Source organism: Leiobunum rupestre, chromosome 7, assembly GCF_980474605.1.
Source record: "Leiobunum rupestre chromosome 7, qqLeiRupe1.1.hap1, whole genome shotgun sequence".
NCBI lineage: Eukaryota > Metazoa > Arthropoda > Arachnida > Opiliones > Sclerosomatidae > Leiobunum > Leiobunum rupestre.
Genome location: NC_143390.1, coordinates 44,400,858 through 44,542,806, shown reverse-complemented (window position 1 = coordinate 44,542,806; position 141,949 = coordinate 44,400,858). Strand labels below are relative to the sequence as shown.

Genomic DNA, 141,949 nt, shown 5'->3' with positions numbered 1-141,949 from the left:
TGAACGCGCCAGCATTCTTGTAAGAAGCTTAGTGCGCGCTCGGTGGGAAAATTTCGGAAAAAATGGCGGCATGATTGCGGCCATTGAGTTGGGAATATTAATCTAGAGGTCCAATCGAAACGTCGGATTTCAGTATTTCGCGAAACAAGTTTTTAAAAATAAGAATACTGTCGTCTGCTCCCATCGGCGTCCCAAATGACGAGAAAACGTTATCATTCTACCCGTGGCGCTGTCTATCTCTCAATGATTCGTTCAAATAAGACGCGTTTTCAAGCAAAAAGATTTTTTTTCTTCAAAATAATGGATGGCGCCACGGGTCATATGATAACGTTTGCTCGTCATTTTAGAGCAGACGGCACATTCGTATTTTTCAAAAACTTGTTTCGCGGGGAGCAGATTTGATTGGATCTCTAGATTAATATTCCCAACTCAATGATTGCGGCCGCAGCTACTCTACGTGTATCCGCCATTTTTCCGAAATTTTCTCGCCGAGCGCGCGCTAAGCTTCTTACAAGGATGCTGGCGCGTTCATCCCTCCAACTTCGCCTCCCTTCCTATCCTCCTTGATGCTTCACTGAATTCTTGCGCAGAGGCGTGCGCGTATGGAGTATACAAGTTGAGCGTCGCAAGCATAGATATAGGAAACGTATATATAGGTCTAGATAAAATATTTCAAAGGGAGTCAATACGGAGGTGATAGCTAGCAGAAACGCGTAATTTCTGCAGGCTATCCTTATAAGGCGCTTTCTATCGGTAAGAAAGTTCGTGCTATCGTCGCGAGAGCAATTGTCTCCTGCTTAAAAATTATACTAAAAGTCACCAACAGATGGTGTCTAAAGAATACGGCCTGCGGAAAGGTCAAGCACTTAGTACTAAAATGCTAAGAGAGCTCGCGCTCTTAGTCACGTGCCTTCCTCGGTGTCTGCTAGGTGTCAATTCCGTATTTTATGTTAGGCTTAGACGCCCCGAAATTTATCTAGACCTTTATATACATGAATGAAGTTCTAGAATTCTAAAGTATTTTATTCCGGCAAATGGCGATGCCCATCACGCCAGAGGGCTGTACAGTAGTTTGCAAGGTAAATTTATAAAACAATGAGATCAAAGAGTATATACAGGAAAATTTACACAGGATAATGAGATCAGGTTAAATAAGCGTTTAGCTCGCGGGCGAACTTTGAGCGGTCCACAATGCATTTGAGGTGGTCCGGAAGGGTATTCCATTCCTTCAGTGACGAAGGAACGAAAGAGTGCCGTCGAGTTGAAGTTCTCATGAAAGGGAGAACGTAGTGCGGTCCACGCCGACCGCCACGAGGGGATCGAGCCATAGAAGCTCCATGATCGAGCCCAGCCCGAAATGGAGGGGGAGAGAGGAGATAGAGCGCCGTGAGTTTTATGGACGATAGTGTGGACCGTCACGAGGCGCTTTACTCGCCGACGCGACCGGAGGGAGGGCCAGTGGACGTTCTGGAGGACCCGAGTTATGCTGACGTCCCACAAGAAGTCAATAGACATAGCGAAACGAACTAACTTCCGCTGAAAAATTTCAATCTTGTGGATTGATGCTGCCGTGTGAGGAGACCACACGGACGAACAGTAGTCCAGGATTGGGGTCACATGATTCTTGACAACGGAGGCTTTCGTGGGGAAGGATCAACCGTGTAGGTGACGCCGGAGAAATCCAAGGGCACGATGCGCTTGGGAAACGATCCTCGAGCAGAGGACCGAGCAGAGGACCGAGGACAGACCCTTGTGGGACACCCGAGGGAACTGGGTGCCAGGCAGACTCGGCACCTGGGAGCACAACCCGGAATTCGCGGCCCTCCAGATATGCCGCGAGCCACAGCAGCGTAGAACCACGAACGCCGTAAGAGCGGAGCTTGGCCAGGAGGAGCTAGTGGGGGACAGTGTCAAACGCTTTCCGAAAGTCAAGAAAGATGACATCGACCTGTGGGAACTCCTCAAGACCAGAAGACCATGCATCCACAGAGTTGAGGAGCTGCGTTTCAGTGCTGTGGCCACAGTGAAAACCGTGTTGTGTGGGAGTCAGAGGCACCCTGAGACAGCCAAGTCCAGCAGGGAATTAACCCTCAGGGAATACGACCATACAGACGATGGCGGGCGGTACACACAGGTGATCCGAAGTCACTTGGGGCAGATAGTAAGGCGCACGACGACCACTTCAAGCGAAGCGTCAGACTTTACGAGATAGGACGCCAGGGAGCCAGAGACTGCAATGAGGACACCACCGCCATGACGGTTGCGATCCCGACGGTACACGTCATAAGCGGAGCTAAAAATTTCAGAAGAGGCGATCGTGGCGTCGAGTTTCATCTCCGTAAGGGCGATAACATCAGGGCGAAAGGTGTCCAGGAAGGCCTGGAAGGCTGGGATTTTGTTTCCAAGCGACTCCACGTTGGCGTAGAGTAGGGTGACTTGAAAACGCGGGAGTCAGACCAACGCGTGTCCGCGGCGGTTGTTATGTCGAGGGACCGCGACTCGTTGTATGCGGAGTTCGATACCCGCAGCCCAGTTTTTGGGATCCAGAACAGTGGCAACATCCGTAGACTGAAGTGTGACGTGGAATGTAGAGTATCCTGAAGAGAGATGGCTGGACTGGACTTTGACGACTTTGGCGTCAGTAGTGCCGAGCACCGCAAGGTGCTGGCGGACATCAGCATCAGTTGCCGTTTCCACGACATGAGTAATGACGATGGTCTGTAGTGCGGGAGCCACCAAGCTTTGAAGGTTTGCGAGTGTCAAGTATGATAGTTCGCGTGTACAAAGTATGCTAGTTTTCGCGTACAATGGCTCTTCCAGCCGCTTATTTCGTTGACTCTCCGTTTGCAAACGTGACGTCAATCCCGGAAGTGAAAAAAGTCGTACAGTAGCGAATGCGCATTCAACGGTCCAACCCTAGACGAGTCACTCGCATTCCCTAGTCGAATCTCTCTCCCACTCCCTAGTCGAATCTTATGGCACGCTTAACCGGAAAATTTTTCTGGCCAAGTTAAGTGAGAACTTGACCATCTTAAAGGGGAACGGTCAAGCTTTAACCAGTTAAATAGCCCTATAACCCGTTAAAAACTAAAATTTATGGCGAAAAACGCATAAAAAAATATGAAGTGGTTAATTTTTAATGAAATAAGGAAATTTCGGGAAATTGAAAAGCGCACGTCCGCTGTGACACCTGGTGAGAAATCAGTGACACACTCCTTGCTTGATTAAAATTGAAAAACAATATAAAAGCGTGTGCTGCTGAAGACGTGAAAGACTCTTTTTTATTTTGCAGGCACGGCGCGTTCCAGTTATCCTAAGCCTAAATTGCGCGATTTCAAAAGTTAGGCTAGTTCTCAAATCGTGCTGGCGCTGGCGATACACCTTAAAGGGAATATAACCTCTGGTATTTCTGTCGCCCTCCGAGGCCAGGTTCCACTATTGTCCGCTGCCTCCCATGGATTTTCACACCTGCGGCGCTGATAATTGCTGATCGTGAAGGGAATAAAGGAAATTGGTGGGGTCTTCCATAAAGAACGCGTTGGAGGTTCTATTCCCTTACGTGTAAGTATATTGAACGTCTAGTTGATCTTTTGATATGTAAATAAGGCGATATTTGGAAAAGCTTTGCCGTTCCCCTTTAAAGATGGTTTTCATTTAAAGGGGCTCCAAAGTTCGGTAGCAAAATGTGTGTAAAGTCAGTAAAGTGCGAAATTTACGGTTGAGTCTGCCAAGGCCGAGTGAAGGGGGTGGGGAGAATGAAAAGCATGCTCAATTTTCTTCTTTTTTTTGCCACCGAACTTTGGAGCCCCTTTAATTTTGGGGAGGGGGTTTTTCTCAATTTGACCTTTATGGATACTATCATAAGCCTATCTCAAGGTCCCCATAAGCAAAGGTCTACCATAGGGGCTGATATTAACGGCGTTGTCCTGGAGATAAGAAAATTAACTTACGACGATAGGGCAGTAGCGCCATCTTGTTTTTAAAAATTTCTACATCCACGCTCGGGTTGATAAATGCCACACAAAACCCTTCTAAATCTCAAATTTAAAAAAACCATACCTGCAGAAATAAGTTATCTTATTTCTAAAAGCCAGTTTTATGTTCTGATGAATAATTCTGCAACGATAAGTGTTAATTTTAAGTTTGAAAGTGATAAAAATTTTCTCCCGCGTTAATTAATAACGTTCGCGCACGCCTTCTGCACATTGATCATGCAACGCGCGAAATTCATTTGGGGAAATGCCTAGTTGAGTTTGTGATAACCTACAATCAGATCTTTAAAAAAATGATTTGTTAGATGTATATAAAGTGAACGAAATCATGAAAAATTGCTGCTTTATTTCATTAAATAACTCGTATTTTAAGAAAAATAATAAATAAATTATGTTGGTTTGATTACATAAATACAACTAGAGAAAGATTTGCCCATAAAAAATCTAAAAGTAGAACCACAAACCAATTTGTGTCTCTAAATGACACCCACAAAATTCCACAGCACAAAAGCAGTACAAAAGAGATTTATTTGGAGAACGCCTTTATTACCTCTCCGAGGGGAGTCCCTTAGGAGGGGTTTTACAATCACCGTGTCTGTCGGTAGGTGGGTCTGTGGGTCTGTCTGGGCTGCTAACGCGTTCGCATTTTCGGTGCAAAGTGTAATCGCTGGGTACGCAGTTTCTTAGAATTAGGAAAAATTCTTCACGGTCCATATAATTTCCTTCGTCGATATTCCATTGAACAGTTCGAAGAAAGAGGTTAGCGTAGGATCGCATAAACCACTTCTCTTTGAAATTAGGATTTAACGGATTTGCTGGGACGCTACTACCGTCAAAGTATAGGGCGATTTGAATTAGCGAAAACTTTTAGTGTCCCAAATATTCATTCTGGTCTACAAATCCGATCACCAGCTTACTCGGTATTTGACCATTATATAAGTTGGCTTTGACGCATATTTTGTTCCATTGTGAAATTGAAAAGAATTACATTCCGTACGGGTGATAGCATATTTCATTGTGGCCAGTTCCAAAGTTTTAGCGTGTGATATCATAATCTCTGGCGTCAATCTAACCTTTCTGACTGCATTATTCACCGTCTGTGTGCAAACAAAATTCGTTTGAACTTTTGATAAACTTGAAATTTACGTCTACCCGGTTAGGAATAAACCGAGTTTGTTATCAAATATCTGCTAGTGCAACTCCTATCATGTCAATAACACCTTCTTGATCAAATTTTGCACGTTTCTTAAATCCGTCGTTTCAGAAACGTGATCTAAATTACGTGGAGGCATGTTTGTCCTTTGACTTGCTCGCTACAAATGAACAGAAGAAAGATTTTACGAACCTTTCCTCGTCGAAATGTACAGGCTGACCCCTTTCACTCATAATACTAATTTCAATGGTTTCAAAATTGTTATTCGCAATAGGCATATAATAAGGTCTAGAAAACTCATTCTCAACAGTGTCTCCGTCTTTTCCTTGAATACGTAATAAGGGAACATCTGAATCTCCAACCGATCGACTTTGTATTATATCAGAGTATATGAACAAAGAATGTAACCCAGCGTCCATATCACAGCTAAAAGGCGCTGTCATAGAAGTAACTACAGTTACATCTTTGCCTCGAATTCTCGTGAATCCTAATATAATGGCGATTCCATGCGGTATGTAAACTTGGTTAATTCCTTTAATTTCGGTTACCACCAGCCGATTAGGTTTGTTGTAATAAAACTCGACCCTTGAGTTAATTTTTTGTCCGTCATCATCGAGTGACATAATCTCTAGTAATTCTTCGGTAGAGCCGTAATATCCGGGAGGTATAAGTATGCTTATATCACGCATTTAATCTCTCTTCACAGAATTTTCGGGGTTCTTTTCCGTCTACTTGATTGACTGGTTGGGTACTGATTTAGAGTTCTTGGATATAGGTTCTTCCAAGGACATCTGAAAAGTATCGTTTACAAATGTAGTATCTTCTACAGTGGTCCGAATTCGAACTAAACATTCTTCGTTAACGTTATTCCACGTTCTAGGATAACTTAAACTCCTTCAAGTTTAATGGGTTCCGGTAAATACGTCCTGAACTTGCTTATAGTGTTGTTTTTAAAATAATGTATTGACGAATCCGAGGGTAACGTAATGTAGAAACTCATAGTACTACGATTTCTTGCACCCAAGAGTTAAAATCTGAACTGTAACCAGTGGCGTAACTAGGAACTCCGCCCCCCCCCCCCGAAAAACAACTCGGGGCCCTTTTAAATAGCACCGATTTTAATCATAAATGTTTGGGGGCCCCTAGTTCTCGGGGGCCCCCCGCGCTGCGGGGTCTGCTGGGGCGCTATTTACGCCACTGACTGTAACCACGCCAACGAACGAAGAGCTCTTTCGTTCCATCGGGTTTAGTTCTCTTTCTTAAAACTTTATCTATTTTAAACAAACAGTTGTGATGGTTTTTCCCGATTTTCTGTATTGCCTCCTTGTAGAACACACCCTAAATGGGCTCAGTCTTCAAATCCTCGAGCCTATATACTGGAGGGTCTCTCGGTAAGCGCTGAGCTACTTTGAATATTTCCTCGGCTTTGTAACCCCTTTTCGAAAGTCGTTTTATTCTTCCTCATATCAAAAGTGACATAATTACCAATCCCTGTACTTTCGTAGGCTAAAGGTTTAATGAATGCTCGACTCGAGATCGACCACATAACAGACTATTTATTGTCGCCTTTTTGGATCTTTTTTAGTCTATGGTATTATATCATAGGTAGATAGCGATAGCATCTCCACAGAACGACGAAAAATCAAACAATACTCTAACATACATAGTTCCTCCGTTCCTCACTACGAGGCGTTATTTGTTGGTTTTAACTTCCTTCCCTCCCCAAGGCATACTTTCCATTCTCCCCTCCCAACTTGTATTTCGCTCGTAACATTCATTAAGAAATAGGTCCGATTGACACACTTTTGGTAATTATGTCACTTTTGCTCATATGAGCAAAGTCGCTTATTTCAAACGGGAACGAGACTGGGGGTGAAAAAGTGACTTTCTCGTATAAATTCTACATTTAATAGATTTGTGGTACTCGTTGTTATAAGCTTCCAATAAATTTGGTAAGACGTCGATATATTTGTGTGTATCTTTCTCCGTAAAATATCGGTAGATTCGAGACTTCAATGTTCGATTGAATCGTTCAATAATACTGGAAATTACTTCAGAATGCGACGCGAAAATTTTGATTCCTCTACGGTTTAATTCACCTTGAACTTCTTTGCATAGAAACTCATTACCATGATAAGTCTGTAAAATCTTTGGCTGACGATAATGTTGGGTAAAGAGTTGACCGTCAACCATTAATTAACCGAAAGGTGGCTGCCTTCTACAAGCCTTTAATTTCACCACCAGTGGTGGTCTATTTTTACTAGTTCACCACCCGTTGGCGCAGCCTTTGCAGTTCACCACAGCCTCCACTCAGACTGTTTTTTGGTTAAGGTCCTCTCTTATACTGTTTTGGGACTGGCATGTTGACCCTACTAAGAGCGTATTCAGGATTTAGTTTGGGGGAGGTTTTCTATTTTTCACCTCCCTTTGAGACCTAAATCTAACTTGCGATTGATAAATTTATTTCAGGCGTCATTCGATTGGTATTAGTTCTCTATATCTACCTATGCCTGTGCTGAGCCGCGATTTTTAATAAAAGGGTGATATTTCGTCCCCCGATTGGATATTACGGAGTATAGGTCCCCGGGAATCAACGAATTCACTTCAACGGCACTCGATATAAATTTATTTCAGTCACCATTCGATTGGTATTAGTTCTCTCTATCTACCAATGCCAGCGCTGAGCCACGCTTTTTAATCAAGGAGTTTCTTAGTGAAGTTGGTATACTTATTAAATAAAGACGTTGTCAGGTTAATAGAAAATATAAAAGGTTTTATTCGTAATGAAATAATACAGACTACGCGATACCTTGCGCATGGATTACCGTTATCCACCCGTAAGGGGAGGGGGAAAATAACAAGACGGTCAAGCCCGTAATACTCTCCTCGGAGGGGAGTTAGTTCATTCCCCCCGCGTCGTCCCACAGTACTATATCTACGCTTAATCAAAACTGTTATAACAGCGATACTTTTTTAAAAAAAATAAGAAAACGGGCCGAAAATTTAAAAATTGAATATGTTTTATATATTTCACTAATATATTCCAAAATATTCGAGATTTTAATCCCGTTGATGCTACATCGAAAATGTATTTGGTACTAGGTTGTTAATTCTGTTTCTAAGGGTGAAAAAAAAAAAGAAAACACAACACAAAATAGTTTATTTTTCTTTAGACCAGTTTTTCACAACGACTTAAATTTTATCAAACACTTACTTAAACAATTATTAATTATCACAGCGATATGGTAGATTATTTAGAAATTACACAATTCTAAAGGTTTTACCCCTTAAGTAATTAAGGTGAACGAGAATAGGGTTGGTCTGGATCAAGGCAAATAAAACATCGTACACAAATTCTCGCTCAAATTATCAAAACTTTCGGTACAGTATAAAAGTGCGAAAAACCACTTTATGAGAAAAAAAACCCCAACAAATTGAAATTATAAGTGGAAGCTCTTAACAAAATTACGTCGATTCACCACGACAACTCAACGAAGCATGTACAAGTCAATCCAAATACGAAAATTATATTTATTATAAACTATCAATACTTTCTATAAAATTAAACAACAAAAATAACCAAAAGAAAAATATAAAAGAATATTCAACCAAGAAACAAGTTAATCCAAATACTTTGAAATCAGGAATAAATAAATCCAATTACCGAAAGTTGAAAAAATCATGTGAAAGAAAAAACTAAAACACCTTACCGTTAGCAATACACGGCTTACAACGTACAATAAATGACCCTAGACGGAATAGTTAGCGCTCTTTATAAATAAAAACAAGCAAACCCAATTGATGAACTGCATTAAACATCTTAATCCGTCAAGAAAACGTTTAAAATAAATTACGCAGTAGTGACGACCCAGTTAAAAACCAGACCAACATACGTGTAAGAGCCCGATGTATACAACTCGAAATTTACTTCATAAATGAACCATTACGCTTGAATAATAAATACGCTAAACACACAATAGATAAAAATATACGACTTAAAAAAAACCGAAAGAACAAAGTGAAATTAAAAACAACTCTCATTAAGCTCTTTTCTAAGCCATAGAGATAGAAAATAAGTAGAGGCCCAATGAAATCTGAGGGTTTGTTCCGCGGTGCTATCCCCCTTCGCGAGCTATGCCATCTAAGAAACTAAACTCCCTTTAAGGCAACCAGCTGGGCTCTACAACGTCATTGCAGAATGTAAACAACGTCGATATTTCGAGAGAAAAAAAGGTAAATTTACCTCTAATTTTCAAGATTAAACACAACAATCAATCGTAATAATATATTTCTGATAGACTGGCATTGCATACAAAATTGTCCTTGGAAAAGGATTATTGTGGTAAGTTTTCTTCGAATTGCTCCTTTCTTTTGACTATCGTTGATGTATCTGCTGGTTTTTCTTAATCTTATATTTACAAGTTTCCTATGGGGACTTTTCAATGACCGTTGATAGCCACAGCCATAAATACAGGCTCTTTACAATGATTTTTGGGAAGCGGGAATCATGCCCTCGAGGTGGAAACGAGCCATCTTGCACCCAATCTTGAAACCGGGAAAGTCTCCGACCGATGCAACCTCTTACAGAGATATCTCTCTGCTTCCCAGCCATGGGAAGATTTATGAAAAACTGGTTCTTGCCCGGCTGGTTTGGTTCTTGGAGACGAACCACGTTCTTCCACAAGAACAATCCGGCTTCCGGAGGGGCCGTCGACCAACAGACAACGCAATCAAGCTTGTTACGGCGGCCCAATGCGCCAAGGCCACAGGTCAGCATTTTCTTGCAGTTTTCCTAGACCTTAAGGACGCTTTCGGTAGCGTCCATCACAAAGCGCTTTTATATAAGCTCCAAAGCAAAGACCTCGAGGAAAATCTCCTCCGTTGGGTGGCAAGTTTCCTGGAGAACCGGACGTCCCAAGTCAGAGTTAATGGAGAGCTATTGGTGCCTTTTACTGTTACGAGAGGCGTTCCCCAGGGAAGCTCTATCAGTCCAATTCTCTTTAACGTCATGCTGGACGGGATCCCCCGGCTTTGTCCACGCAGATGATATTGCAGCATGGATTAATGGTCGGAGTCTTCGCATTCTGTACGAGACTATGCAAATCGCTCTGGATAATATCTCAGCCTACGGAGTCACATGGGGCTTCAACTTCCAGCCACTCAAATGCCAGTACATGGCCATCTCCAAAGTCAAACAGATCCCACTAGGTCTCACTCTCAACCTAGAAATCATCCTCCTGACACGCGTGCCTTCCTACAGGTACTTAGGAGTAGTAATTGATGAGGGCCTTTCCTGGAAACCACATATCGAGTCCCTCATTTCATCTTCGGTGAAGCGTTTAAACCTCTTGCGGGCAGTCTCAGCGACTACTTGGGGGGGCGGACCATGGCGTTCTACGGCTTCTATACAACAACCTAACCCGCTCTCGATTTGACTATTCCAGCCCTCTCTATGTGTCAGCGTCGGCAACCCTGCTCGCCAAGTTGGATAAGGTCCAAAATGCGGCACTTTGAGTTATTTTAGGAGTTCCTCTATCTACGCCTATCAGGTTGATGGAAGCCGAGGCAGCTATTCAGCCGCTGAGTTCTAGGAGAGACCTATTGGACTTACTTACTTTGGCTCCGTGTGGAGCTGTTGATACTCCGGATTTCTATCCAGCTCTCATGAGGAAGACACTAGCTTCCCTGGAGATCTTGGAGCAGGCTCCCCTTTCTTCTCCTCACAATCTAACCTGGCTATTCCACAATTTTTTTTATAAAGTTGGCGTAATGAACAGTAGAAAATTATATGGTAAAAGCATAGCTAAGTGACTTTAGCCTCCCTGGTAAAAGTAAGTGATTCAATCCAACAATACCTACGTTATTTATAGAGGCCGATGCGCGCTAATTTTTTACGGGTATTTTGATTTCGCCAAAATCTGTCAGTAAGGGCGCTCTTCGAAATTGCGATTTACGTGACACGGTCCGATTTGAAAAGTTTACGCGCCTTTTTTTCGAGGCGCTATATTTAGCCAATGCCTACGCTATAACGTAGGCATTGATTTAGCAGACAACTCGAGTGATGAAGAGGAGAGTGGCTGTCTCAATAGCTCTTTATATAAAATACGAGAGGTCACGTTATTACGTTAGATTCATCGTGCAGCTAAAGTTAGAGAGCGCGCGGAAATATTAGGAAGCGCGCACTCCAAAAAATAACACTTTTCATACATATATGCGTATATATTATTTAAAGGGATCCCTCACTCACAACAGGGGAAGGCATAGGGGTCACAAAAAAACTGGTTTTGAAGCAGTGGCGTAGCTGATGATCCGCAGGGCCCGCGGTGCGGGGGGGGCCTCCATAAAAAATTAAAAAGGGGGCCACATAGAGATTTTTGCGGGGGGGCCTCTGAGTTCTCAGCTACGCCACTGTTTTGAAGCACACTGCAAGTCTGGATTCTAAGTTACCCCTATGCAAGGACGTATATAAGGGTGGGTTAAGGGGTTTAAACCCCCCCCCCATTAGGACTCGATTCCTTTCTTACGAAAGGAGCGCAACATTGAGAAATAAACAGTAAGACGTAAAAATTAATTGAAATAATATTAAACTTTAGCTAAAATACTAGAATTGCATATTTTAATAATTACTACTTTAACATTATCCTTTTTCAATAAAAATATTAAATTTTGCAAAACAATATCAATTTTGTATTAAAAAACTTCGTTTGATACACGTGCGTCCCGAGTCTAGCCAGTACTTTAAATATCCGTTATTGCTAACGAAAAATTTCGCGCTCGCGATTTCATCTGGTTGTGTTATAACCCCCCCCCCCCCTTAGACTTTCTATATCTACGTGCTTGCCCCTATCAAAGATAATTGAAACTCGTACCCTAGATTCGAATACTGAGAGCGTTTACCCTTTTCCCGCACGTGACCTCAGAAAAATGGATAAGGCGAAAACCATGGAGCGAATTTTTTTTGAGTTCCGGCGGGAAGTGAGTAAACGCTATCGGCAACGCACGAGAGAGTGATTTCGAATCTAGGGTACGAGTTTAAATTATCTTTGCCCCTATGCCTCCCCCTGTTGTGAGTGATGGATCCCTAGAAAGAGCTATTGGTATTTGGTTGGACCTAGATGTTGCCCTAGGAATTATTAAAAGGTTCGTAATCATTAACAATTACAAAGATTAAATGTTTAAAATCTCCTACATGAAGTTAATATTCGTTTTAGTGTTTGTTTATATTAAATGTAATGTCGTTTACTACACAAAGTTTTAATGTCATATATTCCTATACTGTAGACATGCTGTAGATCTCCCAAAACATTTTGCGCGAATTTCTTAAAAATTTGAAATTTTGGCTTGGTGAACAGCGCCATCTACCATTATAAAATTACGGGTAAGGGGGGGGGGGATGTGTCGCCTACTCAAGTCCCGAGCAAAGACTATATAAGCTATCGCGATAGCTTATATAGTCTTTGGTCCCGAGATAGCGGGCATCGGCCTCTATAAATAACGTAGGCATTGAATCCATACAACAATTCCTTGTGATAATCTACTTCAATTCTTTGAAATTAAAATATACCAATCAGTTAAAACTATAAATTATAAAATTTCACGTCCCACTGAAATACTAAGTTTTACATATTTTTCTGATTTATTTAATATAATAAATGGTAAAATACTATTTGTAATACTTTTTCTGTATCTGAACTGTCAAATTAAGCCTTGGTGAACAATTTTTACTCTTTATAGGGTTTGTTATCTTTATTAAGAAAATTGAAATCAGCGCCAGATAGAGAACTTAGGATTTTATTATTGGGACTTGATAACGCTGGGAAAACCACGATATTGAAAAATTTAGCATCGGAAGATATAGCTCATATAACACCTACACAAGTACAATTTAACAAAATAAAATTTTGGTAGAGTCAATCTCCTAAGAATATTATTTGATTTTTAGGGCTTTAACATCAAAAGTGTGCAGTCAGAAGGTTTTAAATTGAATGTTTGGGATATAGGAGGTCAAAGAAAAATACGACCATATTGGAGAAATTATTTTGAAAATACTGATGTTTTGGTATGTTAAATTTATCTCAATAATTTGTATTTTTAAAATGTTTCAGAAACTAAAAGTTATATATCTTCTTCAGATATATGTCATTGATAGCTCAGATAGAAAGAGATTTGAGGAAACCGGAGTCGTAAGAAATTTAGATTCAGAAAGTTTTTTACATAATGTAACTTTATTTCATAATGACAGGAATTAGCCGAATTGTTAGTAGAAGAAAAACTTTGTGGAATTCCACTATTAGTATTTGCAAATAAACAAGATCTATTCAATGCCGCACCTGCTAGCGAGCTGGCAGATGGATTGAACCTACCAACAATAAGAGATCGCGGCTGGCAAATTCAAGCTTGCTCTGCAGTATCTGGAGAAGGTCTCAAGGTATAAAGTTAAAAATAAATCATGTAAATTTAAATTACATAAAAAATTATTTACAGGATGGTTTAGATTGGGTATGTAAGAATATCAAGAAGAAATGAAGCAACTGCTAGTTTACACCTACATTTAATGCCAAAGAGATTTGACACAACTACATAATGCTCCGTCCAACATTTTCAATGCACAACATGTCTATACTTTTTTGGCTTGGAAGAATGAGTACTATTTACCTTTTTACACCTATAATATTATACTCACCCTGTGATACCTTCCAAGAAAGGAGGTAGTAAATCAAATAGACTGGATAAGCCCTAGAAACAAAAATTAAATATGCAAATTTATAAATATATTACTAAAATGAAAGCTTATTGAGATAAGCTTACCAATCTGCTCACTGAAATGAAATTCAAATTATTCTCTTGACCATGTACAAATTTTTGTGATTACTTTTTCGATTTTACCAAATTAAGTTTATTCTATTAATTAATGAATTTTAAACAATTTTCCTGGATTATTATAAATTTGTAAGATTTTGTTTTTGAAATTTTTATAATTTTAAAGTTTCTAGTCATTTTAAATATATTACAGCTTTGTGTCATTTTAAGAGTCCTCCAAAAAAGCAGAGCTTAATAAATACTATAAAAACACACACAATCTCCTTTAATTCTTCTAGTAACACTAACATTTTTTCTTTAACAAATTTACCACAAATGTATTCCTATCAATTCATAAAATATCTAATAAATAAAGTCCAACTTTTATAGGGAACCAGAAATATAATTAACATAAAGGATATTAATAATGTAGATTTTCAATTACTGCTAAAGTGAAATCTGTTGTGCTTGCATAGCCACCAAGATCCCTGGTTCGAACCTACAACAATCAAGTTTTAATTTACAGGAATGTTTGCATTTCGATGAATAGGCCTTGCACTTTTACCTTTCCAGTTCGCAAAACTTTCTTAGTTGCATCAGAAATCATGCTTGCGTAGTAATGCAAATTAACATGTCGTAACATCTTTACAGCGCATAAAAGCATAGCAGTTGGATTGGCAATGTTCTTTCCAACAGCTTCACCAAAAGTGTGGCGTGCGCCCTAAAAATACAATGTGCAAAATGTTAATAGAGCTTCAAAATAATAGAAACTATTCACCTACCGGTTCATAAATTACGCAATTTTCGCTGTAATTAGCTCCTGGAACTACACCAGCGCCACCAACCAAACCAGTGGCTAAATTATCAATAATTGACCCATAAAGATTGGGCATTACCATTACATCAAACTTTTGAGGATGTGAAACTAGACAAAAGAAATTGTTTGAGGAAATACAATAATTTCACCAGATTTGAAGTGCAGAATGTATTTTAAAAGGCATTAAACATTAAATTTCAAAATCTTACCTAACTGCATACATGTGTTGTCAATAATCATTTGTTCAAATTCAATTTGAGGATAGAGTTTTGAGACTTCTTCGACAGTCTTCAAGAAAAGTCCATCACTCAATTTCATGATATTTGCTTTGTGAATAGCAGTGACCTAATATTAACTAATTTTATTATTTAATTAATATTAAAATAATGAAAAAGTGACCTTCTTGCGTCCATGTCTTGTAGCATAATCAAATGCAAATTTAGCGATTCTCTCAGACTTAGTTTTAGTGATGATCTTTAAGCATTCAATTACACCTGGTACACTCTGATAATTAAACCATAATTAACTTGTATAATTCTCTAGTATCAAATATTCTCAGGCTTTTGACTTACCTCGTGTTCCAAAGCACTGTATTCACCCTCGGTTTGTTCTCTTATGACAAAGAAATCTAAATTAGAATGTTTGCTTTTGATTCCAGGCAAACTTCTGATGTGAACCACATTTGCAAATACATCCAATTCTCGCCTACATAAGTTAACCAATACCAAATAACAGATAATAATTATATAAAATAATAAAAGATTGCATTATCTAGAATGTAAATCACCTTAGCTTCATATTGAGGGTCTGAAGTTCACCAGAATACCTTGAAAAAGGAGGAGACTGCAAAATTCCTTTTAAACAAATTCCATTTTCATTTATGGAGTTGATAACTTGATCGACTGGAACGGACATGTTTGAGTGAACTTCACTGAAATAAAACAGCGATAATTTTCTTTTATAATCATAAAAACAGTGTGAAAATGAACTAGTACCTCAAAAACATTTCATCAAACTCTATAGGAACACTTATGGCTGAAAAAACCTCCTTTACAGCCACACAAAGTTCAGGGCCCACTCCATCTCCAGGTATCATAGTACATTTTATTTTACTTTCTGGTATAGCGACTGGTTCTTGCTGAAATTTTACAGGAATTTTTTTTAAATTATACATAATTAAAAACATAGGATGGGAAAGGAGGTTTTCACAAGGCTGCTTTACTCATATCAAAGATTTTAAGTTTTATTAAGCATGAAACTTACCGATGGTGCCTAAGATGAAAGCAATGAAAGTGTGCAATTACAGTAAAAAGCCATCACCACGCATAAGTAGAAAATTTTATTTTAGCTGAGCCTATATCAACTAGCATCTAATTGACCTTAGGGGTCAATTTACAAAACCTTACCACTGAAACATGTTGAGGAGCCGTGAATTTAATTCCATTACGAGCAAAATATTGATGAATATCCTGTGGAAACTATAATATTAATACGATAAACAAGAGCAAAAATATTTGATTTATTCTACGTACGCATCTCCGTTTGAGAAGATTTCCATTGCTGCTAAGAGCATTGACGAAAAACCTAACACTCCTTGAAGCCATTTTCAAAGTATTCTAAGTAGTTCTGGATAATGCTACTATTTTTCTGTGGCGCCACTAGCAAGTACTTTTCTATCCCCCCCTTAAGATTTTGCTGCAGTGTTGGCTTTCGGCCAAGTGTTCTGTAATATTTGAAAGATAAGTTCTGGTTTTGAAATTATTAAGTAAGTGATCTCGAATAGAGAGGTGTTTCAGGTCCATTCTTATCAATTTTCAACTAGTCGGCAATAAAACAGTTATGGGCACTATTACTAACAATCCTGAGGAAATTAGAATTAATCTCGACAAACCCAGATGGCCACAGAACACGTTTAGTGGACGATTCAAATATTTTCGGGACATGACAGATCCCAGAAATTGTCTAGTTGGCGAGAAGGAGCTAAACAACGCTAAGGAACTATTAGATCTTTATAAGTATACTCTTGAAATATGCAATTGAAAGCTTCCTAATGCATGAACAGTAAAGAAATAACATTTTTCAGAGTCAAAGCTGAGCCACCAGGAACTACCGAAGAAAAATTATGGTATGCTAAAACACTCTACAATTCGGCTTTTCATCCAGATACAGGAGAAAAGCAAAATATTATTGGTAGAATGTCTTTTCAAGTACCAGGCGGAATGGCTATCACCGGCTGTATGCTTCAGTTTTACAAGTAATTGCTTAAATATAACGCAATGTAAAACTAAAGTCATTCCAAAAACAAACTTTTACTTTCGCATTCCAACCTATTTTAACAGAACAACTCCGGCAGTTGTCTTTTGGCAATGGGTTAATCAGTCTTTCAACGCCTTAGTTAATTTCACAAATAGAAATGCGCAGTCTGAATTGAGCACCAAGTCAGTTTTAAATTTTTATATTAATATTTATACTTTGTATGAATATTAATTATTTGTCCACAGGCAACTTGCATTTGCATATGTGTCAGCTACTTCTAGTGCTGTGATAACAGCAATAGGTTTTAAAAGCTTTCTTCAAAAGGTGGGGAAATGAATAACTAAAACTGAATGGAGAGTTATGGATTTTTTTTCCTTAGAGGGCAAATACGTTAATTCAAAGATTTGTACCATTTGCTGCAGTAGCAGCTGCAAATTGCGTTAATATTCCTCTCATGCGGCAAGGGTATTTATTTATTAAAATATAAAAATCAAACATTTTTTATTATATTTCTGTAAACTACTTCAATATTTATTATTTTAGTGAACTGACTAATGGAATAGCAGTTTTCGAGGAAAATGGAAACCAAGTTGGGGCTTCTAAAGTAAAAATTAGAGAAATTGTAACACCTTACCTCAAATAATAGAGATATTTAGCCCACTTTTAAAAAAAGGAGTGGTAACATGTAGTTTCTTCTATAAAGCTTTACACAATGCATTCTACCAATCCATTTTTGGATGAGCTTAATCTTTCTTTTATCAGAGTTTGGTAAAATTTATAATTACCAGGTCGCAGCTGTGAAAGGAATCTCCCAAGTGATAATCTCAAGGATAGTGATGGCTTCACCTGGAATGTGTAAAAATATCTAAAATATTTTTCAATTTAACCTCACTTTTACTTATAAACAGTGAAAAAATTTCTTTTTATTAGTACTATGTCCAGTTATTATGGACAAATTAGAAAAATTTAAATGGATGCAAAAGATTAAACCATTACACGCTCCTATTCAAGTTGGACTGGTTGGTTGTTCGTAAGTAACCTGACTTAGTTGATAATTTATATATTAATCTCTTATACTGCAATAATATTATTTTTGAAATTTTCAGCCTAATATTTATGGTGCCAATAGCTTGTGCCTTATTTCCTCAAGAATGGTAAATTATTATTTTGCTTTATCATGTACCAATAATTACTTTGGTTTCTTTTTTCTAGTTCTATTAGAGTGAGCACTATCAAAAAATGGGAACCTGAAATGTATTCCAAATTTGAAAAAGATTTTGACAAATTGACTAACTCGCAAGTTTACTTCAACAAAGGACTTTAAAATTACTTCAGCTTTTCCATAAGAAATATATTTTAAAAATATAAGATATTTCGAAAAAAGTGCATATCAGGAAAATATTTTGTCCATTACATAGCAATCTCATCCCCAACCTAATTTATGTAGTGCTTGCCAATGCCCAAGATTAAGAGTTATGACCTTTCCAATTTCCCATAGCTAAGGCTTAAACTTAGTTCATTATTAACTTTTAAATATATATTGTTAATATGTTTTATAAAAAGAAACTATTGCATCTTTATAAATGTTGATCAGTAAATAAATTTATGTATTAAATAGTTATGACAATAAAGGTTTTAATACTTGCATTAAAAATAAAGGTTGTTGAGGAAATTAAATCTAGTCATTCCTTTCTATTTTCCGCCGGTATTTTTTATGTGGATTTTAAAGTAGACGACAGTAAAAGGCAATATCCAATCAAAATCTTCTCAATAAAGTTTGGCCAATGAACGAGCTCTTGCGTTAGTAGTCCACGAGGCTCGCCGCAAATGATCTTCATTCCGATTGTGTTTAGGAAGATTAAATTAATGCTAAAGTCTAATTTAGTTCGAAAGTAATTAGGTTTTGTTGAAACGTTTTTATATAATATGCGTCATTCCACCTTTGAAACAAGTTACTGTAAGTAGCTATATTGCTAAAAAGTAAAAAAAAAAATTATACAATGTGGGCTTACTTATAGAAATTTAGGACTGAAGACCACAGACAGACCTGACACAATGGTGAGCGAAATTAGACAAGTATTGGTAGATTTACCATCGAAAATTCAAACTTCAAGTTACGTGGAAAGGTTAGACCTATTTGAGCAGTTACATCATAATTTAAAGGGGGAACTACCAGAATCCGCAGTTAAAGAAATATGCGGGGCTTTAAGATTGACACTACCACGTTACGCAACAGCAAAATCCCGTAGACTGCCACTGAAGCTGGTAGAAGAACTGCTCCAACGCTACAGCGTTTCTAAAGTCTACCTGATTAAAGTTCTTGACACTGCCTCATCTGATTACGGATTTGTCAATGGCACAAAGAGCATTGCCAAAATAGCTTTATCGGCTCTTAACTGGTCAACACTTTTGGCCAAAGATTGCCTTAGCAGCAAGGAAGTTAATATAAATTACTTCAAAAAGATTGTGGAAGTGCAAAGTAAACTTTTGTACGCTATTACAACACCGCAAAGAGAAGGTCTGAACAAATGTGCTTTCAAGAAAATGTGTTTCATCTGGAAACAAAATACGGAATGGAGCAAGAAATATTTTGAAGCCATTGCACAAATGGAACTAAATTTAACATATTTTGTAATTTGGGGATTCTTGTACAAATACATGTCTCAAAATAAGGAAAACAATGCCGCTAACAAAGAGACCATAGTGGAGTCTTTTATTAAGCTAGTTTTCAGCAATAAAAGCAAAATTCCATTCAACATTCTGGAACACTCTCGACCCTTCTTAAAGGATTTGAACCATAAAGAGTTTAGTCAGCACATTTTGCCAGCAATTCAAAAAGCCCTTCTAAGAAACCCAGAAATAATTTTGGAAACCGTAGGAATGATCATTGATTCAGTGACGTTAGATTTAAGTCAATATGCTAATGAGCTTGGGAAAAGTTTGGGAGTTCATCTATGTATGAAAGAGGATGCTTGCCGGGATGATGCCATAAAAGTCTTTGAATATCTATCCAAACAATGCAGCACACCAGAAGCCATTGTCACTTTAGTGAATCACCTTTTTGGAATATTGAATGGTTCGGAAGGAAAATTAACAGTAGTCACTCAGAGAATGGGTGTTTTGAGTGGTATTGGAGGTTTAAGCCACCATTCGGTGTCTGGATCTAACATGCAGCAAACTGTGACTGACACTGTCATTGAACATTTTGTTGGAATTCTGAAACAGGAGATTCACGAAGGAACTGTCATCCATGCATTGAAAATACTGTCTCTCTGGTCTACAAAACTAACTACTAAAGTACCAGATTCACTGATTGATTGGTTTAAAAAAGGAATTGTTCAAAAATCAGCAACGCCTCTGATTAGAGTAGCTTATTTTCAATGCATGCATACTGCCTTTAGAGGAAATACCATGTTACAGGGAATGGAACTTGCTCCGATATTAACCAAAACTTTGGAAAAGGTGTCATCCCAACCTTCTCAAATCAATATAGTATCCGAAGGACTAATTGCCTCGTGTCTGATACTGAAATTATACATTTCTGATATTGAATCTGAAACAAAATTGAAAGGTCATGTCTCTACCCTGTATGATTTACAGAAACTGGCATTCTTATCGGAAAAATTTTTAAATTCGGCATCATCGGAAGTACTTTGCTTTGTACCCATCTTAATTGAATGCCTTATCTTGGATCACTACAGCTCAATTATTAATAAAACTGAGGTAGCCATCAAAGCAATGTTATTTTGTTTACTTCACCCTTCTAGGGAGCTCAGGGTAAATGCGGCTTCCTCTACTAAAAAGATTATTTCCGCCAATGGTGGTTGCGAGTTTGCCCAAGCCCTGTTGAAAGAAATACCAGCTTTCACAAGCAAGATTAATATCCAAGATTTTATTGAAAAACCAGATAATGAATCAGTTACTGCAGCACAAAAATCCATAAGTAATATTACCATTCGTACGGTGGTACTAGTTGAATGCCTAATGGTCATATGTTCCGGTTATAAATTTGAAGAAAGTGACGCCAAGCTTCTTGGAAAAGAAACTCTTTTACCAACTAGCCTCGATATACTTCTCAACCGACTTCCAAAGTTATGGGATAGCCTTTTAATTAAACTTGGATTGAATACGATATCATTCTTGCAAGCTGAAGAGGAGACCTTGCAAAACATCGTTCTAACCGATGACATCACATCGACTTCTACAAACGCTCTGAGTACGCTGGTTCGATTGGCACCCGACAAGTTTTTGCCGCCAGCTATCAAATACGTCACTGATATAATGAAGGATTCGAATTTTCAGACCATTACGAATGAAGACTTCAACATTTTCAAAACACCCGATGGCGTCTTGTACAACGAAAGTGTCATTGAAAATTTGAAAGAGCAAACCACCAACAACCGTAACGTGAAGCGCGAAAGCCGACTTTATTCTCACAAGGAACAACTCGAAGAACTGGAATTAAAAGCCAAAAAAGTACCCGAATTATCTAAAAAACAATTGGAAGCGAAAAAGGCCCAACTGGAGAAGGAAGCCGCCGTTCGACAAAAAATCGAAAGCTTTAACAATCAATATCAAAAAGCCGTTTCCGTTCTGAACGTTCTTTTGGATAAAAACCCCGATAACTTGAGGAGATACACCGGAGAGTTGATCAAACTAATCCTACCATTGTTGAAATCTCCGCTGTGCGCTCCGACCGCTTCTGATTTGTACATTGACTTTAGCCAATGCGTATTTGACCCCGAAAAACGACTCTTCGGACAAAGCGTCGCCTACGCGACTCTCAGAATAATGCAGCCAGCATGCGAATTGAACGGAGATTGGATAAAGAAGGATTTGGAATCGGCCATTCAAAGTGTTATTGACAAAATGTCCGTCAATTACTTGTCAGGCGCCGCTTTCGCTTACGTCTTTCCCCTTCTACACTTGCTTTTAACCAAACCTACAACTTCGGAGAATTTGATTAAAAACTGTCTCGACCTGATACACAATCAAGTCACTTTAGAAGACGTCGATGAAGAGAGTTCCTTCAACATGCCCATGAAACAAATGCTCGAAACTCTAGTGGGCGTCATAGCTTACGCCCCCGGCCGTCTGGAAAAGGAAGCCAGCGACGTCCTTCTTGGCGTGGCTAATAGTATCGCCAATGGCTTGGGCGAAGCGACCATGTCCGAAATTAAAGTATTACTAAATGCCATTCAGTCTCCGAGCATTGCCGTGAGGGAAGCCAGCCTTCGAAGCCTACTCATTTTAGTGGATTTGCTGCCGCACCCCGACAGCGATTTCGAAGATGGTCTCCTGGTCACGAGACGCGTCTTCGTCGCCAAGTTCGACCCCGAAGAAGAAAACCGAAATATTGCGGAAAAGCTGTGGGACACGGCCAGGCTTTCCTTGCACCAATCCATTTGCGACAGCGTCATCTCGGACGTCACGCACCCCGAAGAAGTCGTTCGGGCCTCGGCGGCTGACGCTATCGCGGCCATTATCCAAGCGTACGAAGACCAACTTGCGACGCTGATAGAAAGATTATTGGAAGTTTACCATCAAAAACTCGTACGACCCGCTCCCGTGATGGATTTCTTCGGACGAATCAGCGTGGAAGCCATCCCGGACGACTGGGAACCAAGATGCGGTATAGCCATCGCTCTGAACAAACTGGCCGAAAATTTGAACGACAGCCAAGTGACCGAAATGATTTCGTTCTTCGTGGGATACGGGTTACGCGACAGACACCCGGCGGTTCAAAAAGCCATGTTGGACGCCGCCATTTCGGTCGTTGGAATTCACGGCAACAAGTCGACGGGAACGCTTTTACCAGTTTTCGAGGATTTCTTGGATAAAGCTCCGGACAATTCCGACTACGACGCTGTCCGCCAAAGCGTCGTCATTCTGATGGGAACTCTGGCGAGACATTTAGACAAGGGAGATCAAAAAATTAAACCTATCGTCGGAAAACTTATCGAGACTCTATCGAAGCCTTCTCAGCAAGTGCAAGAAGCGGTGGCCAACTGTTTACCTCCTTTGGTGCCCGCCATCAAGGAAGAAGCTCCCATACTAGTCAAGAAACTAATGGAACTTCTTCTCGAAGCGGATAATTACGGAGAAAGAAGAGGAGCCGCTTACGGTCTGGCCGGCCTAGTGAAAGGATTGGGCATCCTCTCGCTGAAACAACTGGAAATAATGAATATTTTAACCGAAGCTATTCAGGACAAGAAAAACTATCGACATAGAGAAGGAGCCTTATTCGCCCTGGAAATGCTTTGCACCATGTTAGGTCGTCTCTTCGAACCGTACATCGTCCATATTCTTCCTCACTTACTCTTGTGTTTCGGAGATGGAAATCAATTTGTGCGAGAGGCCACCGACAACACGGCCAAGGCCGTTATGAGTAAACTGAGCGCTCACGGAGTCAAACTGGTCCTACCTTCCCTGCTACAAGCCCTCGAGCAAGATTCCTGGAGGACCAAAGCGGGCTCCGTCGAATTGTTGGGAGCTATGGCCTTTTGCGCGCCTAAACAACTGTCTTCCTGCTTACCGAGTATCGTCCCCAAATTAATCGAAGTTTTGTCCGATTCTCACGTGAAAGTTCAAAAGGCGGGAGCGCAAGCCCTGAGGCAGATCGGATCCGTCATTAGAAACCCGGAAATTCAAGCTATCGTTCCCAACTTGTTGGAAGCCTTGCAGGATCCGTCGAAGAAAACGTCTTCCTGTCTGTCGATCCTGTTAGAGACTCGCTTCGTCCATTTCATCGACGCTCCCTCGTTGGCCCTGATCATGCCAGTCGTTCAAAGGGCTTTCCAAGACAGGTCAACGGGGACTCGAAAAATGGCCGCTCAAATCATCGGAAACATGTACTCACTGACGGATCAAAAAGACTTATCGCCGTACCTTCCGACTATTTTGCCCGGTCTCAAACAGTCGCTGTTGGACCCCGTACCCGAAGTTCGTAGCGTCTCGGCCAGAGCTCTCGGAGCCTTGGTTAAGGGCATGGGAGAAAGCAGTTTCGAAGATTTGCTGCCGTGGTTGATGCAAACGTTGACTTCGGAGAATAGTCCCGTCGACAGATCGGGTGCCGCTCAAGGCCTCAGCGAAGTCATGGGAAGTCTGGGAGTCGAAAAACTACACAAACACATCCCGGATATCATCGCGGCGGCGGAAAGAACCGACATCGCTCCTCACGTCAAGGACGGCTACATCATGATGTTCATCTACCTTCCAGTCGTCTTTACCAAGGAATTTACCCCTTACATTGGCCAAATTATTATCCCCATTTTGAAGGCTTTGGCGGACGAAACCGAATTTGTCCGAGAAACGGCGTTGAAGGCGGGTCAGCGAATCGTCAACACCTACGCTCAATCGGCCATACAGCTCTTGCTCCCGGAACTAGAGAAAGGTCTTTTCGACGTCAATTGGCGAATTCGATACAGTTCCATTCAGCTCTTGGGCGATTTATTGTACAAAATATCTGGCGTTTCCGGAAAAATGACCACGGAAACGGCCGACGAAGACGACAACTTTGGAACCGAGCAGTCGCACAAAGCTATCATTCACTTACTCGGACACGATAGGAGGAATCGAGTCTTAGCCGGACTCTACATGGGCCGGTCGGATGTGGCTTTGATGGTCCGCCAAGCCGCGCTCCACGTTTGGAAGGTGGTCGTCACCAATACCCCGAGAACGTTACGAGAAATTCTACCAACTTTATTTTCTCTGTTGCTCGGATGTCTGGCCAGCAACAGCTACGATAAGCGCCAAGTGGCAGCCCGCACTTTGGGAGATCTAGTCAGGAAACTAGGAGAAAGGGTGCTGCCTGAAATTATACCCATTTTGGAGAGAGGATTAAAATCAGATCGTCCCGATCAACGTCAAGGGGTTTGTATCGGCTTGAGCGAAATTATGTCGTCCACTAGCAAAGAAATGGTCCTGAATTTCGTCGATAGCTTGGTTCCCACGATCAAAATGGCACTTTGCGATCCCTTGCCCGAGGTTCGAGTAGCGGCGGCCAAGACATTCGACAGTTTACATTTGACGGTGGGAGTTCGCGCCTTAGACGACATCATTCCTCCCCTCCTGCAACAGCTGAGCGACCCGGAACAAGCGGAATACACTTTGGACGGGCTCAGACAAGTCATGGCCATCAAGAGTAAAGTTGTCTTGCCTTATTTGGTTCCTCAGTTAACAACGCCGCCAGTCAACACCAAAGCGCTCTCGTTGCTATCGACCGTCGCCGGGGACGCTCTGACCAGGCACTTAAGCAGGATATTACCGGCTCTCTTGCTGTCCTTAGGGGCGGCTTTCGGAACGCCCAACGAAGCGCAAGAACTGGATTACTGTCAAGCCGTAGTTCTCTCTGTCACGGACGACGTCGGAGTCCGAACGATCATCGACACTCTTCTGGAAGCTTCCAGGCAGGATTCCTTGCCTCACCGACAAGCCGCCGTCGCCTTATTAAGCGCCTTCTGCAGTCATACCAAAGCGGATATCAGCTCGTACGTCTCGCAACTGCTTAGGGGTCTGGTCCACTTGTTCACGGAAACGGATCCGATTTTACTGAAACTCAGCTGGGAAACGCTCAACGCCGTTATCAAAACTCTCGATTCCACGGAACAGATTCAACACGTCGCCGACATTCGACAAGCGGTTCGATTCGCAGTCAGTGATCTGAAGGGACAAACGCTGCTCCCGGGCTTTTGCCTGCCTAAAGGAATCACGCCCATTTTACCAGTTTTCCGAGACGCCATTTTGAACGGAGCTCCCGATTTGAAGGAGCAAGCGGCTCAAGGATTGGGAGAGGTCATCCAGTTGACGAGCGCGGAAGCCTTGAAACCATCCGTCGTTCACATCACGGGACCTTTAATTCGTATCCTTGGTGATCGTTTCAGTTGGAACGTCAAAGTCGCTATTTTAGAAACTCTGGCCCTCTTGCTCGAAAAGGTCGGAGCCATGTTAAAACCATTCCTGCCACAACTGCAAACTACTTTCCTAAAAGCCTTGAGCGACAGTCACAGAATGGTCCGCCTTCGGGCGGCCAAGGCCCTCAGCCACCTCATTACCATTCACATTCGCTGCGACCCTCTCTTTACGGAACTACACAACAGCGCCAAAAACACCGAGGATAACACTATTAAAGAAACCATGTTACACGCCTTGAGGTGCGTCGTGACTCCGGCCGGCGATAAGATGTCCGAAGGGATTCGAAAGAATATCACCACCACCTTAGTCTCTTTAATCGGGACACCGGACGACAATTGCCGCATCGCTTCCGCCGGCTGCTTGGGTGCCATGGTGAAATGGTTGCCCGACGACGAACTGGAAACGCTGATGAAGGAACATCTGTTAGACGATGACGCCACCTCCGATTGGATGATCAGGCACGGCCAAAGCGTCGCTTTGATGATCGCCCTCAAGGAATGCCCTGAGAAACTAATCGACGGCGATTGGAGCGAAAGAATCACCAAAACCCTCATTTCCTACATGCTGGCCGACCGACTACCCATCGCCCTCAGCGGGACTAGAGGCACGGGGTACTTCCTTTACCACGTACTGAAAGGGAAACAAACTTGTCCACAAACGTTACTGACCGTTTTCGCCAAGAACATGAACCACAGCTCCAACGAGGTGAAGCAAGTGGTGGCCTTGACTTGCAACTTTCTCGGAAAGCGCTTGCCGCAGAGCTTACCCACGCAGTTCATCCGATCAGTCGTCCCTCTTTTGGTCAATGGCACGAAAGAAAAGAACTCTGTAGTCAAGGCCAACAGCGAATTTGCCCTGGTCACGATTCTGGGCATGAGGACGGGCGAGGACACGCGACAGACGTATCTGAACATGCTGGACCCCGGTGCCAGGGACTCCTTGCAAGACGTGATCAGCAAAGTTCTCAGGAAGGTCGCCAGTCAGGCTGAGCTAAAAGAAGAGGAATTAGACGATACCCTGATGTCCTAATCTAAAACAACAAAGTATTTGTAATAAAACCTAAGCCTTCGTTAATTTTTCTTGCATGGCTCATTTCGAATTGTTTCATTCGCTATACAATCCGAACGCTGTAAAAACTTTAGCCTGAAATATATTAAAATAAAATGTTGCCAATATGTGACAAAAGACGGTAATAAATAAAAATATTTAAAAAAATATTTTCGATTTGTTTTTGCCCATATCAACATACGATAAATAATAAAAGTTTATATTTTCGTTGTAAGAGTATTAAGCGAGCTTAGAAAATGTCACGGAAACTTATTCAGAAACGAAAAATTAAATTATTTTACATTTCTGTTGACGTTTCATGTTTGAACACGCAATACAATAAGTAAATGTTTTCCTCCATTTGAAATTGAACCGCAATGCCATCTCAAAGTCAGACTTCAAACGAGATAACTGTTGTGTATGGTGTGAAGACCACGCTGTCATATGCACCAATGGATCATTCCATGACAAATCAAGCAGAGGTGTCCACCTTACCCTCTTAGATTTCGCTAAAATTTGGTTTATAGGGTAATTTTGGGCCAAAAAGCCGATTTCCAAATTTTGTTTAATGAACTTTAAACGGTTTTGGAGATATTTGACCAGTGTTGCCACTCTATGATTTACAAAATGCCAAGATCGAGCTCGAAAAAATGCCAAGCGCGAAATTTAAAAGCAGAAAGGAAAATTAAGCGTGAAAATTCTGTTTTATACAGGTCACCGTGTTTTATATAAAAATCATTAAGAAAAATATATTTATAACCGCGACCGAAACGGTTCTAGGTGGCGTTGCGGTGCCTTTTTTTAGCCACTTACTGTATAATGGGTTAATTTTGGAGTCATTTCCGTTCTGTTGTACATTGAAATAATAAAGCGTGTAATCCAAAGAACCGAAAAAACCCCTATGTTAAATGCCAAGGCGTTGAAAAAAAATACCAAGATGCCAAGATCTTGGGAGGAATGCCAAGGAGTGGCAACATTGTATTTGACACCAAAACTGGAAAAAAAAGTGACCATAGCCTCTAAAGTCAAAAATTCATATCTTTTGATATAAAAGTCCGATTTCAAACGAAACAAAGTTATTATAAAGACATTTTTGCGTTATTTTCAAATAAAAATCTAGAACATTCTACATTGAACCGTTATTTATGAATATTCAGAAGAATCATTTACTTGTTACTCAATTTTAAAAAATATTTTAATAAATTTTTTCGAATTCCCCTTCCGTGATTTACTTATTACTAGATAATGTTGAGGTATTATATTTAGTTTTCGAGAAAAAATTCTTTTTTACAGCACCAATTGACCAAGTAAATACATCACATTTTTTCAAAACACAAGAGCCTTTATTTTAATAGTTTACAATAGTGTTTAATTATTATTTGCATTCATTGAAAAAGCCTTTATTTTTTTGTCTTCTTATAACTTTTTAATTGGTCTGTAGCAGACGCTAGATCATAGGTGCTATCTCGGAGAAGCTAGCGCCGTTCAGTTCGAAACCAATCTTTCAAATCTTGCCAGAACATATACGTTGTCAGTCTTAACGCACAATCCTAAGTGATTTGTGTGTACTGGGACCACGTGCAGCGTAGCCGATGCCGCCGCTGCCATATTCCACATCACAACAATTAGGCCTAGAACGGTCGGTGTTATGTCAATCGAAAGCATACCCTCGGTAGCCAGTTATAAATTTTTGGAATCGGAGAACAAGAAGTTAATCATTTTCACATTTTAGTGGTTTTTGGCGATATTTTTTAATTAAGAGTGACTTGATTGTAGGGATGCAACGGTTCCGGATCCGGTTCCGGTTCTTAAATTTTTGCTTTATCGGTTCCGGTTCCGGTTCTTAAAATTTTAATTTATCGGTTCCGGTTTCGGTTACGGTTCCGGTTCTCAAAATTTAGATCCAATCGGTTCCGGTTCCTATACGGTTCCATTGTGTTTAGTATTAATTAATGTTAAATACACAAGCAATTCTAATGAAGTTAAAGATAAATAAAATCCACCACATTTATTTATTTAGAATATAAAATTTGTTTTTGATAAATTATATTTTAAAAATAGTAGCTTTCTCAGTGACGTAGCTATGGGTTCGAAGTCCTCCCGCGAAACTGTTTTTGGGGTCCCTTATAATCATTAAGGCCGAGTCGCGATTATCGCCATCTAGAGTTAGGGCTAACATGTATCGCCTTCTACAATTAGATTTCACACGTACTTACATGTTAAATATATATATTAAAAATGGCTTTAAGCCCAAAGTGAAACGATTAAGATAAATCACGGCAATCAGCGTCTGGAGCATTAAAAACCAAGGTTCTGGTAGAACTCGGAAGTCTGGAGTTCAGACTCCCAAGTCCGACCAGAATCGCGAGCTAGATGACTTATTGTAAAATAATTAAAAAAAAATTATAGCTTCTATTCTCTCGTAGGGAACTCACGTAAGCGCGTTATTTGTTTATTCAGTAAAGTAGGGTAAAAATGAAATCTTCTGTTTGAAAATTCTCACGGTTTCATCGTTTCAAGATGGAGGGGGGGGGGGAATGATGTACTTTCAAGTTTTGGGGAGACATTGCCTTCCCTTCCGCTCCTCATTTCAGGGGCGTAGGAACGTTTTAGAAGTTGGAGGGGGCAAAGAGAAATGAAACGGGGGTCTGGGAGCTTAGCCCCCAATGTAGATTGAGTAATAGGTCGCGAATGTCATTAAGGCATTAACAGTAACAACAGTTATCATACGAAGTGTATTTTAGTCTTTAGAGTCGTTTATGAATTTAAGATATACAAATCCACAATTATAAAATGAGAATGGTTTTGAATTTTTAAAGGAGTGTAGCTTCACCGAATGCATGTGTTACTGTTTGAATACTATGTAAATTGGCGGGAAAAGACACAGTTGAGCTTCTATAAGCTTTATAAGCTTTTAAATTGAAAATTTGAGCTTTTAAAGATTTCAACTGACCAAAAAATTGAAGGGGCAATAACATTAGTTGCCCCTCCCAGCAAAAATCTAGGGAGGGGCATTGCCCCCCTGGTTCCTACGCCCCTGCCTCATTTCATTGAAAAATATAACGACGGGATTTCTATGACTCGTTTTGATTTCAGTTGAGTATATCGTTCTAAATGGAGTCCATATTATTTCGTTCAATAAGCATTGTCATTTGTGAAATGTAAGCAAATGCATAAGTTGAAATTTCAGATTTTCTAGTCAAAATCTACCCAGGCCAGCGATTATATTATGCAAACGAATTAGCCTTACCTTCAAAACTTTAGATTCAGAAACACAACTTAGTTATTAATTTACAAGGTTTAACGATCTGCTATAAAACACGTGTCTCGATACTTTTCAAACTTCAGTGTGTTACTTTCATTTTGTACGTTGTTTGGATATTTATGCGACGGTTATTGTGGTTGTATTTATAAAGTTTTGGGCGCGCCTGTTGAAACATAAAGAAATATTTGAAGCAAGTAAAACATTAACTTGCCGCGCTAAATAATTGCTCGGGAGGCACACTAGTAGCAGTAGACGACAAATATTTTTTGTGGTCTTTGCTACATTTGTGAAATTGTGTCGAGTTTTCCGACAGAAGAAAATAAAACTAAAACTATCGCGGATTTCCGGATTATGCCAGTTTTTAAAGCAAACATTTGGAGGACGAGCCCATTTCCAATTGAGAATACGTAGAGTTATCAAATAGAGTTATCTGAGATAGGATAAAGATCAGCTTATATGAAGAACTAATAGTAAATTAGGAAGTTTAATTACTAAATTTCAACATTCGCTTAATGTTGGTAAATAAAGTTATGAAAAACTCGGTTCCGGTTCCAGTGTCGGTTATCATTTTTTTTTACAAATATCGGTTCCGGTTCCGGATACGGTTATCAAATTTTTATATTATCGGTTCCGGTTTCGGTTCCGGTTCCTAGAAGTTACTCGGTTCTTCTCGGTTTCGGTTCCGGTTCCGGTTCCGGTTATCCGTTGCATCCCTACTTGATTGAATATTATATTTTTAGTTAGTACTGATAATTTCTGAACTACGTTTTCGGTTGTATTAAGAAATTTCAATTTTAAGTGAGATTTCTGGCCAATTCGCGGGATTCCACAAGCCGCGACGTGCGCTATTGTCATATTTGAATTTCGTACCATAAGTCTATCATAAGATCCCCATAAGTATGAAACAAAGGCAATTTAGTTGCATAGCAATTGACCCAAATGAAGGGTTTAGGTACCGAAATCTAGTCGCCCCCTGTCGGCCTCTCGAGGTACCACGAAACGATAGTGACGTAGTCAATATACTCATTGCGCCTGCCCCACAGTCTAAACTCTAAGGAAATAAATTTAAAAATTGCGGGGCGGAGAATGGAGCTGGGCGGTATTTAGGTAAATTAAAAGTATATTTAAACGAAAAGGCAGGCAAAGAAGTGCAGATAAACAATACAGAAAGAGGTAAACTATATTCAAAATTAGTAGAAATCCAAATTCATGAGAAGTATTTAGTATTATTGTTAGATTATTTTCCAAACGCTATCAAAGATATTAAATCCGAAATTAAGCCTAGTCAGTTCAAATCTCATGTAGAGGAAACCCCAGCTCCATTTCCGTATTTATTTAATGCATTAAGTAACATAATAACAATAAGTATGACACTTATTGCTTTAATGCTAATTTTCTAACCGAACCTTTTTTCGGCATTGATACTCTCTTCAAGCTGTGACTTGGACTCGCGACTTACCGTTTTGGATGACTACGTTTTGATAAAAATTTAAGCCTAATATCGGAGAGTACGTTTTAGAGTCGCGAGGGGCTTTGGCTTTGTTTTGAATCATGCGCGATAAAAAAACATGAGCTCGTGGCGCCGAGAAAAACTTTTAATTTTTATCATTTTAGTCTAATATTCCGCCTATCTATTGGAAACCAGATATTTCGGCTTAGCGGAAGTCTCGCAATTTTAGACACTAGAGGGCTCTGTGCTGAGAAAACATCTTGATTACGCAATAACTATGAAAATCAGTTTGGTTGTAAATCTCGTTAATTGTCATACTTATTGTTATTATGTTACTTATGCTTAATGCTATAATAATAGTTTAAGTTTAACAGTGTAAAAATACAGTTTTTGGTTTATATTTTTGCTCATTATATTGTCTGCCTTATTATAAATAATTTAGCACTGGGTTGAAGCATCAGTTTTGATAACAGAAGACCTTTTTTAGTTATTGTTTTTAAACGTAATAGCACATTTAGGACAAGGGTTAATGGTAGTTTCCAAATTAAAGCCACCAAATTGGTTTTCTTCTTATAATTTACCTTTATCCCCCAGTACAGGTAGATGTGACAATGAGTAGTTTTACTTTCCTTTTCTTTACTAATCACAGAAGTTATATTAAAATTTTGAGATGAGGTTCTTATGATAGACTTATGTTCGTACCAATCTAACTCGTTCGCGTGTCGCTACCTTAATTCCAAAACCAGGTAATTTGAAAAATCCGGTTTGTCTAAAAATTAATTTAAATGAACGATTTCCGGTTTCGCTGCCTTATTTCGAAAACAAGATAACTCGAAAAATTTTTAGATGAAAATTTGTTCAAATTTAAATTTAATATTTAAAATATAGTTATAATATTGGGGGGAGTGTGTGTACTTAAATGTCCGTGACATCTTGTTGTTTTGGGTTTGAGAACCGTTAATTTCGCGAAATTGGCAACATTCTTACATTTATTTTCACCTTGAGGTAATCGTAACGAAAAAGTCAAAAAGATTCTTTATCCTCAAGGGATTAAACGTATAGTTTAAATAGTTTATTTTTTATTTTATTAGTTTAATTTCTTATTAGATAATTGAAAATTTATGTATTTTAATAAAATTAAACTATAGCCGGAACCTTTCCATTCCCGAATAGGAATTTAAAAGGCTCGTGTTTCGTAAGTAAATTTAAAGCTTATTTCAATTTATTGGCGTATGTGGTAAACCCCCTCAAATTTGAACTTTCTCCCCGCGAAAATTCAATTTAATCGGATTTTAAAACCACTAACCCCTTGTCGAGGTAACCACCGTCCTTTTAAACTCCAGAACAGTATTGTCGAAAGTAGTTTGAAATTAGTTTTAAAATTGGAAAATGGGCGGTGAAACCTTTGTGCGGGACGGCGCTGAAGTCTTTCGTCCGAGGATTAGGTGACGCCGTAGTACGATAGCGGAATCGGGGGTGTACTAGCCTCTACCGTACTGTCAGCTGAGGCGGGCGAGACGCCGTTATCCGTCGATCCCTTTTCCGTCGTTGGGACGTCCTGGACAATAGCGGCCTTCGAGGCGGACACGAGCCATTTAGATGGACGAGATACGCGGATACCCTTCCATTCGTTTAAATCGAATTAAACAGAGCTGCGAGTCCATTATCCGGCGGAGGCTCCCATTTCGGCGGGAGGTTCAAGAGCGGATTATTCAGCCTGGAAAGTTGTTTCTCCGCCTCACGGAGCAAATGTCCCGATAAACTTCGCCGGTTCGAAAACTTGGCATGATCTGTGTCAGGTTGAAATGCTTTCCTATTTGGTCGCGTTTGATTGCTATCTAGTGTTGGTAATTTTCCGGAAAAATAAAATGCGGAAAAATTTCCATAATATTTTCCGGAAAAATAAAAAATTGAAACATAAATTACTTTTTAAGGGTTTTTAATGGTTCTATCTAGTGTTGTTAATTTTCCGGAAAAATAAAATGCGGAAAAATTTTCGGAAAATTTTCCGAAAATCGGAAAAATAAAAAATTGAGACATAAATTACTTTTTAAGGGTTTTTAATGTTTTTAACTTTTTATCGGTATAAAATGTCTAATATGTCTAATGTAAACATACTACAAAACATTAATAGTGTTACATTGTTAATCAGTTTAAACGAGTCTAGAGGTTTAGTTTTACTTTCAGAATCGAAAATATTAGGCTAAAATGCCGCTTTATTTAAATTTGCAAACAATTAGACTATTCATGGAATGAAAACTTTTTTTTAATTTTTTTCGGAAAGAGGCCTCGGTCATTTTCCGGAAAATTTTCTGAGCGGGAAATTTCCCGACTTACAACACTATTGCTATCTGTATTGCGAGCGAAACGAGTCTAGGCGGCGTCAAGTTCTTTTCTGAGAAAGCGCCTATGATCTAGCGTCTGTTATTGGCAAATTAGAGAAAAAATTACTAAATCAGAGCGTCGAAATTTCTCCGTGTTACCGCGGAAAAAACGCGAAGCGATGTAAAATTATATTAACATGCAAATATGAAACCTTTAACCATCATAATACCATAAGTTAATGATACCTCATAAACTTGTGATAATACTTAAAGGGAATATAACCAGGCTCCCCGCCAGCAATAGGCACAAGTAGGCACGTGCCTACGTTGAAAAAGTGTAGGCCTACTTTGGGGGCCTCTAAATTTTTGAAACGGTGTCTATTATAACCATCAATATTTTTAGTTACTAGTTTGTAAAATAAGATTTGATATTTCCATTTTTAGCCTACTGAGAGTAATATAACCGATTGGAAACGAAGAAAATCGAAAGTTAATTTTATCGAAATGTACTATAATTAGAGTACGGTTGGCAACGCTGTCCGTGATTATAGATTTTCCCCTTGAAAAAACTTTTTCTTTTGAATTGACTGATAAGAGATGGCGACGCCGGGAGGGGAAAAACGTCATGCTAGGCCGCAAAGTGCAGGGACACCTGTCTTTTTGCCTCGGTGTCAGTGAGAAGCTACAATACACACAACAAAGACATTGAGTTTCTTGGAATTTGACGACGTCAGTGAAGAGGACCGGAGGGGGGGGGGGGATTGCCAAAACTGGATTTCTCTCTTTCTCGTCCCAGCAGAGGTAAAGCCAAGCCTATTGCTTTGATAGGAAGGGGTTATTCTTTCAAATATTGAGGAATTTGGGTTTCCCCTTTTTCCCTCTTTTGCGAAGTCACGTGATTTCAGTGACCATCGAACGGGGTCCGTCAGTGATTAGGGCCTCGCGTTTCGTCAATCGTTATTTCGTTTCGTCTCGTGCATTGCTACGCGCACCGCTTAAATTTAGTTTTAGTTGACTGTTGCTCCAAAATATTGGCAGTTAGGGAACTACTTGGTTTGGTACAGGCCATATACAATTTTCAAAGCAATTCGGTTATTAGAAGCGAATATTTTGAAAACTCCCAAAAATATCTGGGCTATGAGATACTTAAAATGCCACAAAGCTGCGACACTCGGTGGTGGAGTAAAAAAAAGGTGTTAGTTATTTTAGAAATAGACTCGATTCCGTAGTTTTAACGTTAGAGAATCTAATTGAAAACGGAAAACCAGAGGAAGCTGCTGAGTGTCGTGGGTATATATCCCAATTACATAACTTTAACAACTTAATATTAATTGTCGCACTAGACGAAGTATTAGGCGTAACGAATTCCCTGTCGGAATACTTGCAAAGTTCGAAAGTTATTTTAACGGAAGCCGTTGCCATTTGCCAAACTACCGTTAAGACCTTAGAAGAATGTAGGAACTCGGAACGTTTTGATTTAATTTGGGTAGAAGCTACTAAAATCGCAGAATCTGCTTTTATTGCAATACCTGATCGTAACAGCGAACCGATAGCTTTACGGAAACGTAAAATAATCCCTAACAAGAGATTAAAACATAGTGTGGTTACGAGTACAACGGGTAGCAGGGAAACGGAAGCAAAAACCCTGATTGACCAGTTGAGGTCCACCTATTTCGAATTAGTTGATAAATTTATTTCAGGAATGAAAATTCGACTATTGGAAAACTCTGGCTTATTCAAAGGTATAATGGCGTCTGACCCTAACTCGGAAAACTTTCTTAACGAAAACGATATCGTAACCCATTGTAACACTTATAATCGGTTTCAATTCGACCTGAATTCGTTAAAAAGCCAAATTAAAATAGCCAGAAATTTAATTATCCCCAAGAAATTTACCAGCGTAATCGACTGCTTCCACTATTTAATTAAAATGGCAGATGGGTTCCCCGACCTAGTGAAATACTGCAAAATTGTTTCTCGCATTCCTGTGGCAAATACAATCTCAGAAAGAAGTTTCATAGTTCACTCAAAAGAATTGAAACACGTCTACGGACAACTATGGGAGAATTTAGGCTCTCAAATCTGGCTACACTGTCGATAAATCGTGATTTGTAGAATGGTTTAAAAGAAAACCCAAAGTTAGTAGTCGACGAATTTGGAAAAAAAAACTAATCGAAGAGTGTCATTCCTTGATTAAAATGCCTTTAAAAAATTCAATGAGAAAATAGAAATCATGTCAAAATTTAAAACATTTAAATAAAACAAATCCTTGAAACTCGGGAATTTTTTAAATAAACATTATAGATGGGGCCTCTAATTCAGGCTGGGCCTACGTGCATAAAATCCCTGGCGGGACTACTGAATAGAACCTCAGGTATTTGGCCGCTCTTGCCTTTGGCTTTAAAAATGTTTGGCCACTGTACAGGTACTACAGGGAAATTTGAAAAAGATTGCTTTGCAGGTTATATTCCCTTTAAGTACGCGTAATTGCTTATCGTAAAATCTGAAAATAGTCTACTGATAGGACGATAATGAAAATAAAAACTACAGGTGCAATTTAGATGGTAGGGTGGTATCATTCGTTAGGACATAATTAAACTTTTAATAAAAATGCTGTCTAAAACAGTGGCGTAACTAAGGCCTTTTAGGCCGGCCCCCAAAACCCGTTTGGGACTCTTTTCACGATAATCTTGGTTTGGGGGCCCTTGGAGTCGCTATTTACGCAACGGCCCCAAAGAACACCCTCTGATTTTTAAAAGACGTTTCGAAAGAAACAAAATAGTGTGGTGCGAAAAACATCAAATACTCTACAATCTAAAACTGATACATAGGGAATATACTATTTATGAATAAGTAATTATAATATAATTTATTTATTTTACATACTCAGGCGGAGGGATACAGTCTATAAACTTATTTATTATATTATTATTTTCATTCTAAGAGAAAGAGATCTATGATATACTTTTGGTGATACGTAATCGAATATTTTCTCTATCAGCTTGTAAAAAGAAATCTTTACAAGCCGCGCCATAGCTCCGATTTTTATCGAAAGATTAAATTGCGCTTTTTCTCTGATGATTAGAACAAGTTTCACGAAACCAAAATATTGGTAAGTAACTCTTAGCTGCTTATACAGTTTTCAGCTGAGACCGGGCTTCTTCAACCAAAGTTTATTATCTAGACAAATTCCAGGCTAGAAATCAGCGTTGCCAGATAGGCAAAATCAAATTATAGACCCAAGGACTAAAAATTATAGATTTCCAGTCCAAATTATAGGATACATTGTATTTGGTGGTAATTTCAATTTTTATTAAATTTGAAATGAAAAAAAACTGAAATATTAAAAAATAATAAAAACACGTTTTTTCATTTTTATCATAAATTTAGTATTTCTCAGTCTGATATTATATCGAATTAACGAACCTGACTAAGAAATTTTTAAAATATAGGATTTATAGGTCATCAATATCGAAAAATCGGGAAAAATGCCCTATAGGGCACCGAAAATTTTGTGACAAAATTACAGATTTTCCTTATAATTATAGGGCGTCTGGCAACGCTGCTAGAAATTTAAGTTTGCTAAATGAAGTCTGAAAACCGTATTAGTATATTTAAGCAACTTGTTTCCTTTTTCTCAACCAATCATAAACATGATTCGCTCTTCAATGGTCGCGATTGTAGCAAGTTGAAAGGAGGGTATCAACGGAGGTAATCTGAAACCAATCGTTTCTCTTTCAACAATGTCCTCTCTATCTGTATCTCTTTCGTACTCCGGCCATTATGAGACGACAAAATGGTTCCACGTTCAATTGAAATCGGCGGGGATATTCTGCCCCGATGATGGAAGATTGCGGGCCATTGTGGACGCCACTCGGGGTTCAAAAGGTGTCTTCGGAAGCCGACCCGCACGTGCGCCACTGCCGCTTTTTCTTAAGTTTTCTTTTTGGTTTGCTCAAATAAGCCCTTAGGAAATTGAATTCGTACGTTGAATATTTTGAATCAATTGAATTCGTACGTTGAATATTTTTAATAAATTGAATTCGTACGTTGAATATTTTGAATAAATTGAATTCGTACGTTGAATATTTTGAACAAATTGAATTCGTACGTTGAATATTTTGAATAAATTGAATTCGTACGTTGAATATTTTGAATAAATTTAATTCGTACGTTGAATATTTTGAATAAATTTAATTCGTACGTTGAATATTTTGAATAAATTTAATTCGTACGTTGAATATTTTGAATAAATTTAATTCGTACGTTGAATATTTTGAATAAATTTAATTCGTACGTTGAATATTTTGAATAAATTTAATTCGTACGTTGAATATTTGGTGGCAATTTAATTATTATTATTATTATTATTATTATATTTTGAATTAGTTAAATTCGTACGCTCAATATTTTGTCTTAATTTAGTTCATACGTTGACTATTTTGTGTCAATTTAAATCGTACGTTGAATTTGGTTCATTCGTGGCATATACAATAAAATAAAAAATAAGGTACGTCTTATTGTGAAAACTTTGACCATAAGTTTAATTATTCATAAGTATGACAGTTGGGTATGTGTGGAGTGACGTAGAACACCCAAACGGTAAACGTTTCTAACGAGAAAAATACGCAACGGGACACAAATTACCACGGTGCTAAGCCTTGACAAGACACCCTGCGAAGGGCGCGTATCATTCGTAATGACTTAGTCTGAAGTTCACCGAAAATGACTTGTCACTCTAGAAATGTCTTTCAGTAAATATTTAACACGTGGAAGATAGGAAACTGTCACGCTTACTTATGTGAAATACTATTATAAACTTACGCGATGACTACAGTACACCTGCTACTTTCGTAAAGGGTTACAAAATATGGCAACGAAAAATTGGTATTAAATAAAATCCAACCATTTTTGTGGTCCAAAAATCGCAATAATAGTACAAAAGTATAGTAGTGGGGTGGCGGAGTGGTTAGCACTTTCGCCTCGCAGCAAGAGGAGCCGGGTTCAATCCCACCTTGTGGCACTGTGTGAAAACTCGGAATAACTCCTTCCGCGTTGAGTTTGCAAGTTCTCTTCCCACTAGTTTAACGGGTTTTCCCCCGAGCTCTTCGGTTTCCCCTTCCAAAAAACTTGTTGAGGTTAACGGTAATAGTTAGTGTAGGGAGCTGTTGGCTCACGTGGCATGAAGGGCTTGCCACCACCCTCCTACGCGTTGTAACCCGGCCACCTGAATTAAAGGCTTTAAAAGTCGCTCGATGACTTAGGCCTAAGGTGGTGCCAAAAAAAAGTATCTTAAATTTCCGAATTCTAATATGTTGTTGATTTGTTTTAGTTTATGGCGTATTTTAACAAAGTCTTAATATTGTCAGAAGTTTATTAACATCTCTTTCGAAAAAAGGATAATAATAATAATCAGCTAGGCACCACCTTAGGCCTAAGTCATCGAGCTACTTTTAAAGCCATTAATTCAGGTGGCCGGGATACAATGCGTAGGATTCATCTATAGGAGGGAAAAATGAAACATGTATCTTTTCCCACTTTACCGCGTACAATACTCCACCTTAGGAGGTAAGGTATAAAAATTACACTGCGTAGGGATATTTACTTACTTATTAAAGGGCCACACCGGCATTTGAAAAATTCGGCCCGAATTTAGCACGTAGTAGCAAATACGACCAATCCGATTCTGGAAACTATAGCTCTTGAAACAGGTCAAATGCAAACTCCGGTGTGACCCTTTAACCATATTTATCTGATGAAAGAGTTTTTCTAACTTACTACATAATTTATTGAAACTCGCACTATTTTTTCATCAGAAACTTATTTCTTAGTGATTTTTTGTAAGCTTAATATTTATAAGCATTTCGGCATCCAACATCCAAGTTTAACAGAAGCTTGCGCTAATTGGAGCTAGTTAGGTTAAAAATAAGTTGTACCGGCTACGATTATTCGATTCAGTATACAGGATGTTTCAAAAGGTTATGCAAAAATTTTAAGGAGTTGTATTGGGTGAGTTGAGAAGTATGCCCGTTTTTTCCCCATTTTCCTACGATGAGTTAAAAGAGCGCCAGAGAGCTTCAAAGTGTGGCCTACTAGCCCCTGGAAGTAGGCTGCAACAAGCGCAAAACCAAGCAGCAAGGAAACGCGAACATTAAGGTTTGGGTTCGTGTGATAGGTAAAAAAGGACTTTGTAAACAAATCGAGGTAACTAGCGTACAAAAGTAAACTTAAACAGTATTTAAAGTCCTTGCTGCTTGGTTTTGCGCTTGATGCAGCCTACTTCCAGGGGATAGTTGGCCACACTTTGAAGCTCTCTGGCGCTCTTTTCACTCATCGTAGGAAAATGGGGAAAAAACAGGCATACTTCTCAACTCACTCCCTATACAACTCATTGCAATTTTTGCATAACCTTTTGAAACACCCTGTATAATCTCTTTAAATAAATGTGATAATTAGTTTCAATGAAATAGTGGTCGTCTATATAAAGGGAACTGATCCGAAGAAGGTAAGTCATCCATTCAAAAATGTTCTTGTCCCGTGTGACAAGCCCCAAAATGACAGCGTGTGTCCGTGTAACAATGATGGCAATCTGTCGCGATGGCTCATTGAATCTTCTATTAGCATATACTATTCGATAAGGGTGGATTTTTATTAACCAAATTACGCGAGCTAGGATAGTTACGGGTACGCTTCGCGGATTAAGTTACTCAGCCTGAGGTCACGCAATTTTCACACACGCCGAAAAGACGAAGAATGTCGAGACAACTGTCCCGTAATACGGACGGAGCCCCGGGACAAACGCTTCACCTGACAATTTAGATAAAACTATCCGCGATGGGGTACAGTCGGTAAATGCCACTCATAAATGTAACCAGAAGTTTATATTATCCCTTACGAGATAAGTATCCGTCTGAAACACGGAGCTAATTTCCCGCCTGACCACGGAAGCATACACCGCGTCAAAATTTACCGCGTATATTACTCCGCCTAAAAATTATTCTTCTTGTGCCCTTTTCAGAAAAATAAATTTTGTTATAATAAAACCCGGTTTTAGAGATCTTGTTATTTTAAAACCATATTTCCCGCCTGGAATAGTTTTGGTAATTCAGTATTTCTCCCCGCGCAATTTTTTCTTCCGAAAAGTTTTTTCGTAAAATCGTTCTTCGAAGGCACGTTGTTTCGAGCGTATAACATTAGCGGTATTCGGAGATGGAAACTTCCGCGTTAAGAGCCGTTTTATTTACTCGCGAGATAAGTTGTCGCTAAGAAGCGGGAGCGTCCTCGCCGGTGGCTTATGATATCGTATATCACGATGCCGCGTTGACAGCGGACCTAGCGACTTCCTGTTGCTAAAGACAATGTCTAGGTATATACGCGAGGTGAGTTTGACTAATAGACGAAGTATCGAAGGAGGGCGGCCATTTCCGGAGCGAGTCAGTGTCCGATTTCTCGTCGGGAACCGTCGTACCTTGGCATATGGCGACTGAGCCGGATACGGGCGCCGGGAAAGGGCCTTGGCAAGTTGATGGATTCCAGACTGATTCGGCGCCTCCGACACGGCGACAATTCTGTTTTCGTCCAAGAAAGGGTTCTGCTTATTACGGCGAACGCGGACACGGCGAAAAGGAGGCCACGCAGCGTTGAAACGCGTCTTCCCGCCGAATGTCGCTAATTGAAAATGACGCTCGCCACGAGCTGGACGCGGTTGGCATCAAACGCGGGCTTCAAACTCGGAAATGAAACGCGCCCGATTGTAAATCAGAATGGATTTAATGGGAACGACTATCGTTGAAACCATAATAGAGCGTTTTCTTTCAATCGAGGGATTCCCCGCTACCCGGCGATTTTAAACTTTGCCCCAGGAAATGATAATCTAGCCAAAGCTGGGTTGTTTGAGTTTTTTGATTATTTGAAATAACACAGTTATTTAAATATTTCATTATTAAAAATAGTTGATTTATTTGCGTTTTACTATTATTAAAATAATTAATATATTTGCGTTTTTTTTATTTAAATAATGGAATTATTTGCGTTTTTATTATTTAAAATAATCGATTTATTTCCGTTTTTATTATTTAAAATAATCGATTTATTTGCGTTTTTATTAGTTAAATTAATCGATTTATTTGCGTTTTTATTATTTAAAATATTCGAATTATTTGCGATTTTATTATTTTATTATTATTATTTAAAATAATAAAATTAATGGAGTTTTTGATTATTTAAAATAATCGAATTAATGGCGTTTTTGATTATTTAAAATAATCGATTATTTGTTTTTTTTTATTATTTAAAATAATCGATTTATTTGAGATTTTTGATTATTAAAAAAAAACATTTATTTGATTTTTCAACAACCATTTTAACTTGCCGAATTGGTAAATAATTTGCGTGCAACGGTAATTTTAACTAAAATACTCTTATATAAATTGATTTACAACTTGAACTTAGGTCGCTCTGAATTGCCATTGCTACCGTAACTACTTTTGTACCTTTTCATAACTAAATTGAAGGATAATAGTCTATTAGCCTAGCTGATTATTATTATTATTATTATTATTATTATTATTATTATTATTATTATTATTTAAATTACCGTTGTTCTTTAAAAATATCATTTGATTTAAATCGCGATTACTTAATTACTGAAAGTAAATGTAATCAGATGATAACAGTTGGTGGACACCAATGAGATAAATAATGAAAATCTGGCAACAACGCATTCTTAGGCAACTCGAGATAAAAAATCAAAAACACCCCGAATAATGTTTAAACACCAAAATATCGCGATAGGCTCGAAAGATATTTGAAAGGAACCAGTGAGCTATATTTGGAGTCTTCATTTCGTCAATATAGCGCTTATGGATCAGAGCGTAGCGGGGAAGCCATCCTAGTTTCTTTACAGGCGCATCCCGCGACGGGGATATAATTATTTGTGGGGTTTCACTCTCGCGTCAGAAGGGCTCAAGCCCGCTTTCAGCCAATGGCAGAAGCGGGGAGGGGGTCCGAAAGGGGGCGTCCGATTGGCCGGACCCGCGATTTACGAGCTAAAAACGCGCTAAATTAAAAACCGCTGACCCCCCCTCCACGTTGAGAGTTGGTCGTGGTAATTTCGGCGGGTTTTTTGCGCAATCGAAGAGTGGCGGGGCTGGCGCATCTCCGCGCGTGCCGCCAATGTCAATATTTGCTTTCCGACCAAGAAACGAATATTTCTATTCAAGAAGCCATCCGAAAACTTCACTTGTAAGGTAACGTATTAACTTTGTTCCTTTAACTACGCCGCAACCATACAAATTAAATACGGCCGATTCATTAAAAAGTGCCCTTTCGATCGAGCGAAATGTAGGCTCGCGCGCTCCTCTTCCAACAATTCGACCAATAAATAGATTTCATTTTTGGAAAAATATTCCGACGAGGTTGGCTAGCCCTCGTAAAAAGCACGCTTAATAAAGCTCAGTTAATTTTTAAAGTCGGTTAACTTAAACTGTATTAATTCTTGTCTTTAAAATGGGAATTATTCAAATTTTGAACGTAATCCGTTAGATCAGAAGTAAATAATTTTGTCTTACGATAGAAGTATGCACCTAAAAATGAAACATGTACCTTTGCGGGATCTAGTCTGTTTTCAGTGAAAGTAGCGATCGGCGGAACAAATAAATTAACCGTCAAAATTTCGATTAATCATAAAAACTTTGGTTAACTGTTTATTTACGAACATTTTATACGAATAAACAACGATTTAACATGCAAAAATAATGTTTTTTTTCTGATATTTTTTGGATAATTGTCGGTTATGAATCAAAATAAATAATTGGATAATTTCTTATTCAAACGCCAATCAAATTGGGTCGAGTGGGGGAAATCTGCGTATGTATATTCAATGATTGATAGACAAAAATTTTCCCTCCGATAACAGTATTAGAATGTCAATATTTTATATATTTCGATCGAACCGTATTTTTAAATTTCTGAGCGAGCCCGCGAAGATACATGTTTCAAGCGAATAGCATTAGCAGTATAGGGAGATGAATACTTATCTCATAAAAAGATCTTATTCACTTCTGGCAATAGTAATAGCATCCGGATTAATGACTAATTCCCTTAATACGAAAATTCTATCAAAAACAAGATAGAATCTTAAAATAAAGTAACTTCGTTGGAGGGAAGTATCTGACTAGACGTTTGTCTCGTAAACATGCTTTTGAGGAGTTGTCACTCGCGGACGCGCACGTTTGGAAAGACCGAAAAACGATCAAAAAAGTGCTCCGATAAATGCGCTTTTCAAGTTTTCTCAGTGCGTGCGCGATAAAAGATTAATCAGCGAGACCGGTTATCAAGAAAATTCTACATGCTAGCAGACGACAGGAGAGTCTACTTTTTCATAGGAGCGGCTTAACGTCGCAACGGGTCTCAATTTCATTGGTTGCGGATTACATCATTGGATTTCTTTAGCGCTGTCACCACTGTTCTTTGAAGTTCACGTATCGAATGATACTTTTGTCGCTGTGTATTGTTTAGTTTAAGGTTAGGTTAAGCATGAGGTGAGGTTTCGTTAGCTTAAGGTTAGGTTAGGTTAAGCATGAGGTGAGGTTTTGTTAGGTTAAGGCTAGGTTAAGGTTAGGTTAGGTTAAGCTTGAGGTGAGGTTTTGGTTATGTTAGGTTAAGCTTGAAGTGACTTTTTGGTGAGGTTATGTTAAACGCGAGGTTAAGTTTAGGGTAGATTTAGCTTGAGGTGAAATTTGGATTAGGTTATGTTAAACGTGAGGTTAAGTTTAGGTTAGGTTAAGCTTGAGGTGAGGTTTGGTTATGTTATGTTAAACGTGTGGTTAAGTTTAGGTTAGGCTAAGCTTGAGGTGGGGTTTGGTTAGGTTATGTTATGTTAAACGTGAGGTTAATTTTAGGTTAGGTTAAGCTTGGGGTTAAGTTTAGGTTATGATAAGCATGAGGTGAGGTTTTGGTTAGGTTAAGGTTAGGTTAGAATACGTTTAGGTTAGGTTGGATTACGTTTAGGTTAAGTTTAGATTAGATTACGTTTAGGTTAAGTTAAGGTTAGATTAGATTACGTTTAGGTTAAGTTAAGGTTAGATTAGATTACGTTTAGGTTAAGTTAAGGTTAGATTGAATTAAGGTAAGGTTAAGTTAAGGTTAGATTAGATTACGTTTAGGTTAAGTTAAGGTTAGATTGAATTAAGGTAAGGTTAAGTTAAGGTTAGATTAGATTACGTTTAGGTTAAGTTAAGGTTAGATTGAATTAAGGTAAGGTTAAGTTAAGGTTAGATTACGTTTAGGTTATGTTAAGGTTAGATTAAATTAAGGTGAAGGTTAAGTTAAGGTTAGATTACGGTGTAATATTAAGGTGTTTTTGTCTTTTGCTTTGAGAAACGCCTTTGGATAGTGAAACGATTTTTGGGCGATTGAAATTGGGAACCGTTGCTACATTTAGTCACACCTTTTTTTCTAAGCCAACAAAACTGTTAGTTCGTCCATTTCTCGTGCAGTAAGTTCTTTTTAAAAAGGAGTTACACAGGCAGCGTAGGAAGTTGGATACTTTCCGCGAAGAGAAAAATTGAAACATTTAACGCGATACAATTTTGACTTCCTAAAAACGTTGAAAAAAAGACTAGTCTATATCCGTGTTCCGAAGTGGAAAATTCCAGATGGACAATAGTGTGTAAAATAGAGAAAAATTCCGGCCTGGACAAAAGTGAATTTAGTGGCCAATCTGGCCGAAAGTGGCTAGTAAATAATTTACCGCAGAAAATTATAATAAAAAAATATTTTAACATAAAAATTTCAGATTTGAACTACTTAAGTTTTACTTGAACTTATTTGCGACTGGTTCGTTACAAACGTATTGTTCAATTCCCACGCATTCGCTACTTCCAGGGGCTAGTAGGCCACACTTTGAAGCTCTCGGGCGCATTTTTAACTCACCCACTGCAAATCATTAAATTTTTTGAATAACCTTTTGAAACAACCTGTATATATGCATAGGAATGGTCATATTCTGATTAACACTAGAATAGTCTGTTAATTTTTTGGAATAATTAATTTTAACATTGTTAGTGTAAACTAAGACATTTTTACGATAAACTTCTTAAAAAAATAACTCCAATTCCTTTTTTAGTCTGTGAAATGAAATTTTTCTATATTAGACACTATTTGCCAATTTTCCACTATTTTCCACGAAAAAATGGGCGATATCATCGAGATTCACGCGTTTTTAATTTAAAAACCCTTCCTTTTGACGGTTTTTATTTTGGAGCGAATAATTTCTTTTAGCGTCTATTTGATTAAACGCTCGAGCTGTTTTGGTTTCGGATGTTGGAAGACGCGAGGAGAATGTTTTCCGGGAGATGGAGACTTTGTCCGGTTTCGGTCGTCTTTTCAAAGACATATATTACTTTTCAATTTGTTTCGTCGGCGTGTGTGATACGTGGCTTTTGGGGGATTGCAGCGTTCGTCTTTGTGGCGGTATCAAAGGAGGAAGCCCCTGATCGCGATGGAGGGCTACTACGTGCCCAACAACCCGGCCTACGGACAACACTGCAACAACCAAGTTGGCGGTTCGTCGCTGCTCTCGGCCTGTGGTGGCGCGTCGGCCATCCCTTCGACTCTTCCCAATCAGCAGTCGGAGTTCCTGTCGCTGGACTGCGGGGGACTCTTGGATCCGTCGTCCAGCGCCGCGATGGCCAATTACGGATACGGGGATCTTGACCCTCTGGCTAGTTTTCTGACGTTCACGCCTTGTTCGCCGACTTACAAGTAAGCACGAATTACATTTATAATAAAGAATTCAAGTGTATTCACCTGATTAGGCCGTAAAAATGAAACGTGTACCTTCGCAAGCTGGAGGCAGTTTCTAGTTCACCAAGTGTTTACCCGCCATACCGGTAACGAACAGGAGAGGTTTAGTGTTAATAGTTTTACTCATTTCTGGTAATACATAATTTTAAGTTAATAAGAGCCACCATAAGTGTACAATATTGTTACATAAGCGTGAAACTTCATATTCTTCACATGCAAAGGTTTTACTGAGAGCTATTCACCAGACAGACTGCGTTACGGGCTTCGTCGCCGTTTTGCGTCCGCTTGCTAACGCGTCACACTTAGCCTTTGACAGCGTCAAAGTGATACACATATGGAACAATATTATAGACTTATGGAACCACCAATGGACTCTCGATGCAAAGAATTATAAAACACGCGAAAAGGAGCAAAAAAAAGCTAAACTCTGAACGAATTTAAAGAAATGATAAAACTTACGAAATACTCGTACCAATAGGTCTTCGTCTCTTCGAACATAAAATAAAGACGCGAAACTTGGACCAAATATGTCTTCGAGTAAAAAACGAATTAAAAATTAAATAAAATAGCCAGAAGTTCCAACGATAGACCGGTTTCGTCCTATTTGGGGCTCGTCAGTATCGTGCGGGGAATATCATTCGACTACCATGATATACTTTATTATCCACCACTATCCCCCTATATTTAGCTTTCCGTTGCTACCCAACGAGTTTTGAAATGTTTAATGATTAAGCTTAGCACCAATGCAATAGCTATAGAAAGTTAGTATTTGATATATCTCGGGAGCCAGCGAAAGTACACGTTTCAATAGTTTAAGAAATAATAATAATAATAATAATAATAATCAGCTAGGCTAATACCCAAATACCTTAGGCCAAGCCATCTAGCGACTTATAGTGCGTAGGAGGGTGGTGGCAAGCCCTTCGTGCCAACAGCTCCCTACACCTAGGAGCATGGGGTGTTGTGTTTGTTGCTCCTAGCCTACACCTAGGAGCAACAAACACAAGGAGAACGCAGCTAGCCTTTAAACACGCTAACGAAGGATTGTGTACGAATTTCATTGGACGAGCGTCACGAGCCTTTACGCTGAACGTTTTACGGGAGAGGGGAAGACAATTTCCGAATTTTCCCCTTCCGACGGCAGCAGGCGCTAAAGAGTCTAGCCAATGAAAAACTTACACAAGAAAATGCACGACTTTTGATGGGTTGCGTTCTCCTTGTGTGGGGTGTTGTGTTTGTTGCTCCTAGCCTACACTAACTATTAACGTTAACCTCTACAAGTTTAATTGCTTATGTTAACAATTCAATTTCAATTTCAATTTGCCAGTTTCAATAACATTACCGCCATCTATCGGTTTAAAAAATTTAGTACCGAATAAGGCAGCACGTTCGTAAAATTAGTTTCGCGCTAAAGTACCATTTTGGCCAATTGCGATAAACAAATTACCTTTACATTATTGAAATTGCCCAATTGTAAACTTTAAAGAAAGCAAAAAAACAGGCTAGTTTCCATAATGTAAAGGTATTTTGAAATACCACAAGTACGGCCAACTTCAATAGTTTTGACACGCGTTTTTATTTTATCGCATTTGGCCAAGATGGTACTTTTGCGCGAGACTAATTTTAGGAACGCGCGGCCTTATTCAGTGGATTATATTTATAGATAGATGGCGGTAATATTATTGATACTGGCAAATTATGATTTTATGTTTTCTCAATGGTCAAATAACATTAGTGACCTATCACACGAATCTCTCTATTAACTTTAAAATATATGAGAATGGCACTTGACTCAAACGCAATTTAGAGTTTAAAATTATACATATTTTTAGCAGGAATCGATACCTCTACTTGGAATGCTTATCTTGCCGTATCGCGTATGGTAAGATCATTCTGACAGCTTTGGCCCCGCCTACGAGAGAAAAAATCATCTCTGCGCACACTCCCATCTCACGTAGTTGTTTGTTAAGTTAACATAGTGACGTCAAAAAAAACGTCAGCCTCATCGAGACGAAATCTGCCGCGATAAGCATTCCAAGTAGAGGTATGTATTCCTGTTTTAGGTTAGTCTTAGCTAGGAACAACAAACACAGCACCAGCCCCACATAATGAGAACGCATTTTCTTGTGTACAATTTTCATTGGTTAGACGCTTTAGCGTCTGCTGCCGTCGGAATCGGAAAATTCAGAAATTGTCTTCCCCCTTTCCGTAAAACGCTCAGCGTAAAGGATCGTCCAATGAAAGTTATTCACAACACTGACAAGTTAGTTAGCGTGTTTAAAGGCTAGCTGCGTTCTCCTTGTGAGGGGCTTGTGCGTTTGTGTAGGTCTTAGGGAGTTTCGTTTTTGGTGCCCTTACTCAAAACGCGTTTGGGCTTTCTTACAACGCGCCAATGTGAGAGGGTTCGAACACTTCTACAGGCGTCAGTAGATTAAAAATAGTCCAGATCAGAGTAAGCGAGGCAAACTCTATATTATATAATATCGGCTATTATAGCTTCTCTATGGGCGTTATTCCTATTTCCCTCAAGCGGCGGTTTTCGGAAGCTTTCGTGTGGAACATGGTGAAGCAGACGATATTTTAACAGGGTTGCCATGCATTTTTCCGTTATAAATTATTCATTTCACATCTAAAATGTATGGCCACCCTGTTTTCGAGCGACTGATTTACAAACCCCTTTTGAAACCGGAGGGGAACCATTTAGAGATGGATGAAGACAAACTTATATACAAATAAAAGTCAATAACATTTACATACAGTGTTAATGTAGACGTATTAGATAAAAACACAATAAAGAAACAATAATAAAAATTTGAAAAAGCTATATACAAATATAATACAAAACGCCTCAAAGCAAATTTATCGTTTTAGGCCTAACAGGGATTTTTAGCCCATCGAAGGAATAGGGAACTAAGGATATGTTAAAATATTACTCAAATGTAAAATTGAAATGCGAAATATTGGTCGTAATTTAGGGAATATGGCGGCTTCAACAAGGAGAAGCCGGTTCACGACATGGCGGATGTGTTGCTGTCGCTGAAGCAGGCGGTGCTGCATCCTTCGGGCGGCTCTCCGACGGGCTCTTCGCCGGTGTCGACCTCCTTCTCGGGCACCGCCTTCGCGCCGGCCCCTTGCGTCTACTCGGCGGGGGGCGGCGCGGGGGGCACCAACGGGACGACGCAGCTCCTCCACGGATCGCCCCCGGGCTACGGCGGGGGGGCTTCGTCGGCGACGGCGGGCTCCGGCTGCGGGGGACACGCCTCCTACTCCTGCATTTATCCGCAAATTCAACTCAGCAGCAACGGACACCATTTACCCAACCAAAGTAGGAGGACACTTTCTCTCGTTTTAAATTCAAATGTTTTTAGCCATGTCGCGACAGTTTACGCTTCAGTTCGAGCATAAGTAATGTAATAAACGTAAGTATGACACCGAATGATTTCGGCTAATGATAGTCTGTCGCGGAGTGATTGCGTAATAATAATAATTAAAGATTTTTATTCAGATATCCTTATCAGTATTTACACGGTTTTACTAAAGGGTCTGAGTTATTAAAATATAAATTAAATGAACGTAAGATATATCCAAGGTTTTAAACTTTCAGTACTGTAATTTTACTGATTGCCCGAGTTCCAGTAATTAAGTACAATTTTATTTTTACTTTAACTGAAAGAGAATTCCACAATTCAATAGCATTATCCTTTACGCTGTTTACATTAAGTCTTTTTTTGTGTTTTCTGAGAATTGCCGCCGAAAATTATGTCTTAATTTCTAAAAACAACTAAATTCAATTTACAATAGTAATTAATTTTTAAGTTTAAATATTCATCGTTATTTTGTAAAAGTAAATTTTATTTTCACTGTTAAAACTTGAAAGCGTTTCAAAACTTCCATTTTCCCATAAGACTTGGCTGATCCTTCTAAATAGGCGTTTGTGAAATCGCGATACATGACAGGTGTTGAATTTAAAATATTTAGAGAGCTTAATTAACAGAAGAGACTTAATTAATTTAACAAAACCACAACTGATTTATTTTTAATTTATGTTTATTTATTCTACTTTTGGATACGCTGTAGAGCACTGACACCATATTATGAAAATCGAACTATTACACACTACATACTAACAATTAAATTCAATACCAATATTCTAAAATTAAATTTAAGCTTAACAAAATACATTAGATGTTTTAGGTTTAAAATAATGCATACACTATTCGCGAAAGAACGAGTGTAGGTGGCGCTGTGGTACCACGCTCTTCTTAGGTAACGTCTATGATCAAAGATAATAAAAACTTCGTACCCCAGATTCGAAATAACTGCCTTGCCCGTAGTAATAGCGCCTCACCACTTCCTTCTGGAACTCCGAAAAAATTTGCTCCATATTTACCATGGTAACCAACAATAGATAAAACCACAAACAACTTTACTTTGAGGATTCAATGTTCGAGCAACAGCGCATCATCTAAGTTGGCCGTGGTAGGACTATGGCAGCCGATTTTTTTCAGATATATAGGGCTACCTTTCATAATATAGTCCTACCTCTTTCAAAATATAGGCCTACCCTTTTCTTAATATAGGTCTACCTTTTTCGAAAAATAGGCCTACCTTTCAAAATATAGGCCTACCTTTCAAGATATAGGTGTACCATTTCAGGTATAGAGGCCTACATTTTTCGAAATATAGCGCTTCCTTTCAAAATATAGGCCTACCTATTTGGAAATAGATAGTCCTATATTTCGAAATAGGCAGGCCTACATTTCTGAATAGACAGCCTTATATTTCGAAAAGGCAGGCCTATATTTTGAAAGAGGTAGCCTGATATTTCAAAAAGGGTAGGCCTATATTTTGAAAGAGGTAGCCTGATATTTCAAAAAGGGTAGGCCTATATTTTGAAAGAGGTAGCCTGATATTTCAAAAAGGGTAGGCCTATATTTTGAAAGAGGTAGCCTGATATTTCGAAAAGGGTAGGCCTATATTTTGAAAGAGGTAGCCTGATATTTCGAAAAGGGTAGGCTTATATTTTGAAAGAGGTAGCCTGATATTTCGAAAAGGGTAGGCCTATATTTTGAAAGAGGTAGCCTGATATTTCAAAAAGGGTAGGCCTATATTTTGAAAGAGGTAGCCTGATATTTCGAAAAGGGTAGGCCTATATTTTGAACGAGGTAGCCTGATATTTCAAAAATGGTAGGCCTATATTTTGAAAGAGGTAGCCTGATATTTCGAAAAGGGTAGGCCTATATTTTGAAAGAGGTAGCCTGATATTTCGAAAAGGGTAGGCCTATATTTTGAAAGAGGTAGCCTGATATTTCGAAAAGGGTAGGCCTATATTTTGAAAGAGGTAGCCTGATATTTCGAAAAGGGTAGGCCTATATTTTAAAAGAGGTAGCCTGATATTTCCAAAAGGGTAGGCCTATATTTTGAAAGAGGTAGCCTGATATTTCAAAAAGGGTAGGCCTATATTTTGAAAGAGGTAGCCTGATATTTCGAAAAGGGTAGGCCTATATTTTGAAAGAGGTAGCCTGATATTTCGAAAAGGTTAGGCCTATATTTTGAAAGAGGTAGCCTGATATTTCAAAAAGGGTAGGCCTATATTTGGAAAGAGGTAGCCTGATATTTCGAAAAGGGTAGGCCTATATTTTGAAAGAGGTAGCGTGATATTTCGAAAAGGGTAGGCCTATATTTTGAAAGAGGTAGCCTGATATTTCAAAAAGGGTAGGCCTATATTTGGAAAGATAGCCCTATACAGTATATCTGAAAAGGTAGGTGTAAATTTTAAAAGGTAGGCTTATATTCTGAAGTCAGGATTATATTTCTAAGAAGGTAGTTAATTAAATTTTCATTTAATTTTGTCCCGAATGGCTTGCCATAAAAAACCGTCAATCAGAAAGCTCTCAGAATTCGAATCTATATGATCTAGCGTCTGCAATTATCCAATTAGAGAAAATAAATATGAAACCTTTAAATAATAATAACGCATAATACGCGTAATAGTGGTTTCTACAAAATAAAATGAATAAAAAGTATAATAAGTAACTCTTACCTATATTCCTCTGCATGGCGGCTGAATCGCGCGCTCGTAGACTCGCAGTTTCATAAGTCTATAATATTGTTCCATAAGTTTGTCATTTTGGGGAATATTTTACCGATAGCTAGTAATGAAGTGACGTCATCACCAGAAGAAAATCTCCCCCTAGCGAGGGGCTGTCAAAGGCTACGTGTGACGCGTGAGCGAGCGGACGCAAAACGGTGACGAAGCCCGTAATGCAGTCTGTCTCGTGAATAGGTCTCAGTAAAACTTTTGCATGTGAAGAATAGGAAGTGTCACGCTTATGTAAAAATGTTATGCACTTATGGTGGTTCTTATTAACTTGTAAAAGTAAGAGACTGTGAGGTAAGAGCCTATATTAAAACAAAAAGACCCCGTTACTTTATAAAAAGAACTACTAATCAAGATAAAAAAATTACAGATTTGAATTTAATCATATTTAATCATGATTTAATTGTAAGAGAGCGTCTTAATAATCAAGGAAGTAATCTGCCCCTCGAAAAATATAACAAAAAATTTAGACAGAAGTTTAACAAAAGCTGTGCTTTAAGTTAGTGGATGACGTCATTAGTGACCTTTTCCCAATGGTCTAATTAAAGTTGGGAAGTTTTGAAAATCACCTCTAGAAAATACTTAACTCATTCTGCGCATGTGCGAAAGTATCACAAGGAGCAGCCATTTCCGGAGATTTACGTTTACAGATTTTTAAATATGGCCGTTCCTTCTGCGCAGTCGCTGTTACGCCTATTTTTCTCGATAGAGGGATGGCAAATTGGGAATAAGAGTATTTCGTGCCAGTGTGAGAAATAAGGCACTATCACAGGCCAATCGTCAGTTTAAAAATTAGCTGGGCCAGTTTAAAAAAATTGAATGGTTGTGGTGTTAGTGGCCCTGGTCAAGGGCGTATCCAGGATTTTATTTCAGGGGGGGTTTTGAGGGAAAATTTCAATGGGGAGGGGGGTGCTGACGGAAGTTTCAATGGTTTTTATTAGGCACCCCCCCCCCCGTCATCAGCATTTCGGGGGGGGGGGGGGGCTTCAACGCCCTTGGCCCTGGTGAACACTTAATTAATTCAAAGTTTTTCCCTTCAAAATTTTAGTTCATTAAAAAAATACTATGTTAATCCTGGTCTTTGCTTCTATTCTGTGTGCTTGGCCTTGTGTCAATTGTGTGTATGGGTGGGTGACTGGGTGTCGTGAATCTGTCTACTCTACACTCTACACACAGTATAGAAGAAGCGAATTTAGCAGTTAGCAAAAAGAAATATATACAGTCTCTCTCTCTCTCTCTCTCTCTCTCTCTCTCTCTCTCTCTCTCTCTCTCTCTCTCTCTCTCAGTAGGCTTGTTCGGGTCGGGTTTATAGAACATATTGTCAAGAATAGATAATTTGACCATTAATGATGAAAGCCTGATTTTGAAGGTTAAAAATGGTAAGTGGCCAGTGTCCAGTTTTTTAATTAAACTACCTGGGTTCTACTGGCCACAGGTCCAGTTTAAAAAACAATCCTTTTTTCTCACCCTGTTTCGTGCTATATGCCAAATATATTCAGTGGCAGCGAAGTTTCAATCTATTGTAAAGAAAATCAGTCAAATAACCAGATACTTCTCTTATCGTGACGTAAATGGTTGGTCGTCAAAGCTTTCGAAAACCATCTGAAAATCGATCAATCAAAATGGCGGCTTGCAAAAATCTTGGTGCTCAACAACAATTCCAGGGTTTTTAAACTTTTAGTAGGTTAGATTACGACGCTATACTATTAAGAGAAACTTGTGTCCTACAATAAATAGAAAGACCCTAAGTCAGTGGCTTAGCCGCGTAGCTAGGGGTCGTACGTTTAAATCATTGTTTTACTTTTTTCAATGGTGCCCGCATCCACCCAGTACCAAAATCCTGACACAGAAAAACCGGGTTGTCAAACAAGCTAATTTGATATAATTCTGATACCGTGATGAAATCTCCTAGAAGTATTATTTCCGAGAGGCAGGACCTGCAAGTCACTGCTTATATAATGCTTGTTGAAATAATGGAAGCTTTTCACCTTTATAGCAGCAACAAGTGTTCCTTTTAACCAGGTAGCTTTTTTTGACATATTAAGGCTAAGCAAAAACACGAAGTTTACAGGTGAATGGTTTTCATTACTTCAACAAGCACTATATAAACAGTAATGTGAAAATTAATGAATTTGTTTTTCTAAAATGAAGTTTTTACAAAAATATTATTAAACTATGCATTTATTTAAAATTTAACTTAAAATTGGCCCCGTAATACTGGTCCTAAACACAAAATGTTTTTCTTTAACGGAACCATGATGTTTTTTTTACAATGAAACATCATTTAGTTAATAAATCCATGACCCGAGAGTAGTCCAAAGAAAAACGTCATAATAAGTCAGCAATTAATCTATCCATTTCTTTTTTTCAAAAATGTAAACTTTATTATGGGTGCCTATGACAATCGGAAACAACGATCAAAGGATGGCGCCACCTTCGCGGCGGTAGAGCGCTAGTCACTGTGTACGTTTACTGACACCCCACGACTTATGTAGATGGCGCTACGTTTTTCAGGTCCCTTCCCTCCGTTTTTCAGCCCCCCCCCCCCACCAAATAAAAACCAGTTAGATAAATTTAAATCTTGTTACGTCAAAAAACAAGCTACCTAAGGTGTGTGAAATTAAAATACCAATATTACGGTAATGTTTTTATTTCCAATAAAAAAATAAATTATAATAATAATTTAATTATAAAAAATATATATATATATATATATATATATTATTATAATATTTATAATTATTTATAAACCAAACCTCAGAATTATCAATTTATTAATCAAAACCACACATAAATGAATAGGCTAGATTATAAATTTGTTATTTGGGTTTTTAACTTTTATATATATTTTTGTAAATGTTGTAAGAGTTGAAAACCATTGGTCTAGAGTGTACGGTATGTCGAACCCAAGCACGTAGATATAGAAAGTCTAAGGGGGGTACGGGTTATAAAACAACCAGATGAAATCGCGAGCGCAGTGAGCGCTAAATTTATCGTTAGCAATAACGCATATTTAAAGTACTGGCTAGACTCGGACGAGTGATATTGACATTTCCGCACGTGTATCAAACGAAGTTTTTAATACATTTGCGAGAAAATTATAATAAAACCAAGAACAAAATTGATATTGTTTTGTCCTAAGGGGGGGTTTGCCCCCTCAAAAAAATCTGTGCCCCCTTAAAAATATCGTTGTACCCCTAGTAAAGTAAGTAAACAAAATCAATAAAATATTTCCTATTCATATTTTATATTTAGTTAGGTCCAACTGTCCAAACTATATTGTTTATATTCGTGTACCTTGCTTTACTATATTATTATCACTTTCGCCATTTGAAGTTGAAAGTTTTAGCTGTAGCAGAAACAATAGACGGTAAAATAAATTCCAACGGCTTCCCAGCCTCTGAAGGGTTTTTGAATTTGGGGGTAGGAAAAAAGAGGAAACGTTTCGTGACAGCATGACTGCCAGCCTCCCCACTTCGCGACTTTAATTGTCACTGAAGTCATTTCAATCGTTTTTCTCGTCTATTACGATTGATCTCAATTAATAATTTGTATTTTAATTTAAAGAATTCAAGTTATAGGTAAATTTACAGTTAGCTTTTATTCCCGAAATATAATGGTCAGTTTACTTAGATGGCGCCACGTGCTCTACGAAGAATCATGATTTAGATATTTAGATAAATTGGTCTCTGCGCATGCTCCAATACCAACCAATCCGGTGTTCCCTCCCTGGCTAGTGTCCAGTTTTTAAGTGGCAATGACGGTTTAAAATTCCACCCCCATTTATTTTACCGTCTATAATATGGCAGATAATCAAGTACAAATATTGGTTAATTTCCCGTAGTACTGTATTCTATATGCTATTATACAGTGTCGTCGTTAATTCAGTTTTACCCAAGTATACGAACTAATTTACCTTTATTCCCTCCTTGTAGTGACGTTCTATGACTATGGTTCAGAATAATAGAACGTTCTCAATTTGTTTTCAGTTTACACCATTTTAGTTTCGCTATCGGTTGGTATGATATTAAACAAGTCATTGTATGGATAAATGTGTGGTAAAAACACAAAGAAACTAAGTCTTAACTTTTACATAAATTTAATTTATATATATAATAACAAAAGTAGCATAAGCATGGGTCTTATGCTACTTTTGATAATAATAATAATAATAATAATAATAATCAGCAAGGCTAATACCCAAGGCACCACCTTAAACCTCTTGTCCCAATGTCAAACGCCAGTGTGGCCCGTTGGACCTATAAGCTCATTTGAAACATGGGCCAAATAATGATTTATCATTATTTGGCCCATGTTTGAAAGTAGTCAAATAGCCTCATAGGTCTTAGGAAAGAAATTGATTTTTAAAGACCAAGACCAGAGCGAATTTCCACCCCTCTTATTCTGTACTTAATTTTTTGACGAGTGACAACTGATTGACATCTCTGACAACTTAAGTGATAGCTCTGACAGCTTGAGTGACCGCCTGGACATTTCCATGTATTGTAGCTTACCTCTTTTTTGATGCTCATTGTATATATTCTATTCAAAAACAGTCAGAGCCGTCGGTCAAGCTGTCGACGCTGTCACTCAATTTTTGGGGGTCTAAATTCGCGCACGAGAAAATGGAATCGCTGTTCTCGGCCTTTAAGGGTGCCCCCTCGGGAATTTGTCGGGCCTGAGTAACGCGCTAGAGAGGTCGATTTTCGAATACCCGCAGTCTTACCAGATGACGCCAACATTCTGAAACGTAAAAGATTTAAATTATTTAAAAACCGCGAACAATATTATTTTTTCGTGTTTTTTAAAAAGGTTTTCCTTATTGAACTTTTGTTCAAATAAATCAGAGTATTTATTCCTCCAAAACGCTTAAATCGTCACCATCTAGTACAAACAGAAGTATTCAAATCTAACCTAGTCTTGTAAGTCGGAAAAGATTCAACGAAAAATGACCGAGGCCTTTTTTCCGGAAAATGTTCCGTATTTTTCCGAAAAAAATAAAAAGTTTTGATTCCATGACTAGTCTAATATATTGTTTGCAAATTTAAATAAAGCGGCATTTTCGCCTCATTTTTTCGAATCTGAAAGTAAAACTAAACCTCTAGACTAGTTTAAACTGATTAACCATGTAACGCTATTAATGTTTTGTAGTATGTTTACTGATATTAGACATTTTATATCGAAAAAATTAAAAACCCTTAAAAAGTAATTTATGTTTAATTTTTTATCTTTCCGATTTGCGTAAAATTTTCCGCATTTTATTTTTTCGGAAAATTAACAACACTACTTTTTACTGAACGTAATAGACAATTCAATAAAACCAGAAGAAAATAGGGGGAAGTACGCTTCTAGTCAGCTTTGGAAAGGCGTCACTTTTCACGAATTTTCGCGCCAAAACGGTTTGGCGGGAAATCACGGATGAATACATCGTTTAAAAAATCAATTTTTCTTAAATTGAACAATTGTAACATATTGTCCTTCTCATTCTCTGCTAATTGAGCTAAGGCGTATTTGCTTTCGTCGTTTATAGCCGTGTTGAATCAAAACAAAAGTGGAACTACTTTTTCAGCTTGGTTTATTACGCGTAAAAAGGCGTTTTCGTGGGTCACCCGACGACTTCTACGGCTCAAAGCTACAGATACGTACTTCCCCTATTTTCTTCTGATAAAACTTATTCAGCGATTCGCAAGAAATTATTAATACAGAGACTTAGCTTGAACGTGTGAACTATTCTTTGTATGATCCTTGCTAGAAATTTATAAAAAGTAATTTATCTTTAATTTTTTTATTTTTTCCGGAAAATGAACAACACTAATATAACCTCTCCTGATTTTGGCGATTGAATTTATTCAACAGGCACTGTCTACTATCCATCCGCGGACTACGGGCATCACGGCGGAGGATGTTCTCTGGCGAGCTCCGGGGGAGGCTCCAGCACCGGCCAGTTGACCCCGACCGGACTGCACCACCAGACCGCGGTGTTCCCGGCCTCGATGAGCGTCAACCTGTCGATGAACATGACGATGGGTCCTCCCGCCAACGCGGCGTACCCCGACCCCGGGCCGGCCTCCTCGTACGGCCCCGTCGCGGCCAACATCCCGGGAGCCTCTCAAGTGCAGTGGGCGACGGGAGCGCCATCTCCCGTGGGAGCGCAGTACACGGTCAACGCCAACGGGGCCCCGGGAATCTACGGACCGACAGCGCCTCATTCCTTACAGGTACCAATATAAGTCCAAGTCTATTCACTGGCGTCGTTCGGAATTTTTTTTTGGCAAGGTTCGTAAAAATGCTTGCCGCACCATCGACAAACCTTGGAGGAAACACTTTTATCCTCCAAGGACAAACTACTATAGGACTCGTAAGGCTATAATAAGCACCCATAGAAGATTTATGTTTAAACTGTCGCGCTTTTCGATGCCAACGCCACCTTGCGTAACTCGCGGGGGTTTAAAAGGTGATGCAAAAATTTGAAGGAGTTGTAGGGGGTGAGTTGAGAAGTATGCCAGTTTTTCCCCAATTTTCCTACGATGAGTGAAAAGAGCGCCAGAGAGCTTCAAAGTGTGGCCTACTATCCCCTGGAAGTAGGCTGCATCAAGCGCAAAACCAAGCAGCAAGGACTTTAAATACTGTTTAAGTTTACTTTTGTACGCTGGTTACCTCGATTTGTTTACAAAGTCCTTTTTTACCTATCACACGAACCCAAACCTTAATGTTCGCATTTCCTTGCTGCTTGGTTTTGCCCTTGTTGCAGCCTACTTCCAGGGGCTAGTAGACCACACATTGAAAAACTTTTAACTCATCGTAGGAAAATGGGAAAAAAACCGGCATACTTCTCAACTCACCCCCTACAACTCCTTCACATTTTTGCATAACCTTTTGAAACACCCTGTATACTACACCATAAGACTATCAACGGCCCCCTAAGTTTGAATTGGGCATAAATAGTGATGTACCGGTAAAATAAAAACGGTATATTTACCGGTAAATTTACCATGAATTTTTTTATTTAATCAAAATAATGGTTTGATGTCACAATAATTATTAAAATAGTATTTTTATTTTAACATAGCCATAAACCTCCTAGATAACCCCTTAGAAATACATTTAAATGTATGGAACGTAAAATCAACAGTGCCGGAAATTCGGAGTCTTCCGTATCTGATTCTGAACTAATGTCTGAAAGAGGGCTAGACATAAGCTTCAAATCGGTTTTGAACAGGAAAATGATTTGGTTTTCTGGTCGAATGTAAAATGTAATTGTTTTTTCTTTTATTTGAGGTTTAACAAAATATTTTTGGGTGGTTTTTGCTTTATAAACAAATTGGTAAATTTACCGGTAAAACCATTCGGGAAATTTACTGTAATTTTAGCATTACCGGTAAATTCACCGGTTCACATATCTAGGCATAAAGGCGCATGTATTCAGCACTAGACAAGCGCGAGAGAAAAAATAATAGAATCTACGCTACCTGGCGGATAAAAAGAGCAAATCCTCCCAGCTCCCGTGAACCCTACCACCTTTACTACCTCTTGCCAATCCGGTAGCATTCGTTGGGGGATTTGCGCGTAAGTTTCAGTTTTTCACCACCAGATGGATATATGTCGCCAGTTTGGCCAGTCATTAGCCTAACGTTAAAATCCCAATCGTTTCAAACTTAGGGGGCCTTGAATGTCTTATGACTACACTTTGATCGTAGCGAAACGTTGAAAAGATTTATTATTCCATGTCGAAAACCTTATTTTATATGAATTTTGTTAATGTGGAAAATGACTATACCCTGATCTTATCTACACGACGAAACCGAACATGGCAATCTAGACATAATATAAATGTTTTATTAGTTTGCCATTTTTCGCTTGTTCTGGGATTTACACCGATTACGTGGTGGCGAATAGTTTGAGTCGGCCATTATAACAAATAAATTCTGGATAAGCCGACAATTTTTACTCTCTTTACTCCTGCTTTTGAGTAACGTTTAAACTTGTTTGGTTACATCATATAACCATTAGTCTATAATATTGTTCCATAAGTTTGTCACTTTGAGGATTATTTTACTGAGAGCTAGTAACGAAGTGACGTCATCGCCAGAAGAAAATCTCCCCCTAGCGAGGCGCTGTCAAAGGCTACGTGTGACGCGTTGGCAAGCTGACGCAAAACGGCGACGAAGCCCGTAATGCAGTCTGTCTTGTGAAGAATAGGAAGTGTCACACTTATATAAGAATATTATATACTTATGATATAACCCATACGTTTTCAAATTTTCCAAACGTTTTTAAGTGCTAATTATTTTATACGAAAATAGGTAACAACTTATGGCGGTTCGGGCAATTCTCCAACTGGCACGACAACGTATAACTGCGGCAATGGTTCACACTCAGTTCCTTCCAACACGTACACGTTCACGGCGGAATTCCGACCAACGGGTACGGCGACCACCGACAACTTGGTTCCTTTGCCACCCATCGAAAAGGAATTCCTCACCACGAGTTTCAGACCTCTTACGGTCAACTACTTTGCCGACACCAAACCAGAGGTTTGAACACACATTCGTATTTTGCTTTTCGCGGTGATAAAGCGTTAGAGGACGAGTTTTAAATACTAGATGGCGGCAGGAGTCTGAAACGTATAAATTTTCCATTATTTAAAAACATCGAAAATTGTTTTTTTTTGTGTTTCCTTTTTAAGTTAAATTTTCCTTGAGTTTAACTTCTGTTCATAGTTTTTACATAAAACGTCGGTTTAAATAATGTTAGAAGAAATTTCCTTTATTAAAATTAGCGCCATCTAGTATAAATAAAAGCATTAAAATCAAACCTCTAAAACCACTTTTTTTATTAAAAAAAATATTGAGAAATGAATTGTAAATATTGAAAATTTAAATACTATTTATTTCAAATAAAAATACAGAATACTTTATTCTGCATTTTTTTATTACAAAACGAAACTAAAACTTAACCTTCACTTTTTATCGTCTGCTACGTCGTCTCACGAAGTAATGAGGGCTATAGATATAAGCAATTGGGGGATTTTAAAATTCATTTTGCATGTGAAAATACGCCGCCCTGTTAGGGAATAAAAGTAGGTAAATAAGTCTGCTATACCTCACAATGTAAAGGTACTGACACGCGCAAAAACGTAATTTTTAAATCGGTCAATATAGGTGGTTAAATAAACCCCTCTCTGACTGCCTTGCCCCCTGTTGTAAAATGCTGTAAGATCTATGCATAGAAAATTATCAGCTTTGGCAGTATAAAGAGTAACCATAGACAAACCTATTATATGTCCAATAGCAGCAGCACAAACTCTATAATCGGCTATGAATGATCTTTTATTTATAGGGCTATTGGAGCATTTTCGGTGTAATGAGGGCTAGATATAAGCAATTTGAGCATGTTTTATTAGTGGTTTTAACCTGTTTAAGCCATACTGGATTTTTAATTTCATAAAAAGACTTTTTTTTTCCAACCCAGTCTGCTGGCCATTCTAGTGTTTGTTTCCCACGTATGCGTTTCTCTATTTGCATTATCGATTTCTTATTTCCGTGGTACAGATCCTGAGCCCGTGCAGAATGAAAACGAGATCCTCGTCTCGCCTGTCTTCGTCCATGTTCGAGAGTTCGCTGTACGGCCACAACCATTCTCCGCACGACCCCTTCGGCCACCACATTTCGGAGCACATCGCCGTCGAGTCCTCCCTCTCGCCGCCCATTCACTGCAACGTCGGCTCCCCGGGGGACCTCCCGGACCTGCGCGACGACGAAGAGGACCGCGGTCAGTCTCCGGTGTCCACCTGCTCGGACGCCGGACTCAGCGACGACCCGTCCTCTCCGGCCCAGAACGCGGATTCGGCCACCAACGGCACCAGGACCAACCTTTGCAGAATTTGCGGGAAAACGTACGCCAGGCCAAGTACTTTGAAAACGCACCTCAGGACCCATTCCGGAGAACGGCCTTACCGATGCGGTACCTGCAACAAGTCTTTTTCGCAGGTTACTAAGCTATTTCATATATACGTACAGACTCGTGTAGAAACAAAAGTAAACAACCTAGGAGGATGGAAATTATGGGGCAGACTGGGTAACGTTAAACCAAGGATCCAAGGCCAAATCGTTCAACGGCGAAATGGGCTTTGGCGCCTGCACGGTAGCGATATTTGACCTTGGCTGGGTAATTTTTGGAAGGAGCTACTGCGCAGTCGCGCGTTTTCTTCCCGGCGCGAAAGCGCCATCACTTCCGATCCTTCTAAAAATATAAAATCCTTGGTTAAACCATTGAACTGAATACAATATAGATATCTAGCGGAAATAGTTGGAACTTAAGAAAATAATTTCGTCTGCTAGTTGTTAGCACGCCACATGTTTTATAGTTTTTTCAATGAAACAAGGAAAAGCGTTCATTTTAATTTTATAAGAACACAACTATACTGTTTTTTTCCCCAAAAGTAAAAAAGAGACAAATAATGGCCAATATGTATTGTTTAATTAGATATTACAATCTTTTGCTACTAAAACCAAACATTCAGCTTCCTCCACTAATTAAAATCAGTTTCGTTTCCACTACAAAACCAAATTCTTACTAATTCTTATTTCGAACGTCTAGCAGACAAAATTATATATACAGGCATATATGTTAATCTAGTAACACTGCCTGCCGTAAGATGGTGCTACAGGCGTAGATGCGACGGATAGCCCTTATTGGGGGAATACAGTTTTACATTCCAGGAGACGGGTCATTCATATCCCTAGAGTAAATAACGGTAAAATTTTTGGAGCTATCTGGGCGTAAACACGTTTTCAAAATTTATCTTCCAACCTATTAACGACGATTTTTATAAAAACCTTATATTCGTCCGTGGTAAAAAGTAGTTCCCTAAAACTAAACTTAAGTGTTTACAAAGAATATATTCTTCAATTGTTTTGCGTAGAACCTTCTTTCCATTGCTAAAATATATCAGATTTTAATTAACATTATGAAGGCTTCGATCATGCTTATTTTATTTTATTCTTCTTCCTGTGGGGCCACGGAGTACAAACATTTATTTGTAATTATAGGCCTAAAACTCTTACCGAAATGCCCCTAGAAACGGACGGTAGCAATTCTAATTAGCTCTTTTATTTAAAAACATGTCAACCGAAGTGGAAGCTAGGGAATCAGTCCTAGACTTTCGCATCCTATTTACTTTTGTAAAAGAAAGAATCTGTAATACAGGAGTTTGTAATGTCGCGCATTTTGCAGGCAGCCAATTTAACGGCTCACATTCGAACCCATTCCGGGGAGAAGCCCTTCCGGTGTCCCGTCTGCCAGCGGCGCTTCTCTCAGAGCAGCTCGGTGACGACCCACATGAGGACGCATTCGGGGGAGCGTCCCTACCGCTGCGTCAACTGCAGGAAGGCCTTTTCGGACAGCTCCACCTTGACCAAGCACCTGCGCATCCATTCGGGGGAGAAACCGTACCAGTGCAAGCTCTGCTTGCTCCGGTTCTCGCAGTCGGGGAACCTCAACAGGCACATGAGAGTGCACGCCAACTCCGCTTGACACCGCTACTATCGCGAGACGAGAACTCAACTACATCTCGACTTCGTATTACCCCGGTTAAGACCCAACATCGCCTCCCGGAAATAGAACGATTCGTAAATTGCTAACAGGGAAGCCCTTTGCCCCTTAGAGATTCGATTTTAACGCTTTTATTTGTTCTAGATGGCGACAATAGCGGAAAGGGAATAAATACTTTCTGATCTATTACAATAAAATAACTTAGAACATTATTTTAAAGGGAAACAGAATCGTTTGAATTTTAAGGGTGGGGCTAAAGAATCACGTGTTTTGGGAAGTGGAAGGTGTATAATAATAATCAGCTAGGCTAATATCCAAGGCACCACCTTAGTACCCAAGCACGTAGATACAGAAAGTCTAAGGGGGGAGGGGGTTATAACACAACCAGATGAAATCGCGAGCGCGAAATTTTTCGTTAGCAATAACGCATATGTAAAGTACTGGCTAGACTCAGGACAAGTGACAATGACATTTCCGCACGTGTATCAAACGAAGTTTTTTAATACATTTGCGAGAAAATGATAATATTAATGATCCTATTAATATATTTGCGGATATTTCAATTCATTTTTACGTCTTACTGTTTATTTCTTAATATTGAAAGGAATCGAGTCCTAAGGGGGGGGTTGAACCCCCTAAACCCCCCTCCTTATATACGTCCTTGTTAGTACCAAGTCATCTAGGCTCTGGCGACTTTTATTGCCTTTAACAGGTGGCCGGGTTACAATGCGTAGGAGGGTGGTGGCAAGCCCTGCATGACACGCGAGCCAACAGCTCCCTATTACCGTAAACTTCACAGTATAGAAAGTGTGGATTATCCTGAAATTCAACCCGCAATTTTCAAACGATTCTGTGGCCCTTTAAGCGAAGTTGAACTCAGGAAAAAAATTATTTTTTTTGACTGTTGGCGCCATCTGGTAAAACGTCGGGTCACTAATGGCGTTATCCCTGTGAAAGGATCTTCTCCTTTATCAAATGTGTATCGGTCTATGGAACAAACGCGTGCTATTAGAATCAAGAGTTAAGATTTTACAATTTAAAATTACCATGGACACTATCTCTCACAGTGTCCATGAAATTACTCAGTTAAAATTAAAAGCTCTCATTGGAATCAGAAGTAAATCAGGATGCGGTTACTTATGTCATTATCTGAATTGGGATCATGTTTGGCGAAATGACTTTCCCGAATACTTTTGAATTTAGCAAGTCCATTCTCTAGTTTTTAATAAATTAAAACGATAATAATATCAGAAGTTAATTATATATTCTTACGAGAGAAGTATCCATGTGCGTCGTAAACGTGAAACATGTTTCTTGCCAAGTTGAAAAAGGGTGAATGCAATTACATATTGGTTGATCACCCACATTTCCCTTATGTAAAAGTTTTAAATTTATATGATAATTTATCTTCTAGGAACTATATTTTAAGACCTATTTTTGAACTCGAAATGGTTGATGTTTAAAGCACATAACATTAGCAGTATTGGAATATGGATACTTCTATCGCATGATAAATATGACATACTTCTGGTGTTAGTAATAGCTTTTCACCCAACAACCTGGTCTGGAAATGTTAAAATGGTCCAAAATCGTAATATCTACAGAAAAGTTAAGGAAACTCAAAAATCAAATTTTTAAAAGTGGACATTTTAGTAGATTGAAAATAAGCAACCAAATATTACTTTAGGTCTATACTTACGTTCCATAAGCGTCAGTTTGTCAAAATTATGACTGATAGCTACGTGTAGAGTGACGTAGAATGGACGTCATACTCTAAAGGTAAGAGCCTCTTAACGAGAAAACAATTAGAAACAAATTATCAGGAGCTGGTCCAACGTGTTAATTGGCAAGGCGAGGTAAAGAGCACGAATCCATATTTGTTTGAAAGGAGACTATAAATAGTAAGCGTGTGCGTTTCGAGCTGTAATAGACAATTACGCGCTCCAATGATCCCGATGAAGATCATTTTATTCCCGGTTGTGTAGAGAGAGTTACTGTGATTTTCATTTCGAAGAAATTTCGTCCTGTTACTACGTGTACCTTTACCACATTTAATTTAAAAATGGCTCATTTTGTGTTAATTTAGTCTAGTCTAAAGGCTGGTTCATACTTCCACAGTCGCGCAAGCACTGCCAAATAACAAATAATTAATTGTTTATGGCGTCTAGGAGCAACAAACACGAAGAGAACGCAGCCAGCCTTTAAACACGCTAACGCAGTCTTGTGTACAAATTTCATTGGACGAGCGTCACGAACCTTTACGGGCGGGGGGAAGACAATATCCGAATTTTCCCCTTCCGACGGCAGCAGGCGCTAAAGCGTCTATCCCATGGAAACTGTACGCAAGAAAATGCACGACTTTTGACGGGTTGCGTTCTCCTTGTGTGGGGTGCTGTGTTTGTGGCTCCTAGATGGCGTAATGATACTTTCGGAAGGCTTGGATAAGAAATAAAAATCGTTTAGCAAAATTGCTTAAGGAGAAATTCGTCTTACAAGTTCGATTTTAAAGCTTTTAAAGGTTTAGTCGGGGACGGAATAAATACTGATTTAATCGTTTGAATTTTGAGGATGAGGCTACAGAATCACTTTGATTTGCGAAGTGGGAATGTATGTCTAAGTCCCGTGATGGAAGGGGAGGAGATAACTGAAATTTACCCGCATTTTTCAAACGATTCAGAGGCTCTTTAAACGATGTTTATGTAAAAATTCCAACTCAGAAAAATCAACACGAAACATTTCATATTTTTGACTGTGGGCGTCATCTGGTACAACGTCCGGTATTTAAATAATGGTTTCTAATGTCGTTACTTATCTTATGTGATGGATCTTCTTCAGTGTCAAAAATGTATAGGTTTATTCAGTGCGGTATGGAGATGCCCTGTCCCCCTAACAATAACATTGCAAGTAATAAATTATGATATATTTATGTAATCATTGGTAAAATTTGGAACCTATTTGATATTAGCGTGATATTCAAAAACGAAATTTCGAGTAGGCCTTTCTATAAAATAAGCTACGCTTGCTGAACTTGTTTTTATATAGCTCATTCGTCACGAAATACGTAAAAGTTCAGTTCAGTTTATGCTTAAAAACAGGGTACCTCGTCGAATTTACTCATGTCCAGGGCTTTTCGTAGAAAAACGTCATCGATACATCACCCATGACGTAGCAGCAACATCAAAACCATAAGGCCAATGTTACTTTAAAGAAAGGCCTATTTGGCAAAGATTTATCCTTAAATTAATTATTGAAACTGGTATTTGAATTGCACAGCCAAAAATATCAGATATTCGATTTGATTCAAAACCCCAAAATAATGAAATATGAACCAGTCTTTATAATCGTTGTCCGTGCTATTTATAATACATAGTTGAGCTCTAGGGGTGCGTCAAGTTTGTAAAGAATTCCAGGTTTTTACAGCGATAACTTCGAATAAAGTTCTTGCAGGAATTCTGGTCGACTTGGACGTATCCTTGATCACCTAGTTTTGTATAGCGTCGAATGATACTGAAGGACACAGTCAAGAGGCTCAAGAAAGCGAACCCAACTGAGCGAATGCCTCAAAGGCGCGAGACATCAGCTCAATCTCTCATTTTACTAAACGCACTAATTGTTTAATTTATTTTTTTATATGTCTGTTATAGTTATTTATATGTACATAAACAGAAGTAAATATTAGTTTGAATGAAAATACATTTGTAATTTTATTATCGTTCTAAGCTATTTTACAACACGCAAATTACTCGACAAAGTCGTGGCAGATGGTAATAAGCTTAAAATGACGTATACAAAAAGAAATGTTAATGCCACTAGAATACTATAAGCCTCACTTTCTACATAATATATATGGGAATAAACTTGATTGTAAAATCACGCGTCTAGTTGGATTCGTACTAACACTGTATTGATAATAGTTCGAATTATCCTAACCAAGGCGTATTGAAGAAAAATTACAGTGGGGATTTTTAAAACTTCGTAATAGAAAACGCGTTCATTTCAGTCAAAAACAAAAAAATAAATTAAAAACCACAAGATTTTACGAAAGGTAACATAGCAATTTTTATATATTAACTGATATTAAACAAAAATATCACCATTTTGCTATCACCTTTTTATCCCGTTACATTGTCCCCCACTTTTTCACCTCGGTATTCACGCAAGTTCAAAATCACTCGATCCGTCATTTAACAATTCACACCGTTTGTTTTAGTATAGTCTAAACTTTAATACAATTTGTTTCGTCGTTAGTCCCGATTTTACTACTTTTCATATCACAATATGGCAGCTGAAAAACCGCGTAACTCGGGACAAAATATATTAATCGAATTACCAGATGCGGGAAAAACTGGTACGTTGACATTAAGCTCAGATAAAGCAGAACCATATCACGAAATATTTCGTAATTTAAGAAATTTTGACCGAGGCTACGTGACCTTTTATTACGTAGATACGCTTAAGTTTTATTTGTGTGAAGCCGGACTAACGAAAAAAGGTTTTAGACGTTGGATTTGATCTCGCGTGTTGAGACTTAAGAGTGGGCAATGACCTTATTTTTGAACTTTGTTTAAATACATAAACGCGGTATTAACATTGTAAGTGACAGACTTGTTTCTATTATTATATTTTACACATATACATTATAAATTTGACACCCTGAAGGTTCGTACATGTAGGTATAACTTATGAGGAACATTTTAACCAAACGCGTTTTATATTCCTGGATTTATTTATAAGAAAAGCCAATGCGATCTTTCTTCTTATACATTAATCTAAAAATTTTAAAGACAAAAACCGGAGTAGAGGTAATTCACCGGCGTTTTAAAACGACACTTCCGTATTTATAGAGGCGCCATCTACGAGTTTTTCGAAAGCAAAACTATTTCAGTTTTTTAGAAAGCATTTCAATTTACTAACAGTAGTTGGCGCAAACTACTTTACGGGAGTGGTGTAACGCGATGTAATAAATTTAAAATTGTAATTAATAATAAAATATGAAATTGGGCTTATTGCCCTTAATTACATTCAAATGGGCTTTGAACCCCTGAAAATTTATATTTAGCAGAAAATAAAGAGGGTAAATTACTGAAGGATATTAAATGAAAAATGACGATGTGATTTTTTCTACAAAAATTCCCCCATTGCGTAATCGTTTATCATATAAATTATTTTAATCGTTTAGATCTAAAAATATTCTCGGAATTAGAAAGTCAATGCGCTGTTTCCAGGGGTTCAGTCGTTTCCACTGCCCGAGCTATGGCTTTACAAAAATCACCCAATTTTGTTTGGATTTTTAGCTGAATTTAATGGAACCAGAAGTACTAACATTGATTTATTGAGAAGTATCCATCTCCAATTACTGCAAATATTTTTCGCTTTGAACGTGTACCTTCGCAAGCTCCGACTAACGTTTCGATAAAAGGTTTCGGTATAATAAATCATGCTAGGTTAAATATATAATGACTTACAATTGTTAGTAAACCTACTACGTAAAATAGGGTTATAAATCAATAAATATTCTTACACTGGAGAAAAGGGAATTACATAGCCTTTCTCTTTAACCGAAGTGAGGTAATTACTAGAGTTTCCGAAGGTACATTTATAATACTCTTCAATAAATCATCCTCCCAGGAAATCACCAAGTAATATTTCCGAGAGCCAGAACCTGCAAGTCACTGTTTATATAGTGCTTTTTACAATAATGGAAACTTTTCACCTTTACGGCAGCAACAAGCGTTCCCTTTTAACCAGATAGCTTTTTTGACATATTAAAGATTATCAAAAACACGACGTTCTGTTTACAGGTGAAAAGTTTCCATTATTTCCACAAGCACTATATAAACAATACCTCCCTGGTCCTGGCACTCTGAAATATTAATAGTTGGCGATTTCCTGGGAGGATGATTTTTTGAAGCGCCTATTTCCTTACATCCTAAATGGATACTTCTCCCTTAAAAGAGAAATAATATACTGGTGGTCTAGCAGAAAATGGGGGCTGAGGTTTCCATGGAAGCGCGTAGTCTGTTACTTATTATCTTTCTTCACCATTTGGCATTCCTCGAAATGATCTAAGAAATTGAGGTGTAGTTCGGTGGGGAATTCTTGACGACATCCGGGACATTCCAAGGGCGGTCCGCGAACGGGGCTCCTCAGCGCCTCCAAAAGCTCGAAACTCTCATGACGGGCTGCCGCGTCCGGGTTCTCGGCAGCTAAGTTGTTGCACACTCTCACTTCGGAGTTGACGTTCTTCGCACCACCTCCTATTACATATGGCTGCTAAGGAAAAGAAACAATAAGTTGATCGTTATAAATTTTAGAGTTCTGAGAACTGGGATGAAAGCGGGATTTCCCTGGCGACTCACATCGGCCAGGGCCGTTTTGGCTCTTACTAGTTAGTTTAAGCTAGGAGCAGCAAACACAGCACCCCATACAAGGAGAACGCAACCCGTCAAAAGTCGTGCATGTTCTTGTGTACAGTTTTCATTGGTTAGACCATTGAATGATATAGGCGCGTTAGGGAGTCGTGGTTTCGCGAAACAAATTCTCATATTTCGAGTCGGCGCACTCAGCCGTCAACTCTATCATTATACGGGTGGCGCCATCTATTACTTTTAAAGTACATTAGTACTATATATTCAATTGTATAGTATAACTATATAGTTCTCGTTTCTAACAGCGGATGGCGCCACCAACAAATGATAGTTCTAAATTTTTTTAAATTTGTTTCGTGAAAGGCAGATTGAAATTGTCATTCTAGCGGTACTATTCCCAATTCAGTGGGTTAGACGCTTTAGCGCCTGCTGCCGTCTCCTTGTGTTTGTTGCTCCTAGGTTTAAGGTAGGATCCATGGATTAAAAAAGATTGCCGCTAGGAGCGCTGTAGACTGACTTCGGGTAAGAATATGGGACTGCAGAAATTCTAACCTCCCCCGGTCCCCCCTCGCGTAAATTAGTCTACTTTGGATTTTTGTGACATTCCTTCACAGATACGCCATCTATGTTTAAGTTTGGTTATTAAAAGCAGACGACCTTACGTTAACAAGAAACCGATATTAATAGGTACCCGCAATAGGCGCTCCAATGAAACATCTTCAAGAAAATCGCCAAGAAGTAAGATTTCAAGATACTCTTTATATAGTGCTTGTTGAAATATTAAATGGTAATTTTTTACCTGTAAACAGAACGTCGTGCTTTTCCTAAGCCTTAATATGTCAAAAATGTTACCTGGCTAAAATGGAACACGTCTTGTTATCATTATTTCAACAAGCACTATATAAACAGTAACTTGCAGGTCCTGGCTCTTGGCAATATTACTTATTGGCGATTTCCTTGAAGATATTTTATTTAAACGCCTATTAACTCTGGCTTTTAGTATTCCTACTAACTGATGCCAAAAGGGCGTTCCTCTTAGCTTAGTGAAAGACTATTCGTGTAAAGAAGATTGCGCTAAACAACTCAATCTGTAAACTTGGGATAAATTCCTATCGTAATATAACGGGGTGCAAAATTTGGTTGAGTGTTACACGGGGATTTGAAATTAAATTATTTACCCTATAATTCGCCAGTTTCAATAATGTAAATGTATTTTCAATTACCACAAGTACAGCCAACTTCAATATTTTGATAGGGGCTTTTAGTTTACGGCAAATGGCCAAGGTAGTATTTTCAGTGCTCCATTTTTGAACCGATAGATGGCGGTAATGTTATTGAAACTGGCAAATTACTAACGGCAATTTCAAAAGACTGCAGCGTTGCCGGACGTACGATAATTATCGCACAGTGCGATAATTTCATCGAAATTTTCATGGCGTACGATTTCGTGCCATTATTCCTATAATTCTGTTTCAACGTAGGATAATTTTTAGATTTTAAAAAAAAACCTACGAACGATTTAAATGATATTATTAATTTATATAACTTCCTACTTAAAAATGAATGATATGCATTTTCTGCCGAACGTGCTGCGTAGTCCTGAGTGCGAGTTAATTACTCCTAGCTGTTACCGCATTTTTTATACATTTTTAAACATATTAAGTTCAGTTAATAATGATAATAAGCATTTTGTTTATTTCCCCGAAATAAAAGTCCTCTAGTTCTTTAAAAAAAATCATCTAAATTCAACGCATTTATGTATGAATTCCAATTTAGCGCAAAAAAGAAATGTGCGATAATTTTCGACCTGGCAACGCTGAAACACTGTATACTCTCATTTAGACGGCACGAGTGGAGGCCATTGAATTGGGTATAATACTGCTAGAATTACAATTACGATTTCGGTTGCCATGGTTACTTGGGACCTGTTCTGATAAGACCGTAGGAAATTCATCTTTATAATTAGGCGGTAGCGCCATCTATATTTTGTAAAGTTATATGGCTAAAAATAAATAATTATAAGCTAACTCACTTGAGTTAAAAAGGATCATGTTGACAGAATAAAATTATTTTTAAACAACTTCAAAGGTTTGTTTGTTACGAGTAATCATACATTTCAATTTCGAATCATATTCGCGAAAAAATTCCATTGCATTATAGTTTCCACCACTAGAGACAGATGCCGCCACGGTAAAACGATAAAGTTGATAAAGTCTCCTTATTGAATGAAATTGGTCCCGCGCTAGCCAGATTTAGTTGTACCTCTATTTATTCCCAACTCAATGGTGGAGGCCAAAAAAAAAGTATTAGGCCTAACCGAGATTTTTCTCGTCAACAACCGGCGATTTGGCCCTGGTGGAAACCCGCCCTAATTGTCCACAAACTACGTCCGTCTACGACTGCAAAGAAGTCGTGACGGGGAATACCCCAGAAGGGAAATACTACACCAGAGAGGGAAATCACGCGCAGCGGTAAATTCTAATATCAGCATCCGTTCAACAAAAACATTCGCCATAAAATAATCAAAAAGTTCAACGCCGCCGAAGCGTGGCCCAAATGAAATGGCGTTACTTTGGTTCATAATGACACGTTAAGAATGATTGTTACGGGTCAATAGTCTTCAGTCATAAAACTTTCACGGGGGGGGGGGGGGGGGGGGAGGAGGGAGGGGTTGGAAATACCTTACTAGCTACTGACAAAAGAACCAATACCAGAAGTAAATGAGCCGGCATTATCGCAACGCAACATTGCCATTTCACAGTTTTGGGGACAATTTCAATAAACTTTCGAATGCTGGAAAGTTTTTTTTAAATGTATCTTAAAGCCCGGTTTTCACTTGGTGGTTTTTGGGCGGGAATCCTCAGCGTAGACGGAAAATGGTCGTAAAGTCAGTCGGTTTTCGGTTCTGTATCGCGATTTTTATTTCAATTTTTTTCCGCTAAGTTGGGCCAAACATCGCAATTTCAATGCCCCGTTAATTAATTTATATATCAAAATAATAGCCCCTACTAAATTTATTTAATGCAATTCAAAATACAGTTAAGCCTGGTTTTCACTTGACGGTTTTTGGGCGAAAAAGCCCGGCGTCGACGGAAAATGGGCGAAAATTCCGTCGGTTTTCGGTTTTGTGTGGCGATTTTCATTTCTATTTTTTTCGCTCAGTTGGGCGATTTCGCTCTTTTTCAACCAATCAAAAACCATTTTCGAAAGGGGACTGTGACGTCAGGGGGGATTGTTAATTTGCTGCTTCTTGCATCCGGAACTCGGCCACGTGCTTTTCTGTGAATTTTGGAACGTGTTTTTTTTTCTTGGTACCCTTGTTACCTTCTTTTCCAGTATGTTTCTTTCACACAAACCGATCTTTCATAACTCATATTTCTTTGAACACGATAGATCATGTGAAATAACATTAAATTTAAAATGCTTACATGAGCTTTAATCAATAATTCACTAATATGATCAGATAAATCATCCATTTTTAGGCCTAGGCTTAAATCTCCACTATCAGACGAAAACCGACGAACTCGCTGCCAGAAAGAAATCGCTTTATTTCCGCCCTAAAAAAACGCCAAGTGAAAATGCTAAAACGCCGACAGTGAGCGAAACGTCGAAAACCATATCGCCGACGTCGAACTTTCTGTCCGTGATTTTCCGCAAAGTGAAAACCAGGCTTTATGTAAATTATATTTGTTTTCTTATTTCGATATTTTAATTAATTAAATATGAAGTTTTACTAGGGTAATTACTATAGGTTTTTTTTTTAATTAATAATTCATCTTGCGGAGTGTTATTAAAATATATTCGAAACCATTCAATATCTGCTACTACAAAAAAAGTTAAGAGAAAATGCTCTACCGCTGACTACGAGCGGAATCGTGAAAAAGTAACGTCACCGCCGACTTTGAAGTTTCCGCCGATTATTTGCGTCAAGTGAAAATGGGGCTTAAGAGTGAATAAAAGCGTGAGTCTCACCACAGTCTCCGAGTTTGGTGCGCCGTCGCAAACCCAGAGAGTTCCGCGACCATTCCTGGTTGGCGAGAAACTCTGGTGACGCCTGACAGATCGCAGCGACGGAGCGCTCGGTTCCACCACCGGAGGGACGCACTCGAAATCGGAAGTGCTGCAGCGACACGTCTGCTCGATCAGATTTAGTCGTTCCGAATATTTCTGGCACTGTCATAGAAAAAATACTTAAAAATTGAAATACAGGAGGGAAAATATGTAAAAAAAATTCCAATTCCTATGCGCGAGATCCAACATTTTTGCCCAACTTAGTCGAGGAAAATATTTTTCAACTTGAGTTGGTAGAGACATTTGCGCTTTTGTTAATTCTTAAAAAAAACTCTGCTAATAATATTAATAATATCCATTATTTCGTCAATAAAAGCGTTTGTACGTTTGACCAACACGATGCTTTTCGTATTAGCATATGTAACATAATAACGCGTAAGTATGCCACAAAAGCATTTTCTTTATTGAAACCTTGTTCACGGGATACGATGTAAATTACGTTTCTTAGAACTCTCTCTGGCTTTGACCTAGGAGCAGCAAACACAGCACCCCACACAAGGAGAACGCTACCCGTCAAAAGTCGTGCATTTCCTTGTGTACATTTTTCATTGGTTAGACGCTTTAGCGCCTGCTGCCGTCGGAAGGGGGAAATTCAGAAATTGTCTTCCCCCTTTCCGTAAAACGTTCAGCGTAAAGGCTCGTCCAATGAAATTTGTACACAACACTGCCTTAGCGTGTTTAAAGGCTAGCTGCGTTCTGCTTGTGTTTGTGGCTCCTAGCTTTGACAATCCTGGAAGTTAGCTCGTGCGGGACGAGCTAACTTCCATCGCGAGATCTTGTTTCCATGGTAACCGGGATTTTAAGAATTTTGGCATTTTCGGATCCACTTCAATTATATGTTCCCTGCGAAACAAGGTTTCATTGAAATATTTTCTATAAAAATGTTATAAAGAGGCATACTTACGAGTAGTTACGTTACATATGGTATTAGTCAACAATGTTTTGCTAAAATGTTGGATCGTGCGAATCTTGAATCTCTAGATAGTAAACGGTACCTTAATTTTAATCTTCTTGAGCTCTTCGGCAAGTCTTTGGTTCGTGACTTTTTCTTGATCCTTTTCGCTTTTTTCCGCTTCCCAGTCCTCCTTGTGCGCCTTCAGTTGATAGTCCAACAAGTCTAACTGCTCTTTGCGCTTCTTCTGGACTTCCTCGAACTCAACCCTCAAGACGGCTTCTCTCGATTTGCATTCCTCCAGCTCCTTCTCCAGGCGGCAGTTCTCCTTGACGGCGTTCTCGTAGCTTTGCCTCAACGCGGCCACCACCGAAGAATTGTCGATCAACGAGGAATCGCTGTGTCTAAAAGAATTCAACGGAAGATATTTTGTTGAGACGGTTCGCGAAATACTCTTTTCAAATTACGTGTGCTTTGCGCTTTCGCCTCGCAGCGATAGGAGCCCGGTTCGAACCCAGCTCGAGGCAAAGGGTGAACACTCTGAACCACTCCTTCCGCGTTGAGTTTGTTAGAAAGGTTTCCTCTTTCCATAATACACTCGTAGAGAAGAATGGTAATAGTAAGTGTAGGGAGCTGTTGGCGACGCAACCCAGCCACCTGTAATAATGCCAGTAAAGTCTCCGCGGATGACTTAGGCCTATGGTGGTGTGTCTAGCTAGTTTGTAGTTATTACTATTTGGTCTTCCTATTAGGGAAATGTGGAGCTGGGACAGTGAAATAAGTGGTAGCGTCATTGATTTGATCAAAAGTAAACAGGGCACGAAAGTCTTGGACTGACTCCACGGCGGTTAGAATATTTTTTAAATAAGTTCATTAACATATAAGCTATTTGGATTTCTCCAAACTCACGCCTTTTTCTTAAGATATTTCGCTCTGGGTAATTATTTTCCTTAAATTCTGATATATTTTTAAATAAGTTCAATAACATATAAGCTATTTGGATTTCTCCAAACTCACGCCTTTTTCTTAAGATATTTCGCTCTGGGTAATTATTTTCCTTAAATTCTGATATATTTTAGCAATAGATAGAAATAACTGCTTTACAAATTGTAGAAAGTAATTGTTAAATAACTTAAAAGTTTGGGCGGAGTAGAAGTTTTTATAAAATCCCTGTCTCATCTTCAAATTAATGTGGCACCTACATTAATTAAGATGTTAACAGTGCTATTGTTGTGGAAATTATCGGGGGGAAAACCGTATTCACACCAAATATGAAAAGAAAAAAGAATAACATTTTGAATTGCCCAGTATCAAAAGCAAAAAAAAACCACGCGAAACTAAGCTAGTAATAGTGAATAATCGTATTAGCGCGCTAAAATAAGCGATTGAACGCTTGGCATTACCTGAAAGTGAGTTGCTTGGCTGGTTTTTTGACATCCGACTCATTCTCTGGTGCATTTCTGCCGGTGCTACTGCGCCTGAGAAGGGCTTCGACTTCCGCTTCCGATTTCTGTTCCTGCAGTTTGCGAATATTGGCCAGCAATTTCTGGATGTAATCCTGCTGTTGGTGATTGTACTTTTGCCACCTCTTGTTGATATCACTGACCTTTTCCAAATCAAATTTACAAATTTAACATTTTAAATATATCGCGAATTTAATAAACAGTCAGCGGCGAAATAGACAACTAAAAGTCAGCTACACGAAATTAAATATTATCCGAAAGATAAATATTTGGAAAATCTAACGGTGTTTAGATACGCGTCGAACGGTTCCATAAAATGTTTGGCTTCGGTAAATTAAGATAACAGTGTTAATTTGCGGTGTCAACTTTCCAAACAAGACATCCAAAAGTTTTACGCGATGGAAATTTTTGAAGTATGGCTCATAAATCACTAGAATCGAGTATCGGGGAAAATATTTATCTGTAAAACTAAATACGATTAAAATAAGGTTTATTTAACGCGCGATATGTTATCCACTCTGAAAATTGACCCTTGATATAGTCTCAGAATGGTTGTCTGGGCTCACTTCAGCTGATTTAGAGACTTTCCTACAGATGCTTTCGAACCCTCATATCGAATAGCAAACGGATCAACTAATATATAAATTACTTTTATCGATTGCTCATCAGGCTGCTACTCTATTTGAGCGTTCGGAAGCGTGATTCGATTGCTATTCGATGGATTTTATCAGGGTTGTGTCCGAGTTTTTGCAGATTCAAATTCCCTGACTTTTCCAGGTTTTCCCCAGCCATTTCTGGAGATTCCCCCTGACTTATTGAGTGCCAAAATTTTTATCCTATATTTTAGTAAAGATTTCCCATTTGCAACCATTTTAAAGGTTGTTCCTTAACTATTTCCGTGGATTTTTCCTGACTTATTTTATGCCAAATTTGGCAATTTTTTAAACTAAATTATCTGACTTTTACACTAATTTTTAAAATTCCCTGACTTTTCAAGGAATTCCAGGTACTGTAGCAGCACTTGTTTATTCCTAGTGATTTGAATGATTCTGAACATGGATCGAGCAGCACTGTTTATTCCTACAGTGATTTGAATGATTCTGAACATGGATCGAGAATTTAAAGAGATCCAAAGCTACATTCAATGTTTCCAGTTTTTCCATGACAAGGTCCGAAATGAAGTAAATTTTCCCTACACTTAAAGGTCATCCGTTAACCCCTCTACGACTCGTTTTAAACGTTTAATATGGTATTTAAAACACCTGCTATTTTAAGTCACGGGTTCGTGTTTCAAAATTTACGTCAGCCTTTTCAAAAGCTTATACGTAATCTCTTAACTTTAAAAAACATTTCTGTTAACTTTTTCGACACGTCGCATAATTCCCAAGTGACACTGTTGGGGAAAATACCCAATTGATATGGCATGGAAACATTTCATTTTCTATATTGCCATAGATGTAAAGGTACACGAGCTGTTTTCATCTTTATCGCGATTTCGAAATCTTATCGCTCGAAAAATGATATGATTTTTGGAGCCAATATAAAAAAGTTCCCAGAAAATTTTAGGTACACTTAAAAGCAGCGTGCTGTGGCGCAACGCGAACGATAAAAATTCCGCATTTCATAATGACTTACATCCTTGACGACTTGCTTTAATCGAATGTTTTCGGCCACAGTCGTTCTCAGATTCTTCTTAGCTTCCCCGCAGCACTCGCTTAATTCTTCGCCTGGATCCGCGTTTTGACAGCTAGATGTCGACGTTGTCGCCATCGGGGGAGGCGTCGCCACCCGCGTTTCCGAAGCCTATAAAGAGTAGGGAAAAAAACACTAATTAAGGGTCGTACTTATACGCTATCAGAAGTAAATAAGATTTATCCTGAATGGATGTATTCCTATTATAAAAATAAAAAATAGAACATAATTAAAAATATTAGTCATTTTTTTAAAAACCAGTCTTGTCGTTTAAGAAGTACATACAGGGTGGCCAGGCTTTGAAAATTTAATAAGAAAAATAGGCGAATTGTAAAAAACTAATTAGGCGAATTGTAAAAAACTAATTAGGCGAATTGTAAAAAACTAAATAGGCGAATTGTAAAAAACTAAATAGGCGAATTGTAGAAAACTAAATAGGCGAATTGTAGAAAACTAAATAGGCGAATTGTAGAAAACTGAACAGGCGAATTGTAGAAAACTAAATAGTCGAATTGTAGAAAACTAAAGAGTCGAATTGTAGAAAACTAAAGAGTCGAATTGTAGAAAACTAAAGAGTCGAATTGTAGAAAACTAAATAGTCGAATTGTAGGAAAATAATAAGGTAATTATTGCATATCGGTATACATTGACTCGAATCACCTAGAATATTAATAATATTTTGTACACTGCTTTCTTTATTGGATCACTTAGCGGATTTACAAAGCCCGTACATTTCAAGATTTTGCTCGAAAGTGGCAGTGTTTTCACTAGATGTTCTATGACACGTACATAAAAGTTCCAAAGACAGTGAAATTATACGAAAATAATTGAAAATAAATCGAATTTACAGGAAGGCATTAAAAATATAGGAAATCTGGTCACCTTGGTACATCATTTATTTTAAGGTAAGTATTCATCTCTACACTGCTGTAATTTGCTCGAATTACATATAATACCTGAGCAGGTTTCCTCTGATTTTTGTTCGGAAGGTAAAATATTTTTAATAAAAAAGTCTGATAAATGTTATATAACTAAGCAGAAAGCAGTGCATTTTGAGTAACGATGGGTTGTACACATCGGCGATTTGCCGATAACTTCAGTCGAAAGACTTATATTTATACAGGGTGTCTTCATTTGATCGGCCCAGGCATTTTTCTCAAAAACTATACTTTCTAGAAATGTGATATTTTCAATATGTACTCTCTCGGGGGAGATCGTTGTTATTTGTAAATTTCTGAAAAATCGTTAAATTTTTCACGGTTTAGAAGTGTTAGTTTTTGACCGCTACGTTGTACACGAAAATTTTCAATAAGCAAGTTGTAGAGCATACTCGAAAACCTTTAAAGGAATTGGTATGGTGGAAATCGGACATTTCGTCACTGAAATAATTCGTCATGAAAAAAAAAAACAAAATTTAAACTTTTCGTCTACCACGTAGCGTTCAAAAACTAACACTTCTAAAACCGTGAAAAATTTCACGATTTTTCTGAAATTTACAAATAACAACGATCTCCTCCGAGAGAGTACATACTGAAAATTTCACATTTCTAGAAAGTATAGTTTTTGAGAAAAATGCCTGGGCCGATCAAATAAAGACACCCTGTATACTGCCGAGACTAGTAATGCCGATTTTCTAAGGTCCTATAATCGGGCCAATTTTCTTGACGTCAAGTGTAAGCCCTTAATTTGACATCAGCGTACTTTCTGCATTCCTTTGGCGAAAGGGAAATTACTGGCCCTTAATAATAGACCTTACTCCATCCACGAAAAAATGTTAGCTACCCTAATTAATTTAATTGCCACTCTAGAAGGTAATCCGATTATACTTCAAAATTAAAACAGATTAAAAATTATTTCGATTTAATTAATAATTTAAATAGTGATTCGAATTACATAATGTCTTTCATTGGAGGTATTTATGAAGATGGACACTTCTAACGCAAAAGAAGGTAAATAAAATTACATTATTACTAAGCTTAAAGTGAAGGAGCTCCCGAATGTTTCATACACTTTTGTAGCCCTTTAACACAATTTAGTTGGCGTCAACGCGCTCTGTGGTAGCGTTTAGGCCTTTTTGAAAACTAGCCCTTATTTCTAGTGTTGCAAGTCAGACCGAGGCCTTTTTACCGAAAAATGTTTCGTATTTTTCCGAAACAAAGTTTTAATTCCATGATTAGTCTAATATATTGTTTTCAAATTTAAATAAAGCGGAATTTTCGTCTAATTTTTTCGAATCTAAAAGTAAAACTTAACCTCCAGACTAGTTAAAACTGATTAACAATGTAACACTATTAATGTTTGTAGTATGTTTACCGATATTAGACATTTTATATCGGTAAAAAGTTAAAAACATGATTAAAAACCTATAAAAAGTAATTTATGTTTAAATTTTTAATTTTTCCGATTTGCGGAAAATTTTCCGCATTTTATTTTTTCGTAAAATTAACAGCACTACTTATTTCTAGCACCTTTTAAGCGAGGTTCATACAAAGAATATCTTGCACGTCTAAGCTATGTCTCTGTATTAATAATATCTAGCGAATCGCTGAATTGGTTTTATTGAATCGTCTATTACGTTCAGTAAAAACAGACTGCTTCGATTACATAAAAAGCGAAAGAGAGGTCACGAGGTTAGTTGACGTCAGCGAACGCGGCGAGTGTTCCAATTACGGTAACATCCCGCATAAACAAACCCCTCCGAGGCTGTAGGCGTCGAGAAATAATAACCACGGTCTGACATTAATTCCAGGCCATACAGTGGCGTAATGATTTTCACATTGGCTCGATTTCCAAGCCACCATTCTCGAAGAAGATTCCAGATTGAGGATAAAATAAAGGTCTTTAACACGCGTAGGAGAACCGAATTGACGAACCCCGCTTTCCCAAGACACGCAAATTATTTCCTAGGTTAAATCCGATATGAATAATCTGAATCGATCATAAAGGTGGAGATACATATTTTGACCCAAATATCTCGTTTAGGTTTAGCGCGTATATTAAAATTTTGTAAAACCCGAACTCGGGGTTTTCCCTCGAATTCGTTCGGTATAAAATTGAAAAGGACATAGCACTACGGATATATTTCAAATTTAAATAGGTTGTTAAACCTGGTTAAAAGACCAAAATTGTCCATTGCCAATTTTCCCTAGCTCCTATAGTTTGTCAAAGATGGAGAAAACTTAGTTTAGTCTTTATGTTAAAAAAATAACGTGCATCGCGGGTTCAGGTTGACCGACATTATTAACTTTTCCATATTTTAAATACAATAATACGTGGTATTATTTGTAAATATTTTCCATAAGAAAGGGTTTAATAAAGAAAATATAATAAGTAATAATTAATCGGAATATGTGAGATAAATGGAAATCAGTGGTTTTCCGAAACTGTGTCCATTTACCACACATATTCCGATTTATTTATTTATTATTTCTTACTGATTATATTTTCTTTATTAAACCATTTCCAGGGTTCATACAATATTTCAAAAACCATTTTCCCTGATATTTCCAGGTTTTCCAGAGTAGTTTTGAATATTTTCCAGGTGTACTTTTTAAAACAATAGGGGTCTCTAAAATGTTAAAAGCATTACTGTTACACTTTCTAATATAATTAAGTCAAGATTTAACGTATGAATTCAATACTAAGTAATAATTTCAAAAATACTAAAACAAATTGCACATAATTTGGAGTTCTCATAATTATTTTCCCTGATTTCCCTGATATTTCCTTGACTTTTTTGCTTTAAATAAATTTCAACCTGAACCCGCGATGCACGAGACTACGACGGGAACCAATATAAGGTTCATTTTGTTAACATAAAGACTAAACTAAGTTTTGTCCAGCTTTGACCACTGATACTGGACTAGCTGAAGTTAGTCGGCTTTTTAATCACAAAATTCAAACTTAGATGGCAGGGCCGCAGGGTTTGTATGAAAAAACGTAAGTAAACAAAATACGCGAGGATGGGATTACAATTTCAGTCCATATTCTTAGTACCTGAATTAATTCTAGCTTACAGAGATGATTATGTTAAAAAAATTTAAATTGCAAACCATTTTGAAAACTTGCAGCAACGGTGAGAGATTAATTCCAACAGTAATGGTTACGATCCATTATAATAGACGCTAGCATAAACTCTATTTAGGCCTATGTCTTATTCAACTTGTTTAAAAGGTACACGCGCGTCTTGATATTTTAGCGTAAACGGGCACGAGTGATTTCGCGCGTGCTCCCTGAAATAAAAAAACGCGCGAGCCATTTACGCTAAAATATTAAAGAGCGCGTGGAACATTTTAACAAGTTGAACAAGACACGAAGAATTTATGCAAGCGCCTATTACGGGTTTCGAGTGAATATCACGTTAGGATAGTTTTTGAAACAGTCAAAATAGCCTAAATAGGTATTTTCTATTTTTGTAAGTCGGAAAAGTTTCATTCCATGATTAGTCTAATATTGTTAAGAAATTTAAATAAAGCTGCATTTTCGCCTCATTTTTTCGAATCTAAAAGTAAAACTAAACTTCTAGACTAGCTTTAAACAATTTAACAATGTAACACTATTAATGTTTTGTAGTATGTTTACTATTATTAGACATTTTATATTGATAAAAAGTAAAAACATTAATAACCCTTAAAAATAATTTATGGTTCAATTTTGTATTTTTCCGAAATAACAACTTAAGTATTTTCCCAGGATAGGCCATGGGAATTTAAATTATCAGTTTCATTTTCGAAGGTTTAAAGTTAAAAAAAGCGTTAATTTCAAAATTGTAGCTACATAATATGTACTGATATTATCAGTAACGTATTTAATTTTATATTCACAGTTTATCTTCTAAGTAAATCTCTAGCCCATACCGGTTTCTAGCCGTTTTCTGACGCAACGCGCGTACTACGGATTCCTTAAGCTGCAATAATTCAAGAAAACAAACACTACAAATTTGCCGCGACGAGGAGATAAATATATTTTTTAATTTCATTTTAAACTTTCAATTTCGTCGATTTCAGTTACTGGAATAATTTTTTACATTTAGAAGGACTTAAATTAAACTAGCTAACCTCTCTGTAAGATTATATACCAGTTACTCGCTAGAAATCACATATATAATTAAAAACCTATCATGGCCTGTGAGATAGTACAAATTTTTCAGATTCAAATTAACTGAAATTTCCAAGTTTCTCCTGACCATCTCCAGAGATGTTTTATGACTTCTTTTAAGACAAAATTTGGGAATTTTTAACCTATATAAATCAAATAAATTTGTATTTGCATTTAATTGGGGTAGTGTGAACAGAAAAATTGTAACCATTGTTCCAACTTTTTCTGTTCACACTGTACAATTTTCTTGCTTACAATTAGTTGGTTTCAATAAAGTATCCCAATTAATTGTATAGTGTGAACTGGGCTTTAGTCAGCTTTGTGACTTGTATAAGCGTAAACGTTTTCCATTTGCAACCAAAATTAACTTTTCCAAATTTTCGAGGTACTGTGGTAACTGTGGTACGCAACACTAATTATAAGAGAATGCGCGTGTATTTAACAAAACTTTAATTAGGGCTGTTTACACCCGAATTAAAGTTTGTTAAAATCCACGCTTTTTCCTCTTGTATAAATTATATTGTTCACTTATAAAATGGTTTTATTTTAGAACTTACGAATGTTAGTGAAACAGGGGAAGTTGGATAGATAAGGAGCATTGTTTTCTTAAGATTATCTCAAAACTAATATGGGGTCCACACGGAACTTTATCCCAGATACGCGAATTGCAAGGTGATGGTCTCAACCGGAACTAGCGATGGAATGTTTCGACTGATCCTCCGAAATTCCGATATTAAACTTTTTAGCTGATTTTGAAACTGATTTTCAGCCAGATTTCGGGATTTTCAAGATGTCTAAAATCATTTTTCTCTAGTGTCCGGGATTTGTACGAATGTCGCGGAATAGGCGCTTCAATAAAATATCTTCAAGGAAATCGACAAGAAGTAATATATCCGAGAGCCAGGACCTGCAAGTTACTGTTTATTTGCTGCTTGTTGAAATAATGGAAACTTTTCACCTGTCCGGTAAAATTTAGTGAGTTTAGTGACTAAAAATATTAAAAAAGTAACCGAAAAGTGACTAAATAGTGATTGAAAATCTACCAAAAATGTTTAAACCAACTGTTTTATTGCGTTTTTGGCAGTGTTCCTAAAATGTCACTTTTTTCGAATATGGGCCATGTCACTGGTAAATAGTGACAAATAATGGCATATAATGACAAATAGGGGAAACAAATAATTTTGTACTCTTAGAACACTTTATTTGCTATAACGTTTAGCAATTAATAAAATAAAATAAATATAAAAAATAGCCCAATTTTTGGCAACCTCATGTAGGATAATTACAAAAATAGCCTAAAATTGTTTTTATGGTATTTCATACGAAAAATTTATTAGTATTTTTACTTTTTCTAATATTTGCCACTATATGTCAATTTGTCACTAAAAATCATTATTTGCCATGTCACTTTTTGCCACAATAAATTTCAGGTGGTATTTACCACCCGGGAACACTGGTTTTTGGACTAGTTACACAACCAAAATAGTAACTATATAACCATAAAATGTTATCTCACTTCTTTTTTTTTTCAAAAGTCGAAATTAGACTATTTTCTTTTAACTCTTTCTTTTGAATGGCGTCAGCCGATTTCTTTTAACTAATAGCGTTTTTCAACCACTTATTAGCTAATCAAATAAAAATTAAAAGCGAACGGAGTTTGATTTTGTTTTATTATTTGTAAAAAAAAAGGTTGTAAGAATAACGTTCCATGCTAAGAAAATCGAAAAATTCGAAAAAAGTGATAAATAGTAACTAATTTTGGGAAAAGTAACTTTTAGTGACAGATTTAAAAAAAAAAGTGATTTTAAGTGAGAAAAGTGACTCAGTATCAGGCCTGTGTTAAGTTTTAATATGTATAAAAAACTACCTGGTTAAAAGGAATCACTTGTTGCATATCGTACAGTGAAAAGGTTTCATTATTTCAATTAATTATTAATATATCCGGGAGCCAGGACCTGCAAGTTACTGTTTATTTGGTGCTTGTTGAAATAATGAAAACTTTTCACCTGTACGATATGCAACAAGTGATTCATTTTAAACAATTTTTTTTACGTATTAAAGCTTATCAAAAAACACGACGTTCTGTTTACAGGTGAAAAGTTTCCATTATTCCAACAAGCACCAAATAAACAGTAACTTGCAGGTCCTGGCTCTCTGATACAGTACTTCTTGTCGATTTCCTAGAAGATGTTTTGTTATCCTCAAATTAATATCTGCATTATTATCAACGTTGGATTTCCCATGGTTTCTAAATAATTGAATATTTTTATATTTACAAAATCGTTTAAGTTAATACATGCAAAACGAGCTATAACAAACGACCTTCCAAGAAGGGGAAAATTGAGAAATTGAAAGAACTTGAATTCTGAATGCGCCCCCCCCCCCCCCCCATTCCAAATACGCAAGGACACACGCGTTTTTCTAGAAGACAAGAAATCACATTGACCCGTATTTTATGAAAACTTTAAAAGGAATTACGCGACGTTACGTCACCCCCGAAATTTTAAACGCGTCAAAACCGGTTTTGGGTTAGCGCTCACCTTTGCGATACATTCTCAATCTAAGTCTGAAACAATTAATCACGGAAGGAGAAAAAAATCACGAGTATAGTAATTTCGGCTCACGCAAAAAAAAATTACGCGTTTTTGGGTCAAAATAACTTTGACACTAACCGTTTTACCGTTATTCGGGAATGAGAATCGAACTAAGTAAGCCAGACGACACCCAACTGCCTTTTTCACGAGAACAAAAAGAGATTTTACAACCTGGGTTTTTTCAAGCGCCATTATTCATACTTTTATCGCGGCAAAAATGAGTCGTTTGACTGACGAGGAAATTGTAATAAAGAGAAAACGGGGATTCCCCGAACAATTTACGCCAGAGATGAAATTAAACGCCACCATATAATTTTACGTCTCCAAGAATATTATACGCGGGCTAATCATTTTATACAGGGTTGCCACAAAATTTTCATATTCAAATTCCCTGACCATTTTAAGAGATTTTCCCTGACTAATTAAGGCCAAAATATTTCTTTTATATTTTACTTTTATCAGAAGTTAATAAATTTAGATTGCCTTATATTTCAGTAAAAAGGTTATTGCAATGTTGAAAAAATTAGCCAAACATTAAAGGAAATAAATGATAATCGTGGAATTTGTGATAGATCTAGAGTTAAATTACCTTCAAAAAGTGCCCAGATAAAATTGAATTCCCTGAATTTTTACCAATTCTTAAAATTTCTTGACATTTCCCTGACTTTTTAGGCCCATTTTTAAATTCCCTGACTTTTCCCTGACGTGTGGCAACCCTGTTATACCTCTTCTAAAATGGCTAGTTTAAACCTCTTACTTCAATATTATATTAGAACGTTTGTCGTTTACCTAGGTCCAGAGCGAACTATATATGACGAATTCCCAAACCAAAACGAAACGGGATGAGTTATCAGTTGAGAATCCGAAACCAAAACTTTGCCGGATTTCGAAACATAAGAGCTTTTGGACGGACGCCAGCCTCCGCAAATTTATTCCGAACAATTAAAAGATAATTGCCTACGATTCAGGGCGCCTTAATTAACGCACGCCTATTACATTTACTCGTAACTCGCATTCAGAGTTAAATATTTTTTAAATTTAAATTATAAAATTACATAAATTTAAAAAAACGGGGTATATTAAGTGGTAAATTATTTCCTTAGGGTTCTTGTTTATGACTAAGAGGGAAATTTGTTTGGGTAAACAAAATTGCATTAGCAAAAATAACCCAGCGTAGTATTATTAGTTCGAAGCGTGCGGTTGGACATTTTGTGTGTACGGGATTTTGGAATTTTTATACAAAATCTATGGGACGAAATTCTTGGATTGTGGATTTTTATCCAAATTTTGTACAGGATTTGGTTAAATGTCTAATTATATTTGTTCGAATTTGAATATGAAATTGATGTCGGTTTCGGTGGCCATTGGCCAATTTAAAAACTTGTTAATTTAACGTTATCAAATTTAATTTTTTTTTTTAATATTTGCGAAATTAACGCAACAATTGAAATACGAGCGAACGATACCCGTTGAATAGTTCCAACAACTGTACAACCTTGGGGGTTAAATGTAAATTCTTGTTTATTAAATCGTGTATTAAGTCAGTGACATCTGGACGTGATACGACTAATGTATTAATCCCAAAATAAAACAATGGTTAAGCTATTATATTCGCATAAATTATCAGTCAATAGGGACTTGGCAGTACTACGTCACAGTTTTTTTCAATAGGTTTTATTGTGGGGAGAAAAATTTTACCACAATGGCGGCCATGGCCAAAGCTACGGAGTGCCAAGTCTCTATTCCATAGAACCGTTCTTAACTGAAATCACGCGTAGAATAGTTCTTTTTATAAAGTAACGTGGCCTTCTTGTTGAAATGTTGCTCTTACGTCACAGTCTCTTACTTTGACAAGCCTACGAGCGCGCGCTACAGTCGCGAGGAATATAGCTTTTTCTAGAGCGCGTGCAAATCGCTCGTGCGAGGAATACACTAATAAAGCTGGGTCTTGTGACGTAAGAGCAAAATTTTAACAAGTTGGACAAGACCACTTTTTATTTTATAAAATCAACTATTGATCAACAATGAACGGCCAGCTATTTAAATGTCTGGCGACACGGATGACCTCATTTCCATCACTATAAACACTCCTTCAAAGAAGCGCTGACAGAAGGCGCAATAGATTCAATCGCATTCCCCGAAAACTAGTTCCGTGGTACACAAAAACACAGTGCGGACGAAATACATCACCTAGGGTGGCCAGTAGTGATCGTACGGGGACCCCGACCCGGTAAGTCGGGGTCCCCGGGTTTTCAAATTTTTGGGTCGGGTTTTCCCAATAAAAAAAATAGAATAAACGCCCGAGCGAGTGCTTAGCTATAGCCTACAACCAAAACGGAAAAGGACTCGTTCGAGGGTACAAAGGTCACGTCACACTCGCCTCTCGTTCACTGTGGATTTGATTTCGGTTTTGGTTTTAGCATAAGTCTATAATATCGTTCCATAATTTTGTCACTTTTGGGAATATTTTACTGAGAGCTAGTAACGAAGTGACGTCATCAAAAGAATAAAATATCCCCCTAGCGAGGCGCTGTCAAAGGCTACGTGTGACACTTGAGCAAGCGGACGCAAAACGGTGACGAGGCCCGTAATCGAGGGGTCGGACATTTGTACAAAATCCCGTACACTTCGCAAGAAATCTCCGACGAAATCGCGAAATCCCTGACGAAATCGCAAAATCCCTGACGAAATCGCAAAATCCCTGACGAAATCGCAAAATCCCTGACGAAATCGCAAAATCCCTGACGAAATCGCAAAATCTTTGACGAAATCGCAAAATCCCTGACGAAATCGCAAAATCTTTTGACGAAATCGCAAAATCCCTGACCAAATCGCAAAATCTCTGACGAAATCGCAAAATCTTTGACGAAATCGCTAAATCACAGAGATTTCGAAATCCCGTACGCTTTTTTTGGGAATGTCCGACCCCTCGCCCGTGCAGTTGGTCTTGTGAATAGCTCTCAGTTAAAGTTTTACATGTGAGGAATAGAAAGTGTTACACTTATGGAATAATGTTATACACTTATGGTTTTACTTTTACTTTTGAATAGTCGGCCCTTGAAGCGACCAGGGAAAAAACCCCACCCGACCCGGTTTTTCGGGTTTTTTTTTTCTCCCCGACCCCTACTCAAATGTCATCCCGTACGATCACTAGTTTCCAGTTCTTTATATTAAAATTCCTCGACATATCCAGGGTTTCCCTGACCATTCCTAGAGACTTTCGCCGATTTTTAAAAGGTTTAATCTATATTTTTGTAAACATTTTCCATTTGCATCCAAAATTAAAATCCCTGACTTTTAAACCCATTTGCAAATTCCCTGATTGTGGCAACCCTGTAATCAAGCTAAAACTACTACATCGAAAAAAATATGGTTAATAAACAAATACATAATCAGGTAGGCTAATACCAAAGGCACCACCTTAGGCCTAAGTCATCAAGCGACTTTTAAAGCCATTGATTCAGGTGGCCCTGCATGCCACGCGAGCCAACAGCTCCCTACACTCACTATTACCGTTAACCTCTACAAGTTTTTAAGGGGAAACCGAAGAGCTCGGGGGGAAACCCCTTAAACCAGCGGAGATGAACTGGCAAACTCAACGCGGAAGGAGTTGTTCCAAGTTTTCACGCAGTGCCACAAAGTGGGATCGAACCCGACTCCTCTTGTGCATTGTAAATTTAACATTGTTAAACAAACAATGTAAACTTTGACGCAGGAAATTCGCGCCCATTCGAACCTGCGAAGCGGTACATTTTCCGAGCAAAAGGCCTCGGGGAGGGGTCTGTAATAAGGCCTGAATTGTATTACGAGCTTTCCTCCGCGAATCAAAAGCGGAACTAAGCATCGCCGTTCGGGGCTTTCCCAGCTACAATCATTTCACAACGAACGTAAATAAAAAAGCTAGTAATCGCGTGAGCACTGTCCGTGGAATTTACCACGTTAAAAGGATTGCAGGTGGTCTTTGTCAAGGGATAAAATATCTCTTCACTCGTCTATTTGTTTTTCTTGAAACACTTAATGATTATAATTGCATTTTCGCTGTAAGGGCAAGCTTTTGACAATCCTTTCCAATTAAAAATTTAAAAAGGTACTCACATTTGCATAAAATAGCCATTGAATTAAAGATGTTACGTAAATATGTAAATTAAGTAGCTTGGGCTATTAATAAGGGAATGCGTAAAACGATAAAGCAGGGTTGCCACAAAATTTTCAGATTCAAATTCCCTACCCGCTTAAAAGATTTTCCCCGACTTTCTAAGGCCAAAATTTTATATTATATTTTACTTTTATCAGAAGTTAATAAATTTAAATGGACTTATATTTCAGTAAAAAGATTATTGTGCAATGTTGAAAAAATTAGCCAAATTTTCAAAGAAATAAATGATAAATATAGAAATTGTCATAGATCTAGAGTAAAATTACCTTTAAAAAGTGTCAAGATAAAATTTAATTCCCCGACTTTTCCTTGAATATTGACAAATTCTTAAAATTTCCTGACCTTTCCCTCACTTTTTAGGTCCATATTGAAATTCCCTGACGTGTGGCAACCTTGGATATTCCCCCATTATAATGATAACTTACCGATAATGTCAAAATTTACCATAATTGATTTACAGAGTTAGAACAAGTTACAATATAATTATTTTTACATTTTCACCATATTTTGATGTTACATAAAAATAAATAAAATTTATGTTTAACAATAGGCGTTTTATATAACATATATGTCAAAGTATTATTGGTTTTTCACAGCTAGGGACGTAAAAAAACCATTAACACCGAAGTACCACATTTAGCCGAAAGATCTTTTGAGATAGAATTCTTCCTTTCCAAGTGACCATTCGTTGAAGTCGTAAGTGAGAGGGTTTTCCTACTTAAGATTGCTTTTCGGAGGAGAATGGGAAATTTCTAGATTATTCCGAAAAACGGAAGGTGAATATTTTTGGAGCAAAGTAGCCCATATTATCGCCAAATTCGACGAACTGAGAAACATTTCACCAGCTATGGAAATCTACGTTTGTTTAAAAGGTATGTTCCCATTTAACCCAATTTTACCTTCTCCTAAAGTTATCAGTTCTCCCAAAAACATGGTGTCCCATTTGTCCCAATTCCATTTCTCCGAACCGGAGTTCATTTAACCCAAAAATATGTATTCCCATTTTTCCCAACGATCAAGTTTCCCAAAAAAATTGATTCCCATTTCTCCCAACGATCAATATTCCCAAAAATATGGATTCCCCTTTCTCCCAATCATTATTTGGAATCGGTAAACAAAGCAAGTTTACCGTTTTGTGAATATGTGAATTGACTTGGCGTTAGGTTAGGTTAGGTTAGGATCCAAAACCCCAGAATTCCTCGAAGCGATAAAATGGGGATTCGATGTAAAATGAAATGGGCAAAATTTGATGTACTTGCATATTAAAATAAAACTTAGATTCATGTTTATACCAAGTGTAATTTTGGGACAAATGGGATTTGGGATAACTATTTTGGGACAAATGGGATTTGGGATAACTATTTTGGGACAAATGGGATTTGGGATAACTATTTTGGGACAAATGGGATTTGGGATAACTATTTTGGGACAAATGGGATTGCGATAAATTGGAATTGGGAGAACTATTTTGGGCGAAATGGAGGTAAACCGTTTAAAATACCCTTGTATTCCCAATATTTCATTAATATCAAACCTTCTACTTTTGTAGATTTACTGAATTAGTTTTTACTATTTTTGTAACAATACCAATTCAAAGCAAATCAAATTAAATTGGGATTAAATTAAATTTTAGTTTAAAATATCAACAACGTATTTACGGTATTGAGAACGTAACGGTCTAGCTTCTGGGTCCGATAATAGCTAAGCTTCTCTGTTCTACAGCGTCATCTAGCGTCGATAGTAAGAACCTTTTATTCTTAAAAAAACGTGCGTAGGTATGGAGAAAACGATTTAACTCTTTAATTTGGTTGGTACAATTTAAATAAAAGCGGATTTTAATTATTGTGACAATAAAAATATTTAAAAATAAGTCGCCCGTTGATGGCGTTACTACCTTAGTCCTAATTCCGGCTTCTGTAAACGAATCTAGTCGTACGTTCTCAGTAAGCTAAATACGTTCGCGGCGTTACTAATACCACGGCCAACTTTGATCACGCGCTGTTCGCGGCCAACACATTCGTCGAAATTCCGCGAGCAAGGATTTTCCCCCTATAAACTGTACTATAATGTGTAGCAGTTCAGCGCCACGCTCGGTTGTTATATTGACTTCAATGTAAAAACTATTCTAAAAATAATAATCCGCTAGGTGCGCTCACGTCATACGCATCTTTTGCTCATAGGTTAACACAGAAACGTCAACGAATGAGATGGCCGCTGTAGCGCGAGAGATCAAAGTTGGCCGTGCTAATTCATAACAAAACTCAAGACAGGAAAGGATAAAAGATAAATAAAATATTTCAAAATAAAAATTGATTGAAATCAAAAAAGAAGAATTCAATTGGTTAAATCGTACAACGTTGTATACAACTGACGAAAAAGAATTCAGTTAATCTAGTTCGTTTCAACCCAACTCCTGACGTATATTTCTATAATGATTTATTGATTTTGTAGCCCGTAATGAGATAATTCCAGCAGTTAGGATGATAAAAGAATTTATGTTGAAATACCGTCCAAATGAAACCCGATAATAAAAATGTTGACGATAAAAGCGGCGAATCACGAAATAATATTTTACCGATTGCGCATCGCGTACGCGTCACGATCACGGGGGAATTACGATGTTCGCCTAGCGAGGTGAAACTCTACACACTGGGCCCTAGACCTTGTACGAGTAGGCTCCGGATGAGCTATTCTCAACGTTGACTAAGCGCAAAACATGCTTTCAAAAGCCCACACGTGTTGGTCCAACGCGGTCCCTCGTTTAGTGAAACCCTTACTGAAACTACCTCTTCCCAGAGTACGGGAACAGCTACGTTCATGCGGGAATCCCAGATAGCTCTGATAAATATTTCACAGTAAAAATAGGATGAAATAGAAAACCAAATTTTAGAAAGTACGAACCAATGTTATTTTGAAGTACGAATCAAAATATTTTTTGAAGTACGAATCAAAATATTTTTTGAAGTACGAATCAAAATATTTTATGAAGTACGAACCAATATTATTTTGAAGTACGAATCAAAATATTTTTTGAAGTACGAACCAATATTGTTTGAAGTACGAAAACAATATTTATTGAAGTACGAAAACAATATTTATTGAAGTACGAACCAATATTTTTCAAGTACGAACCAATATTTTTCAAGTACGAACCAATATTTTTCAAGTACGAACCAATATTTTTCAAAGTACGAACCAATATTGTTTAAAGTACGAACCAATATTTTTTGAAGTACGAACCAATATTTTTTGAAGTACGAACCAATATTTTTTGAAGTACGAACCAATATTTTTTGAAGTACGAACCAATATTTTTTTGAAGTACGAACCAATATTTTTTTAAGTACGAACCAATATTTTTTTAAGTACGAACCAATATTTTTTTAAGTACGAACCATATAGAAACCAATTTTAAGAAAAAGGAAATCTTCGTTCGGAACTAAATTATCTGAAAAGCTGGCTTTATTTTTGGGAAATTTAGTTAAAATTATTTACTTGTGATGTAACGCGTAAGGCGTTGTGTAGTTGGAGTCCCTTCCTGTCGCGTTTTCGACGAATATTTCCGAAATAACGTGACTACAATTCTTTTCAATAATTGAATACGTTTGGGGCTGCCCGGAGCCATTTTACGGCTAATTTATTGTTGCGCGTAAGTTGGGACTATTCATTTACTATTGAATTTACATGACTGGAGGCATTTTTTACGAATGACAAAATTACACGGGTCTTTCAACAATGAATAATATTTTTATGAATAATAGGCTTTTCCTGGCGCCGCAATTTCAAGTATTAGTTATCCTCGTTGAAGTGACGTAAAGTCTACGTTATTTTCATCAGTTAGGTCTACTAACAATGAGTAGATTTTCCATCAAGTGGTTGAATTTTAATTTGTGTCCTTTGATATAAAGGTCTTTCATATAAAAAATAAAATTGGATTTAGTGTTCTTAAATTAAGTTATTATATTCGCTAATTTTATCATCCTTTACAATGCAGTCCGTAGGTGGTTCCTTTTAACTTAACATTGCGTATATACTAATCTCCACAACTCTCCCCCTATTCGGCTTTTCGTTGCTACGCAACTCGTTTTGAAGTTTTTAATATTTAGGCTTAGTTTCTCTATTCGGTGTTATAGTCGCCAGCCAGATTTCCCGCACGGTACTGACGAGTCCCAAATAGGACGAAACCGGTCTACCGTTGGAATTTCGGGCTATTTTATTTAATTTAATTTTTTACTCGAAGATCTATTTGGTCAGAGTTTCGCGTCTTTTTGTTGTTTGCTCGAAGACCTATCGGTACGTGCTATTAGTAAGTTTTTAAATTTCTTCAAATTTGTTTAGGGTTTAGCTTTATTATCCTTTTTCATAATGGACTAATCTACTAATTCGCTAATTTTATCATCCTTTACAATGCAGTCTATAGGTGGTTCCTTTTAACTTAACATTCTTTTAGGGTGATCGAAAGGTCAAAATTAATTTGGTTCAATGTAGTATTTCATTCCGTTTAAGATCGCAACTATTTTTCATGAATATTGGTCTTATGGAAGTATATCACGTATCGCTAATGAGACAAGCGTCCATCTGGAAGGTAATGAGTGGGAATTCCCGCGTGCATTACTCGATAGTTGAATACACAGAATAACAGTAGCGGTACGGGACACGATTTACATTATTTACTTAAAATTTTAGTTAAATTTCTAAGATAATAAACCAAGTCTTAAGAGTGGCATTTTCTTTACTTTTCAGAACGAAAAATAGTTTTTTTGCCACTAACAGGGTGACCACTGATAAACTCCAAAACATTTATAGGAATAGTCTAGCTACGCCACAAAATTTTCGTTTTGAAAACGAAAACATTTGAGAGAGTTGGGCCGTTTTCGGTCTATCGAAATCTGGCAGCCTTGCCTGCCGTCCGGCCTGTATCTGCATACCGAAAATGGCCGACGATTACGCCGCCGAAAATATTTTACTAAACTGATCGGCGGCGTTTTTGACCGTTATATAGGAATTTCAACAGTCGATTTTTACAAGAATATAGGAGTATTTTCTTTGATAATATAGGATCATATAGGAGTATTTTCTTTGATAATATAGGATCATATAGGAGTATTTTTTGATAATATAGGATCATATAGGAGTATTTTCTTTGATAATATAGGATCATATAGGAGTATTTTCTTTGATAATATAGGATCATATAGGAGTATTTTCTTTGATAATATAGAAACATATAAGAGTATTATATATGATAATATAGAAACATATAGGGGTATTATATATGATAATATAGAAACATATAGGAGTATTCTATATGATAATATAGAAATATATAGGAGTATTCTATATGATAATATAGAAATATATAGTAGTATTATATATGATAATATAGAAATATATAGTAGTATTATATATGATAATATAGAAAAATTTGCATAAATTAATTTTAAAATAGAAGGAACTTCTTTTATTTATTAATAAAAAAACAACACAGATTTGTGCATCAAGGACTAGTTTAGACATTTTCAATTGCTTATTTTCGAACTTTTTTAAGGTGGGTTCTTTGGCACCTCTGATGTCACAAAACACCGCGCAAAATACAAAAGAATATCTAATAGGAAAAATGGTTAAATTATAGGAAAATAAAGGAAAGCATTGAAATATAGGAGAATGGTCCCCGTTTTTAATGTTCCCAGCACGAAATATCTAAAGAGAAATTGTTTTCCTAATAGTATTTTGAACTTTTTACATATTTATGATGTTTTACGTAATTAAGGCTTTTTAAATCGCTATTAAGGTCAGAATCATACTCGAAAGTTTTCGATTAAAATGAGCTTTCATCAATATCATGAACGCCAATCTAACTTCGTGAAATGGGTTTTTCTTTGAAGGATGTCAAGGGCAAACGCATCCAACATTTTCGGACGACTTTTTTGGCGCGTATATTTTTTAGCCGTTGAATATTTGGAAGTGAAAGAAAACGGGGTGATTTCCCCTTCGAGCGCGGCTTTTTCTCACGTTCACGCGTCTTCAGACTCGAGCCGGGGTCACGGCGTATTTTAGACGCGAATGGGGCGAGGGCGACTTCACCCCCACACGCCAATCTCTCCGCGCTGTCCGGTTATTAGTCTCCGAATGAAAGGATGGCCGTGAGAGCCATACCGGTCCCTTAGAATTTCAAATTACCCCCAAGCTAAAGAACTAGTTGGCTACTTGGCTTAGTCCACTCTACTCTATCTTGAGGTTACTTTTTACCGGGCGAACGACACAAAAATTCCTGTTAGATTGAGTTTTCACTAGCGCGCGTCAGTGGCGGATACAGAAAAAAATCAAGGAGGGGACATCTTGAGCTATGGGTGTAATACGAGGGGTAAGACACTCTGCGAACTCGTTGTACAGTGCTAAATGCACGAACTCGGTGTACAGATTATTGAGTGAAATCGACGTGACGTATGTCGACGTCACCCATGTGTTTTCCTATAGATAAAAAACTGCCCTAAAAATGGCGGCCATAGTCCAAAGCTACAGAGCGATACTACTCTATCTGAGACTGTCTTACCCCTCGGTGTAATAACAAATCGCGCCCTCCCCTTGCCGTGAGCCGCGCTTAGTGCTAGGCCGCCCTCATCAGGGGGGAGGGGGGCATATGTATCCGCCACTGTTTGTACGTCCCAAAGTGGAGTGACGCACAGTTACGCGCGCTAGTGGAAACCAAAGCTTAGGCCAGCGTTGCCATACGTACTATAATTACATCATATTATAAATGGTACTAATATTTTGAGAGCGTACTATATAGTACTAAAATCTACCATATTTTCAACCTATTGTACTATAATGATTCTATTTTTGTAATTTACATTATTTCTACTACTAAAATAATTTGAATTTCTTATTAACTATACATAAAATCGTTGCCTGAAAGGAAAAAACCCGTAACTCTATACTAATTAAAAGTATAGTTAAAGTGTTGCCAGATCACTCGATAGTCGATACCTAAGAAATCGGCAAAATTTCAAAAATAGTTCTAGTTAGTTATTCCGATTTCTATAAAGAAACGACACACGAGAGCAGTTATCTGCATGTTTGGTAACAAACACTTTAAATTAAAAGTAATTAATACTATTTTATATTGGTACCATAATTTCTATTGTTGAACTAGAACTTTTTACCCTATGTACACTCTGTTCAAAAAGTCTTTGCCCGTGGGAGATTTCGAACATTTTCGCCCGTCATTTCTTGTATAGTTGCATCAAGTCGAAGCGGACATCGGTAATAGAAGCTACAAATTGGCCAAAATCATTTTCTGAATAGACTAATAATTTGGCCTATTTTGGCCTAAAAGAGGGGGTGTCAACTTTATTTTTGATCTCAGGTCATTTTAAACCCGATTTTCGTGTTCTCCGGGGTTGTTTTATATTTATAAAGTGTTGGAATCATTCAAATCGACGCATTGGTTCAAAAGATATTAACCAAAGAAGTTTTCCCAGAAATTGAGAAATATCTAAACATCTCACCAAGCCATTTAAAATAATAAATGTTTTCATGTGCTCATTTGAGAAACGAACAGGGGCGACGCCAGAAAATATTTGTTAACCTTCAATTTGTTACATATTTAGAATTAAACAAAAAATATTACTTCTAGGAACTATAGATGGCGACAAAACCTGTCAACATATATTATTTTAAATGGCTTGGTGATATGTTTAGATATTTCTCAATTTCTGTGAAAACGTCTTTGGTTAATATCTTTTGAACCAATGCGTCGATTTGGATAATTCCAACACTTTCTAAATATAAATCAACCCCGGAGAACACGACAATCGGGTTTAAAATGACCCGAGATCAAAAATGAAAAAGTTGACACCCCCTCTTTTAGGACAAATTATAAGTCTATCCAGAAAACTATTTTGGCCAGTTTGTAGCTAAACATTTTATTTATCTACTACCGATGTCCGCTTCAACTTGATGCAAATATACAAGCAATGACGGGCGAAAATGTTCGAAATCTCCCACGGGCAAAGACTTTTTGAACAGAGTGTACAATAATTCGGTCAGAAAAATCTGGCAACGCTGGCTTAGGCCCCTACACCATGTTTTCGCGTCCACTCGGCGGGGTTTCTTTTTCGACAACGGCGAAAACCTAAGTGTCCAGGTATTTGTAAATTTTGAACTTTGAAAGGGTCACGGGGCTTGGGTTTCTCCCCACGCGCCTCTGAGTCATTGGAGCGTTAACGAAATTTTCCAACTCGCCATTGTTTGGGGCGGTAGGGTAAGAGCGCGCTACTGGTTCCACTCAGCGTTGCCAGATCTAAAATCTGAAATTATCGTATCTAGGCTAAAAAAATTATCGATTTTCCTGGAAAATTATCACACATTTATTTTGGGCGCTAAATTTGAATTCATACATAAATGCGTTGAATTTAGATGCTTTTTTTGAAAGCACCACAGGAGCTTTATTTCAGGGAAATAAACAAAATGCTCATTATCATTATAAACTGAACTTAATATGTTTAAGAATGTATAAAAAAAATGCGGTAACAGCTAGGAGTAATAAACTCACACTCAAGACTACGATAAATTATTAATAAAATTTAAATCGTTCATAGGTTTTTAAAAAAATCTTAAAATAATCATACATTGAGGCAGAATTATCCGAGGGGTTGGTCACTCCGCGAACTCGGTGTACACTGTCGTACCTCGGACTGTGCTCAGAAGAGTTCGTGAACTCTTTAAAATCCGTACCTTTAACAGTACTAAGTACGCGAACTCGGTGTACAGGTCATACGTAAGTGACTTACCCCTCGGAATTATAGAAATAATGGTACGATATCGTACGCCACGAAAATTATATTACGCCCTGAAAATTTCTATGAAATTATCGCACCGTGCGATAATTATCGTAAGTCTGGCAACGCTGGTTCCACTAAAAGGTTGTTTATTCGGCCGAGTAACGCATTATGGGGCTTTCCCATTTCGAATGGCATTGAAATTTCGACAGCGGTAGAGAAAGAGGAACGATCCTACGCTATAACCCCCTCCACCTTCATTGTTTTAACTCGCGCGCCGTTAGAACAATCTTTCACGATATATAAGAATCATTAACAATATAGAGGTTTTTTACCTCGCTTACCCGTAGTTTTTCATCGCCCTTCTTTTTGAGTTTTTCGGCTAGAAGTTGGCATTGTTGCGCGGCGTTCTTGAGTTCGTTGCTGAGATCTACCGTGTCTTCGTATTTAGCGGTCCTTCCGTTGACTACCTTATGGGAGGCCGAATTCGACGACCACAAATCGCCGTTAGTCCTGCTCCTGCTCCCGCTCCGCGGTAACGCGGGTATCGGATGAGGGGACATGCCTTCTAAACCTAATTCTTCCAGCATTTGCCGCGTTTTCTAAAGAGCGCGCGACGTATATATCAAGTCAAACTTTGAAATGGAACCAAAACCGGCGGGTTATTTACCCGTTACACTCCGACGAAACAATCGGCGTTATTGCGGCAGAATTTCCATGATTAATATCTGTTAAACTCGTCCGTATCTTTCGCGAAGCGATATTAGCAAATGCGCGCAAATAATGCTATGACGCGCCAAAAATGTTTCGAAAGACGACTTTTCCAGGGAGCTCACCGCGTAATATTTTATTAACCGCACGCACGCTGATTTCCTACGTTTTGAGATTTGCTCAACTTGAAAAGCCCTTAATTTCCTTCTCCCTTTCTCGTCCCCCCTTACTCGTTTCCTCCGCGAGCACACCCCTCCCGGCTCATTTTACCGGTTTGTAGGCTTGTCTCTCCCCCCAACTATAAACAAAACCACGTGATACGATGATATCCATTCGCCACTCAAAAAGAATCACGAAACTATCGCCGCCATCTGCCGCGTCTCGAGAAAAACACTACATCATCGTAATTGTCGATGCCCTAAAAAATATTAATATTTAACAAATAAAATTACTCTCGAGTTTAAACATGGAAAATTGATGGGATAGTGTCTGAAGTACACATATTTTATCTCTTGAAAACTTCTGATAATTTATCAAATACTAATATTTGTATTTCGACGCTATTTGTTTTTTTTTTTAAATGAAGGACTTTTGAGTTTGTACTTTTTAAATTTTAGCAGAAGTATATAAATTTATTCTTACGTGATAAGTATCTATTTAAGTCATAGAAATAAAATTAAATAAGGGCTTTTTAAGGTCATTTAAACGAAACTTGTGCCTTAGCTAGCTTTTCGATGAGAGTAAAATGCAAGAATTACAATCCGTTGCGATATTTACTTAGATTACAACCATGTTTTTCCGATGGAATTGCTTTAGAAAGTCATTATAAGTTGTACTTATCCACACGAAATAAAGGTATTTTATGACGTAAATTACGTCACTTCCGAATCTGTGACGAAAAACTCGTCATGAACTTTTTCGATGGGAAGGGGATTTGGAAAAGGCGATTCAGGGTTTGGCGCTCTAAAGTTTAATAGCATGGAAAACTTTTCAATGGCACAAAGGATATAACATTTTTTCATCTACGGTCTACTAATTGTGACAAAAGGTTGATTGACATCGTAATATTATACAGAGGCATACTTTTAATATATTACATACGCTATATTTTCATCCGAAGCGCATTTAAAAAAATCGATGGTAGGCTGCGAAAGGGGAAGGGAGATCATTTTTTGGTCATCGTAGAAGTGACGAATCGTAGAAACGGGTCCCAATTTCATTGAATTACGTCATTTGTTTATTTTCCCGGCTCGAAGAAATTCGTGATTTGTCAGCAGGTTATTTCACCGTAGGTTTGGGCTAAATCAGGTAAATACAGTTTCAGGGAACCAATGAAATACTTGTTAAATATTCTTTGTGGGTTATATTAAAATTCAATTAAACTTAGAAATCGAATTAGTGTCAGTAGAAATCAAACAAAGTATTAAAAAATTCCATTTTTCGGAGATCGAATCGAATATCAAATATTTGTTTTCTTTAGTAGACACGTCGAACGTTTAAAACGTTCATAAGTTTCGTCGAATGTTTTTTCATAAAAAACCCTATGCCATTTAACTGATCAAATACCAAATAATATTTCGAAAACCAAAAAAAAAAATTACGTATTTAGTCCTGCTTTGAACTTGGTTCTAGAGTTTTTTTTTTAAATTTAATTCTACGGAAAATTTTCCAAGTTGCGGAAAATACCGCAAATCGGAAAAATATAAATATTGAAACATTTCTTTTTCATGGTTTTTATTCTAGAATAGTTTAGAGCATAGATAAAATAACTTCGTATATAGATAGGCAACTCCATGTTGTAGAAGTGACGCCAGAATTTTGGCCGACATCTGGTGGCGGCACCCAAATAATATTATTTGGTGAAGTTCGCACTACTCGAAGTACGTACGCAATCCCAATTGCAAAGGCTTAAACGAGCTATATGTATAAAAAGTACTTTTTCTTGAACTGAGAGCAAATTTAAAAAAATAAATATACGAAGTTATTTTATCTATGGTCTAGAGGTTTAGTTGTTTAGTTTTACCAAAAATGTATTTATTTATATTTAGGAAGAATGATTATGTTGCGACAATCGCCGGGCACGTTGAACGCCTTTCCGCCATCTCGCGCGGGGTGAAAGACAAAACGTCACCGGCGTTTGATTTCCATCGCGTTAGGTGACGTAAATTTTAAAGTAGCCAATGAAATACCGGGACTATTCGTTTTATTTTAAGCGGAGGAGCGTACTGGGGGGACCAACGGGTGGATTGAGAGAAAGGCTAAAAACCGTCTCGACATAGACATTCTCCCTAGGTATAAATAAATACATTCTTGATTAGGCTAATCATGGAATTAAAACTTTTTTTTCCTTTCTTCGGAAAAATACGGAAGATTTTCCGGAAAAAAAGCCTCGGTAATTTTCCGATTTACAACTCTAGTTTGTTTGCTACTCTAGAAATTAAAAAAAAAAACCCAGCTCAATAATCTGGTCAATACGATACCCCCGGGAAAAGGGAATACAATGCATGTTTCCAATCATGGCGCAAGACCGGATGCCATTATTTTGAAGAAAATCTTTGTGAAATTCTATCCGAACATTTTGGCAAACTATTTGAAATACCAAATATTTCCTTCCCCCTTTTCGAATATTCGAATATTTGATCAGCAAAAACGAATGTACCAGAACATTTTGAAGGTCTATTCTATTCGATCGAATTAATTGGTGTAACCAAGAATGTATTTATTTATACTCAGGGAGAATGAAAATGTCGAGACTATCGACGGACACGTTGAGGCCCTAACCCGGTCACGCTAAGGGGGGGGGGGGGGGGAGGCGGTCTTATTTTTTGTGTCCTCGCAGCAGCGTTAATCACGTCAAAAACGAAATTTTTAAGAACCAATTAGATTGCAGTATTATTTGATTTTATTAAAGCGGAGGAGCATACCGGGGGCCCCGACGGGTGGAATTGGAGAAACGCTAAAAATAATGTCAACATATTCATTCTCCCTGAGTATAAATAAATACATTCTTGGTGTAATAAAAAAATCAGTTAAAAATGAAATTAGTTTAAAAGTGTAAAAATTTGTAGTAATTAAGGAAAGTATTGTGTGTAATTATAAGGGGGTCCTTCTGTGATACCGCGAATTTTCCCTTGAGAAAATACCCAAGGGATATTAGGCCAAAACGAACCGGATATTAGCCAGGTGGACAAATAGAGACTAGAGAGTAAGACACAACCAAACAGTGTTGCCGGCTCCCGAAAAGCAAAACATCGTACCAAAGCCAGAAAATTATCGATTTCAGAAATAGATGTTTCCAGAAACTCCTCGTCAAAGTCAAATAGCGAGTTTGTTATTGTTAGTGCTAGTTTGACTGGACTTAAAACCAATTATTCGTATATTATAATTATAATGGCAAAGTTCTGGCAACAACGTTCGACAGGGGGGCAAGACAGCCGTGGAAGATTTTATGGAAAAGTATTGGCGCTAAAATTTAATTTTGTCGCAATATTGAAGCTACGTTTTAAATTTTTTAGTAAGAAAATACGTTTTGGATTTATTTAACCGTATTTAGTACGTTTGGAAAATTTATGATATGTTAGATAAGTTTTGAAATTTTTTGGCATGTATGTACGTTTGAAATTTTTTGGAGTTCGTTGAAATTTACGTGATAACAAAAATTTTTTGATAACGCTTAAATCAAATTCAGCCTATTGAAAAAATTTTGACTGAAACTAAAATCTAAAAATTTTATTTATAACCTTTTTACTGCCAATTTAGAAAATTATCGTACATAACCGTAAGCTTAAAGGCCGACTACATAGTTATTCGGTTTACTCTGTATTTCACTGGAAGTTGGCTGCTTGCATAGCACATGTGTCTTGCAGCGAGCCAGCTTCCAGTGAAAGGCAGAGTAAACCGAATAACTATGTAGTCGGCCTTTAAGCTGCATTATCGAAATCAGCGTATTATGTAGTAGGCAGTTGAAATAATCGTACGACTCAAAAATTAGCTCGAAATTATTGACGTGTACGATAATTATTATAGGTCTAGATATTTTATCTCGACAACTGAAATTAAGGAACATAATTATACATTTGGCTTTATTTTGCAAAACGGAAAAAAAAAACTAGGAATATTATCCAGAATTTAAGCGATCTCCAAACGGAGAAGAAATAAAAATAAACTAGGAATATTATCCAGAATTTGAGCGATTTACAAAATTGTTTGATTGATCAACGCGAACAAAAAGTTCAATTTCGTCTTAGAAAAATTAGCCTAATATAGAGGGGTCAAAATTCGTCTTTTTACCAGATTTGACTTGAATTAGTAAGCGCTCGTGATTGTGATCAACGGACCACATTTCTGGCAAAAATCGGGGTTTCATGGTGTCTAAAAAGTGTTGTCTCCATCTACTTTCAAAGGGCATCAGGCCACCATCGGTCGATTTCACTTCGACCACCTTTTTGCCATGCGGAAGATACGCATTATTCCTCAAACTGAAACGAGTCATTCGGTTTCTCATGAATATCAAGAGGTGCATCAGAAGATAATGAAACTGAGGAAGCTTTAAGGCTGGTTTTCTCTAGGGCCAAAACGCCACAACCATTGAGTTGGGAATAAATAGAGGTACAACTAAATCTGGCTGGCGCGGGACCAATTTCTTTCAATAAGGAAACTTTATCAACTTTATCGTTCTACCGTGGCGGCATCTGTCTCTGGTGGTGGCCACAATATGGCAATTGAATTTTAGCGCGAATCTGACGCGAAATTAAAATGTATGATTTCTCGTAACAAACAAACCTTTGAAGTTGTTTAAAAATAATTTTATTCTGCCAACACGATCCTTTTTAACACAAGTTACGGTGAGTTAGCTAATAATAATTTATTTTTAGCCATATAACTTTACAAAATATAGATGGCGCTACCCCCTAATTATAAAGCTGAATTTCGTACAGTCTTCTCAGAACAGGTCCCGCGTAACCATGCTAACCGAAATCGTAATTGTAATTCTAGCAGTATTATTCCCAATTCAATGGCCACAACGGTGACAGTCGACGCAAAAATATTGCATTAAGCCTAACGGGAATTTTTCGCGTCGACGTTCACTGTCGTGGCGTTTTTGCCCTAGTGAAAACCAGCCTTTACTTACATCGCCTCGGCGTCTGACGCTTGCTGAATTAGCGTCTCGGATAAAGGTTCATTCGATCCAACGTGGTAATAGTCTCTAATTACTTGTTCGATCTCTCGCATTCGGACCTCGGGAAGTTTGTGTTTTGACTTCAGTAGCGCCCTTTCAATTGGAAATTTAATTCATTAGCGTGAACAAAAGATTATTCCTAAATACAATAATCTCAAGCGAAGTTCTCACGGATAAAGCTTGGATTAATATAAGTAGTTCCTACCTGGATATATCACTTGAAAAAAACCTAACAAGCAAATAATTTTTGCGACAGCAGCGCCGCTTCGGCGAAGTTAACGGAGAATTTCCGAAACTGCCGTAACACGTAGCCTTCTACAAGGCAGAACCCGTAACAAACACTTACGAAATGCACGCGGAACGCTAGAGTGATATTTCCAGGTAGGAACTACTATTATTAATCCAAGGATAAAGCACGATACACGAAAAAGAGAAGTGATTAATTGGATAATACTACAGCAATGTTAAAAAAAATGTAATCGAAGGGTCCGACATTCGCGCAAATCCCGTACACTCCAAAGAAAAAGGATTTTAGAAAATTTGATATCAACTTGAAAATCCAGAAATCTGGACGAAAATCAGTTGACAAATCTCAAAATCAGCCTAAAACAAGATGACCTGGACATTTAAGTACACACAATCCCCCCCCGATGTATTTCTATATTTCAGATATTAAATATAAACAACTTTAACGTAACAAAGCCAAGAGGAATTTTATCGAAAAAGGATTTTTTCGAGTTACCTGGTTTTGGAAATGAGATAGCGACACGCGAACGAATTATTTGGAGTTAGATGACGCCCGAGTCAATTGGTACGAAATTGAAAAATCACAATAGCTCGTACGCGGGTCAATTGGGTCCCGCGAATTAGCCAGAAATGCAACCGAAAAGGCAGTTAAAAATAATCAGTACTAACTAAAAATATAATTTACAACAAATTCGGATTTAATTTAAAAAAGTTATGTACATTTTAAGTCGAAAATCGGCAACAATTACTAAAATGGGCAAATGCCCCACTTCCAGGGCCCCGATCTCACCAATGTTAGCAATGCCGGCGAGGACATTCTATTTGCAACTGATTGACGTATAATGTGTGTCTTTGTCAGGGCCGCCGAGAGCGGGCCCGGGTCCTGGCAAAACAATACTTTCGGGCCCCAAGAGCTACCTTATTTTTCTAATTAACAATGTTTCGCGGGAGAAGTATAGTAGAAGGGCTCGAACGCGGGGCCCCAAAGCTTGTACGGGCTTCCCCCCTCTTGTCGGGCCTGGTCTTTGTACACCGGCGTCGGACACCATACGTCCTTTAGGATTGTGTATAAAATAGGAAATCAACACGAAAATAGTGCTTATAAATTTATATCAAAATGAGTTTGATTTTTGAAATTAATTTGAGATTCAAAATCCCGTGCGCCAAATTTGCAAATGTCGGACCGCTCCAATATAGTTTATTAAAGTTGTAAGTCGGAAACTTTCACTATCGGAAAATTACCAAAGCCTTTTTCCGGAAAATGATCGGTATTTTTCAGAAAAAAAAGGTTTTCATTCCATGATTAGCCTAATATTGTTCTCAAATTTAAATTTCTCGGCATTTTCACCTCATTTTATCGAGTCCAAAAGTAGAACTTAACCTTAATTTTTTTACTTTTCCGATTTGCGGTTTTCCGGAAAATTAACAACTATAGTTTATGCTTATTATTAATCATCGTGTACCCTCCTTTAGCCCCAAATACTAGTGGACCATCCAGTCTAATCCTAATAGGGAACTAACAATCCGTAGCTTTGGCTGTGGCCGCCATTTTGGGTAGAATTTTCTTTGAATACGAAAAAGCATGGGAGACGTCGTGTGACGTAGGAATGTTAGCTTCCTAATGTTTAAAGACGCTTTAAGCTTCATTTACATAAACGAAACGCTTCATATTTCAGCTACTGAGGACAGGCTAGTAATTTAAAGGGCTATCTAAAAGTTTAAATTTCGGAAATAGGGCTTGAAAAATGCCCTGTTATCGTTCATTGGAATTGCTGTCACGAGGTAAGGAGAGGACGTAATTGATCTCAGTACGATCGAGAGACAAATGGAACACGTTTCCAAGATTCGAGCGCTTTTTCAGGAGCTGAAAAGGAACACACGAAAGAAGTTGCCCCAGAGCGACCTCGATCCGTTGCTCTGTCGAAATCGGCAGATCGGTTGCTAGCGATCTTAAGAGCATTTGAGATCAATAAATGGAAGGGTGGGGTGCATTTGACCGACTGCTCATATGTCCGAATGCCCATTTGGCCGACTACTCTTTTAGCCGAAATTCTGGTCGGCCAAATGAGCAGCCCATTTGACCGACTGCTCGTTTGACCGACTGCTCGTTTGACCGACTGGTCGTTTAACCAACTGGTCGTTTAACCGACTGCTCGTTTAACCGACTGGTCGTTTGAACGACTGGTCGTTTCACCGACTCTTATACTAGTGTCTTTAGTGTTAGGTTGAATTAATAATAATAATAATAATCAGCTAGGCTAATACCCAAGGCACCACCCTAGGCCTAAGTCGTCAAGCGACTTTTGAAGCCATTAATTCAGGTGGCCGGGTTACAATGCGTAGGAGGGTGGTGGCAAGCTCTGCATGCCACGCGTTCGAGCCAACAGCTCCCTACACTAACTATTACCGTTAACCTCAACAAGTTTTTATGGAAGGGGAAACCGAAGATCTCGGGGGAAAACCCCTTAAACCAGTGGGGAGAGAACTTGCAAACTCAACGCAGAAGGAGTAGTTCCGAGTTTTCACCCAGTGCCACAAGCTGAGATCGAACCCGGCTCCTCTTGCTGCAAGCAATGTATTCTAAGTATTGGCGCCCCCCCCCCCAGCCCCGTTCTTTATAACCAAGCTGGGCCTTCTAAAACGCGACCTAGAGGACAGTACCTAGCCAAACGCACCTAGTATCGTCCAAACGAGCAGTCGGCCAAACGCACCTAGTATCGTCCAAACGAGCAGTCGGCCAAACGCACCTAGTATCGTCCAAACGAGCAGTCGGCCAAACGCACCTAGTATCGTCCAAACGAGCAGTCGGCCAAACGCACCTAGTATCGTCCAAACGAGCAGACGGCCAAACGCACCTAGTATCGTCCAAACGAGCAGTCGGCCAAACGAGCAGTCGGACAAACGAGCAGTCGGACAAACGAGCAGTCGGACAAACGAGCAGTCGGACAAACGAGCAGTCGGACAAACGAGCAGTCGGACAAACGAGCAGTCGGACAAACGAGCAGTCGGACAAACGAGCAGTCGGACAAACGAGCAGTCGGCCAAACGAGCAGTCGGCGTAACGTGTATTTTGTGGTTGGTCAAACGAAACTCTCCCATACCTTTTGGTGAGCCATTATATAGCTTACGGGACGCGTGGGGTAAGCACTAAGCACGTGAAATAATCACGAACCTACGGTAGCCGAATTAGGTTAACGGCGCCATCTGCCTTGTTTTTACGAAAATATCGGGGAAAATCGGTAATTTAGACGCGAACTGATTAATGGGGAATCGCGAAATCGGTAACCGATAGCGATATCATATCGGTTTCGGCCCAACACTAATTTTAACCTTAAATATCTGAGACCACAGATGGAAATTTAAAATCTGGGTAATTTCATTTTGCATTCATAATGGCAGGAATCGTGTTTTATTTGCAGAAATGGCTAATCAATGTACCATCGTGGTCCACGGGTTACATCCATGATCCGCCAAAGGGGTTTATCCTGTTGATGGTACATGTAAATTGGGGATAATATCTTTCTACAAATTACATTTTTCTGGATTTCTCGATTCACGGATTAGATTTTTCGTGGATTCCCTTTGAAGGTTAAAATAAATTTAAAATTCACTGATAAAATATTTATAGCGTAATAATCGTTCTGACGAATAGAATATCAAATATTGGTTTTCTAGCAAAAATCAAATTGGATATTTAAAACATCGAATATTTCAGAATGAAAAAAACAGGATAAGTTAACTGAACAAATTACAAATAGTATTTCGAATACCACATAATTTAAGGTATTTAGTCCTGTTAATCAAGAAAAGCCCAAGCAGTTATTCAACCATATTTGAAATACCAAATATTTTCCACCTCCCCTTTCAAATATTCCACAATTTGATAAAAAAAACGAATATTCGCGATCATTTTCAAGGTCTATTCGATTTCGTATTGGATCGAATTATTGGGTGTAACCAAATATTTTGCACACCACTATTTATTATTTACCTTCCTTTTAATTGTGGCAGCGATACATTTTCCCAAGCCCATTTCGTCACACTGTTGTAGGAAGGTGGATTTTAATACATTTTTTACTTAAAACAGAACTGCAACAGATTTCACTTCGGACGCTACATTAAGAAAAAGGCTTGTCATGTTGTAAAACAGTTTCAATGCTTTTAAAGAGGCATCCTAACATCACAGTGACACATTCTTATACTTGCACTCTGTTTAATGTCATCACGATCTAAAATACTACATTTTTACCCCCTTAAATTAATTTCCCCAAGGCATAATATTGGTTTTACAACACTACTCATCACTTTTACTCCATGGTTTAATCATGTATTCTATTTTTATTCGGAGATCCATTCTACCACATCTAATACGATAAAAAGTGGTTCCTCGACAACACAACAACCTAAATGCAGGAAAAAGAAGGAGTGACTTCCCACTGCCTTTAATCTATAGTGTTTTTTCAATAATTGAGCTACTCAATTACGAATATACCAAAATATAAACGACAAATAGTAGAATCTAAATGTAAAATTTACCTTCCAGCTGATCTAACTTTCTTCAAATCAGGATCTTCTCGGCATTTGACGTCGTCTTGACATCCAATGGGTGCATCACATTCTTCCGCTAACTGATGACGAAGTACGGAGTCGTTAGAGTTACTTTTGATATGACAAGATACGCAAAGCAATAAAATATCGTGACAAAGGTGATTCTTCATTAATGAAGGAAAATACCTATAAAGAAATATTTTGAAAAATACAAATTTACTATGGAACATGAGAATGTCTTACTTTCTATATTCACGAGGAACTACAGTTTTCCTAACAACATTTTCAGAGTCACCGCACACAACGCAACGGTTTTCCTTCTCCTTTATGTAATATTTATTATCTAGAATTGGTCTACCAGATGGCTCAAATTTTAAACGAACTACAAATGGGTCTTCGGAAATCATAACTGAAATGAACAGAATTTTATCTCTTTATTTTACCTAGGATAAATTCTACAAAGTTTCGATTTTGTATAAAGAAAAATTATTCTTACATCCAAGACCTCTATCCAAATACCATTGAGCCTTTCTGACATCGCAAGTGCAAAGAGGTTCTCCATCAGGAGCTTGAAGTTGCGAATTATGGTATAGAGGTTTGCTTCTTGTAGAATAAGCTCTAGTACCATTTACACCCCCAGGTTGTCCAATTTTTTTCGATGGGCTCTTGCTTTTTCTCTTTTCTGAATAAGCAAGGTCAATTTTATCACCACATAATTTAATAACGGCATCCAAACATTCTTCATCCGTTGGCAGTTTCAATCTGTACCAACTAAGCTGAGAATAAGTCACTAAATATTTAAAAACTAGAGCTGAGCCAACTGAATCTTCAGCAGCGTATTTTATCTATTGGAGAAGAGATTATTATAAATTAAATGTACATTTGACAAGGGAGAAGATTCTACACATGGGTAACGCCATTAGAGGTTCATTTTTAAATAACTGAAGTTTTACTAGATAGCGCTATTAGTCTGAAACAGCAATTAAAAATTTTATAAAAACTGTGGAAAAATAATTTTTCTTGTTTCTGAATTCTGCCAAAGTTGAACTTTTGTTTATAGTTCTTACATAAAACAATGCTTAAAATAGTGTTACAAGTTGATTTTCTTTTTTGCAATAAATCCCTTCCTGACCCAAAAAGTTTTAATTGCCATTATGTAGTATAAGATCGAACCTCTATAGGCTATAGCTAGCTATAACAGTCTATATACCTGCCTTAGGGATAGTTCATCATTTTCCCAGTTGCTACATCGAATATTGAAGGATTTATCCATTTCATAATCCAAAGCTACTTTTACTAAATGCCGAAGACCTTTTGCTTCTCTACACAAAAAAATTATTATTATAAAGAAAATACCTTGTTTTCTAAGAGAGTTTCAATATTTTTTTGATTTAATAAAGACTTATTAATTGTCTAGGCATGCATTGGACAATATTGAAAATCACTTATTCTAAATTGAGGGCAAGTTAATTACAAATTAGAAAATCTTGGAATTTTATTGACAATATATCGTAAATCCAAACATCCTTTCACAATGAATCCATAGTCTTGTAGAAGTTTCTTTGAATCATCATGAATGGCTACTCCCACTTTTAATATACTGAACTCATAGAAAATGTGCAATTTAGAAATGCAAAGCATTTTAATGAAATGCAAAAATAAATCACCTCTCGTCTTTTAATAAAAATTTCAGTTCAACTGGAATATTTTCTTTTAAGATGTTTAGTCGAAAAAGTAGGCACATATCTTGGGCAACTGCCAATTGCAATAATGCAATCGGGCGTCTAGTAGAATTTTGGTTGATTTGGGCAACCCATTCGCAATCCATTCCAATAACCCTTCTCATATGACAAAGTTTCAAAAATTCATTTGATACCGCGTCCCAATCCTCATTTTGCGAAATGACATAAGTTTTGGGAAGTGTTAAACTAAGTTTAGCAGCTTGCACCAGTTTCCGACGGAAATGAGCTATAAGAACACACATTATAAACCATAGGATTACTATGGTAGTTTGGGGTTATATTTTAATGTAATTAAAATGGTTTAGTTAGAAAACGCATAGGGGAACGTCTAGTATAGACGTAGATTTACTGTGCACAGACTGTTTTCCATACACGTTCCCCCTACACATGTTCTAGCGTGTTTCTCTATTAACAAAACGCTCACCATAGCAGACACCTGCCAAAATACCTGTTGCTGCCGTACAACCTAAAACCACAATTTTTCTCGTATTAAACGGCATTTAATATAAATTATAACCTTTAGTTAAATATAACACGGCCGGCGAACCTTATCCTTATCATGTTTAATATGAAAAGTAAAGTCTAAACATTCACTGATAGGAAAACCATAGAGATAGAAAACACAGCCCACTAGCGCCATCTACCAAACTTTCAAAGAAATCGTCGGATGATTCGATTACGTCAAATTTTAATACGTACGAAGTACGAAGGTGGATAGACAGTATTTTTTTGCGATAGGCGCTTAAGCCTAGATACTTTCTTTTACTACTGAAGAATGATTTTAAGTTGAAAATAGTGGTTTAATTTTCTTTTTAGAGTATTTAATAAGGGAACTTGGAAATAAATTACATCCCCAAAGGCCAAGGCTTGTATTTCTATTTTAATATCAAATTTAGGGGAGGACTACGTAATTGTACAGGCATGGTACAGGCCTACAACAAAGTGAAATTAGCGAGTGTTTTTTTTCGTAATATTCTTCGTAAAATTTTAATTTCCCTACTTTAGATTAAAATGGCGGGAACATTACCAATCTTCATATTTTATTTATTCGTGATAAGTCATGTGAAAGCGTTTTATGTTCCGGGAGTTGCACCCAAAGAGTTTAACAAAGGCAACATTATCGAAGTGAAAGCTGTGAAAATGACAAGCACGCAAACACAACTTCCATATGATTATTATTCTCTTAAATTCTGTTCACCTACTAATGGTCTTATTTATAAGTCGGAAAATCTAGGTAAGAGACTAATATTAATCAAAATTAAGTAGGTAAATAACATGTACAACATTTTATAGGAGAAGTACTAAGAGGAGACAGGATAGTAAATACACCTTACGAAGTATCAATGGCAACAAACCATGGCTGCAAATTTGTTTGCAATAACTCTATTACACCTATGCACTGGAATAGTGAAGAATCCGCTGTTGCAGCACACCGAATACAGCATCAATATTCAGTGCATTTGTAAGTGTCAGAAGACATTTTTATTAAAACTATTTCACTAATCATCAAACTTTGGGCATTTTTCCAGGCTAATAGACAACTTACCATGTGCTACTAGATTTCAAACATCTAAAAATGGCCAATCAGAATATGAACATGGTTATAAATTAGGTTTTGTCGAAGATGGAAAAGTACAAAATTTAATCTTTCTATTTATACTATTTAAAAAATTTCTACATATATATTTATCTTTGTTTAAAGGCATACATAAACAATCATTTAAAATTTATTTTAAAATATCACACTGAAGATAGGTAAGAACCAGTTTAAATTATATTTCTTTTTAATTTTCTAATTCCAATTCCTTTCAGTGTTAAGTTTCGGGTAGTTGGATTTGAAGTTGAGACTTCTAGGTTAGCAGCTTCAATTTTATAAATAGTGTATATATAATATACATATTAATAAATTAAAATTTTCCAGTGTTGGTGTTGCAGAATATGAAACAGTCAAAAACATGTGCAAATTTCCAACAAACCATAAAAAACAGCTAGTTAATGGGCAAGGTATATGTGTGTGTTAATATAAAGCAAGCCCAAAAACTAATTTTTACTCATGCATTTTTGAAGATGGAACAAAATTAATATTTTCTTACGAGGTTGAGTGGGAAAAAAGTGAAATTCGTTGGGCTTCCAGATGGGATACTTATTTGTCAATGAGCGATGCTCAAATTCATTGGTATTGTTATACTCTAATCTAATAAGTGGTTCATTAATGATTAATTGAATTATTTTCATTAGGTTTTCGATAATCAACAGCTTAGTTGTAGTCTTCTTTTTGAGTGGAATAATGACCATGATTATTATTCGTACGCTGCGTCGAGACATAGCCAGATATAATAAAGATGATGACATGGTAAAACACCAATAACTTATAATTCAATAGTTTTAGCTCAAATTCTAGCATAATATTGACCAAATTGCAAGTAGGGGTGTGCAAGTCCTCTTTATGGCTTCGAGTCAAGTCTCGAGTTCTGGAGAATTGTACTCGCGAATCTCGAGTCCAATTCTCGTTAACTAATTCTTAAGGACTTGAGGACTCTTAAGTCTTAATTTTCTGATCAAGCCTAGTTTGGGTCTTAACCGTACGCAACCACTTCTAATAGTCTCATAGTAGTTTAAGTAAACTAAAGTCTTAACTTGTTACGGTTATTGTAAAAAACTAAAGCCCCGTCACCAGCACAAAGAAAAGTACTCTCTTCACTGCAGAGTGCAGAAAAAAAATCAAAACTAAAATTGGAAAAGATGCCGCTTGGTGAGTCACGCGATCTCCGTTAAACCAAAGGGCAAACCAACCATACAAAATAAAAACCACTACCCTAGCGCGATTACGGGATTTCATCTGGTGAGCCTTTGAATGCAACTAAGCAAAAGTCAGAAAAAAAACTCCTTTGACTCGTCAAAAAATAAAGGACTATGTGGAATATTTATTAACTCAGTCCACTTAAGAGTAATTTTTAAGCATTGGCAAAGGACTTGGGGTACTCTTACGAGTAATATATTAAGCCATTGCGAGTCAGTGTCAGTACTCTGACTCAAGACGAGTACTCGCACAGGCCTAATTGCAAGAGAACATTTCTCCGCAGTTTAACAATTTTTGAGTGCTCTTTCACCACCCAAAATCTATTATGGTCGTTAAAAAACCAAAGAAACATTCTTGTGCAATTGGTTTTAGATCAAACTTTTAAGGATTGGACTACTTACCTAGATCTAAATGCACAATGTTCCATTTCCTGTAGGATGACACAATAGAAGAAAGTGGTTGGAAATTAGTTCACGGAGACGTATTCAGGCCTCCGAAACACCCAAAACTCTTCGCTGCTGTCATTGGAAGTGGAATACAAATTTTTTTCATGACTTTTATCACCATTTGTGAGAATAACTAACTTAAATGATCAATCAATACCTGAAAGTGAAGATATAAACCTTGTACCCTAGATCCGAATTCACTGAATTGCGCGTTTACCCACTTAATTAAGCTTCATAGTAACTAACTATAGATAGTGCCCTACCGTAACCGATGGCCACAAAACTGTCAATCAGAAAGCTCTCTTAATTGGAATCTAGGGTACGAGGTTTCATTTATCTTTGCTAAGAGCAAAAGTTCACCAAGACCCAAAAACACTTCAGGAAAAATAAATGACAATAATAACTTTTTTTATTGAGATATCCTTTACAAAAGGGTCTCAACTTTGCTTATTCCTTTAATAATGAGGTCTTTTTATAATTAAGAAAAGGTATGTAAAAACATGAGTGACTTGAAAGAAATTCAAAATTATCTCAACACGTTTGACTTTTGCTCTCACATATATAAATTATAAAGCCAGTCTAAATTATATTTTCTTCAAAGTCTTTGCTATGCTTGGCATGTTGTCTCCGGCATCGAGAGGAGCATTGATGACTACAGTCATTTTCCTGTATGTATTCATGGGCTTATTTGCAGGATATTTCTCAGCTAGACTTTATAAAACTCTGCGTGGTCAGCAGTGGAGGAAAGCTGCGTTTTGGGTATTATTTAGAAGTTAAAACTAATTAAAAAAATTTCCTTCTGAATGTTTTGTGTATATTATATAGACTGCCACCTTCTATCCTGGAATCACATTTGGTGTTGGATTTTTTATGAATTTTTTCATATGGGGAAAACATTCTTCCGGAGCGGTAACATTTGAGTGTTAAATTTTCTAATTAAAAATTAATGGTACTTTTTTAGGTTCCTTTTGCGACAATGATGGCATTACTCTGCCTATGGTTTGGAATTTCAGTTCCTTTGGTATTTTTTGGATACTACTTTGGTTATCGAAAGCAACCGTATGAACACCCAGTTCGAACGAACCAGATACCTAGACAAGTTCCTGAGCAAGTTTGGTACATGAACCCAATTTTGTGGTAAGAAGAACCTCAAGTTTGTGACCTTCAATGGCTGTTTCGTTCAACACTATGTTATTATTAGAAATGGTCCATCTAATTAGAGGGGGAAAAAATTAGTAGCTGCTGAGAGCTGCTTAATTTCTTTTATAGCTCTTGAATAATATTTATAAAATCTTTAAAATTAAGATTATTTTTGACAGCTTTCAATATCTACGTATTACAATTTGAAAAATGCCATTGAAGGTCTATCATATCCAGAAACAACTGAAAATTTCCCTCATAATTATACAAACTGTAAACATAACTTTCTTTTTTACTTTCAATAACAGCACATTAATGTCAGGGGTGCTTCCATTTGGCGCCATGTTCATTGAGTTGTTCTTCATTTTTACCGTAATATATTATCAAGAACGTATTTAGTTTACTACGAATGTTGAACAGTAATAGACTAGCTACTGTGATTTTTTTTGCTACAAGTAGCGCCATCTGAAGGTTTCTAAACTAGGATATTTAAGAGTATCATTCTAAAAGGTATAATTTTGTACGAGCCAACAATTTTTGCTAACTGTGTATGGAGTTTTAGACGAGTTTCAACGAGTAACTGAAATTTAACAGGTTAACCGTTGAAGAAAATTATTTAGTTCTTAAAAAAACTTTTACTACAACAAAAGGTTGATTTACATTTTTAGTTCTTGTTCAGATAAAATTATCCAAGATTTCAAAATTTGAAGATAAAAGAATGGCTTTGTTTTGGCCAAAAAAAGTGTGTGTACCCAAAATGTTTTGCAATTGTTTCTCCATTCTCAATTTGGAATAGATCTGAAGAACATGGCTGCAGCATTGCCTCAGTTAAATATTTTAGGGACCTAAATACGTTCTTGATATGCTTATAAAAAAGCAAAGTGATGATAGTAACTAACTTGCAAATTATTCTGGTAACAGGCAATTTGGGAGAACCAATTCTACTACATGTTTGGTTTCTTGTTTTTGGTCTTCATTATTTTGATCGTTTCATGTTCGCAAATTAGCATCGTTATGGTTTATTTCCAGCTCTGTGGCGAAGTATTTATAATTTTAAAACCTAAAAATCTAATTTCTTTAAATAAAAATAACTTTTTTAAAGGATTATCACTGGTGGTGGCGATCCTTCACTGTTTCTGGAGGTTGTGCTGTTTACGTTTTTGCCTACGCAGTCTTTTATTTTGTCACAAAGGTAAAAACCTCTTCAAAAATAAATATTTGCATAAATTACTGTTAATATTAATTTTACATTTGTAGTTGGAAATCACGGAATTCATTCCAACCTTGCTATACTTTAGCTACACTGGTCTTATGGCCCTCACATTCTGGTTATTAACTGGCACAATTGGTTTTTATGCGGCTTATTTCTTTGTGCGAATGATATACGGGGCTGTTAAAATAGACTAAACATTTTTTAAATTATTAAAATTGGAGTGAAAAGTAAATTTGGATTAACTCTCGAGGCAGGACCTTAAAAGCATTATCCGTGAGATAAGCCATTTTTCCACATTAAATTAGTAGGCGAGATCTTCCACAGTCATATTTTTAAGTACTCTCAAAGTGTAAATGCTTCAGAAATTGAGGTGATTAATATTTTGTTAATTGTACATTGTCTTTCAATTTTGTTTTGCTATGTTCGCCACATTTTCATCAAATTATTTTACACAAGCGGTTAAAGCCAAAATCACCTTGATGTACTGAATATTTGAGTTTCTAGGTTTTTCTCTGGACATTATTTTTTTTGCACCTTTAATTCTTGTAATCTTCAAAGTTGCTGTGTATTAAAATATGTAAATTATGAAAGAACACAGGAAATAAAAACTACTAGAAACTGGTCCTTGTTTTTATTAAAATTCTCTACATGGGTTAAAAATTGTGACAAATATAAGTACTCGTTATAACCAACACCCATTTGCTTATAAAAAGTTATTAAAATGTAAAAGCCTTTAATATAAACAATATTTCACCTAATACTATATATAAGTAAATCTTAAATTTAACAATGAGTAATAACGAACCATGAGCGGTTGTAGAAGTACGTAAAAACAATAAAACTCTTAATGGTTTTATTTAAGTAAAGATATTTCACCAATAATTGGAAGACCTGTACAACCCTTTTTCATTGATTCCAAAGTGAAAACTGGAATGCCAAATCGAATATTTGGGCTTAACTTCTTGACTTGAATTTCATTTCTTTTATCATTCAAAGGAATAACACCTAAAATAAGACCTTCATTTTCAGAATTTAGTTTAGTTAAGTCTATGACTGGAGCAAAGGCCAAATTTTTAAAATTAGGAATTCCTTCACTCTGGCAGGTTTTCTTGTGTAATTCAAACAAATTTTTGTTGGTGAAAATTTTTGCGCAAAATGAATTGGGACATGAAAATTTCTTTGAATGAATTTGTCGCAAATGTTGTAATAGCTGAAATTTGCGCAAAAAGATTTTATTGCACAAAGTACATTTGATGTCCATTAACTGCACATGTTTAGTAAAGTGCACTTGTCTTTGAAATCTGGATTTAAATTTCATCTTGCAAATTTTACAATAAAAATATTTGATATGTGAAATTTCCTTCTGAAGTTCTTGCGAAACATTACATAAATTTGACTTTCTATCATTATTGAGTTTTTCTTTAAGCTTGAAAGATAACGCTTCCATGTATTCATTTTTATTTTTTGGGGCTACGGATTTGACAATTTCATTTGAAACTAACTTTGAGCTATTTTTGTTCACATCAGAAAATGATTTCAAACTTGGGCTTTCTTTCGTTATTGTAGACTTAGATCTTGTCGCTATTTGCTTATCACAATTAAACCTCTCTCCACCATTTCCTGTAGAAATTTTACTTTTTTTCTCACTCTTGACTTGTCTTTTGATAATTAATTCAGGTTTACGGAGATTCAGAATGGTATTGGAGTCAAGATCATTCGCAGCTCTATCACTATTATTCAGATCTTCATTGTTAATGTTTGACATAAAATTTAAAACTGAATTGGCTCCCGCAACTACAGTATTGATGAGTTCATAGGGATTTCCACATTCATATGGGTCACCAACTTTCTCAGCACGTTCCATTCCTGAGGATCCGGGATAAGTTAAGTTCTGTTCTATTGAATATGGATTAAACTTTGCCTCAGGTAAATCAGGTGAATTCTCTGAATTAGAACATTCTCCTAAAACACTTTGCACATGAGTTTTAACGTGACATTCAAAATCATCTTCTGTCTGAAAGTCCAGTTGGCAAGGAATGCATGTAAATGTTACATCAGAGAGATTCCTATTGTTAGCTTCGGGTTCAGTGTAGCAAGTTGAAGTATCTTCCAGACTTAAGCTGTAAGGAACCTTTATCTGTGGTTGACTGTGGTAGGCCACACACCGAGGATGATGGCTTAAGAGATCAGTTTTTTCTAAAAATACACTTGAGCAACCCAAACATTGGAATGTAAACTCTTTTTTGTGGGTTGCCACGTGCCTTGTACAGTTCTCGTAGCTATATTTCATAATAATACCGCAAAAATCACATCTCCAATAGGAATCTGTAGCAGAATTTAACTTATCAAATTTAGGCCTATCCATTCCTTTTTTAACAAAACTCCCTCTCCCACTTGAAACAATATCAGTTTCATTTAAGCAAGCGATTGCCTTAGGTGTGGATATCGATAAATGAACACTATCACTATGAGTGACATCTTGTACTGATTTGTCAGACTCATTCATTGGCAAATAATTTTGTGGATAAGTGAGTGCCATGTTCTCAGCATTCGCCATTACGGAGCTAAACTTCTTTCTCTCCACACTACCGCTGGTGGGTACTTTGTGCGTGTATTTTAAATGGTGTAAATACACATTTTTCTGTCGATACGCTTTATTGCATAGGTGACACTGGAACAATGCAGTGGTGCTGTGTAAAGCCTATTATCAAGGTACGTTAATTACAAATGATTTACTCGTCAAAAATGTGAGGAATAGACTATTCCCAAGCAATTAGAGAAAAAAACACCAAAATAGCAGGTACCAGAGATAACAATAATGGTTCATAATGTTTTCACCACAATTTTCCTGACAATGAGGTATCTGTTACCAATCCCTATCAGCTTAGTGTTAAACACTAACTCCAGAGCTGTCATTAATTTTATCTTTTATTATTAGTGAAAACATATGACATAAGGATTCATGCAATGCAATCATGCGTGAGGAATGTGTACAATAATACAAAATTCATGTAATTTATGGAAATAATTGTAAATAATAACAAGTTAATAACACGACAAAGCAGAGCACCCACTGTGAAAAGCTAACAAAAACCCTATTCAAATTCTCCCATATTATGGTGCATATTCAGAAGTTAGAGAAATGCAAGTAGTGGACCAGTAAGTTAAAAACAAAACACCAATATTATGCTACAACAATATAATAATAAATATTACCTTGTGCCTCATTAAAGTGCCTTTTTGACGAAAACATCTCCCACAAATCGAACAGGAATGTGGTTTGAGGCCTTTGTGGATTAAGAGATGCATATCAAGTGTAAATTTACGACTAAAATGCTTTTCACAAACAGGGCATTGGAAATTTTTAGGAGAGTTCATGCTTGTTCTTTCAATATTATCCATTATTATAGAAAATATTAATAAAAAAGTACTTTAATGATATTCTAGTCTTTCTGACTTCTCAGATTATTATCCGCATAAAAAAATAGACAAAAACATAGTACGTAAAGCCAATTAATCCAAGAATCATAGCCATAGCATAGTCCCAAAATCTGAGTTCAAAGTTCACGTCAGTAACAAGTCTGCCGGTTCAGATTAAATTAAAATATGTCCATAGATTTCGAAGCTCATTGTAGCATCGCGAAACCAAACAAATAAATCGTATAAATTTATGCAGCTCTTATTGGCTATAATTAGATAAAAATCTTTTAAACTTTTAGTTTTAGCACGATAAGTATTTTACAGTAACAACTGTAATTGCCAGTTATAGAACTTACTAGTAAATCCCATAGAATATATATCTATATTTCGCTTTGAAAGAATCTGTGTAATTGTGTATTCCTATGATTTAACCATCGGCTGCTGCTGCTGCTGCTGCTACTACTGCCATTGTAGATTTCGAGAGCGACGTAAGTTAGTAATATTTACCGATTTAGGTATTTCTGATTAGCTTATCCTACGAGTACTATTTTGTGGCTATTAACAAATGGCCGCGTTTGAAGAAATGGGCGTATTGCCCGAGATAGCTCAAGCCGTTGAGGAAATGGAATGGACACTTCCAACTGACGTTCAAGCCGAAGCCGTTCCTCTCATTCTCGGCGGGGGGGATGTGCTTATGGCAGCGGAAACTGGAAGTGGCAAAACCGGTGCGTTTTGTTTACCAGTTCTCCAAATTGTGTGGGAATCTCTCAAAGATGAGGAAACTGGCAAAGGCAAGAAAGGTGGAAGTAAAATTTCCGGAATTACCAAATCGTCCAAGTGGATGTTGAATGTTTTCGATAGAGGAGAACAACTAGCTATAAGCCCCGATGGTTTCACGTGCCAAAGTAGGGATCACAAAGCCTGGAATGGTAGTCGATCAAATAAAGGAGTAAGAAGCCAAGGAAAATATTACTACGAAGCCAAAGTGACCGATGAGGGACTTTGTAGGGTTGGTTGGGCCACACTTTCAGCATCCTTAGATCTTGGCACTGATAAATTGGGATTTGGTTTCGGAGGCACGGGAAAGAAATCTTTTTCTAAGCAATTTGATAACTACGGTCAAGCCTACGGCAAGAATGACGTCGTTGGATGCCATCTCAACTTGGATGATGGGAAGATAAAGTATTCCTTAAACGGAGTTAGCCTGGGTGATGCTTTTTCGATTCCTCCCAATTTAATGAAGGAGCCTTTTTTCGCCACTGTTTGTATGAAGAATGCGGAATTAGAATTAAATTTTGGAAATACTCCGTTCAAATACCCTCTTGAAAAGGGTTACGTTGGATTGGCTTCTGCGGAAAATGTGGTTCTTTCGAGCAATACCGGGAGCGGTGGGGGAAGCGTGTCTAGCTCCAAAGGAAAAAGCAAATCGCCAAGAGCCATAATAATAGAACCGTCGCGAGAATTGGCGGAGCAAACTCTTAAATGCATTCAAAATTTCAAGCAGCATTTGGCTGATCCTAAAGTTTACGAATTACTTGTAGTTGGTGGTATAGCCGCCAAAGAACAAATTCAAAATCTACGCGACGGCATCGACATCGTCGTGGGAACTCCTGGAAGACTAGAAGATTTGATAAGCAGCGGAGAGCTTAATCTCTCGCAAGTTCGATTCTTCATACTCGACGAAGCCGACGGTCTCTTAAGTCAAGGACACAATGACCTCATAAACCGCGTCCACAATCAAATACCAAAAGTATCTCCGGAAGGGAAGCGCCTTCAGATGATTGTATGTTCGGCTACGCTTCACTCTTTCGAGGTGAAGAAACTGGCTGAAAAAATAATGCATTTTCCCACTTGGGTCGATCTGAAAGGCGAAGACAGCGTCCCCGAAACGGTCCATCACGTCGTCTGTCGGGTGGACCCGAGGCAAGATACGTCGTGGAAAAATATGAAGAGGCACATCGCGACCGACGCGGTACACGCCAAAGATCGAGTAGGGCCAGCGAACAACACCGCCGAGACCATGTCCGAAGCGGTGAAAATGCTGAAGGGTGAATACGTGGTCAGAGCCATCGACGAACAGAAAATGGACCAAGGGATCATCTTCTGCCGAACCAAAATAGATTGCGACAACTTGGAGAAATATCTGCTCCAGCTCGGCGGTGGTTCCAAAAACCGAAACAACTCTTATTCCTGCGTCTGCTTACACGGAGATCGGAAACCCCACGAGCGCAAAGCGAATTTGGAAATGTTCAAGAGGAAGGAAGTAAAATTCCTCATTTGTACCGACGTCGCGGCCAGGGGTATCGACATCTCCGGCGTCCCGTTCGTCATCAACGTTACGCTACCGGATGAAAAAGCCAACTACGTCCACAGAATCGGCAGAGTTGGTAGAGCCGAGCGCATGGGTCTCGCCATTAGTCTAGCTTCCAACGTTCCCGAGAAAGTCTGGTACCACAGCAACTGCGCCAATAAGGGTCGTAATTGTTGGAATACCGATTTAACTAGCGATGGTGGCTGTTGTATCTGGTACAACGAACCCCAATACTTGGCCGATATCGAAGAACATTTAACTTGCACCATCCAGGAAATTGACACTTCGCTCAAAGTGCCGGCTGACGAATTTGACGGAAAAGTCAGCTACGGGCAGAAGAGGCGAAATATGGGATGCAACTATCAAACGCACACGGCTCAGATGGCGACTACCGTCAAAGAATTGGCTGAATTAGAGTTCAGAGCTCAGAGTATTTACATGAAGCAATACTTTTGCAGGTTGTAAATTTATAATATAGAAGTATAGATTCCTATTCATAATTGTGAAAATACAATGTCCGAATATCCAATCGAAACCTTGAATAAAATATTATCTTCGCTGTGCATTAAATACCGTTTTGTTATTTCTGTTCGTACTACGATCGCGGATAAAGTGGCTAGCTTACTGATAGATTCTAAGATTATGTTTATCTTTTTTTTTCAGATAAATGACTCGCAACTTCGTTCGCTTTCAGAAGTCACTAGTTAGCATTCCGTTTCTAGTTCATCCGAAATTTCTTCCGCTTAACTTTTACCCCGTTAAAAGGTCTTAGCTTTTCATTCAAATTTAAACGTTTGTTATAATAATAATAGTAAAATTATTTAGAATGTCTTCCGCCATTCCAAAAGTGTACGTCGCGACTACTATGGTTCCGGAGGTTGCGTTAAATATACTAAAAAGCAGGTAATAAACTGTTGAACTCTGGGAACAACGATAATTAATTTAGGTACCAAGAATATACTACAATAGCGCCTATTTCGCGAGGTAAGTTCCTCCGCTTTTTAATCACAAAGTGTAAACATATATGGCGACCGTCTGCGTGAAAGAGTGTCACCAAAATCGAACTGTCGTTATAAAGTATACGACGATGTGTTTAGAATCTTAGCCCATATTCTTGGTACTTGAATCTCAATCTTGTGAACAACGTACAGTCGCATCAATATTGGGTTATTCCAGATATAATACGGAATTATGGCAAGAAAATCGTCCTATTCCTCGCAACGAATTTTTAAGAGCCGTCAGAGGAATTAACGGCCTCTTTTGCAGTGGCTTGAACAAAATTGATTCCGAACTTTTAGACGCTGCTGGTAATCTAGTATTTTATACCATGGAGGAAAAATAAGGAGTTGATTAACGCGTCACCGCGATGCCAGCTTGAAAATGGGGGTAGCTAAATAGGGGGCGACACCGGCCTTTTTTGTACGTGAAGCCGATTGATGACGTCAAAGAGTGAGCGTGCTAGGCTAGCAGATTCACATGTGGCTTTAACGTCAAGACGTAAGAATAAAGACCCAGTGTCGACCCCCTTTTTGTCAGCACTCGTTCTTCCTCTGGCATCAAAGTGACTCGTTAAACGACTCCTTATCTTTTATCCATTTTTATACCCATTATTACTATTATTTTGAAATCAGTAATATTTCCATGTAGGTCCTCAGCTAAAAGTAATTGGAACCGTTTCAGTGGGCTATGACCATATTGATTTGCCAGAGTGCAAAAAACGGTATTTTTAGATATATTACACTGTATCAGCTATAGCAGCAACAAACAGCACCCCACACAAGGAGAACGCAAAAGTCGTGCATTTTCTTGTGTACAGTTTTCATTGGTTAGACACTTTAGAACCTGCTGCCGTCGGAAGGGGAAAATTCGGAAAATATCTTCCCCCTTTCCGTAAAACGTTCAGCGTAAAGGCTCGTCCAATGAAATTTGTACACAACACTGCGTTAGCGTGTTTAAAGGCTAGCTGCGTTCTCCTTGTGTTTGTTGCTCCTAGGTATCAGAAAGTTTAAGCGCTGTAAAGAGTATTCATCAAACGTGTAAAATATTGGTTTTAACATGTACCTTACCGATTATGCCAAATAGAGAGGTTAAGCTCCGTACAGGAAACGTGTGGGGGAAAACGTCTATACATATTTTGTTGGTATATTTCACTACACTAATAAATTCATATTGATTTCTTTACTGTACGAAATCAGTTAACACCCATCCTAACAAAATTTAAGTTATTCTAAAGAAATTTTACATTATAAGCTAAATGTTGAGAAATTAAAAATCTTTTACCTCCGCGTTTTATTGCAGGAACTTAATCCCTTTACTATTCTTGAGGTTTAAAGTATTCTTTACGCTTTTCGCAGTGTTTAAACTCTCTATTAATATATTTATTGTACAACTAAAACAAAACATTGGTGATTAGTAATATCTTAGTTGGAAACACTCCAGATGTATTAACCGACGCTGTGGCCGAGTTAGCCGTGGGCCTTTTATTGGCCACAAATAGGAAATTCTTCCACGCTCACAATGAACTAACGAGGTAATTATAAATCCGATAAAATAAACCTATTACCAAATTGCGTACGGGGCAACAAACATTTAGAGTGAAGCCATTAGAGGTTGGATTTTGCAGGCAGTATGAACCAAAGCGACAAATAATTGACTGTTAACACGCACAACGGCTTGTTTTTGACGTAACTAAAGCCAATTATCCCTAATTTCTGTTAAACCTGGTAGAAAAAATTTCAAATTAATTGATACACCATAAACATGGAAGTTCATACTCTCTTTAATGCTTTTAGTTACACCAGATGGCGCCAATTTAAAAGTCTTGGCTGGATGGGAACAAATGTCTACTGTTTTATTAAAAATAAGAACTTCTTTAACACTAATTTGAGCGATTTAAAACTATAAATGAATGTTAAATTCAAGAAAAATTCGACGTTATGAAGTACTACAAATAAAAATTTAATGTTTCTACTGTTGGCGCCATCTGGATAAACTTAGGGTATTTAAAAATAGACCTCTAATGGCGTTACGCCTGTGAAAGGATCACTCTATATTCGGAAAAAGTTAACATAATTTCCATCTTTGAAGTGGCGCGTGGGAAAAAGTGATTTGGGCACCTATGTACCTCACAGGAACGTCAATTAAAGGTTCAACTGTTGGTATTGTTGGATTTGGAAGAATAGGTATTTCGAATACTAAGTACTTTAAAGGGGAATTGTCACCACCCTAAAATTGGTTAAAAACCATTGAAATGGATAGAGGACGTCCGAAAATGGTTATACAAAAATTTCATGTTAATATTTCCAGTATTTGATTATTATTAGCAACCAAATTTCGTGTTTTATCCCCCCGACTCGAGAAACTCAGAACGGCTTGGTTGAACCTACCTGCAGCGCCATCTCTTGAACGAAATATTATTTTCCCCGGTTTTATCATTTTTCGGTCGGAACTGTCGTCTGCTACGACATTCTCCTTGGCTCTTGAACCGAGTTATACTCGTAGATTGTAGTTTTACTATATCGTGTTTTAAAATGCCTTACACGCCGCACTTTCTCAAATTTTTGCCGCTTCATTCTTTTGGCGCTGCACGTAGGTTCAACCGCGATTTCCGAAATTTTTGGAGCCGTTTGATGTAGGTTGCGGAAAAAGTAGCGTAACTTTTTAAATACTTTTCCAATAACTATCATTTATATATTTTCTATCATTCTGTTAAAAAACCTCGTAAATTTTGGTTTTGGTGACAATTCCCCTTTAAGGAACTATAGTACAATATCTAACAAGCGTTTATAGGACAAGGAATCGGCCAAAGACTGAATGCTTTCAATATAAAAAAGTTGCTTTACAGCGGAAATTCCGAAAAACCAGAAGGTACTAGCCATACGAAATAATAGCGCTTTCCCCTTAACATAGAGCTACCCAGCGGTCAACGTGAGAAGCTTAATTACTTTGTTAGTTGTTGGACTTTATTCTGCTAATGAGACGCTCGGTGTTTTAAAATAGTGATTACAACACCTATAGGCTTCGTGGCTTCGTGCGTAGTTTAAATTTTGTTCATAAGTATCGCCGCCTACCGACCACGTTTTAAATTGAATATATGAAAGCTGTCTGCTCGTTCTAAATTATCTCTCCGCAACAGCTGAAAGTTCAACCATTAAATTGGGAAATTCAAAAGGTGTCTGCTAATTTTTCCCATATTTAGTTTACAAATATAAAGGCAGATGGCACTATATTTCCTAAGCTCGAATATTCAACTTCTGTTTTTAAGGCGGTAAATCGTCCTAATACAATAGCTAATGAACTTCTGCCGTTTGCCACTACGTAGCTCTATGTAAACTGAAATGGCTAATTCAAGATCGAAACATTGATCAATAATTGTAATATCAGGTGAAACGTTAAAGGCCCAATTTGTTCCATTCAATACTTTACTGGAAGAATCCGATTTCGTGATCGTGGCTTGCTCTCTCAACAAACAAACGGCGAAAATGTTCGACAAAGACGCTTTCCGCAGAATGAAGAATTCCGCTGTTTTCATCAACGTCAGCAGGTGGGTAACTAGGTTCAAAGGTTCAAAGGTTTTTATTCGCTCGTACAAAGTACACCCTTTTGTAACAGGGCGGCTCCAATGGGAGCTCAGCATTAATTATACAATAATACACTAGTAATAAAAATAAAAGGTAATGGTAATGGAAAATTAACCAGGAAAACGTAAACAGGAAAAAGTAATATACAACGTTATGTAATAAATTTTAGGGGGAAGTACAATGTAGACCGGGAAACAGATAAGTTAGGGTAGTCAAATAAGTTAATTTTTCTTCTTCTGCCAAGTCTCTAACACCTTTTGGATCACCTCGAAGTCCCAAACATCCCCTGCAAGACCAAGAATATTTTCCAAGTGCTTCCAACGGCCAACTGATCAGCTTATTCAGATCTTCATTTTCAGAACGGTAATAGTGAGTGTAGGGAGCTGTTGGCTCGCGTGGCATGAAGGGCTTGCCACCACCCTCCTACGCTTTGTCACCCGGCCACCAGTTTAAAGGCAATAAAGTCGCTAGATGACTTGGTCCTAAGGTGGTGTCTTGGGTATTAACTTAGCTGATTATTATTATTATTATACCTAAGAATAATCAGTTAGTCAGATCAGGTTAATCTTTTATATTCCCTTTTTACTATTACTACTATCAAAAGTGACATAAGACCCAAAAGTGTGTCAACTCTACCTTTGCGCCCGTTAAAATATTTACTGAGAGCTAGTCTCACAATAGACTACATAACCTACTAGTTGGAATAGTACTAGTAACGGTAAATTTAGTCTATGGTCTGGCGCGATTTTCTCTCTTCGATTAACTCGCCCGTAGACATTCGTTCTAAAACGCCTCACTCGGCGGCGCTGGAGTGGAGAAAATTTCAAATTTTGATGACGTATTTTCAACCCCCTCTCACACTCCCCCCTTTTACTTCGAGACAAGCTCCCATTAAACATTTTACCGTACTGACACACTTTTGGGTCTTATGTCGCTTTTGCTACTATTAATCTCATCAGATTCAGTTAGCTGAATAGTTATCTGACTTATACGATTAGTATAGTAAGCAAATCGGAATAAACAGAAATTAAAATTTTAAAAGGGACTTAAGGGATATGTAAATTTGACAACGGTGAGGCATTTGAAATTAATTTAGTTTAAACTATCTGGTTTCATTTTGACCCATATCATCAACTGATCTGATAAAATTTGAGCGTCAATGCCTATAATCTGATACCTGATCTATCGTAATTATCAACTCGGTTCAGATCAGGAAACTGATATCTGAGAATCGTTTGGAAGCACTACCAGGAGCCACGCGTAAAGAAAGCCTACCCTATTTAACGGTATTATCATAAGTAACATAATAAACATAAGTATGACATTAGGATTTTTTTTACTACATCCTTTCTTCACAGTGACGCCATTTTTTTTCTAAATAGCGCCACTCGGTAGCGGTGCCATGATCTAATCTAACCCAACTTCCGTTAACGTGATATGCCGGGAATTTGGCGCGCGATTTTGAATACCATCATTTTTAGGCTTAATTATTATTTAGGCGCACTATGGTTACGCAACAGAGTAAATTTTTTTTTGGAGTACTATATGATTGGCGGTATTTGAACTCTTTTTGGATGACCAATAGAAAAATTCCAATCACAAATAGGCTTAAACTCCCGGGTTTTACTGATTTATCTTTGGTAAAGAAAGGATGGCCCTAAATGGGTTAGAGTGTGCAATAACTGGTGGCTTTACCGGGGAGTCGGGGTCCGGCTCTTGTAACCCATAAGGGCGGTGGCGCACTGGGAGATGTTAGCTCTGATCAAATGGTCCTATCTCCACCTCCGACTTCGGTCAGGTTTGGGCTGGATACTGAACTTCGGTTCAGGCTAACGGAGAGGGTCCAGGCAAACTGGCTGCCTCGGCGGATTGGGTAGCCTGCTGTGGGGCGGCGAGCCTCCATATGCGGGCACGGCGGTCCTGTTTCCCGGCCTTTTGGGGCCCACCGGGATTTCCGGTGCCAGCTGTGCCGGGTTACTTGGGCTGCTGTGTGCTCGTCGTTCCCCTTTAGGAGCTCTTTCCAAAGGGTTTGGGTCCTTACCTTCATAGGTAGGGTGTCGGCTGGAGTTGCTATAGCATCCATTCTAAATCCCACTGCTGTGTGCGAAGTGGGGATTGGTCCACCCATTGCTGCACCTTCTGCTGGGTTGAGTGGCTTGCGTCAAAGGTGCGCCCATCAGTAGTGGGGTTCTGCTACCCATGCTGGATTTGTCACCTGTCCGGGCTTGGGGACGCTGGCGTAGGGCACTATGATGATAGGCCTCCGGTGGTATGGTCTTTGTTACTAGGTACACCGGGCTATAAATTCTGACACACTGGTAAAGAAAGGATGTAGTTAGAAAAAATGCATGAGCAAGGCTACAAGTGTTATACTTAGATGTATTATGTTACTTATGCTGTTACTAGTCTTTGGAAAAGGCTTATTGAATAAATAAAATACGCGAATAAGTAAATTTTTATTTTATTTAGTTTTTATGTAGTTTTTTACTCGAAGATCTATTTGATCCGAGATTCGCGTCTTTTTGTTTGCTCGAAGACCTATTGGTACGAGTTATTTGTAAGTTTTTAATTTCTTCAAATTTGTTTAGGGTTTAGCTATTTTATCCCTTTTCATTGTGGACTAATCTACTTATTCGCGTATTTTATCAGACTATCATTAACCGAAATCTTTCAGTGTCGTTCTTAATAATATTAGGTTACTTATGATATTGTTCAACTTTTACCATAGGGGCGGTGTAGTTGACCAGGATGCCTTGGTCGAAGCATTGGAAACGAACGAAATCAAGGCGGCCGGTTTAGACGTCATGACACCAGAGCCGTTACCACCCAATCACCCACTAACTAAAATACCCAATTGCAGTAAGTTCCACCAAGAACCTGGTTAGGATTACTGAAAACGAACGAGCCGGCACGTTTTAAATATAAGGGGTACGTTCAGCAGAGCTCATCGGATTCACCGATTACTAATCGGTGACATCGGTTTCCTACTGTACGCTTTGTCGCGTTTCCGGTTTTGACGTCACGATAGTCATCGGTTACTCACCGAAGTCATCGGCTGGAAGAGTCGGTTTTTCCGATGACTGACGTCATTTCTGACGTAAAACACCGATGACTGAATAAAAGCGTTCAGCAACTTACGACGTCATTATGACGAAAAAGCTCATCGGTGGAAAATATCAAATCAATTCCGTTGACTGCTGCTGAACGTAGCCAAGAAGTACTAGCTGGGTGGAGTTAATAATTAACACAGTGTCGCCATCTGTTGGGGGAATATTATAAATATTTCATAACACAATAATTGAGAAATTACCCAAAATCTGGCTATTTATAATTTAATATTTTAATAATATTAATAGGTCTTTCTATAAAGTAATATTGGCCTTCTTGTTTAGATGTATTGGGCGCGTCACACCTGACGTAGAAGTGACGTTCAACTATCATAGCCAATAGTCGCTAGCCTAAATTATATTTATGTCTTATTCAACTTGTTAAAAAGTTCCACGCGCGTCTTGATATTTTAGAGTAAACGGGCTCGAGCGATTTCGCGCGTGTTCCCTCAAATAAAAAAAATGCGCGAGCCTTTTACGCTAACATTTTAACAAGTTGAACAAGACACGAATTAAAATTCAACGAGTCGTCCTTTTTATAAAGATCTAACCTTCAAAATTGAACTGAACTCCTACGTATCTCGTGACGAAAGCGATACATTAAAACAAGTTTGGCAAGCGTAATGACTTCATAGAAAGGCCTATTGATATTTCATCAAATTTGTACGTACTAAATTAAGAAACAACCGAACTTTTCCGTGATTAATAATAATAACAATAACAACATAAGTTTCTAATATTAAATCGTAAGGCTTGATCCCATTGGGTCGATTCTCATTCAACCGAATCCCATTCGACCGACATTTTGTTGGCCCACAAGTGAAAGCATGAAACCTAACCTAACGTAACCTTTTCGAATAAATGGGACTCGACCCAATGGTATTGCAAAATTAGAATTCAATCAATTGGGAAAGTATATTTTTGGATTCGATCCATTGGGAATTCGACCCAATAGGATTCTATCCAACGGGAATATACCATCGTAAGTGGGACTGTTCCTAATCTTTATACGAAAAGTTCTTACTGACATTGTGAGTGCCGAGTTGAGTTGCAAGCAGGGCCGTGCTTAGGGGGAGGCGAGCAGGGCGGTCGCCCAGGGCCGCTAAAATTTTACCATAGGGATGTATATACCGGAGGGCCGCTACACTCAGTTTCGACCATGCATTTCGCCCGGGGCCGCGAGACCTCTAAGCACGCCACTGGTTGCAAGTGACAAGTCAGACTGTAAAACTATTTTTCCCGCCAGAGGACGCTTTTCTTTTACTAATTACGTCACTCTGAAAATTGCAGTAAAATATTTCCCAAAGAGACATACTTACGGAATAATTATATGTAGTTTCTTTCCATACTAGAAAAAAATTGATAGAAAATGTAGGCTGGTGCGTTCTCAGTAATCCTAAAAAAGATCTCGCTTGTACGCGTTAAAATTTCTTGACGCTTATTGAACCACGTCTGGTTCGACAATATTTTTCGGTGTTTCAAAAAAGCGTCATTAAAACAGGGTTGCCACAATATTTTCAGATTAAAATTCCCTGTTTTGCCTGTCCATTTTAAGAGATTTTTAAAACCAAAATTAGACAATTTATAGCATTATATTTTACTTTTATCAGAAGTTTATAAATTGAAATCAACATACATTTCAGTACAAAACGTTAAAAAAATTAGCAAAACTTTAAAGGTACTAAATAATAGTCATAGAATTTGTCAGATAACTAGAGTAAAATTACCTTCAAAAAGTCTCATGATAATATTGAATTCCCTGAATTTTTACAAATTCTTAAATTCCCTGATATTTTAGGCCCATTTTTAAATTCCTTGACGTGTGGCAACCCTGTAGAAGGGGTTTTATAACTTCATATCGTCAAAAGTGACATAATTACCAAAAGTGTGACAATCCCTGTACTTTCGTATGCTTAAGGTTTATTGAATGCTCGACTCGAGATCGACTACTTAAAAGACTATTTATTGTCGCCTTTCTGGATCTTTTTTCAGTCTATGGTATTATATCGTAGGTAGATGGCGATAGCATCTCCGCAGAACGACGAAAAATCAAAAAATAAACTAACTTTGACCAGTGCTACTTAGTTCCTCCGTTCCTCACTACGAGGCGTTATTTTTTGGTTTTAACTTCCTTCCCTCCAAGGCATACTTTCCCTTCTCCCCTCCCAACTTGTATTTCACTCGTAACATTCATTAAGAAATTAGGTCCGATTTAGAGGTCGGTAACGGTTAATCATTATCCATGATTAAATTGATTTTTTTCGGGGAAAAATGTAAACAAAGAAATTTACCGGTTAATATTTCGGAAAATGATTAAAAAACATGTATTATTCGTAAAATTTGAGCTTTTTATCGAAAAAACGTCGTTTTTCCGATTAATTTTACAAATTTATCAAACAATTAATCGGATAATACAGAAATATAAATTACTTGATCAAAACGTTTTACGAATAATTTTGAGAGCTTTATCTATTGAATAAAAGTTAACCATCCCCGACCTCTAGTCCGATTGACACACTTTTGGTAATTATGTCACTTTTGATATCGTCTATCTGCGAATTTCGTTTTGTAGCACTATTACCGCACATTGGCAGCGCGTGCCACGAAACCAGAATTGCCATGTGCACCCTGACATCCGAGAACATCGTGGCAGGATTGGAAGGGATGCCTTTACCGGCGCCACTTTAAATGAATGAGAAACATCATTTGTATATTCGTTATCATTTTTATTAGTCAAATTAAAATGATCTGCTCCACAGTTCACGAAAAAATATTGCATTTTAAATCCTGATAGTGATAAATTAGTCGAATAAAATAAATAAATAAATAGGGCGACAATTTTTTTTCCAAATTTCTTTTACAAAAGTTTAAATTTTTCTAAGACTACTTGCAATTATCAAAAATATGGGTTACAAAAATCGTTTATAAAAATATGATAAATTTAACCTAATAAAAATAAATAATAATATTGACTAGTCAAAGTAAAACACATTTTCTAAATAAATAATAAAAATAAATTAAGTGTGACTAGATCATACGTTTCTCACGGAATGGACCAAATAGCAAAAAGTTTGGCACTATTTCCACGAAAATTTCTTGTCTTAGGGTTGGCATTTTTCAATATTTTACTATTTTTGTCAATAATTTGACAAATTTTCTCTCTTCAATTCACAAATAATAAGTTTTTGTCGACAACTGACGAAAGTAGCTACAATCCTGAACGAATGGTAATTAAAACTAGACCGCACAATCGTATACGATTCGCCACCTGTATGTCCCTCTTCGCCGCATTTCATTTCGTTAAACTAATAAAATTTAAAAAATAATTTAAAATGAATTTAAATGTTGTAAAATTAAGCAGGAGTTACCGCATCATTTTACCCGAATAAACTGTATCTTCGTATTTAATTATAATACTACTAGTAATAAAGGTCAATTTCGAAATTAGCCTAATTATTGTAATTATTACCAAGAATGTATTTTTACTTAGGGAGAACGACTGATTATTTTTAGCATTTCTTCCAATCACCTTTATGATCGAAGAGTAAGCTCCTCCCCCTAAACAAAATCAATTCAGCCCGGACTCTCATTGGTTCCCTAACACTGACGTCTTCTGACGCCATTGGAACTGGACCACGATGGCCGCAGATCCACTCAACATAAGGTGGTTTCTTTTCGCTTGTTCCGGGATTTCGGAGTAGGGTAAGAAGAGTAAATATATGACGTCATTTTACTCCGATTCTGTGGTGGCGAATAGCTCGAATCGGAGTAAAAACGTTTTTCCAAAATGGCAGCCTGTGGCTTTTTTAGCAGATGAGCAGAGGATTTTATCAGTTTACTCCGATCGTTTACTCTCCTTACACCTCCTTTTCAGAAGGATAATAAGAGTAGCCCTAATACTCCGGAGCAAGCGAATAGTTTATGGGCCGGAGTAATTATCATCCCCGGAACAGGCGAATAAAACGTTCTAGGGTAAAAAGAGTACACTTTTAGCCTATGGTCATTCTCCCCAAGTAGAAATAAATAAATTCTAATTATTACTGACGAAGGTTTTGGTGAAAGGAGGTATGATGACCTAAGATTATTACAAAGCGATGAAATAGGGACATTTTGTGGAGACAAAATGGCTAGTGGGCGAAATGAAATTCGGTGAATAGGAACCCTGCAAACAGGTACGAAGTTAATCATGAATGTCTTGGGTCAAGTGTTTAAACTAGAAATTGGCGCCTAAAAAGCCTAACATGTCATGGTAATGGCACTTTCATTGTTTGGTTGAAGCGCTGATAATAAGGGTCAACTAGTGATTTGATAGGGCATCAATTCACGTAAGTTTGCCAGAAAAAATCTTAAAAGTACAACGCAAGGCTCGATTTCAACTTTCTAAATAAGATGTTTCTACTTTGGTATAACCAGATGTTAATAATAAATCTCAATTACGAGTAGTGGCGTTGCCAGTACGTAGGCAAGGTATACTATGACATTCTCTAAAATTTGAAAAGGTCCGAAAAAAATAAAAATATTTTTGGGTTAACTTTTAAATTCCTTAAACTTCAGTGCAAAATGATTACAGTTAGCGTAGAAATTTTATATGAATCACAACATATTGGTTGCTTTTGGAAATACAGAGGGGTCCAAAATAATTCTAAGGGTCCCAAAATATAAAAATATGGGTTTCACTTCTATACTTGGCCTACCTAAGTCAAAACTACTGGCGCCGCCACTGACTACGATAGTAAGTATTAACCTACGCCATTTTGAAAAGTGAGGAGGAGCCTGCGAAGGTACAAGCGTATAGCATTATAACTTAACAGTCGTTTCTCTCAACGTAATTAGCGCCAATCAAAGCTAGCTCTCTGCTAGCTTCATTTAAACCTAGTGGTAGAAATGTAAAATTCGTTGATCCACCAAAAGCAAACTTCATTTCAGTTGACATTTGTTTGGCCTCTATTGATTCATTATGTTAGAAAAAATATTAATAAATAAAAGAAAACCAACAGGTGCTGTATTTTCCTCCAGTTTGAAAAAGATTTGTTATTATTCAGTGAGGCCATAAGTTTATAATTACGTTTCAAATAAGTGTGTCAGTTCCGTGTGTTAAATTTTTACTGAGAACCATTTCTAGAACGACCACACATTTTTCGTGAACTTAAACTAACAGTAAGTGTAATAAACGCTCTTTGCCGCGTCATCATAGTGAGTCGTGGTCGTTTTTAAAGGAAATATAACCCTAGCAAGGTCAAGCTTCATTTAATACTCGCTGGCGGCGTGACAGTCTAGAACGTAGTAGAAAATGCCACACAGGATGGGGAATAGAATATGCCTTTCTATGAAGTAACATTGGCCTTATTGTTTTGATGCAGCTGCTGCGTCACGGGTGACGTATCGATGACGTTTTACTACGAAAAGCCCTGGACATAAGAGTAAATTCGTCGAGGCACTCTGTTTTTAAGCATAAACTGAACTGAACTACTACGTATTTCGTGACGAATAAGCTACATAATAACAAGTTTAGCAATCGTAACTTATTTTATAGAAACGCCTGTCGCGCCACCAGAGAGTATTAAAGGAAATTTAAACTTCTCCACTAGGGTTATACTCCCTTTAAGTGTCGTATTGTTCTCACTAGAGTCGCTTATCTTTTTAGATATGGCGTCAATTTGACGCCAATCAACACGTGGCGATTGGTAATTATTTCGACTAACTGACACACTTGTGGAAGGTAATGATATACTTATGGTAAGGCCTTCCATTCGTTCGTTATATCGTCGTGGAAACCCAAAATGAGTCAGTAGCGCGTCGAGTCGCAAGCACCAGAGAATTATAATTGATGAAACGACTACTCTAGGAGGAGGAGAGCTATTGTTGTTGTACACGCGCGTCGATTAACTCGAAAGCCGCGCCGACAATTAGCGAGGTTTCATTTAATTACGAAACGAAAAGGCACGAGTTTTTAACGTTAGCGTGAGGATTCGAAATTCGAGCGTTGGACGCGCTGCCGGAATGTTGAAAGTCGAAGGCGTTCGGATGGTCGGGGTTCCTGTTGGCCTTGAGGGAGTTCTGGTTGTTGTTCGTCCATTCGTCTTGTTGATCACCGAGATATTCCTTCAGTCGATTGGGTAATTTCAGTTTCTGAACGCCGTGATCGTCCCGAACGGAAGCCAAAATGGCCGAACGACATCGGTCTTGCAGATTGTAGAACTCGCGCCTGGTCACCGACAAAGTCATTTCCGTCTTGGCCGCCGTGGAACAGACCACGGGGTACAAGTCTTCTTGCACTAAGTGAAGACCCGAGAAGGCAACCCCTAAACAGACATCGTCCTGAAAAACACGTCAATCGTTAGAACCAAAATCTCGAAATAAATATTGGATAAAATGGGGTAGGTACATTTGTTCGAATTTCATTCGTCCGAACCGCCGAAATAACAAATGTTTCAATTGTTCGAATTGGACAACTTGTTTGTTTCATTCGTCCGAATCGGTAACATCACTTGTCCGAATTCTGTCGCTAAATTAGTATTTCTTATTGCTGTTTTTTTGGGAATTGCGTTGTGGATATTTTAGGTTAGGTTAGGTTAGGTTCACGTTAATGGTACTATTTTCTTATATTAACAATATTAAAAAACAACCAATTCCTAATGTTCGAAAAAACGGACAAACGATTATTCGAACAAATGAAATTCGCCAGTAAAGTTAACATAAATTGAACGACTAAATCACCAACAAAAGTTGTGATAAGTTTTTTCGGGCAAATGAAATACGTTTTCGGACATACGATCCTGTTTTCCGGCATTCGGACAAATGATCATTCGGACATTTGTACCACCGTTCGGACGAATGAGATTCGAACAAATGTACCCAAATCGATAAAATATGGACCAAATTGTAAAACAAAAAGATCTTCATTAGGCCTTTCTATAAAGTAACATTGGTTTTCTTGTTTAGATGTATCAGGCGTGTCTTTCGTGACGTAGAAGTGACGTTTCACTATGATCGCCAAAAGAAAATTCAACGAGTCGCCCTTTGTATAAAGATCTAGCCTTTAAAACTGAACTGAGCTCCTACGTATCTCATGACGAAAGCGAAACATTAAAACAAGTTCGGCAAGCGTGATGGCTTTATAGAAAGGCCTTTTGAACTAAATTCCAAAACGTTAACTCAGTCTTAAGATTTAATAATGTTACCAAGTTTGTGGCGCCACCATGTGTACTAGGTTCGAACTATTTTATCGTTAATCCTCAACTTTGATTATTTTGTAAACTGTCCTTGAGCAGATGTATAAACATATTTTAATTTTAAACCTATGGATTTCCTGAAAGTAGGTACTTTAGGGACCATTTAGGGGATTTTAGGGTAGATTAGGTACCTTGAAGAAAAATAGGGAATTTTAGGTATTTTAGGGACCTGGTGGGAGCCCTACAACAGCCAAAATGCTTTCCAAAAATAATAATTTTATTACGACTACGATGAAGATGGCGCTACGCAACACTAGGCGGCTTTCTCGCTTCCATTTACTAAGGGCGCGCGAGGCACGCTTGGCGTCACGTGTTAATTGGAAGTTAATTAGAAGTTTGAAAGCATCCTAATGTAACGCTATCTTCAGAATAGTCGGAATAAATATCTTCCTCATTTACGCTTTGAAAGTACAAATTAAATTAAAAAAAGTTTACAAAAATGCTTCTAAAAGCGCTTCTAGGTGGCAGCACCTTCCGGGACTTAAAGCGAAAGGAGAGTTGTCTGCCATCTATTGGCTCCCCGAAACCACGTGTTTAAAAAGTTAATAATCACGTGATTCCGAAAATCCAACCAACGCGAGAAGGTCCCAAGTTGCCAAACCAAGGAGTCTTTAACCATTTAGGCTAGATTTTGAATCTTACTCAGCTTGTATTGATTATTATGCTAACGACATCTAGTGCGTGCGAATGCAACTAGACAGGCGCTGCCACTTGCTTTAAATTGCGTATATTTTAAATCGAAAACTTGACTGCTAGCCGGGAGTAGTGGCTCACTCCTGTAATCCCAGGCGTCCGGGAGGCAGAGTTTGTGGATGGCCGTGTGAGGACGACCACTAATCCCAAAACGGGTGGTTGTCATACTTCCGCCACGGGTGTCCCAACCCTATCCCCAAGTATCCCCCCGTTGGCGTGGCCGTAACACATATCTCGCACCTGATTAATCAAATGGACGAGCGGACTGAATTGTCCCACCCGTTACAATCGCTCATAACGAGCTTCTAAAAAAGAAAAAAAAAACAAAAAACTTGACTGCTAACAAGCGCTACAAATAGTTTTTAACGTAACTAGGGTCTGTTGGCAAAAAGGGAATTTATTTTCGATGCTAAGAAGTCACTCGATAAGGCGTAGGTGTACGTCATAAAAAGTGCAGCCTAAGCCTTATGGGCGCACCTTCGACGGTTAAAATTCCGATTTTTGATTATTTTAAGATATTTTCTTTACTTTACTTCTTGATTATTATCGAGAAAATGGCGAACGACCGTAATGCGAAGTTCCTAGAACACTATCAGGGTTTAAATCAAATAATTGGCTTTCAAAAAATCATTGAAAATGTCAAAAAATAGGTTATCAAAAAATTCCAATACAAAGTAAATGTGAGCAAACTAAATTATTAAAAATCAATTAAATTTAACTAAGATTAAATTTAATTAAGATTAAATTTAATTTGTAAGTATATAACCGACAGAAGCCAAGTATCAATCAAACAAAAATGTTTGAAATTCGGTCCGAATTTTTCATATTATTACATAGTCCTTAAAGAGTCCGACGCCGCCACGCCGGCTTTTCCCTTATTTTCGGCGCGTCGCCGGCGATAGGCGAGTTTTTCGGCGCGCCACGCCACCGCCGACCTTGCTTCGGCGCGACGCCGTACTATTTTCCTATTTTCTAAAAAAAAATATTTTTTTTTACATTGTTTGTGGGCCTTTTTAATGATTTCGCTGCAGTGGCGGATATAGAAAAACTCAAAGGGGCGCTAAATGACATTTTGAGATATGAGAGTAATAACATAAAATCGAATCACATGCAAATCTTATACGTCAAAGTGGGTGCCCCCCCCCCCCCCCCCCACTGCATCCGCCACCTTTACGCCGGCAAGCGCCGCCGCCGCTGGTTAAATTAACCTTACGCCGCCCCCGAAGGCTCTAAAATTGAGACACGCCGCCGCTGATCATTTTTACATCGGCGTCGGACTCTACTTATAAGGTAGTATGAATTTATTTATGTCTGTACATATTTCTAGCGGAACAGCTAATTTCATATTGAACAGTAGCTCGGTTTAGCTGTCGCTAGTTACGTTAAAAAAAGCGAGCGTTAGCAGACGATTCTTCGATATGATCACACTCCCTTTAAAGGCCGACTACATAAATCTTCGGTTTACTCTGTCTTTCACTGGAAGTAGGCTGACTGCATGGCACACGTGTATTGCAGTAAGCCTACTTCCAGTGAAAGACAGAGTAAACCGAAGATTTATGTAATCGGCCTTTAAGAGGTCATTTTAGCAAACCTTGTAATAGACCAGCGTCCCCCTGTGTCCGTCGAACAGAATCCCGATCGTGGCCGCCTCGTTTTCCCTGAACGGTTTGGTGTAATGCCTCCACTGCCCGTTGTGCCACAAGAGTCCTTTGTGCGACAGTCCCCAGCTGTGTTTGTCTTCGCCCAGCATGTTGACGAAGGCGTCGACGTGCAGTCTCGCTTGTTTGGTGCAGATGCCGAACATCATGCTCGTGCCGAATATCCTCCGAGATACGTCGATCTTCCAGAAGTAGCAGCCCCGGTTCAAGACCCGGGACGCCCGGGCCCCGGCAGTCCCGTTACTCCAATTCGGGTGGAAATGGGCAGTTTCGCCTTTGTGTCCGTAGACGCGCACTTCGTGAGATTTGTCGCGTTTGTTCCAGGACCAACTGTCGGGGCAGCCCCACGTCGTAGACAGGACCTGCGACGGAATCAGACTTTCGTTTATCGTCATTGTCCGCTTGGTATTTGCCTGTAGAAAGAGAGAACAATGATATCGATCCCAGCCAGTTTAGAAGCGATACCCTAAAAGATATGTAACGTTTTTAATTTTTTCCCTTATCTGGATTCCATTAAAACACCCATAAAGCGACCCCTATTCGCGGTTAGGCCCAAGACGCGTTAATTAGACAGCTGTTAACGTCGACGGTATGGGAAGCGGAGTATAGTCCCCCCCCCCCCCCCCCCACGTCACCCATTTCGTACCTAAAAAAACACGCGCTCGTGCTCACGGCACGCGCAGACCGTAGACTATCCAGTCGCAGCTGCCGCCGTTACGTCAGAGGCACCCTTATAAGTTAGGCACTCTGTACACGAATAGAGGCCGAAGATAAAATACCAGCCCCCCCCCACTTTGTCTCGAACAATGACAGCCGGCTTTTCCATATGCTCTTTACCCAAGCGTTGTTTAACTGTTAGGCCACAACGTTACCGTATTATATGCAAAGTAATATCAGAAGTTTATAGTATATATCGTACGTGAGAACTATTCATCATAGGGTATCATTATGAAACGTGTACCTTCGTGGGTTAGAGGTACGTTTTGATGGGATTTTTCATAAATATCTACCACGTGTATTTACTTGACGATGTTAAATGTAAAAATTACATTTAATTTTCTTACTTATAAACCATATTTTGGTATGAAAAAGTTTTTGATAATTACTATTCAATGCATTTTTTTCTTCGGGAACGCATTTGGAAAATCAGCGCGAGCCTGCGAAGATACATGTTTCAAACGAATAGCATTAGCAGTATATAAGGAATTCGATACTTCTGTCGTAAGAGATATACAGTATACGTCTGCTAATAATAACTAAAGTAAATATAATTTTGGATGTTACCAGTTTTCACTGTCATTTAAATGACAAAATAGAAGAAAAATTACATTTAT

At 37.9% G+C, this 141,949-nt stretch overlaps 12 protein-coding genes across 20 annotated transcripts; 7 read left to right on the top strand and 5 right to left on the bottom strand.

Moving 5' to 3' along the window:
* The first annotated feature begins 12,669 nt into the window (after positions 1 to 12,669).
* On the top strand, positions 12,670 to 14,189 carry LOC149936461 (ADP-ribosylation factor-like protein 3). The gene is made up of 6 exons (XM_090180967.1): positions 12,670 to 12,800; positions 12,880 to 13,023; positions 13,088 to 13,204; positions 13,278 to 13,328; positions 13,388 to 13,573; positions 13,630 to 14,189. The coding sequence occupies exons 1-6, from the start codon at positions 12,798 to 12,800 to the stop codon at positions 13,669 to 13,671; spliced, it is 543 nt and encodes a 180-aa protein (XP_090037093.1). The 5' UTR covers positions 12,670 to 12,797; the 3' UTR covers positions 13,672 to 14,189.
* A 26-nt stretch (positions 14,190 to 14,215) lies between these two features.
* Idh3b (isocitrate dehydrogenase [NAD] subunit beta, mitochondrial) lies at positions 14,216 to 18,722 on the bottom strand. Of its 3 annotated transcripts, none has more exons than XM_090180963.1 (12): positions 18,664 to 18,722; positions 17,803 to 17,863; positions 16,294 to 16,484; positions 16,168 to 16,230; positions 15,757 to 15,899; positions 15,549 to 15,692; positions 15,334 to 15,466; positions 15,161 to 15,265; positions 14,971 to 15,106; positions 14,727 to 14,869; positions 14,510 to 14,665; positions 14,216 to 14,443 (listed from the first exon to the last, which is right to left on the bottom strand). In XM_090180963.1, the coding sequence occupies exons 3-12, from the start codon at positions 16,363 to 16,365 to the stop codon at positions 14,366 to 14,368; spliced, it is 1,173 nt and encodes a 390-aa protein (XP_090037089.1). In that variant the 5' UTR covers positions 16,366 to 16,484; positions 17,803 to 17,863; positions 18,664 to 18,722; the 3' UTR covers positions 14,216 to 14,365. The 3 variants fall into 3 exon arrangements, with proteins under 3 accessions (XP_090037089.1, XP_090037090.1, XP_090037091.1); XM_090180964.1 differs by lacking the exon at positions 18,664 to 18,722 and adding an exon at positions 17,652 to 17,736; XM_090180965.1 differs by lacking the exons at positions 16,168 to 16,230; positions 16,294 to 16,484; positions 17,803 to 17,863; positions 18,664 to 18,722 and adding an exon at positions 16,025 to 16,137.
* LOC149936460 (sideroflexin-2-like) lies at positions 16,479 to 18,664 on the top strand. Its single transcript, XM_090180966.1, has 10 exons — positions 16,479 to 16,776; positions 16,845 to 17,015; positions 17,101 to 17,199; positions 17,263 to 17,341; positions 17,397 to 17,482; positions 17,561 to 17,621; positions 17,806 to 17,872; positions 17,948 to 18,047; positions 18,124 to 18,171; positions 18,230 to 18,664. The coding sequence occupies exons 1-10, from the start codon at positions 16,601 to 16,603 to the stop codon at positions 18,339 to 18,341; spliced, it is 999 nt and encodes a 332-aa protein (XP_090037092.1). The 5' UTR covers positions 16,479 to 16,600; the 3' UTR covers positions 18,342 to 18,664.
* A 116-nt stretch (positions 18,723 to 18,838) lies between the features above and the next one.
* On the top strand, positions 18,839 to 27,118 carry l(3)80Fj (lethal (3) 80Fj). Its single transcript, XM_090180962.1, has 2 exons — positions 18,839 to 18,974; positions 19,036 to 27,118. The coding sequence occupies exon 2, from the start codon at positions 19,073 to 19,075 to the stop codon at positions 26,957 to 26,959; it is 7,887 nt and encodes a 2,628-aa protein (XP_090037088.1). The 5' UTR covers positions 18,839 to 18,974; positions 19,036 to 19,072; the 3' UTR covers positions 26,960 to 27,118.
* A 19,400-nt stretch (positions 27,119 to 46,518) lies between these two features.
* Positions 46,519 to 64,577, top strand: LOC149936457 (uncharacterized). Its single transcript, XM_090153680.1, has 6 exons — positions 46,519 to 46,781; positions 49,799 to 50,148; positions 58,780 to 59,141; positions 61,227 to 61,457; positions 62,475 to 62,912; positions 64,159 to 64,577. Exons 1-6 carry the CDS (start codon positions 46,519 to 46,521, stop codon positions 64,456 to 64,458), a joined length of 1,944 nt encoding a protein of 647 aa, XP_090009806.1. The 3' UTR covers positions 64,459 to 64,577.
* Positions 64,578 to 68,155: 3,578 nt separating this feature from the next.
* LOC149936456 (uncharacterized) lies at positions 68,156 to 100,506 on the bottom strand. 5 transcript variants are annotated; one of them, XM_090152984.1, is made up of 6 exons: positions 99,925 to 100,506; positions 78,906 to 79,073; positions 77,211 to 77,413; positions 75,911 to 76,211; positions 74,817 to 75,017; positions 68,156 to 70,749 (listed from the first exon to the last, which is right to left on the bottom strand). In XM_090152984.1, the coding sequence occupies exons 1-6, from the start codon at positions 100,177 to 100,179 to the stop codon at positions 70,498 to 70,500; spliced, it is 1,380 nt and encodes a 459-aa protein (XP_090009110.1). In that variant the 5' UTR covers positions 100,180 to 100,506; the 3' UTR covers positions 68,156 to 70,497. The 5 variants fall into 5 exon arrangements, with proteins under 5 accessions (XP_090009110.1, XP_090009111.1, XP_090009112.1 ...); XM_090152985.1 differs by having other exon boundaries at positions 68,156 to 70,746; XM_090152986.1 differs by having other exon boundaries at positions 74,820 to 75,017.
* A 3,919-nt stretch (positions 100,507 to 104,425) lies between these two features.
* Positions 104,426 to 112,568, bottom strand: Exd2 (Exonuclease 3'-5' domain-containing 2). 2 transcript variants are annotated; one of them, XM_090153393.1, is made up of 9 exons: positions 112,440 to 112,568; positions 111,941 to 112,241; positions 111,748 to 111,873; positions 111,484 to 111,595; positions 110,770 to 111,118; positions 110,517 to 110,682; positions 110,262 to 110,459; positions 105,432 to 105,572; positions 104,426 to 104,778 (listed from the first exon to the last, which is right to left on the bottom strand). In XM_090153393.1, exons 1-9 carry the CDS (start codon positions 112,513 to 112,515, stop codon positions 104,553 to 104,555), a joined length of 1,695 nt encoding a protein of 564 aa, XP_090009519.1. In that variant the 5' UTR covers positions 112,516 to 112,568; the 3' UTR covers positions 104,426 to 104,552. The 2 variants fall into 2 exon arrangements, with proteins under 2 accessions (XP_090009519.1, XP_090009520.1); XM_090153394.1 differs by lacking the exons at positions 104,426 to 104,778; positions 105,432 to 105,572 and adding an exon at positions 109,983 to 110,128.
* Positions 112,569 to 112,723: 155 nt separating this feature from the next.
* On the top strand, positions 112,724 to 118,221 carry TM9SF4 (transmembrane 9 superfamily protein member 4). 2 transcript variants are annotated; one of them, XM_090180647.1, is made up of 17 exons: positions 112,724 to 112,880; positions 113,021 to 113,249; positions 113,309 to 113,477; positions 113,545 to 113,647; positions 113,718 to 113,770; positions 113,828 to 113,869; positions 113,937 to 114,019; positions 114,083 to 114,191; positions 114,254 to 114,368; positions 115,252 to 115,384; positions 115,863 to 116,020; positions 116,087 to 116,170; positions 116,223 to 116,398; positions 116,710 to 116,773; positions 117,323 to 117,442; positions 117,504 to 117,593; positions 117,659 to 118,221. In XM_090180647.1, exons 2-17 carry the CDS (start codon positions 113,027 to 113,029, stop codon positions 117,806 to 117,808), a joined length of 1,872 nt encoding a protein of 623 aa, XP_090036773.1. In that variant the 5' UTR covers positions 112,724 to 112,880; positions 113,021 to 113,026; the 3' UTR covers positions 117,809 to 118,221. The 2 variants fall into 2 exon arrangements, with proteins under 2 accessions (XP_090036773.1, XP_090036772.1); XM_090180646.1 differs by having other exon boundaries at positions 112,724 to 112,957.
* Positions 118,217 to 121,103, bottom strand: LOC149936453 (uncharacterized). Its single transcript, XM_090180645.1, has 2 exons — positions 120,831 to 121,103; positions 118,217 to 120,315 (listed from the first exon to the last, which is right to left on the bottom strand). The coding sequence occupies exons 1-2, from the start codon at positions 121,014 to 121,016 to the stop codon at positions 118,468 to 118,470; spliced, it is 2,034 nt and encodes a 677-aa protein (XP_090036771.1). The 5' UTR covers positions 121,017 to 121,103; the 3' UTR covers positions 118,217 to 118,467.
* Positions 121,104 to 121,486: 383 nt separating this feature from the next.
* Ddx1 (ATP-dependent RNA helicase Ddx1) lies at positions 121,487 to 123,904 on the top strand. Its single transcript, XM_090180543.1, has one exon. The coding sequence runs from the start codon at positions 121,600 to 121,602 to the stop codon at positions 123,808 to 123,810; it is 2,211 nt and encodes a 736-aa protein (XP_090036669.1). The 5' UTR covers positions 121,487 to 121,599; the 3' UTR covers positions 123,811 to 123,904.
* On the top strand, positions 121,505 to 133,773 carry LOC149936451 (glyoxylate reductase/hydroxypyruvate reductase-like). Its single transcript, XM_090180544.1, has 11 exons — positions 121,505 to 121,522; positions 124,009 to 124,110; positions 124,171 to 124,248; positions 124,522 to 124,652; positions 124,993 to 125,065; positions 125,759 to 125,875; positions 126,433 to 126,527; positions 127,135 to 127,212; positions 127,729 to 127,888; positions 130,654 to 130,784; positions 133,605 to 133,773. Exons 2-11 carry the CDS (start codon positions 124,013 to 124,015, stop codon positions 133,718 to 133,720), a joined length of 1,077 nt encoding a protein of 358 aa, XP_090036670.1. The 5' UTR covers positions 121,505 to 121,522; positions 124,009 to 124,012; the 3' UTR covers positions 133,721 to 133,773.
* Positions 133,774 to 136,148: 2,375 nt separating this feature from the next.
* On the bottom strand, positions 136,149 to 141,010 carry LOC149936450 (SPRY domain-containing SOCS box protein 3-like). Its single transcript, XM_090153679.1, has 2 exons — positions 140,549 to 141,010; positions 136,149 to 137,350 (listed from the first exon to the last, which is right to left on the bottom strand). The coding sequence occupies exons 1-2, from the start codon at positions 141,008 to 141,010 to the stop codon at positions 136,958 to 136,960; spliced, it is 855 nt and encodes a 284-aa protein (XP_090009805.1). The 3' UTR covers positions 136,149 to 136,957.
* Positions 141,011 to 141,949: the final 939 nt, after the last annotated feature.

Excerpts from the sequence above, each read along its gene's own strand:
- LOC149936461 (XM_090180967.1), top strand. Across the intron at positions 13,024-13,087 it reads CTCATATAACACCTACACAA|GGCTTTAACATCAAAAGTGT; the intron begins GTACAATTTAAC and ends TTTGATTTTTAG. Across the intron at positions 13,574-13,629 it reads TATCTGGAGAAGGTCTCAAG|GATGGTTTAGATTGGGTATG; the intron begins GTATAAAGTTAA and ends AATTATTTACAG.
- Idh3b (XM_090180963.1), bottom strand. The coding sequence starts at position 16,365 with ATGGCTTCAAGGAGTGTTAGGTTTTTCGTCAATGCTCTTAGCAGCAAT. Across the intron at positions 16,231-16,293 it reads ATCTTCTCAAACGGAGATGC|GATATTCATCAATATTTTGC; the intron begins GTACGTAGAATA and ends TAGTTTCCACAG. Across the intron at positions 15,107-15,160 it reads CAAGACATGGACGCAAGAAG|GTCACTGCTATTCACAAAGC; the intron begins GTCACTTTTTCA and ends AGTTAATATTAG.
- LOC149936460 (XM_090180966.1), top strand. The coding sequence starts at position 16,601 with ATGGGCACTATTACTAACAATCCTGAGGAAATTAGAATTAATCTCGAC. Across the intron at positions 17,200-17,262 it reads CAGTCTGAATTGAGCACCAA|GCAACTTGCATTTGCATATG; the intron begins GTCAGTTTTAAA and ends ATTTGTCCACAG. Across the intron at positions 17,873-17,947 it reads GATGGCTTCACCTGGAATGT|TACTATGTCCAGTTATTATG; the intron begins GTAAAAATATCT and ends TCTTTTTATTAG.
- LOC149936457 (XM_090153680.1), top strand. The coding sequence starts at position 46,519 with ATGGAGGGCTACTACGTGCCCAACAACCCGGCCTACGGACAACACTGC. Across the intron at positions 46,782-49,798 it reads CCTTGTTCGCCGACTTACAA|GGAATATGGCGGCTTCAACA; the intron begins GTAAGCACGAAT and ends GTCGTAATTTAG. Across the intron at positions 50,149-58,779 it reads ACACCATTTACCCAACCAAA|GCACTGTCTACTATCCATCC; the intron begins GTAGGAGGACAC and ends TTTATTCAACAG.
- LOC149936456 (XM_090152984.1), bottom strand. The coding sequence starts at position 100,179 with ATGCTGGAAGAATTAGGTTTAGAAGGCATGTCCCCTCATCCGATACCC. Across the intron at positions 79,074-99,924 it reads AAAAACTACGGGTAAGCGAG|GCTTCGGAAACGCGGGTGGC; the intron begins GTAAAAAACCTC and ends TACTCTTTATAG. Across the intron at positions 77,414-78,905 it reads TAAAGCAAGTCGTCAAGGAT|GTCAGTGATATCAACAAGAG; the intron begins GTAAGTCATTAT and ends GATTTGGAAAAG.
- Exd2 (XM_090153393.1), bottom strand. The coding sequence starts at position 112,515 with ATGCCGTTTAATACGAGAAAAATTGTGGTTTTAGGTTGTACGGCAGCA. Across the intron at positions 111,596-111,747 it reads ATTCCAAGATTTTCTAATTT|AGAAGCAAAAGGTCTTCGGC; the intron begins GTAATTAACTTG and ends TTTTTTGTGTAG. Across the intron at positions 111,119-111,483 it reads ATGAACTATCCCTAAGGCAG|ATAAAATACGCTGCTGAAGA; the intron begins GTATATAGACTG and ends CTTCTCCAATAG.
- TM9SF4 (XM_090180646.1), top strand. The coding sequence starts at position 112,937 with ATGGTACAGGCCTACAACAAA. Across the intron at positions 113,250-113,308 it reads TTATAAGTCGGAAAATCTAG|GAGAAGTACTAAGAGGAGAC; the intron begins GTAAGAGACTAA and ends AACATTTTATAG. Across the intron at positions 116,021-116,086 it reads GGAGGAAAGCTGCGTTTTGG|ACTGCCACCTTCTATCCTGG; the intron begins GTATTATTTAGA and ends TATATTATATAG.
- LOC149936453 (XM_090180645.1), bottom strand. The coding sequence starts at position 121,016 with ATGGATAATATTGAAAGAACAAGCATGAACTCTCCTAAAAATTTCCAA. Across the intron at positions 120,316-120,830 it reads GCACTTTAATGAGGCACAAG|GCTTTACACAGCACCACTGC; the intron begins GTAATATTTATT and ends CCTTGATAATAG.
- Ddx1 (XM_090180543.1), top strand. The coding sequence starts at position 121,600 with ATGGCCGCGTTTGAAGAAATGGGCGTATTGCCCGAGATAGCTCAAGCC.
- LOC149936451 (XM_090180544.1), top strand. The coding sequence starts at position 124,013 with ATGACTCGCAACTTCGTTCGCTTTCAGAAGTCACTAGTTAGCATTCCG. Across the intron at positions 124,111-124,170 it reads AACTTTTACCCCGTTAAAAG|AATGTCTTCCGCCATTCCAA; the intron begins GTCTTAGCTTTT and ends AAAATTATTTAG. Across the intron at positions 130,785-133,604 it reads AACTAAAATACCCAATTGCA|CACTATTACCGCACATTGGC; the intron begins GTAAGTTCCACC and ends TTCGTTTTGTAG.
- LOC149936450 (XM_090153679.1), bottom strand. The coding sequence starts at position 141,010 with ATGACGATAAACGAAAGTCTGATTCCGTCGCAGGTCCTGTCTACGACG. Across the intron at positions 137,351-140,548 it reads GGACGCTGGTCTATTACAAG|GACGATGTCTGTTTAGGGGT; the intron begins GTTTGCTAAAAT and ends CGTGTTTTTCAG.